Source organism: Mesoplodon mirus, assembly GCF_964341445.2.
Source record: "Mesoplodon mirus genome assembly, chromosome: 19".
Lineage (NCBI taxonomy): Eukaryota > Metazoa > Chordata > Mammalia > Artiodactyla > Ziphiidae > Mesoplodon > Mesoplodon mirus.
The window spans coordinates 59,399,494-59,537,275 of record NC_138995.1 but is presented as its reverse complement, the minus strand read 5'-3'; the positions used below and the strand labels follow the sequence as shown (position 1 = coordinate 59,537,275).

Sequence of the window (137,782 nt, the reverse complement as noted above, 5' to 3'; positions counted from 1 at the left end):
CCCCGATTTCGACCTGAGCCTCCTGAAGAACGACACCCTCTCCCCAGGGGAGGACTACAGCCATGACCTCATGCTGCTCCGCCTGGAGAGGCCCGTCCAGATCACAGAGGATGTGCAGGTCCTGGAGCTGCCCACCGAGGAACCCCGACTGGGGAGCACCTGCTATGCCTCTGGCTGGGGCAGCATCGAACCAGATAAGTGTATGCCAGGGCCACACCGTGCAGCCTGGAGCCCAGGCACCTGGGTGTAAGGGAGGAGGGGGCTGGGGACCTGGACTCCGGAGTCTGGGGGAGGAGGGCGGAGGGGCTGGGGTCTGGCCACAGCCGTGTTTCTCCCTGGCCTGTAGTCATTTACCCAGATGATCTCCAGTGTGTGAACCTTACTGTCCTGTCCAATGAGGTGTGTGCCAATGCCCACCCCGAGAAGGTGACAGAGTTCATGCTGTGTGCTGGACACCTGGAGGGCGGCAAGGACACCTGCGTGGTGAGCCAGCCTGTCCCCCGGAGCCTTGAAGTGCTGGGGGAGGGCACTCAGATTCTGGACTGGGGTTCAGAGCTAGGCAGGCATCTGTCTCCATAGCTTCCCAGCTGTAGCTCTCTGCCCCCTTTCCTTCCTGTATCCCCCTCCCGGTATCCTGCACATAATAGTTCACCTGTTCCTCTAACACATGCTTACTGTCCAGTCAGAGAAAGCTTCTCCGGAGAGGTGACATCTGACATGAGCCCTGAGGGTGGGAGTGTCCTATAGATGGGTCCTCCCCACTGATCTGTCTGCAGGGACCATCCTCCTCCTGGATCATCCCCCCCCAACCCAGGGAAGAAACTGGACCCTGAGGTCCCATCCCCATTGGCAGCCACTGTCCCCTCTGTTGGAATCCCCACTCATGTTCTTCTGGGAGTGGACTCTGGAGACAATTGTCTCTTTTCCCAGAGATGGGGAGTCGCTGTCTGGATCTGTGCACCCAGGTCCAAGTGCTGGAGACCCCCAGGCCCAGCTAACCTCTCCCACACTCTCCCCCTCCCCCTTGTGCTGTAGGGTGACTCAGGGGGCCCGCTGATCTGCGAGGGTATGTTTCAGGGAATCACGTCATGGGGCCACATCCCGTGTGGTGCCCCCAATAAGCCCTCCGTCTACACCAGAGTGATTTTGTATGTGGATTGGATCAAGAAGACCATGGCTGACAACCCCTGAATGCCCCCGCCCTGTCCCTTACCCCCAGTAAAGTCGAATATGCATCAATTCCTGGTGTCATTTGGCCTTCCAGACGCTAGACACCTGGGAACTTGGGACCCATCCGGCCCAGACTAGAGCCTCCCCAGCCCTCCCGGTCTCTCTCGGCGGGAGATGTGCAGTTATGATCAGGGGGGAAAGGAAGGATCAGAGGCAGGTGTGGACAAAGAGGCAGAGAAAGGCTCAGACCCCAAAGGACAAGGCAAGAACTCTGAGCCCCACTCTGCCCTGGGGGAGAGCACGAAACGGAGGCTCGGACTCTTGAGAGATAGGGCCCACGTTTTATTGTGGCAGGAAAGCCAGGAAGGGGCGGGGGGTATAATTGCAAACCACGCCTCCCTGGGGAGGGGTGTGTTCCGCCGAGGAGAGGGGCTACATCAAATGCTGGGCAGTGTCGTGTCGGCCCGGGGCAAGACTGGACATCCTGGGGCGGTGCTGGCCCTCGGAGGGGTAGGAATTCCTATGACGAAGTGCGGCTTCGGGCCACGGCCAGCGAGGGCTGGACACCTGGGGGCGGGGCCTAGCTAGGCTCGGGGGCGGGGCCACACAGCACAGGCGGAGTGCAGAACTGGAGGGGGCGGTGTTGGACTTCCGGGGTGGGGGCAGGGTGAGGACTCGGGGCGGGGACAGAGCCGCAAAGGGAGGGCCCTGGCTCGAGGGGTGGGGCTTTGTCACCTGTTCTTGGAGGGTGCTTAGGGAGTGGGACCTCCAGGGAAGTCTAATCTCGGGCGCGTGGCCAAGATGAGATGGGTGGGCCCGGCACCTGGCGGCGGTTAGGCGTCAGTGTCCTGAGAAGCTGGGGTGCAATTGCTTAGAGAGGCTTAGACGGGCGTTCTTGGGGGAGGAAGTGAACTGGGCTCTTCCTCGGTGCTCCTGGAGTCTGGGTGTGACTGCTGCTGTTTTGACATGGACTTCAGGGTGTTCTGGTGCGAGACGCACCGGCGGTGGCTCACCCGCAGCTCCTTGGAGGGCCCGCTTTTGCCCCACATGCCCACGTAGTTTAAGTAGCTCAGGGTTCCTGGGGGTGGGGGCCAGATGGGCTGGTGGACTCCGAACCCCGCCCTAGGCCCCGCCCTAGGCCCCGCCCTGTCCCTCGAGGCTGACCTCCCCGGGGGTCCGCCCCAATCTGGCCAGAAGCCCTGCCTGGTATTCTCCCCGGGTTCCGCCCCCTGCCCTGCCGAGACCCCGCCCCTTCCTCACCGGCCCACAGCGTCAAGGCGCCGGCGCCCCAGCACAGGTAGGTGGTCGCCAGGTAGGACACCTGTGGCCTCGGTTGGAGCGTCTCGCAGTTGGCTACAAAGAGCGTCAGGCTGAGGACAACCAGGAGCCCTGCACTGGGGTGGGGCCAGAGATGGACACGAGGCTGGACAGGGACCCCGAGGCCCCCAGAAAGAGAAAAGAGAGACATCCTCTCCCACCCTCCCTGACAAGGGCGCGCGCAAACACACACACAAGACAGACAGAAAGATACCAGGAGGGGTCGGAAAGAAAGAGTGGGAACGAGGAAGAGAGTGAGAGGCCCAGCACACTCACCCCGACTGAGAAGGTTATAGAACTGAGGAACACACAGGGAGGGTGGGACAGAGAGCCCAAGAGGCATTCAAAGACAGAGACCCAGCAGGACAGAAACTCTGAGACACACCTCCCCAAAGCCAGAAAGAGAGCCCCGGGGAGAGATGCTGAGGTAGGGAGGGCACCCCTTCCCCCAGGGAAGCACTCACCGATGCAAAAGCTGAGGGAACTGAAGATGAGGTCAGCCTTGTTAAGGCGGCGGAACACTGGTCGGAAGGAGAAGCCCATGGCCACGAGGAGAACTAGACACAGGATCAGGGCCAGGATCATGAAGCCCATGCTCATGTGGATGAGAACTGGAAGGAAAGGGGGGAATGCCCCAGAGTCACCCCCAGATACTCTCCAAGGTCACCCTCCCAACTCATCCCCACTGACAGCCCTGAGCAACATCCCCAACACACACCCCCAAATTTTAGCTACAGACATCCTCAAAATCACCCCCACTGCCCTCGCCAGTCACCTCCTTGAAACCCCAAAATGACTCCCACTCTCACAAAGTCAACCCCATGTACCCATAAAGTTAACCCAAAGTCTTTCAAAACCCACTTTCTTTAAAAATTGTGAATCACTATGTTGTACACCTGAAATTATATAATACTATAAGTCAACTATATCTCAATTTTTTAAAAAGTCATCCCCACTTGCACCCTCCAAGTTGTCCCAAATCACCCTCTCTTACCCCAAAGTCAATCCTAGACACTCTCATGATCAACTCCACAGATACCTCCAAGGTAACCCCACAGATGACCCTTGAGTCACCCCCACTCACATCCTCAAGTTCACCCCACAGAATCATCTCTATTATTTCTAGAGTCATCCCCACGGTCACCCCTAAGGTTATTCATACTCCCAAAAGATGCCCCTCAGCAAATCACATTAATACCTTCCATACCAATCCCAGGCACTCCCAGTAGCACCCTTAGTTACTTTAATCACCTCTAAAGTCACGCTACTTCTCTCCCACTCTTACCCCAAGTTTCCCTAATGACCCCACTCACACCCCCAGACCTCCCCAGGTATCCCAATGTCACCCCCATTCACACCCTAGAGCCCCTCCCAGACATTCTCCAAATCACCCTCCTGACATCCCTCAGAGCACACACACAGATGTACACACAAGAAAATTTCCAAATACTCTAAAACCAAAGTACCTAAAAGACGTAATCACACTCGGTTTAAAATTGATATTTATCCAATTTGCATTTCAGTATGACAGGAGTTTCAGCTCCTTCTGAGAATTACACTTCTCCCTTTTAGCCCTTTCCTACTTTGCCTACTTTTGAGCAGTGCAAGACTATTTCAGCCAAATGAGCTAAGACTCCATTTGCTTTGTTTCTGGCAAACTGCACATATTACAAAATAGCAGTAGCGCTCTCAGGATCAATCACATAATCCTGGTTGAGAGTTTTTCATGACATACCCTGCCCTCTGGGGCCACAGAGGTAGTCATGTGACTCTGGCTGAGCCAATCACAGTGCCTCATGACCCAGACAGTGGTGATTGGCTCAAACATGGGCACATGACCAAAGCCAAACCAATCAAGCTCTTTCCAGGGACTTTTTCTAACTGAAGCTGTCAGGGGCCAGCTCTTTCTTCTCTAATCAAGAGGATTATGAGCTTGTAGCTGCCTGAGCCTTGGACCCAGCCTCCTAGGTGACAGGAGAACTGAGAGAGTAAAACTACGAAGAAAAAGCAGACAAGAGGAGGAGAGAAAGAGAGTTGAGATGACACTCAAGTCCCTGGCTCTTGTCATCCCAGAGACAAGCCCACTCTGTAGTTTGGTCAGAAGGGAGGGCCATTTGCAGCTTACCTCCGCACCATGCATTTCGCCTTCCTGCCGTTCCTCACTTGGAGTCCCAGTTATAAGCCAGTCAGCACGTTGCATTGCTCTAGCCACCATGCTTGGTTTGGGGGCACCTTGTGACCCAGTCACACAGGACTTTTGCAGGAAATTTCTGCACTCTTTTTTCCTGCCGGACCTGAGGTCTGAGTTGTTAGCAGTTATGCCGGTCATTCTTCTGTCTGCTTTCAGGTTCATTCCCCACCCTTCTCTGTTCTGCATTACAAGGACTACATTTCCCAGCCTCCTTTGCTCACTGGCTTATCTCTGTTTGGCTCATGGGAGGCACTGGCAAAAGACTGGCTCTAGGGGGAGAGGACAAGCCGGGGTATTTATCCTCTTCTCTCTCTGCCTCGGTGTCTTCAGCCATCGATGCATTTCTTCTGTGATTGTAGCCACCTCTAAGCAAATCCCAGCGTGAGTCTATGCCTTCCAGATGGCTCCAACTTCCAGGCTCCAGTAATACTACTTCCTCCCTTTGTCTTTCTGGCATAGGGGCCTAGCACCTTCCTGAGTTGCTAATCCCTGATTTGCCTCACCATTCCTACTCGGCTTCTCAGCTCTTCTATTACCCATGAAACCAATTCCCTATATTTACTTCCCTCTGAAGCACTTAGAATGATTTTTTTTTTTCCTAACTGGATCCTGCCTTGCCACTACATGGAGCCTTGAGAATGAAGCCCACTCAAGTAAGTAACCAAGAAACAGACAGACAGTAATGGCTGATGCAGTCACTTGGACCGCTGAATGCAGCCATATCTGAAAGCATTTCTACCCCCATACTTTTTCACTTAGGTGAGTCTGTAAATTCCTTCACTCAAGCTAGTTCAAGTTAGAGTTTCTACCACCTGTGATCCAAAGACTTACTAATTCAGGTCCCTTCTGTAGGCTCCTGGCAGGAGCACAGGATTCAGTACTGCCTGGATACCACCCACCAAAATCACAGTCAAACCCAAACACACACACACACACACACACACATAAAACCATAATTGAATGTTCACCAAAAATCTAGAAGGAGAAGAACTCCCCAAAGCTGAGGAGCAGTTGGTAAAGTCACAGAGGCAAAGGTGGAGAATTTAGACTACATAAAAATCCTAAATTTCTGCACCTAAAAAATAATTAAAACCTTCACAACCTATTTGTTATTTCTTTATGCCAACCACAAAGCTTTGTATATTCTTAGCATTCAATAAATGGTGATTTACCTTTAAAAGAGAACAGTAATACTGCCATGTGTGTTTTTAAATGATATATAAATAAATACATACCTACATATGTGTGTATGTATATACATTCTTATGTGTATATAACCATAGCCATTTTCTCATATATGCAGAGAATATGACTAGCAGAACACAAGAGCTTAAAAATGGCTCAGTGACATCGGTCACCCCCAGGAAGGGGGACTGGGAGGGATGGGGGACAAAAATGAGAGGGAGACGTTTGCATTTTTAAAAATGTTGAACCACGTAAATATATTACCTGTTCAAATAAAATAAAAGTCATTTAAATTTTAAAATAAGGAAAAAATTTTAAACCACACAGAGGGATTCCCTGGCGGTCCAGTGCTTAGGACTCTGCGCTTTCACTGCCAAGGGCCCAGGGTTCAATCCCTGGTGGGGGAACTAAGATCCCAAAAGCTGCATGGGGGAGCCAAAAAGTAAAATAAAATAAAGTAAAATCAAATAAAACCACACAGAGTTAACATTTTAGACCAAATGAGGAATGTAATGAATATTCACCATTCTTTTTTGTCTTCCCAGCACCTTTGAACACCAGTCCTATGTTTGGGTAATTTCCCAATGTTTGTATCCACACTTCCCAGCAAGGAAACCAGCCTCTCACTGCTAGGACCTCAGCATGTGACCAGGTTCCACCAATAAAATAGAGCCACGCTAAACTTGGAATCAGCAGCCAGGAGAAATGGCCGTGAACTCTATTCTAGTCGGGGTGGCTGCAACTACCTCCGGGGTCCTGGGGCAGCAAAGAGGTTCCCCAGTGGAGTCCAGGCCTGGAGAGACTGGGCTCCACATGTCAAGCTCCAGTGTGTGTGACCAGTCAGCCAGTCCTCAGGCCTCTTTCGGCACAATCTTGATCACTCAGTCCCTGGAGCCCAGTTCCCTGGCCTCACAGACAGTCTATAAGCTCCACGATATCCTGTGTAAATCTATTATCTGTTTAAACCAGCTTGAATTGGCTTCTGCTGCTTGTCATGAGAATCCTGACTTCCATATGGGGAGTGTATATCAAAGCCTTACAAAATTTCATCAGCCCTTTTGTGGTACGCAGACCTCTCACTGTCGTGGCCTCTCCCGTTGCGGAGCACAGGCTCCGGACGTGCAGGCTCAGCAGCCATAGCTCATGGGCCCAGCCGCTCCACGGCATGTGGGATCTTCCCGGACCGGGGCACGAACCCGTGTCCCCTGCATTGGCAGGCAGACTCTCAAGCACTGCGCCACCAGGGAAGCCCTCATCAGCCCTTTTGAAGCACTGCTATTCTGCTCTTGGGAATATATCCCCCAAGAGGAATCATGCTCAAAGAAAGTACTGTAAATAGAGGGGGAAGTTGTGCACAGTTGCTTCTGCCCACCCAGCATCCATTCCCATTCTTCTGGCAAAAGCACCTTGATACTGTTCAGAGAAACTCTCTGCCCACCCTCTGTCCTTGTGATTCTGACAGAAATGACTCCCTCCATTGACTCTTAAGAAAAGCATGTGATTCAGACACAGCCAAACACAGCATGACGTCCTCCTGACCACAGCAAATGATTCAGTGAGGAGTGAGAATTCCCAGGGTAGTTAATCTGATCCCATCGGAGCTAATTCTGAGACCTTTGTGTGAGGGCCACAGAAGAAAACTTATTCTCTTGTCTTCATCATTGCTTACAGGAAAAAAGTGGTACCCGGGAGCTGCTGAGAGCCCTATCGCCACTGTGCTCCGCAACGGGAGAGGCCACAATATTTTCAAAAGAGTGAGAGAGAGAATGATGGTGTCTAGCCATCTAGTCATGAGGCAGGTTGGGTTTCGGCCAAGTGTAACGCTCTTCTTCCCATGAGCAATGACCGTCCTGTATCCTCATAAGCCCACATATAACTCCAGGAAGCTCCCTCATAAGGCCTTCAGAGAATCTCCAGAGACCCTCTCAAGAATTCTAAAGATTACACCCCCCAACCAAGAACACCCAAAGAGATTCCCCCAGAGATTCTCTCTCCTGATCATCTCCAGAGACCACTCCGCCCCCAGAGCATCCCAAAGCCTGCCCAGGCTCCTACTGACCGGTGACTTGGCCCAGGCTGGCGCACTTGTGCTTCCCGCAGTTGGTCCAGAAGCCCAGGCAGCCAGTGTAGGAGCCCTGCAGGTAGGCCATGCGCCCATCCAACATGCTGAGCAGCAACAGGGTCGCCAGGATGTTGAAGACAAGACACCAGCCCCGCAGGACAAACTTGCGGTCTTCCTCCCAGGAAGAGGCTTGTCCCGCTGGGAAAGAATAGAGTTCTGGAGGCCTGGCTCTGCCTGCATCACTCTGTTGCATCCTAGTCTCCATCTTCAAACACAGCCACGTCTCCACCCCCACCCTAACCTTGCCTTTTACCCCATTCTCAATCCCCTTCCACCCACAGCCATCTTCCCATCCCCACCCAAACCGCAATCCCAATTTCATCCCCATCTCTGTTTCCTGTCCCATCCCAGCACCATCCACAGCCCCATGCCATCCCCAATATTCTCCCTGTCCTAAACCCTGAGCACAACTCCATTCCCATCTCTAACCCTAATGCACATCTCCTCTCCCACCCTCTACCCATCCTAAACCCAAACACTTGTTTTGTCTCCAACCTCATCCTCTGCTTCCTATTCCGCAAAGCCCAGCTCCATCTCCACTCTCAACATCATCCCCTTATCTCCATCCCTGTCACATATCCCAACCCAGGACACAGACAACTATGACACAGGTTCCAAAGTGTGTTCACAAGGCCAAGACCCATGGTGTCGAAAGGGTGAACACGGGTGGTGCACCCGACATTCACCAAGGGCTGTGATCTGCCAACCTTCCAGCTGGCAGGGACCCTGACCCCGCACTGCTCACTTACCTCCAGCTACTCTGGACTTCACAGGGTCCCTCCCACACACCAGGAGGCTACCCTGGGGCCTCTACACCCTGAGTCCATGCTCTGATGCATGCTTCTCCCTCCACCTGGGGCACTAGTCTTCCAACTTGGCCCTGACTGCCCCAACCGCTCTCACCTCCAGTGTCACTTCCTCCACATCTCCCTTCCTGAGCCCTACCCCACCCCCAGCCTCAATTCTTAGCCAGGTTGCCCATTAAACACTCTCACAGTACAATGTGCAATTCTCTCGTATGTGCACACATTAGACTTGGGATTTATTATTTCACTATTTATTTCCCTGCCAGTCTTCCATGAGGGTAGGAAACCCATCTCTTCTATTTCCTGCTGCATCCCTATTACCTGGTACAGAGCCGTTGCTCCTTGTTAACTAAAAAGAATAATGAATGAATGCATGAATTAATGAATGAAGGGATGGATGCATTAGTGGTACCCAGTAATAGTAATTCCCTTCTCTTCTTCTACGGTACATCTCAACGTGGATTTCGGAGGAAGTTGGGTCTCTGAGTCTGGAACTCAGGAAGGAGCTTGGGAGATGGAGAAAGAAACTTTTAGGACTGAATCAATATCCATGAAATGTAAAAACTCGACAGGTTTTTCTTACAATGGGTTCTGAGCCCTTTTGCATGTGATCAACCCATCTCATCCTTATAACAACCCTCTGAAGTATCATTGTCTCCTCTCACAGATGAGGAAACAGAGGTACAGAGCAGTTAAGTGGATATTCATGTAATTAAAGATATAAAAGTTTACGGGGTTTTATTTTTTCCAAAAGATCATCTCTAAAGCCAAAGGAGAAGATGAAGGAACAGTTCGGAAAATCCCCACTTCTGACTGGAAAGGCAGCACACACTCTTTGGGATGCTTGCACCCCTGCTGACCTCTCCTGAGCCCTTCTTGAGCTGTAGGTGGGTCTGCCTCCTCTCCCCAATCCCAGATTTTATAATTTTTAAAATTTATTTATTTTTTGGCCACATCACGTGGCTTGTGGTATCTTAGTTCCCCAACCAGGGATGGAACCCATGCCCCCTGCAGTGGAAGTGCAGAGTCCTAACACTGGACTGCCAGGGAATTCCCAATCCCCAAACCCAGATTGGAGGTCTTTGAGGGCAGGGAACAGGCCCAATCTTCTCAGGGTCCCTGAGACTCAGGGAAAGGTGAGGAGAGACAGAGGAGAAGGAAAGGGAGCAAGAAGACACAAAGAACTTCAGATGGAAATAAAGGGATGAAATTGATTCAGAGAAGGCCCTGGGACGGCGGAAGGGTGGGAACAGGTAGGAGGAAGGAATCAGAAATTCAGATCTCAGGCCCTCCAGAAACTGCAAGAATTGATCTCAGACAAAGCCCATGATCCAGCCCTGACACAGCCCTGTGTAGCCCTGACCCTCCTCTGGCCCCTGTTGTCTCCACTCTGACCCTTCCCTTTACTGCCTTACCCCACTCAGACCCCACTTTGATCCCACCCTGGCCCCTCTCTGATCCTACTCTGTCTCTACCCTGATTGATCCCTGCCCTCCACCTTGACCCCTGCCCTGTCCTGACACCTCTCTGACCCAGCCATGACCCCTTCTTGACCCAGTCCTGACCCCACCAAGACCCTACACTGAGCCCACCCTGACCCAGCCCAAGCCCCCATATCTCTCACACGGGGCTAGGGTGGAAGATGAGTCCATGGCCAACGTCCCAACCTCCTGGAACCCCTCCAACTGTCATGGAACCTGGCCCCCTGCCCCCAGGTCAGGCCAGACTGAAGCCCTGAGGCCTGCCTTTGGACAGCAGGAGAGACCAAGAAACACAGAAGAGGGGACAGAGAGATTCAAACCCCAAGGGACAGAGCCTGAGTCCCGGAGAGACCAATGGACTTCCGGGTGGCCATGGAAATGCCTGGAAAGAGGGGATGAGGCAGTTGGCAGGTTGTTGAGTGCTTCTGGGGACTGGCCTTGTCCCGCATCTCTACATGGCCCAGAGGTCCCAATCTGGCCAGCAGAGCTCTCAGCCAGAGCCCCTTCCAGTAGCTCCCAGCAACACCCAGGGCGAGACCCAAGACCCTTCGTCAACTACCCTCAGGCCCCAGATCAGTCCACAAGACTCACAGCCCATTGTTCAGGGTCGCCGGGTCAGTATCCAAGAGCCCCTGCCCATTGTCCACAGCCGTCGAGTCAGTATCCAAGGACCCCTGCCCAATGTTCAGGGTCGCCGGGTCACTATCCAAGGCCCTCTAGCAATCAACAGTCACCGACTCAGTGCTGAGGACACAACACCCATCATCAGCAGTCACCGGGCCAGTGTCCAAGACACACCATCCATTACCTACAGTCGCTGTTTCCATCCCGAGGTGTCCCACCAGTTTTCCAAACTCGCCACTTCAGTAACCAAAACCCTTCATTAACTGCTCGCACGCCCCTGACCAAAATAAAATCAGTTACCTTCAATAGTCAAATTAGTATCCAGTCAATGACCCAGAGTTTCCACTCAAGTCTTCCAAGCTCCAAGTCACCAATCCGGGCCCGAGTCGATGTCCCCCCATCAATTACTCTCAGCCCCGAGGCTAGTGTCAAAAGCTTCGAATCAATTATCTGGACCTCCCAGGAGCGTATCAAAGACACTTTGGAAGGCTCCCAAATCAACCAACATCCTCTAGAAAGCAACATTCACAGCTTACCATCAGGCAGCTCCATTGAGAGCAGTCCTGGCAGGTAAGAGGCAGGAGTCCACGGAGTAGGCCAGATTTGGGGCCAGAATTCTGGGGGAGGGGTATCAGGCAAAAGTCAGGGACCAGAAGCACGATCAGTATATGAGACTAGAGGTTGGACTTAGGTGTGGCAGGGCTTGAAAGCTGGACCTGAAGGCTGGCCCTGGGTGGGGCTTGGCATAGAGGCTGGACCTATGATTCAACCTAGAGACTGCATTTGGAGGTGGCAGGGCCTGGAAGCTAGATCCGGAGGCCAGGGAGCCTAGAGGCTGTATCTGGGTGAGCATGTCCTAGAGGTAGGACCTGGCGGATACAGGGAATGGAGAATGGACATAGGGAAGGTAGAGTCTGAAAGTTAGACTGGGTGGGACTCTGACAGTTGGACCTGGGCTGGCTGGCTGGACTTGCTGCTGACACTGGTGGTGGGCAATCTGCTGCAGGTTTCTGGAGAGGTGTAGACTCAGCCATTCCCAGCTGCCCATGGGCTGGCGGCTGCTGCGTGAGGCCAAGAAGATCAGTTGCCAGCTGAGCCTGGTGCTGAGCCTGGCCGGCTTGGTAATCATCGGCCTCATCTGTCTGGGCCAGCCCTGGATCCACTTCCAGGTGCCACTGGCGCCCCCTGGGGCCCCTGATGGCTCCCAGACCATCCCCATCAATACCATCTTCTTTGAGCGGTGCTCTGACATCTCCTGCCTGGATGAGTACGACCAGAATGTTTGTAAGGCCTGCCTTATACTCACCATTCCTGGGACCCCTCTTTCCTCTTTGTTCCAGAGACCCCTTTCTGCCTCCCCTGGGTGGGTCCTCACTGCCCCGGGTTAGCCCTCCCCTCTTCATGATGGTCCTCCCTTCCCCCTGGAAGGGTCCTCACTGCCTCAGAACCATCCTCACTGCCCTATGCTCCTTCTCACCTGCATGCTACCCATCCTCACAGTTCTCACAACCTTAGCATCTTATTCACTATCCTGAGGCTTTTTCACCCCAAGGAATCTGTCCTCATCGCATCAAGTTGGTTTCTCAATGCCCACCCCACTTGTCACTGCCCAAGAACCTGTCCTTACTGACCTGGGGGGTGTACCCTCAATGCCAAAGGCATCTGCCTCAATATCCTTTCTCTAGAGCCCAGTTTCAATTTTCTTAAAAGAGGGATGAAGAATGTTCAAGGGAGAGGGCTTAAGAATACTCCCAGACTCCCTGGAGACCCTCTCCCCCGTGCTCGGGGCCTGAGGGCCCATCTTGGTGTTCCTGATTCTCTTCCTTCCCCAGACTTGTTGGACTTTGCCCAGGCCTTCCTCCTCATCGCCAGCATTGCCGGCTTCATCCTCTGCATCATTCTCATAAACATCATCTTCTTCACCAGTTCCAACATGCCCATGCTGGACTTCTCCAATGTCATCCTCAGCCTCCTCACAGGCACGGCACTGAGATCCTTCCCTGAGGAACCAAGTCAAGGAGTACCTCGATCCCATCCCCATCCTCACCTTCATCCCCAACCCCAAGCCTATCTCCCTCCAAACCTCTAACCCATCCCAATAACAAAGATCAACTTCCAATCCAGCCCCATCTCCAGCCCCAATACCAGCCTCCACTTCACCTCCCATCTCCATCATCAACAAATCTCAAACTCATTCACATTCCCTTCTGTAATGTCCATCTCCATCCCCACCCCCATTCCAATTTTGTCTTCTTTCCAATCTCCAAACCATCCCCATTACCATCTCCAACCCCTTTGCAAACCTCAACACCCAACTCCATGCCTAACCCTCCTCAAGACTCATTCCAAATGCAACCCACCCCATCGCCTATGAATCTCAATCTCAAACTCAACCCCAATTTATCTCTGATCCCATCTTCTTCTTAATCCCCAACCTCAACTGCAACCACATCCTTATCCCCTGTGGATCTCACTCTCAAACTCAACCCAGCGCATTCCCAGCCGCATCTTCTTACCCATCTTCAATCCATCCTCATCCCCAACCACAACTCATGCCCATCCCCAAAACTCAGGCCTCAACCTTAATGTCCATCACTCAGACTCCAACTACCCAAGACTCAACCCCATGTTCAGTTCTAACCCCATCCCACATCCTATCTCACCACCACCACCAGCTCTGTGACTTTGTTCAAGCTACTTAATGTTTCTGAGCCACAGTTTTCTCATCTGTAGGATGGGGATAATAAAATTTCCTACCACGTGAGAGGTAGTGAGGATTGAATTAGAAAATGTCAGTACGTGACTGTAGCTATTTAACTTTGCACACATCCTTACCATGATAGTCCTCCCACTCCCTTCCAAATAACTCAGAAACGATAGTCTGATTAGAATAGTTTAGTTTTTCATTTGCATGCCAAATTACACTTTTTGGAAAAAGGGGGGCAATTTAATTTGGAAATGCAGGATATTGTGTTCCTGTCTTTTGTAATAATTGTTCACAACTTTCAGTTGCATCAAAAGAACATTCTTGGAGAGTGATAGTAAGGCCAAGAAGAGAGAACACTCAACTTCCTGTTTTCTTGTTAGTAAATGGTATTTATCCAGTTTGTCTAGTAAATCTTCCCAACTGTTTAAACATAAGGTACAAAGTGTAGAAAACACCCCTGTTATATGTCATCTAAAATAGGACATTTTTTTCTATAAGAAAATCATTTCTGGGACTTCCCCGGCAGTCCAGTGGTTAAGACTCCATGCTTCCAGGGCAGGGGGCACGGGTTCGATCCCTGGTCGAGGAACTAAGATCCCGCATGCTGCGTGGCATGGCCAAAAAAAGAGAAACATTTCTGCCCATTCCCCCTTTTAATGAAATGGAAAACACCTCCTATATTATTTTTCAATAACAAAGAAAAAATTACCCAGTTCTCCATTACCTGAGAGGGGAAAAAATGAGTCTTATCCTTTTCACAAATTATCTTTAATTCATGTCATTTCAAAATAAAATTAAAATATCCAGAATGACTAAGTTTCTTGTCACTGCTTCAGAAGCCCAAAATTAAAGACCCAATATAGTGATAATAATCTCAATTCTTTTTTTTTTTTTTTGGCTGCACTGCGCGGCATGCACGATCTTATTTCCCCGGCCAGGGATTGAACCTGTGACCCCTGCAGTGGAAGCACGGAGCCCTAACCACTGGACAACCAGGGAATTCTTAATAATCTCAATTCTTGAGGACACACTGTGTGCCAGGGAATGTGCCAATCTCAATAACTCTTCAAGACAGCCCAAGGAGATGGGTCCTACGATTATGCCCACTTTACAGATGAGGGAAATGAGGCTCAGAGAGACGGAGTGGCTGCCCTAAGGTGGGATACAGAGGCTGCCCTAAGGTGGGATACAGAAACGGGACAAGAGTTCCAGTCTGTTAGCTCCAAAGCCTGTGGTTTTAGACATCACCATTGCCTGGTTAAACACCAAGTCTTGCCCTCCCAGTGTCCTCCACCAAGACATTGTCAGGAGCCTGTTTTCCTGCCTGTGAGCAGAGGTTCATGGAGGTAAAAGCAAGTGGGAAAATAAGGAACAAGACCCTGGCAGCCACACAACTATGGGCAGGGGTCCTCACACACCTGATGCCTGGCCTCCTAACACCTGTACTCATACAGGAACCAGCATGATATTGGATATCCTCTTCTACCTGATGCAGGCCCATGAGTACCTGCAAGAAGGCATGACCTACAAGCTGGGGTGCAGCTTCTACCTGGCATGGATTGGCGTCTTCCTCTTCCTGATGACTGGTCTGGGCTGGGGTGGGGTTGGGTTTGGGGTTTGGGCATGTGTTCAAGGATGCAGATGGGGACAGGGTGGGTTAGGGTGTGGGATGGGAAGGGGATTGTGGACTGGGAGGACTGGATTGAGTAGGGAGGTGGGATTGGGGATAGGCCTAGGGCTGGATGTAGGGGTGGGGTCGGGTTTGAATTTGGGAATGGGTTGGGGACAGTGTAGAGAGTGGTGTTGAGTTTGGGGACAGTTTAGGGGCTGGGGCTGAGTTTGGGTTTAGACATGCATTTGGGGACATGATAGGAGATATAGCTGGGCTTGGAGAAAGGACTGGGGTCAGGCTGGGGCTGGTGAACTCTGCGCCTCACCCCCTTTGCTCTCTTCCTTCCCCCAGGTTTCTTTTCCTATCTGAACTACATGAATTTCTGGTCCCTCCTGGCAATCCAGGCCATCTGGACTTAAGAAATGAGGATGTCCCCACCTCGGGCCTGCTCCCACGGCTCCCTGCCAAGCTCCTGCCAACCCTGCTCTCCAGCCCGCTCAGTCCCCTCTGAAACATCCCCCCAACTCAGATTAATGATCTGTATTTTCAAATAATCTGCGTTTTTCACCCAGAACATTCTTTTAAGTTCAGTACCTTGTAAGTGTTCCCTGGAAATGCCACGCCTCTCTGGGGCCATCCCTTGAGCCCTGTGGGGTACAGGGATAGGTGAGGGAGAGACTCGGGAGGGAAAGAGACAGGAGGTGTCAGCAAACAGGCTGGTTCCTGGTTCCTGGCATACAGATGGTGCTCAGTCAATGTGTGTTGAATAGCTGATTCTCTCCAAGCTCTTTGGGCTCATCCTTCACTTTTGTGACCCCTGATAATTTGCCCCTCCTGAGGTTAATTCTCCTTGCACCGACACTTCACCTCGTGCCTTTGCCAGCACCTCCTGCCACCACTCCCTTTCTCCTCCCCTAGCCCAATTCAGGTCTATTCCTTTTTTAAACTTAAGGTTTTTTTGCTATAGCATCCCATTCCTTCTCTATTTATTTATTTTAAAGGCTGTTATATGTAGCCAATTTTTGCATATGGTTTGGAGGACAATGACAGTACAGTTGTTCCTCGGTATCCGGAGGGAATTGGTTCCAGGATCCCCCCCCCCACCCTTGGATAACACAATCCAGGGATGCTCAAGTCCCCTATATAAAATTGCAGGGTATTTTCATGTAACCTATGCACATCCTCCTGTACATTTTAAATCATCTCTAGATTACTTATAATATGTAATACAATGTAATTGCTATGTAAATAGTTATAAATATAATGTAAATGTTATGCAAATAGTTGCTGGGACACACAGCAAATTCAAGTTTCAGTTTGGGGAACTTTCCGGAGCTCTTTTTTCCCCCAATTTTTTCGATCCGTGGTTGGTTGAAATTGTGTATGTGGAAACTGTGGATACAGAAAGCCAATTGTACCTTAATCTAGTTAGAGTTTAGTCCATAGTATGTGCTCATTAAGTGTTGTTACAATAACTCTTTCTCTTGTCTCCCACAAAAGGCTCTCCAATGTGTTCATTTTTAACAAAAAGTGAGCTGCAACTATGTGCCAGACACGGGGTCTACAGGAGTGACCCAACTGGACACAAATCCTAGTCTTTAAGGAATTGATAATTCAGCAGGGAGCCAAAAAGAAGAAAAACGTGCCCACAAATAGATATGTTAGGAGATAAGAGCTATGAAGAAAAATAACAGAGGGTAAGGGAGAACAGTCTGGAAAGGAGAGGTCTGTTGTATGGAGCAGATGGGTGAGGGCTCTATGCTAAGGTGACATCTGAGCAGAAACAGGACTGAAGAGAGGAAGAGAGTTATGGGGATTGATTGGGGGAAAGAGTTCCAGGCAGAGGAATCAGCAGATGCAAAGGTCCTGGGGTTGACATGTCCTTGGCAGGTTCCAGGAAGACCAGGGAGGCCAATGTACTAGTGTAGCCCTGAGCAAGGGAGAGAGAGGAAGGAAATGAGGGCAGAAAGGGAACAGGGAACAGGTCACTCTGGGCCTTGTGGGCCACAGTGAGGACTTTACATGCCTCTGAGGGAAGCAGGAACCAGTGAACGAAATGTGTTACTTAAGTGCAGAGTTTAAGTCTCTTCCTTTTACTTCAGACCACAGGCTTCATGGAGGAGTCTCCTCACTAGAAGGAAGAAAACAATCCCAATTGTTGACCAGGGGAACCAGCTAAACAAAGCGTGTTCTAGTCACACAAGGGAATACTTTGCCACTGCTTAAGGAATGAGGTCACTCTGTGTACGATGGGGAGAGACTACTTATGAGACTACTGGAGTTAAAAAAAAAAAAAAAAGCATCTTTACCCATAACGTGTGTGTGTATATCATAAAGCAAAAAGCCCACAATGGCGACTCTGGACAGTGGGTCTGAAGTAGAGAAGTTTCATTTAATATCTTTGAAAAAAACTTTTACAATCATGTCAGTTGAAAGACACTCCTCAGATCTCCAGTTTTGAAAGATCAGATCTCAGATCTCCAGACCCTCCAGGAGGGTCTCCCAAGACCCTCCTCCCTCGACCCAGGAGTCTGGCCTTCCAGCCCCCGAGTCCAGCCTCTGGCCCCGCCTCTCACTGCGCAGGCTCGGCCTCTAACTCTGCGCCACGCAGACCCTTTCCCGGAACTCCCCCTTGTCCATCTCCGCACTGGCCCCGCCTCCCACCCTGCGCCTGGGACTGCGTCTGAGTCGGCCCCGCCCCTGCAGCCATAGCTCGCGCCACTGCCGCGCTGGCAATTCCTTCTGGCCCCTCCCACACTTGGGGGTCCTTCCCCTTCACCGCCCGCCTCTTGTGCTGTTCACAGAGTTGCCTGACTCTCATGATAGGAAAAAGGGCCTCAATATTTCCTTGCTCTCTTTTCCTCCGCCTCCCGGGACAATGTCTCATCCGCTGTTCGGGAAGATTCTAGAGGAAACCGGCAGTATTTCCTTCCTCAAGCACCAAAGTGAGGTTTCCGACACCGGTGAATATGCCGGATGCCTCGGGGAGGAGCCCGACCTGGGGCCGGGGGGCGGGCCGTGCGAGCGGCGCGCGTAATAAAGCGGAAGGTGCAGAAACCCGCACACGCGGTGAAGAAAGTGAGGGTTGGGTGAGAGATCTTTGCATTTTGGCTCTTTTTTTTTTCGCGGGAGGGCGTGCGTTGGGACCTGCGTCGCGCGTGTCGTGTGTGCCCGGGGCTGCTGCGGGGACGGCCACGCTGTGGCGTGGACGGGGTCAGGGCCTTTGTAAGGGCCCGGCACCCGCGCTCCCAGGCGAGCCTGAGTGCTCTCTGCGGGGCGGGCAGTGGCGACCGGAGAGGGTGGTGGCTCTTTGGGGGTGCTCGGGGCGTGGGAGAAGAATACTCCCGCCGAAGCGAACTGGGGCCACTAGGACTAGTTCTCTTTTGTCTGCACCGCAGCCTGGCTGCGCCATTTCTGTTGCCCACGTTGCAGGGCTCCGCCATTTTGTCCATTTCGGGGCGGGGGTGGCTTGTGACATGGAGTTTTTCTTTCTGAGGTTTTCCACACCTGTGCTAGCTACACGTACTTTCCCTCGGAAATCGTTCTTGTGTATTCCCGTTTCATGTGGCTGGCGTTTTTGTGCACGTAGGACAGAGACTATGGGGCAGGTAGAGACAGAATCTCAAGGGTTCCTGAGGAAGAAGTGCGAGTGGGGTCTCTAGGTGAATTACTGGGTTGTGTCTGAGAACCAGATAGGAGTAGTTTTAGGAGAAAGCAAATGGGGCCTTTGTTCACTTTCAGGAATCATTCTGACACGGTCACTTAAATATCAGTTTCGTGATCACTCAGAACATCAGAGTTTTGTGTTAAACGTTAGTTCTGGGCTAACCGGACTTTTTTGGACATAGTTTCCCTGACTCCCGAGGAATACTACGCCCCTGCCAAGGAGATCCAGCCCAGGAGCAGCTAGCTGATTTTCTCTCCCCACCACAACCTAGCAAGAATCCTCTGTAGCTGAGTTTCTCCCTTCAGTCAACCATCTAGAAAACCGTTGACTTTATCCTAACTGTTGCCATGTCACAAGTGGAAGGATATTCAACCATTCATCATTGGAGCGCGCCCCCTTTTGCCATTGTCCCATGTATTCCTTTTTCGCGCCATTTTTTTTTTTTTTTTTTTACTTTTTATTGTTAAAATCCTCGAACATGCGGGGAAATAGACATGTTTGACAGAACATTTCCCCATGTTTACTTTTGTGTCCTTCACGTTTTGAAAGTAAATTTCTTGTTTCATCCAAAATAGTTAATACTGTGTCTCTAAAGTAACATTTTTCTCCTTAAAGACAAGGCTGTTGTCATCCTCAGTGAGATAATTCCTTAATGAGGCCATCTCCTATCTGCTCTGTGTCCATAGTTCCCAAGTCATCTCCAAAATGTCTTCCACGGTTGATTTGTTCAAAAATGGTTGCGTTTAAGGGTCTCTGGGCATTGCTTACGCTGCTTGTATTTTAGGTTTCTCTTTTCCTCCTCATTTACCCCAACAGTTTCTTCCAAGGGATTTGCATCTTAGCTTTCATTGTTTAGGGTCAGTAGCAGGCGTAGCGAATGCTGGAAATCTGCAAAACTAGGCAAGGGGGTTAGTCAGAAGGTTCTTTCCATGTAATGGGTTTGAGGACAGTCCCTTGTGGACCCGTGACACTGGGGAGGTGAGGGCATTTTGGTGTCACCACAGGGAAGGCTGTGGGCATTTGTACGTCCGACGGATTTTGTGTTTTCCAGTCTCTAAGCACTGTTAGCTTGCTTGGTCTCTGTCCCTGAAGGTGAGTGGCCTTGGGACCTGGTTGCAGAGGGACTGGAGCTCCCATGATGTCTAGCACTGGGCTCCGATCACCCCTGAGGACACAGTGCCCCCCAGGACCTTTGACACCTGGGGGTCTGAGGGGCCCTGGTTTTGATGTTCCTTGGACCCCCAGACTGTTTCTTCCCCCACCCTCACCAAATCCTTCCTGTGTTACAGGTTTGTCTTCAAGCTGAGGGCCCACCCACCTTGGTAAGAACCCTTGCTCCCAGTCCCTGACCCACCCAGGTCTAAAATATCTCACCCTCACTTGGGGTGACTTCACATCAGATATCTCTGGGACCTAATTTTATATGCCAGCAATCATGCAAATCCCAGCTCTGCTGTTCTTGGGCTTAGGGATGTTAGTCAAGTGATTGGTCTCCTGAGCCTCAGTTTCTGTGTCTGTAGAGTGGACACAACACATCAAAGGTAAGGGTTGAATATGACAGGGAATATATGGGCTGTAGAAGAGGAAAATATTTAGTCACTTTTTGGTGTCCATGGGGGATTGGTTGCAGGGCCCCGCGGATATGGAGAGCCCAATATATGTTTTTGGGTTTCAGGGAAAAGGAGTAATCAAAAATCTAATTTTCAAACTCAGCAGAAGAAAAGAAACAGAAGGGCTCAGAGCATTATCACTCACACTGCAGGGCGGTGGGGGTGGTTTGTAGACTAAATACACTGTACCTTTCAGCAAAGATTAGGCAGCTTCCCATGCATCATGTATATGTAAACTGATACAATTGTTAAGGTTACCCTCAATTTATATAATACTTGTTGTCAGAGAACATAGTTTATCTGGAGAATGTTTCATAAATGTTTCACATTGGAGAATGTTTCACAGATGTTTCAAAGAGCTAAATAAATCATCAAATGGGCATGGGTATGTGTGTTACCCAAAAAGAAACAAGTGTTCCCAGCTCTAGGAGGGTTTTTTCTCTGTGCAATGAGATCTGGGCCTAAATCTATATTCCCATTAATAAGGATGACTTTTGATACTGATACAGGTATGTCTTCACCTGTATTTAGATTACTTTCTAAATACATAATATGGAGAACTGGAAGTGTAGCCTGTGGGGTTCTCAGAGGTTTAGATTCTCGCTGACAGGTGCCTTAGGGGGTGAGAAGCTGCGTCCTGTGAAGGGTTAGCTCAGAATGCGGATCATCTGAGCATCTTTCTGGGGGGCTGTTCTCTTCATCCGAGGTGTCCTCTGCAGAGCTCTGAAGTTTCGTTGCGGGCTGAGAGGGAATTTCTGGGATAATGTGAAGTAGGGAGAGTGTCACTTGGGCAGGGATATGTGAGAGGGGTGAGAAGAAGCGCTGAGAGCAGGACAGGGAAGCCCTAAGGGATGTGTAACATCTGTCGATGTCTGAGGCAGTGCTGGCCAGCAGAACTGGCAAGGTGGAAATGTTCTATTCTACGTTGTCCAGTCCGGGGGCAGCGGAGTTGGGGTGTGGGGTTTGAGGACACTGGGACCCCCATGATGTCCAGCACTGGGCTCTGATCTCTGTTGAGGACACAGTGCCCCCCGGGACCTTTGACACCCGGGGGTCTGAGTGGAGGGGTCCCGTCTCTGGGGAGGGACGGATGGGGGCCATGGTTGCCCTGCACCCTATAACCTCTCCATTCCCCCATCCCTTCCTGTCTGCAGGTGGTTCCCCCAGGAGTTCAGCAGCCCTCGGTAAGAACAGAAGAGACTCCCCTTACTATTAATGCCGTAATAATCATATTAAACTTATATTATAAATTTATTGTTAATACAATTTATAGAGTATGGTAACATTAATACAATAAGGACAGGAGCTGAGTACTTAGTCTGAGCCAGGCCGCATTCCTAAGCACTAGATTCAGTTGATCGTCACAATAACCCCATGATTTGAAATAGGTGCAGTTTTGTCCGTATTTCACAGGTGAGATGGAGGCACGTAGAGGCGGTGGTTTGCCCACACTCGTCTCCTTGTGGCGGGGAGGGGGCTTATTTCTGCAGCCTCCATCCATGTTCAGGTGCAACAGGGTGATGGGGGCTTTCTCTGCCCCCCGCTTCTTCCCTACGGTTGATACAGGATCAGCGAGGTTGGTTTTGATCCCCGGTTCTGCCACTTTTGACCTTAGGGCACCTCCGTGATCGGGCCGAGGGGTAGGCTCCCTGGTGTGTGTGCTGTGGGCCTCCCCTCCCCAGCAAGGTCCTGGGCCCAGCCCCTCCTGGGCTTGTAGAGATGCCTCATCTGGTACTGCTGGGGATCACCGGGATCGTTGAGCGCCAGCCTTTCCCCCCCCCCGCCCCCGCCCCCGCCCCCTGAGTGCTGCGTCTGGGCCCTGAGTTCTGTGGCATCCACTGCAGAGATGGAGGTGGGGCGTGTTAGAGGAGGTGGATGTGGGAGGGGTGGGGATGAGAAACAGGCCAACCCGCGGTGGGCGGGGCATGGTTTGCAGTGAGATGTGCTCAGTTGGTGCCTGAAGGGGCCGTGCCTGGGGACCCCTGTGATGTCCAGCACTGGGCTCTGCTCTGTGACGACACGGTGCTCCCCTGGGACCTTTGACCTCTGGGGGTCTGAAGGGTCCCTGGCTGTGGGGCAGATGGATGGGGATCATGGTTGCCCTGCACCCCACCAGCCTGTTCTTCCCCCCTCCCTGTCTGCAGGCAGTTCCTCCAGGAGGCCAGCAGCTCCACCAGGCCTCTTGGTGAGAACAAGTTCTTATTAATACCATAATTATATTAAATTTATAGTTATAAAGTGGAGAGATTATGGTAACGGTATATGTACAGGCAAATGCTGAGCACTTTACTTTCAACCAGGCACAGTCCTAAGCACTAAATTCATTTAATCTTCACAGTAATCCCGTGATGGGGGCGCAGTGGGTGGCGTAAGGGGAAGTTGGTACACGAACGGCTTGGGGTGGGGTTTGCGGGGAGACATCCAGTATGAGGGCTCCTGAAGGGGCCACGCTTGGGGCCCCCATGATGTCCAGCACTGGGCTCTGATCTCCCGTGAGGACACAGTGCCCCCCAGGACCTTTGACACCTGGGGGTCTGAGGGGCTCCCGCCTCGGGAGAGGCTGGGGGGCTGTGACTGTTTCCCCGCCCAATGCCCCTCTCTGTTCCCTTCCCGCAGCTCCCGGGGCCGCGCCCCTCCAGCCTTCCCGTGGCCATGGCGGGGCAGGGCGACCGCTACTACACGTACACCGAGCTCCTGGCCATCGCCCGGCGCTTCCGGCAGAACCCCAACGAGCTCATGATCACCTGGATCCTGCGGGTGTATGACCAGGGGGGCCTGGCCCTGGCCCTGAACTCCAGGGAGTTGGTGATGCTGGGCGACCTGACCGGCGATGCCGTCTTCAACTACCGCTGCAAGGCCCTGCGGGGCGACGGCAAGACGCTGCTGGCCTGGCTGCTGCTGGCCTGGCGCCAGCGCTGGGAGTCCTTCCTGCACTTCGAGGGCACCGAGCTGCCTTTCCGACCCTGGACCACCATGGAGGAGGGCATCCAGCTGGTGCGGGAGCTGGGCATGCTCGACTGGATCTACCGCGAGCCACCGCCGCTCCCCGAGCCCGAGTGGCTGGTGCCCGAGGACGTGCCCTTCACGCAGGGCCTGCAGCGGCGCCTGCTGACGGCCGCGCCCTCCGAGCTGCGGCTCTCGCTGGTCGGCCTGCTGGTCAAGGGCGTGACGGTGCTGGAGGCGGTGATGGTGATCCAGACCGTCGCCGACGTGGGCCTGCTCTGGCGCCAGAACCAGCCGGGCCGCGCCAGGCTCATGCTGGGGCCCAACCCGACGCGCAAGGACCTCATGGGCTGGCTGCTGAGCCACGGCATGCCCAAGGAGCGGGTGGACAAGCAGCCCACCAAGGTCCTCCTGGAGCTGTACATCCAAGAGGCCAGGCGCAGCCACACCCGCGACGCGTACGGGCCGGGAGAGGAGCAGCCCCCGTGTCCACCGTACTCTGACCAAGCCTGTGGGGCGGAGCCACCCGTGCGCCATGACTAGGCCTCCCGGGCCTTCTGGGCAAGGAGCAGGACCTCGTAGGGGAGACGCAAAGCCTTGGTCGGCTCCAGCCGGTGTTCAAGGAGCCCAAGAGAGGGGTGTCCTTGCCCCCAGCCCACCCCGTGGGCGTCACCAGCCAGAGCTGGCGGAGAACAGGCAGCTGGCTGATAGCTGCTGTTGCCGGATGCCAGACAGAGTGTGTTACGTTCCAGTCTGTTACACTTTGGCCCGATGGGCATGGTGGGTGGGCCCCTGCTGCTGTGTCACACGGGCCTCTAAAGCACTACAGGCCAAGCGGGAGACCCCGCAGCCCACGCCATGAAAGCACCTTGAAGCTTGTACCCTTTCTCTTAAGGCTTTTTTTAATGCAATATTTTTACCTGTTAACTTCATACAGCCCTTGGGTTTTATGGGTGCTCATTTCCCCTTTTGCAAAAGTTTTTCTATTAAGTTTTTTTTGCAATGCCTTTCTCTTTTAAAATTGAATTTTGCGCTTTGCTCGCCTGCGAAGGGGGCGGCCAGTCCCTTCCAGTTTCTGTAGCTGCGTGTGTGGCTGGTACCTGTGGGCGAGGGGTGCTGGGGCCAAGAATCCCAGCTGTGAGGATGGACAGCCCTGGCAGGCGGTACCAGGCACCCATTAAGTAGCCTGCACGTCACTGCGTGTGAGCTGCGGCATCTGACTGGGTCCAGGTGTGGAGCTGGAGTCAGAACCCTCCCCGGGTGGGGATGGAGAGATGCATGGCAGCCCCAGCGAGGTCCCCCACCTGCATGGCCCTCCCTGCAGTCTGCTGAGGCGGGGGCTGGGCTCACAGTCGCGGGGTCAGGTAAATTGGGTCTAACATGCATCTGGAAGCAAGAGGCTGCACCACTGCAATTCCAGCCCCGCCCTCCAAGCAGGACCAAGAAGTGAAGTGCAGAGAGCATTCCTAGGCCTTCCCTGAGGCCCTGTGACTGTCCAGAACCAGCAGGGGCAGTGGTAGGCCGCGTGCTCATGACAAGAGGCTCCCTCGGGCCCAGGGCAGGTGGTGCTGGGAGGTGGCTGGAGCCGGGCTTGTCCACACGTGTGAGGACGGGGCTGCTGACCCCTGCCCTTTCCCTCCCATGCCCAAGGTGTTCTGACAGTTGGTGGTTCTCACGTCTGGCCGCCCAGCCCCACCTCTGATCCTCCAAGCCTCCCCCATCTACCAGGCACCCACTGCACGCCCGGCTGCCCACCAACAGCCTAATGGGGTGTTGACGCGTTTGCCTGATTACGCAGACAGGATCATCGGTGCCCCAGACTGCTGCCTGGTTTGGCGTGTGGAGAGGGCAGAGCCGCCTCCTGGGTTGCAGGGCTAAATGCAGCGGCGCGAGTACAGGCCTGGGACGGCGTGGTCTGTGACGAGCACCGCGTGAACCTGCTGTGCGGTAGCGCTACCTTTCCTTACGTTCAGTGCTCTCCCAGGGAGGCTCCCTGTCTGCGCTGCCCCAGCCACCTGCCATGTGTGGCTAATGAGTGCTTGAACTGGCTAGTATGGCTGGGACCTGAATTTCACATTTTACTTATTTACACAATGTGAATTCAGACAGCCACGTGGCAGCCGGTGGCTACCATACTGGACAGTACTTGGGTGGGATCCCGGGGTCCTGCCCCCTCCAAATCGTAATTATAGTAAATGCTAGGCTAGGTAGCCCAGAGAGGATGCTACTGCGCCCCACCCCCCACACTACTGGCTCTGCGGAGGCTAGTTAACCTGACGGAGAAGTCGCGTGTGCCACAGGAGATGGCGGTGCAGAGACGAATGCGTAGCCCAGAGTCACGGCCTCCAGGTTGGTCCCAGGAGGCTGGCTGTGCGGCCAGGCTCTGAACCCTGACCTCAGCTCTCCCACTACCAGGCGGGCCCCAAAGCCAGGCTGAGCGAGCTGGACCCCGACGGTGCATGACCCGCGGTGGGGAGGGGGTCACCCCGCAGCCTTACACATCACATGTGCTGCACCTACAAAATAGAGGTTCCCGCACGTACGCCACGCGTCCCCAGGCGTGTATAGAAACCTGCACATAAACACTGGTGCACGTGTCACCCACACATGCAAAGGACCACGTAAGCATGTGCGTGTACGTCGAATACACGTATACACAGATCCATGCAGGAGCATATGCATGAATAGACATCCACACGTACGTGCATGTGCGTTAACACGTATATGCACGCTTAAGCCCACACATACATAGGACAGCTTGTGACTTGGCCTGGGAGCCCTCCCCCTGTTCCCCCCAACGCGCACAGTAAGTCACAGAAGCCAGAGCAGCGGGTGAGCAAGTGTGTTGAGATCCAGTGTCAGCTGCGAGGGAAAGGGTGCCGGTTCCGTGGCTCACACGGGGTCCCCCCAGGCCCGCAGGCAGCCGGCTCTGCAGGCCAGCAGGCCCAGCCCCATGCTGAGGGCTGCCAGCACGGCCACAGCCCCAGCCAGCAGGGGCACCACGGTGGCTGCGGGGAGAACGGGGCGGGGGGTGTGTGAGTCTCCAGACCTGAGCCCCACCCTCTCACCCCCGCCCCGAGGGCCATCACCTGCGGGGGTGGCGGGCTCGTAGAAGCCATGGCAGGGGATCCCGTGAGCCGGAGGCCGGGCGGGGGCAGTCAGCTGGCGGAAGCGGCCTAAGGGGCAGGCCGCCGGGCACCCGGGGAGGCTGAGGGTCAAGGGTAAGGCAGCAGAGTCGTTGCGGTAGAAGAGGGAGATGGTGACATTCCTGGAGGGAGAGAGGAGGTGGTGGTACCCAGGCCCCTCCTCGCCTTCCCTACTGCTGACCTGAGATCTAGAGAAGAGCAGCTGGATGGAGAGCTGGGCTCCTGACACTGTCCCCAGTAAATTCCCCCTCGAAGCCTGTGCCTGGGCCATGCCCTCTACCTGGCACCACATCACTCCTCTTGAGAGTTCTGGTCCTGCCCATTCCCGGGTACCACCCCCTCCTCACCCTGCGTCGTCATCTGGGTCCCCAAGGCGCCTCCGGAACTCAAAGCCGAGGCAGGCTGCGTAAGGCGGTGTGTGCCCGTCATAGAGACCCAGGGCCCCCTGGAGGGCCAGGAGAGTGCCGTCGTGCTGCAGGCGGATCCAGGGCTGACTCGGGGCTCCTCCAGATGTCTCCTCTCTCCTGAGCTTGTGCATCCAGCTGCCTCCCAGGTGTCCCTCAGACCCCTTAGAGCCAGTCCCCCCAAACCTGCTCACCCTGGAGGCAGCCCCACCAGTTCCAGGTAGTCACTTAATAAACATTGGTTAAATAGACACGAAGTATGATGACGGCTCAGTTAAAAAGCCAGTCCTTCCAGAAAAACTGAGTTCTTTCCCATAACACCATCACCTCCCTCCTTCCCGATTCCATGCCTCTAGTGATATGGTCCAAGAGTATGGTTTGGAGATATGAGCTGCTCAAGGCATTAGGCTGAGGTTCCACTGGGACCACCAGTCCTTCCACTGCCCCCCCATCCCTGTGCCCACGGGGCACTGCCTCCCTTCCCAAAGACTCACAGCCGAATACATAACCATCTTGAGGGGCAGCCCCAAGTGCTGCGCCCGAGAGAAGTTGGCAAGGATGGCATCCAACAGGATTCCTGACAGGGCGAGACAGAGTGCTAAGAACCCCCCAGAGGAAGGCGCTTCAGCCTCCCAGTCCCCCAGCTCCACACCTCACCCCCAGACAGCTGGGCCTTCTCTGCTGCCCCGGGTGGGCCCACATGTGCCCGAACATCCAAAGCCGAGATCTGAACTAGTGTCTGCAGGACATCCGGGGAGGCCCAGGATGGGAGGGGGAGACCGTGGGCTTGCTGGGGAGAGAGGGAGGGGACAAAGTGACCGCAGCGTCCTGAGGTCTTCATGCCCCCCTTAGGCCCTCCTGTGTTGCCCCCATCAGCTGCAATCCTCTCTCCCGACCCTCATCTGAACCCCTCATGGGCTAGGTCTGGTCAGGAAGTTAAGGGGTGGGCGATAGCGATTATTAATTAAACATAGGAATGACCATCATTCCAGAAGGTCTTATGCAAAATCCTTGGGTCCAGAGCTGTTCTAGAATTCAGACGTTTGGAATTTTAGAAAGGTACGGTGGTGAGGATACCTTATACCTCATAACACATCCAGTGGGGTCTGGGGCAGCCCCCTTAGACATACATTCCCATAAAGTGGGGTAAGAAAGGACTACCAGCATCGTGCAGCTTCAGGTCAGCTGTTGCCGCCGAAGCCTTAGTTACCGGCGCTTTTCCGATTATGGAGCTGGGGGATCGGAGTTGCAAGCACGCAGATTGAAAGGCCTCACTGTGTGCCACGCGCTGTTCTAAGGCATCACGTGAATTAACCCGTTTTGATCTAAACAGCAACCCAGGGCGTGTTGATACGTGTGTCGCCATCCCCATTGTGTAGATGGGGAAACTGAGGCACTAAAGGTTAAGTGACTTGCCTGAGGGAAACGCAGGTAGTGAGCGGCAAAGCTGGGATTTGAACCCAGGTGCCATAAACGACTTGGCTGGGTGGGTGAGGCAGGGGCCCACCTGGCAAGTAAGAGTGTCCAGAACTTTCCACGCCCTGCGGAGCGGCTCCCCGACCAGCGACAGCCCCGTGAAGTTCTCCAGGTGAGTCAAGAAGTCCTGGATGCACCGGACTGGGCTGGGTGAGCCTGACAGACCCCCGGGCCCGGCGGGTCCCACGAGGTCCTGCCGGCCCCGCCCCGCTCCACGGGCCCCGCCCTGCACCGCAGGTCCCGCCCTATCCCGCCAGCCCCGCCCCGTCCCGCCCCACCACACAGGCCCTGCTCACCGTCCAACCCTCTAGGGCCGTCTGGTACTCGGCGGCCTCCGTGGCCTCCCTCAGCAGCTCCTGGTATCGGGGACAGCTGCGTGTAGGGAACCTCAGCAGCTGGAGGAAACGGAGGCTCAGCGGGAACAGCAGAGTGACTGGCCCGACTGCAGGCGGGGGGAGTCGGGCTGCGGGGCCCTGTCTCCGGTCCAGCGTCTCTCCCAGATCCGGCTGCACAGTGTCGGGTAGGCGGCTCACCCCATCAGGACAGCTCAGCCCCAGGGAAGGTGTGGGTGCTCTGGCTCCCGGGAGCCACCCATCCAGGCCCCGAGCCTCCTCTCTCAGCCGCTGGCCCTCTCCATCTCTGGGGTCCCTGTCTCCCTCCATCCCTCCCGCCTCCAGGCCCTGTCCAGCCCCCTGACCTTGTCCTCACTGACGGGCACCGTGTGCACAGGGATCGGCCTCCAGGTGGCCTCGGAGCGCCCTGGGGCGGCCTCAGGGAACAGCCCCGCTAGGTTGGCCTGAGCGCTCTCCAGGGTCCGGTCAAAGTCTGTGCTGCGAATGTATACCTGGGTGCGGTGGGGAGAGGCCAGGCCAGGGTACCACGGTCAGGGTCAGAGGTCAGCTATAGCAGCAAACCAAAAGCTTCAGATTAAGTTCAGGGTCGGGTCGAAGTTCAGGTGTTGGGGGTCAAAACTCAGGGCGGGTTCAGGGGCTGGCCTTCAATTTTGGAAGCTGAGATCAAGGGTCAGAGATCAATGTCAGGAGCAGTTGGGTTGGGGGTCAGAAGTTGGGTGGACATTGAGGATTAAGGGGGTCAGTTGAGTCAAAGTCAGAAAGGAATATCAGAGGCTTCCCCGGTGACACAGTGGTTAAGAATCCGCCTGCCAATGCAGGGAACATGGGTTCGAGCCCTGGTCCAGGAAGATTCCACATGCAGCAGAGAAACTAGGCCCGTGCGCCACAACTACTGAGACTGCGCTCTAGAGCCCGAGTGCCACAACTACTGAGCCTGCGAGGCACAACTACTAAAGTCCGCGCCTAGAGCCCGTGCTCCGCAACAAGAGAAGCCACCGCAGTGAGAAGCCCACGCCCGCCGCAGCTAGAGAAAGCCCGCGTGCAGCAACAAAGACCCAACATAGCCAAAAGTAAATAAATTTAATAAATAAATTTTAAAAAAGAAAAGGAATATAAGAATCGCTGGAGGCTGGAAGTTAGAAGTCAAGATGAGGAGGGCAGATTGGAGGTCATGGGATCAGAGTTCAGTACATGTGTATCAGGGATCAGAGGTCAGGGGTCAGGAGGAATGATCCTAATTGGGGATCTGTCAGGAGACAGAGGAAGGTATAGGAAAGTCAGATTTGAGGAAGGGTAGAGGTCAAAGATTGGAGTCAGAAGGGCAAGTAGAATCAATGAGGGTCAAAGACAGAATCAATCAAGTTTCAGAGTCAGAAGTCAGAGAGTCTGGTTGGAGTCAGGGGGAGTCAGAACACAGAGGTGGAGAACAGAAAATAAAGTCAGAGATGATGGAGGTCAGAGGTCAAGATGTGACTCAGGATGAGATAGAGTCAGAGGTCAACGTGGTTTAGTCGATGGTTCAGGGGTCAGAGATCAGACATAAGGTGCAGGTTAGGTTGATGGGGGTCAAAGGCCAGAGGTGGAGGCCAAGGGAAACACTAGAGTCAGTGGAAGTCAGAGGTGGAAGGTCAGGAGGTGAGATGGAGGTCAGCAAGGCAGTACCTCCTCCCGCCGGTACTCGGGGCTCAGAAAATCCTCGTAGCGACTCCTCAAGAAGCGGCCCAGCTCCAGCTGCTGGCGGACCCCTTCCTGGGGACAGAGCAGGCTCAGCGGACCCCTCTCCACACTGCCCCACCCCTTGCTCCCATCCCCAGCTTCTCACCGAGGTCAGCTGGCCCAGGCCACGTGGCCACAGGGTAGATACAGCCTCCTTGTGCGGGTCAGTGGGATAGGAGGCCAGCGGGGCCCGGTCACCATGGCGGAACACCTGGGAAGGGGACCAGGTCAGGGCTGGCCTGGGGGACATGAGGGCCCAGGCAGCGGGGGTGGGGCACCTCACCACAGCCACAAAGACCAGGGGTCCCTCTGTCAGGGCCTGGGGTAGCAGCAGCAGGAGAAGTCCAGCTGTGTGGCCCCGAAACCCTGGCCCGGCCATTTCCACACAGCCAGACGCTGAGCTCAGCCCACTGTCTGTGCCGCAGCCCCACCTGCTCATTACCCCCGCCTCAGCAACCGCCCCCAGAAGAGCAGGTCCCAGCACGCCTCCCCGCAGAGCCCGATCCCCCAGGGCCTTTGTCAGCCTTGGATTCACCATGGATTGACCCATTTAATCTTCACCACAACCCCAGGAAGTGTTGATCTGATTATCACCATCTCCATGGTGCAGACGGGGAAACCGAGGCACAGCAAGGGTAAGTAATCTGCCTGAGGGAACACAGCTAGTGAGTGGCAAAGTTGGGATCTGAACCTAGGAGCCCTTAAAGTGGGCACAGAGGGAGGGAGAACCCCGCCCCACCCCACATTCTAGACTCTGCCTTCCCCTCCTTCCCCACTCCACCAGCCACGTCTGTTCTTTTTCTCACCCCTTAAATGTTGGGGCTCTTTGAGGCTCTCTTGGACTTCTTGGTGACTTCTTCCAGTGCCACCCACAGCTGGCCAAAGCCAGCCTGGCCCAGAGGTTGAACACCCACACCCTGGAGTTTGGACAGGCTGGGTTCAAACCCCAGCTTTGCCATATGTAAGCTGTGTGACTTTGGGCAAGTTACTGCATCTCTCTGTGCCTTAGTTTCCTCATTCATACAATGGGGACAAGCACAGTCTGTTCCTTGGAGAGTTGCTTTCAGGATTAATGAGTTCAAATATATTCAGCACTTAGAACAGCGTTTCTCAGGGTAAGTACTAAATAGTGTTGGTTATGTACTGCTGTGTAACAAATCACTCTAAAACTTAATGGGGGGCTTCCCTGGTGACGCAGTGGTTGAGGGTCCACCTGCTGATGCAGGGGACGCGGGTTTGTGCCCCGGTCTGGGAGGATCCCACATGCCGCGGAGCGGCTGGGCCCGTGAGCCATGGCCGCTGGGCCTGCGCGTCCAGAACCTGTGCTCCGCAACGGGAGAGGCCACAACAGTGAGAGGCCTGTGTACCAAAAAAACCAAAAAACCAAAAAAACCCAAAAACTTAATGGGTTAAGACAGTAGCCATTCATTATCTCACAGTTTTTGTGGGCCAGGAATTTGGGAGTGGCTTAGCTGGGTGATTCTGGCTCAGGGTCTCTCATGAGATTGTAGTCAAATATCCACCAGGGCTGCGGTCACGTGAAAACTCGACTGGCACTGGAAGAGCCACTTCCAAGCTTACTGATGTGGCTGTTGGCAGGAGGCCTCAGCCCCCTCACCACACAGGCCTCCCATGGGGCTGCTTGAGCATCTTCACAGCATGGCCACCAGCTTACCCCAGAGTGACTAACCCAAGGCATAGCAATGTTTTTACAGCCCAGCCTCAGAAGTCACCCTCTGCCATTTCCACCATATTCCACTATTTACACAGGTTGACCCTATTCCATGAGGGAGGAGACTACACGGGATATGAACTCCAGGAGGTGAGACTCACTGGGGGCTATGTTGGAGGCTGGCGCCATGGCAATGTTCTTTATTTTATTTTATTTTTGGCTGCGTGGCATGTGGGATCTTAGTTCCCTGACCAGGGATCAAACCCACACCCCCTGCGTTGGAAGCATAGAGTCTTAACCACTGGACCACCAAGGAAGTCCCCATGGTAATGTACTTTAAATAAAGATGTCTTGTCAGCCCACTTCCTGAGTCCCCCCCCCCCGAAATTCATATGTTTTAACCTGAACCTCCAAGGTGATGGTATGAGGAGGTGGGGCCTTTGGGGTGATTAGGTCATGAGGGTGGAGGCCTCATGAATGGGATTAGTGCCCTTTTAAAAGAGACCCCAGAGAGCACCCTGTTCTCTTCCACCACATGAGGACACATCAAGTAATTGGCCTCCATGAACAAGAAAGCAGGCTCTTACCAGACGCCAAATCTGCCAACACCTTGATCTTGGACTTCCAGCCTCCAGAACTGTGAGAAATATAGTTGTGTTATTTATAAGCCACCCCGTCTATGGTATTCTATTATAGTAGCTCAAATAGACTAAGACAAGTCCCGTCTCAAGATCCTTAACGTAATCGCCTCTGCAAAGTCCCTTAAGCCACGTGAGGGAAATACTCACCGGTTTGGGGGGTTGGGGTGTGACCAGTTTGGGTCTATTACTCAGCCCCCGACACACGTAAATACAGGGGTGGCCCACCCCACCCCTCTGATCCACTTTCCACCCTTCTCTGTCCAGCTCTGTGCCCTTGAGGAAGCCTCTGTCTTCATCTGCATCCTGGCCCCCCTCCCCTCTGGATCCCCGTTGGGGTCAGCCAGGGACGGGAGCAGGAACTCCTAGGATGAGAGGTACTGGCTGCAGTATAGCTTCCTTCGGGGAACCCCCGTCCCTTGAGGTTCTGATGACATGGATCTCAGCCCTTGACGCCTAGAGGTGTGTATTGGTTTTCTAGAGCTGCTGTAATAAACAACCACAAACTGGCTGGTTTAGACATCAGAAATGGATTGTCTCCCAGTTCTGGAGGCCAGAAGTCTGAAATCAAGGTTTCGGCAGGGTTGGTCCCTACTGAGAGCTGTGAAGAAGGATCTGCTCCCTGCCTCTCCCCAGCTTCCGGCGTTGCTGACAATCCCTGGCCTATAGAAGCATCACTCCAGACTCTGTCATCACGTGGCCTTTGTGTGTGTCTGTCTCTGGGTCTCTCCTCTTCTTATAAGGACACCAGTTATGACCTGATCTTAACTTGATTTACGTCTGCAAAGACCCCACTTCCAAATGAAGTCACGTTCACAGGCACCAGGGGTGAGGACTTGACCTTTGATGGGACTCAATTCAGACCCAACTGGGCGGCAGCGGCTCCCCAGGTTCCCTAAGCCCAGGGCTGCGCTGTCCTGCCAACTCTGAACACGGGCCCTGCATTAAACTCCCTCCAATTAAACCTTTTGGAGCTGCGCCTGCCGCTTTCTGCTGCAACACTGATTCAGCACATCCTTCCAGATTTTTCAGCACACACGTTCTTTTTTTTTTCCTGCCGCACCACGCGGCACATGGGATCTTAGTTCCTCAACGAGGGATCGAACCCGTGCACCCTGCAGTGGAAGCGCAGAGTCTTAACCACTGGACCGCCAGGGAAATCCCCACTTTTTTTTTTTTGGGGGGGGGTGTACGCGGGCCTCTCACTGTTGTGGCCTCTCCCGTTGCGGAGCACAGGCTCCGGACACGCAGGCTCAGCAGCCATGGCTCATGGGCCCAGCCGCTCTACGGCATGTGGGATCTTCCCGGACCGGGGCACGAGCCCGTGTCCCCTGCATCAGCAGGCGGACTCTCAACCACTGCGCCACCAGGGAAGCCCGAAATCCCCACATTTTAAAAATATATGTACTTTTTACCAAAATGAGATCATATCGCACATGCAATTTTGGAACAATCTCCTCCTTTCCATGTCAATAACACTTTCATCTCCTCTAATACCCACTCTCCTTTCAGAGGTCCCCAGTATCTCCCCAAATATCCTTTACAGCTGATTATCTAAACCAGAATCCAGTTCAGAATCACCCATCGAATCTGGTCTTATGTCTCTTATGGATTTGTTGAAATAGAACAAGTCCATTTGCCTTGGTTTTTTGGGGGACACGGACTTGTTGGAGAGACCATGCCAGTTGCCCTGTTCAATGTCTTGCCTTCTGGAATTTTCTGGTTGGTGCACTCAGGTATCATTTCACAGCTGATTCTTGTCATTTCCAGCATTTATGTTGCATAAAGTCACTGGGAACGCGGGATTAGCAAATACTGAATCATTGCTTCTAGGGAAAATGTGTGTGTGTGTCACGTAGATTATAATCTTAAATCCAAAAAACTACTCATCCTGGTAGATCCTTTTTTTTTTTTCTTTTTCTTTTTTACAAACTAGAAAATTTGCCTCAGGCCACCCCACTCACAGGTGCCAGAGCTGGGATCCAAACCCATCCCTCTGGCCCCAGAGCAGGAGCTCCTCCCCAGCACTGCCCCGTCCTGTCTCCAGCCTCTGCTTGAGCTGAAACAAGAGAGCAGAGAATTGTCACCTTGATCAACCACAGCTGGGAATGTGCATGTCCTCAGACTCAAACTTGTAGCCACTCTGGGCAGAGATGGAATCGCGGATAATGAGGGCTGACTGCACTGGTTTCCTCTGTCCTCTGGTTTTCTGGTAACCCCAAAGTTAGTTCTAAAGGCGTGATGGACCCAAAGAGATTTACGTCTACAAACTCTCGGAGGCGGTGGGAGGGGGCTGGCGGAGTAAAAGCCAGGGACCGCCAGAGGGTCACGGGAGTCCCGGGCACACCACTGTCCCCGTGGCCCAGAGATGGGAAAGCTGCGGCCTCTGTCACGATTTCTACCATTATAACTGCTGCTCCCGCCCCCAGACTGGTGACCAGGCTCTGGAAGACTCAGTCCTCCCCCTGCTGTGTCTCTAAATCTTGCAACTGGCAGATACCATTGGAGGAAATTTTGCCTGGGCCACCTCATCTGCTCTCTGGCTTCCAGTCTCTTTCTGTTCCAAGATACTTCTTTTTTTTCTTCATTTTTTTTTTTCTCCAAGATATTTCTGGCACCCAGAGCTCACCCAGTCCCTCCCCTGCTCGCAGCCCTCTCACGGCTCCCCAGCACCCTCCAGGGTTGCAGGTCTGGACTCTCCCATCTCAAATGTCCCCATTCCAAGTTCACATACTCCATGTGACATTCTGTACCCAAATGCCCCTCTTCCCCAAGCCTCTGCCACAAGGTCCCCTTACCCAGAATGCCCTTCTCTTGTCACAGTGGCCACCATTCTGGTCTCCCAGACCACCCTCTCTCAGGTTCTGCTGGCTGATCTTCCCTCTCGGGCTCACAGGCCCAGGAAAGGGAGAGGGAGGCCAAGCAACCCTGCGGCTGAGACCTCTGGCCATGAATTTTCAGGAAGTGAGGAGGGGTCCGGCAGGGGGAGGGAGGCCCGGGGTAGGGGTGGGGAGAGGGAAGGGAAGGGATGGGCCCTGACCTCTGACCCCTCCACCCAGAATGTGACCCTGGCCATAGCCGTATTCACCATCCTCACCTCCACCTACTTCTTCAACAAGGTGAGCAGGAAGAGGGCAGGGGTAGCGGGCTAGATCTCGGTCCTTCTGCCTTCACGTTATCATCTTGGCCTCTCTGTCTGTCCCACGTTTCCGTGTGTCTCTCTGTCTCTTTTCCTCTCTTAGGCTGAGCAATGAGAAGACACAGGACCCCTAATCCAAGAGCCCTGCCTGTGCCCTGACCGTGACTCTGGCCTCTGAGACCAAATAAATGTGACTAAATCAGCACACCCTGCTCTATCCCACCACCCTGGCAGGCACACAGCCTTGGGCCAACTCTGTCTGAGGGCCAGGCTTCTGGGTCAGAGAGAGGAGGCCTGGACTCCTGGGTCTGGGGAAGGTGGGGACTAGGGGGATAGACTATCAGGTTTGAGGCTAGGTGCCCAGACACTGAGCTGTGCTTTGAGGGGTGAGTAGTCTGTCAGGAGCGTTTAGAGAGGGGGAAGGACATTCCAACTTTGAGTGCAAAAACACAGATAGGAGAAGGAGCAGGGATGACTCACCACCTGGTACCAACACAGGCTGCTGTGTGCTTCAGATTTATTCCTTCTCTCTGAGTCTTGGTTTTCTTCTCAGTCAGACAAAGGTGAAAATCTTGGACCCGTGGGCCCCAGAAGGCCATGGCAAGGACAGCCTGAGATCAAAGATGTGAATGGAATTCGCAAGTTGCAAAGGGTCTCTAGTGATCGTCTTCATTGCTATATTGTATCAACACATCTTTCTCTTTTCTTAGCAAACTCCTGTTCAGCCTTCAATACCTACTGTAAATGCCCCTTACTTATAAAAGTGTCCAGACCTCCAGATATACAGTCAGTTACCAGCTCCCTCACTAGCCGCCTCCTTCCCACTCCCTGTCTCCATCCCCAGTAGGTGGCATGCCATGGGTGACACCCCAGCCTTTGGTCAAGTTTCATCCATTTTTCTCATCAGACAAACAATTTTATTTCACCTCAGGATCTGAAAAGGCAGCTTCTGAGTAGGGTTACTGAACAGCCTGGGTTTCCTAGGAAAGGCCTAGGAAGTTCCAATTAGAAACGAATTTATAGTTTCACCATAATTTTAATTTGTAATAGTGTCCTCCTTAACTCTTCTAAGCGTCCTGATTTAGAAGACAGTCTTACTTATAGGAGACCTTGGTTGCAAAGCTAAGAATAACCACACAGAGGCGGTGTTGTACTATGTTCCCAGCCAGAAGTTGGTCGGCCCAACTCTAGCAGGGAAGTCGACTTGCGCAAAACAAGAATTCTGAGACCTGAGTCGAGTAAGCGGTCCTTGAGGCTTTGTCCCCTCTCCCAGGGGCCTTCCTCTCTCCCTGGACCATAGCTGCGCCCCCTATCTCTCTCCTTCAGTCTTCACAGGGGTCATTCTACAAGCAGAGGTGACCTATCCTTCCCATGGCTCCCCAGCACCCCTGGGACAAGAGTCCCAGCCCCTCAGCCTGGCACAGGAAGCTGTGTTTTGGGGTTTGTTTGTTTGTTTGTTTTTGGCTGCGATGTGTCTTCTTTGCTGCGCGTGGGCTGTGGGCTTTCTCTAGTTACGGCGAGCGGGGGCTCCTCTTCACTGCGGTGCACGGGCTTCTCACTGTGGTGGCTTCTCTTGTTGTGGAGCACCGGCTCTAGGAGTGTGGGCTTCAGTTGTTGTGGCACGTGGCTCAGTAGTTGTGGATCCCGGGCTCTAGAGCACAGGATCAGTAGTTGTGGCGCACAGGCTTAGTTGCTCCACAGCATGTGGGATCTACCCGGACCAGGGATCGAACCGGTGTGCCCTGCATTGGCAGGCAGATTCTTAACAACTGCACCACCAGAGAAGTCCCGGAAGCTGTGTTTGACCTGATGCCCTCTCATCTTTTTCTTTTTTTAATCGCACCCACCTCTTACGCCCCCTCTGTAGTATATCTTAACGTATATAACTCACAGATGGTTTAAAGGAAAAAAAGCCGCACCCCAGGGTCTTTGCACATGCTGTACTCCCTGCCCAGAGTGCCCTTTCCCTCCTCTATTGTGTGTCAGCTCCACCTGGAAGGCTTCCTAAAAACCTCTCCCAATCAGAGTCAGCCTCCCTGCCTCTCTTCCCCTCCCCACCACTTCCTCCCCACCCTTCTTGGCTGTGACTGGAAGCCTGAGGCTGGGGGTGCACAGAATAAATCTGACGTCTGCTGGACGCCCAGCTTGGGTCTTGGCTATCAACGTTTGGAAAACAAATATTGACAAAGAAATCGATCTTTGCGTCCCTCCTCCCCATTCCCACCTCCAGGGTTTTCAGCCATTGAGTGCTGGGTTTCTCAATCCCCTGGGAGCTACCAAGGTTGCATTTGCACAGCCACAGGCACTTGGAGATGGATGGGGCTCAGCCCACTGCCCATGGGACTTCCTGGCAAGCTTTTGAAACTCCCAGAGCCCAGCTCTACCCTAGACCACTTAAACCACAACACCTGGGGTTGAGGCCTGGGCATTGATTTGGATTTTAAAAGCTCCTCCGGAGATTCTGATGTGCAGACAGGGTCAAGAGGCATCTACTATAATGCATTTTCCAAAGACAGAAGAGATAGATTTTCCCCCTTGGAGCTTAGTGCATTTCTGAGGTAGTACCACAGATACATCAAACGACTCAGAACGTGGAGCAAAACTTAACCTTTAGTTTGGAAACATTTGGGAGTTTGAAAACCAAAGATGACCAACAACATCCTTTTCCAGGGGCGGGGCATGGTTAGGAGGCGCGTGCATATTTCAAAAGGCAGCAGGAGAAGACGAATGATAGCTAGTGTCCTGGAGACCCAGAAAATCCGGTGGCCAAGTACTGTCCTGTGTTACTCGGTTCCACCTGCAGGGACCACGGCATCCCAGCGTGCATGAGACTTTCCGGTTTTAGCTCCGAAAGCCCCATAGCCCAGATACTGTATTGCTAAGCCCTGGCATAACCAGGATGGTTGGCTGCAATTTCCTAGCCCATGTCTATAATCTTGTCTTTAGATCCAGGCCTATGTCTGTCTGTCTCTCCCTGTCCATCTGTCTCTCTCCCCACTCATTCTCCTCTCCTTCAGTCAGAGTCTAGTTCTTTTCCATCTCCTCCTGGGTCTTTGTCTCCGTATCTTTTTCTGTCTCGTCTCCCACTTGGTCCCTCCCGGCAGCCTGACCTGTCTCTCGCGTCCTTTCTCTGCCTTGGCCTCCACGTCTTTGCACTTTCCCCAGTCTTTGCACTTTCCCCAGTCTTTGCACTTTCCCCAGTCGTCTGCCACCACGTCTATGTAATGCTGTCATGTCTGCGTCGGTGCCCATTTCTCCCTCTCTGCATCTCTTCCTCCACTTGGCCTGCTTTCTCTTTGCATCCTTGTCCCCCTCTCTCTGGGCCCCTGCCCCCCACCCCGGGTCCCTGTCCCCCTCTCTAAATTTCAGTCTCTCTCAGCATCTCACATTCTCTGCAGTTTGATAAGATGGGAAACCCCCCTCAACACTCCCCCTAAATGTCCCCGTCCCCAGCCCCACCCAGGAATTTCCCTCCCGTCCCCGCAGGACACCTGGGCCTCCCTCCCCAGTGCTAGACCCCACCCGTCTCCTCCTCAGACTACCCCACTTGGCAGGACCAGAGGGCCCACCCGGCACAGGTGCTGCCTGAAGGCCTGGTCCTCTCACACATAGAGCAGTGGGTTGAGGCAGCCACAGGCCCCGAGCAGGGTGAGCCCCAGGGGCCTAAGCAGCACACGCACCTCCTCCGCGTCCGGCCCAGCCTCTCACATCCCGACCAGCATCAACAGAAGCAGCAGGTGGAAGGGAAACCAGCAGAGAAACAGCATGGCTCCCGTGGCCTGTGGCACCCTTAGCAGCCGGGGCGTCCCTGTGAGCCTTGCCCGCTGCAGCCTGGCCTTCAGGAGGCGGTGAAAGGCACTCAGCATCACCAGTGGCACCCCAAAGCTGAACACCAGCTGACTCGGTGCGGGTCTGGTGGTTGAAGATGGCTGGGCAGGCTCCCCGGCAGGCGTCTTGTTAAAAGGGTCGGCCCGCTTCACCTGGCCCCTCAGGGTTCACAGGGCTGATGTGCCCAGGACCAGAAGAAGAAGCCCAAAACCCCCGGCCCAGAAAACTGCCCTCCAGGCTGTGCGACGGTTCTGTGCCCAGGTGGGCTAGAGCGCAGAGGCGTAGCGGTCGGCGGCCGCACGGGTCAGCAGGCCGCCACTGGCATAGAATGTCAGGAAGACGAGGCCAGGGTCCAGGTGGCAGAAGATGCCACCCAGGGGCCAGCCGGAGAGCGTCCAGGTGAGGGGCAGGGGCAGGAGAACAGTGAAGGCAGCATCGACCACGGCCTGGTGGCCAAACCAGTCTGCGGACAAAGGGGGAGGCAGGAGGGGCCCTGCCCCTTGGATCACCAGGAGGTAGGAGATGAGGGCGGCCAGAGGGTAGAGGAGGAAGAGGGCTGTCCCCGGCGGACACAGGGCTCCCGCGGGTGACGGCTGCCAAGTCTCCAGAGGGTCCTCCACGGGTTGGATGATGCCGTTGGGACCCACAGGCCTCCACGTTAGCAAGTCCCACCCCCCGCCCCCACCAACTTCCCCGTGTCCTCCATCTCAGGGACGGCCCCCCGTCTACCCAGACCTGGGGCGCTGCCCTCTCTCCCTTGCTTCCCCGCACCTCTCACCGTCTCACTCTGATTCTCTCTGCCCCATCCCCTCCACTCTGTCCCCGTCGCCCTGGCCCCGTGCAGGCCTCCACCTCACCTGGCTGGCCTCTCAGCCCAGCCTCCTCCCAGACCTCCCTGCCTCCAGTTGTCCCATCCAGTGCAGAGCAGACCTACCCCTCCCCTGCTCACAGGCCTCCCATGGCTCCCCAGTACCCCTGGCCAAAGTCCCAGCCCCTCAGCCTAGGGTGGAGACCCTGGGGGGTCTGACCCACCCTCCTCTGCACCCCTTTTCCTGTCCTTAATGCATCATCACATCAAACCACTCCCAGAACTAGAGGCTTGCTCCAGTCCTGTGCACTTCACCCTGGTATTCTCCTCCATCCTCTCAGGAAGCCTGTATCTTTCAAGGACTGCAGGATCCTGGCTGTGCCAAGCCCCATTAAGTGACTACTCATTCTTTTTTAATTTTTATTATTTTTTATAAAGATTGTTTTTTGGCCGTGCTTTGCGGCATGCAGGATCTTAGTTCCCCAACCAGGGATCAAACTCACGCCCCCTGCATTGGGAGCATAGAGTCTTAACCACTGGACCGCCAGAGAAGTCCCGAGGTGGCTACTCTTAACAGCTACACTTTTCAGATGGGGAAACTGAGGCTCAGAGGAGGAGATTCACTTGCTCAAAATCAAAGCAGACAAAACAGAGACCAAGCCTGGATTTGCACCCATATCTGTGTGACCTCAGAGGCCAGGTTGTTAACTTGGAGATCCTGATCTGTTTGCGGGCCTCAGTTTCCCCACTCTGTTTCCTCGTTGTCCTGAGCCCACCAGCAGGTGGGAGGCAGGCGTCTTCCAGGGTGTCTGAGCAGGAGCTGGAGGCCTGGTCTCCCCTGGAGGACCCAGGATGGGGAGGCTCACAAGTGGATAGAAATCAGAGAGCTGGAAATCGGAGCGGCCACCACACAGGGTCTGAGCATGGGCCTCAGTTTCCCCATCTGTGAACTGAAAGATCAGCTTGTTTGCTTGGGCGCTGTCTTCCCATTGCCCCCAGGATGAGGTCCCAGCTCAGGCCTCCTCCTCTTTCCCTGGACCCCTCCCCCCTCCCAGCCTTCTTCTGGTCTCTGTCCACCCGCACGGGGGCCCCAGAAGATTCTTTCTACACCCAGGGTTAACCCTACCCCTCCCCTGCTCACACACCTCCCATGGCTCCCCAGTGCCCTTGCACAAAGACCCAGCCCCTCAGCCTGGCGTTCCACTGTCACCCATCAGAGCCCTCTATTTCGCCTCCCACGGCTTCACCCTAAAGCTCTGGGTGCCACACACCTGGTACCTGCTCTGTCACGGCCATGACCACCTTGGTTCTCACTGTCTGTGTCCATCTCTGCCACCAGTCTGCAGCGTCTTTGAGATCAGGATTCTGGTCTTACTCCTCCGGGGTCCCCAGCATCACCCACCACAGGGGAGGCACGTGGTGGGGGGGTCCCCACTTTCGAGTGAATCATTTAACACTCTAGAAACCCAGGTCTTGGTCAGCGTGAGTCTGAGGGGTGTAGGGCCGCCCATCATTCATTACCTCCATGTCCCAGGCAAGGACACAGTGACACAGAAACAATGACATAGACAAGGGCGCAAGGCTGTCACGTTGCCTTCCCTTCATTTTATTCCACACAACCAAGAATGGGCACCGGGAGATCCAAGCACAGCTCACTGTGACATCCAAGGTGCTGAGTTTGAATCCCGATCCTGACATCTTCACCCCGCTGGGACTTCGGGTAAGTCTCTACCCCAGTAAGGCTGCGTGAGAATTTGAAAGCGTGCGGTGCTCAGTCAACAGGAGTAGAACCTATGACTTTGCAGTCGCAGGGGGAGGGTTTCAGGTGTCGGGGGTGACGCGTCTCATGACAGCTATTTTCCGACATTTGATGACAGTCTGTCTGTCTCCCGCGGCTGGGAACATCTCAAACCAGGCCAGGTTCGGGGCGCCGCCTTTCCTCTCTCCTTGCTGAGAGAAACAGAGGTAGTGATTAAGAGCGCGTAATTGCCTCCCTCCTGCCTGGGAGGTAAATACCTTTCTGTAGGGTCCTAGGGTTCAGGACTGTCTTTCCTAGGCTGTGAGCTGCGTGAGGGCAGAGGCTGTGTTCTTGTCAGGAACGCTTGAATCCCAGGGGATGGCAGAGATTTGTACCTACTATGTGCTCGGTCAGTACTATGTAGGGACAGGGTACAACGTGGAGGTGGAGGCTGTGGACCCTGAAGGCTAGAGAACGTCAGCCCCTCCCCCCGTAATGTTGGCCCCATCTTCTCGAATGGCGGCCCCGCCCAAGGAATATCTGTGCCTCCAAGGTGGGGGTCTTTGTCTCCTTCACCTTTTATCTTTAGTGACTAGAACCACGCCCTTCACCTGACAGGCACTCAATAAACATAATTGGATGGATTCGTGCAGTCAGACCGCTCAAGTCTTGACTACCACTCACTCGCTGTGTGACCTTTGGTAAGTGACTTTACCTCTCTGAGCTTCAAGTTTCCTCATCAGTGGGCATAATCGTACTACCGCCCTCATAGGGTCGCGATGTGGAGTTCACACGTTTATAAAGCTCTGGACAGGACCTGGTGCCCAGGACACGATCAATACTTGTGAGCTGTCCTTATGGGATGAATGAAGGGGTGAATCGCCTTCTTAGATTCTCATAGAAATCTTATTAGAGAAGGATTTCCAGTCCCTAGATGGTAGAGTAAGAATCCGAGGTTTAGGGCATCGTCCACCTCCCCCTCCCCACCCACTTCACAGAGGCTGATCAGGGAAATGCTGATTCCCGCGCTGGGCCACGCGGAGAGGCTGCTGTCCCTCTGGGTCTCAAAACCCACCTCACCAACCATGCGAGGCTCTCCCCAGTCAAAGACCACGATCTCCCCAGGAGAATCCTGAAGCGGCTGTGAAAACCACAGCGTCTCCCTGAAAGACTGCTTAACCAAATTCATTAGAAAATCAATGCAAATTAAAAACCTCACCGGGATCCCACTATTCACCTCTGAGAAGGCGGAGATCAAAGAGTCTGACATCGCGGTTGTGTTGGCGAAGCTCTGGGAAACCGCCTTTCGGAGCTCCCTGTGCAGGAGTCTAGCAACATCTAACACGCCCTCTGACCCTGCCAGTCCCCGAGGAAAGATCTGTTCTAACAGATGACAAGATTGGTAATAGCAAATACGTCACACCTCCGAGGTGCCAGGTACGAACTAAACGCTTTACCCACATCAATACACATGATCATCCCAGTGGCTCTTTGAGGGAGGTGCTGTTATATCTCATTTCACTTAGGTGGAAACTGAGGCATAGAGAGTGAAAGCAACTTGACAGGTGTCACCCGGCTATAAGCAGCTGTCACGCCATTCTGCCTTCCTGGAGTGTTCACCAAAGTACACAGGTACAAATGTAAAAGGATACTACTATTGGAGAGACAGAGAGAACAGCTTCTTTATACTATCCACTTTTTTCTTTTTTGTTAACTTCCTCATTAAAATCTATCCATGAGGACTTCCCTGGTGGTGCAGTGGTTTAGAATCTGCCTGCCAATGCAGGGGACGGGGGTTCGATCCCTGGTCTGGGAAGATCCCACATGCCATGGAGTAACTAAGTCTGTGCACCACAACTACTGAGCCTGCATGCCACAACTACGGAAGCCCACGTGCCTAGAGCCTGTGCTCCAGGATATTTATTATGTTGCTCACACAAGTTCCGGAGGTTGGCAGCATAATAGTTAAGGTATTAATTCAGCTGCTATAACAGAGACACAAAAAAACAACAGTTGCTTCAATGAGATAGAAATTGAAATCTCTCTCTTCACAGCGTGGATGTAAGTATTCCAGCCCTAGTATGGGGACACAGTCACTTTCCACATAGTTCACCACCACAAATGCTGTGGCAGGTTGCAAAAATGGCCCCAGTTCTGCACACTTTCCTGTATCTATGCTCCTTTGCAATGTCACTTTGCAGATTTTCCCTTTGAGAGGTGGACTCTATTTCCCCACCCCTTGAAAATAGTCACGTTGTGCAAAGTATCAAGTGTAGGTCTTATGCTTCCCCTCTTGCTCTTGGAACCCTCCCCAGCCACCATGTGAAAAAGCCCCAGTCAGCCTGCAGGACGATGAGAACTACATGGCTTGATCAATCCCATCATCCTAGCTGAAAGTCAACAACCCCTCCCAGAAACAGAGTCACTTAGCTGACCCATAACTGACCACAAATTCCTGAGGAAACCCAGCCAAAACAGAAAACTGCTCAGCTGAGCCCAGGCCAAGTTGATGACCCAAAGAAATCATAAAAGGTTATTATTTTAAGCCTCTAAGTTTGGAGACGTTTGTTACACTGCAAAGCTAACTGATACATCTGCATTCTAGACAATGGAAAGGGAGAAATGGAGGAATGGAGAGCATCTTCCATTAAGGGCACTTCAAGGAAATTACACTGATTACTTTCACTCACATACTATTGGCCAGAAAGTAGTCACATGGCCATATCTAGTTGCAAGGGACACTGGGAAATGTAGTCTTTTTTTCCTTGGCTAACCACGTGAATAGTTTAAAACAAGTAGGAGTCTTACTATAAAGGAAGGATAGGATGGATACTGGGGGAAAAGTAGATGCTTATAATGGAAAGATTTAGATAAGAGATTGCCGGGAAGACTTCTTGAAAGAAGAGGCAGGATTTGGCAGAGTCTTGGAAGTCAGCCTAGGGAAGGGGTTGCAACCTAAGCAGGAGGATTTCCAGCTTGTACACGAAGGTTTCCATCATACCCTGGGGGCTTCACCTTGGGGACAGGCTGACTAAAAAACCCCTCCTCACCGAATGCTCTGGCCAAGGCAAAAGGCAAAGACGGGAAAAACTTTTCTCGGCAATCTCTGCCAATGACGACAGAGAGGAAAGGGTTGAGGCACTTGTTGAAACAGCCCAGGGAAAAGGTAGCCCAGAGGAGGAGCAGCATCTTAGGGTCAGGTCCGTCTTGCGGTTGCTACAATTGGACCAAGAGCGCCATGTTAAACAGGAACCAGGACATGAAAAAGGCTCTCACCAACACCAACACCAGCCTCTTTGGCTGGCTGGCATGGACCCAGCCCTCCTGCTGGAGCTTGGTGCAGATGAGGTGGGCACAGGTACTGATGATCACCAAGGGCACCAAGAGACCCAGCAGGAAGTGAATGATGGTCACAGTCATTTTCCTCTTCAAAACCACTCACGTCCTCTCCTGGGAGCTGGATTCTCCTTCCCCTTATTCTCTATGTCTGTATTGAAGCAGCAGGAGACACATCCTTTCTGTTCTTCAGTGGTCTGGAACATCAAGTATGGAGAGCAAGTGATAGCAGCCAGCCAGCCAGCTTGCTGACTGCGCAGTGCACTGGTTTCAGGACCAGACCGGGTAGAGGAAAGAGATGCAACGGTCCAGAGAGATGAGGGCCAAGAGGCAGATGCTGGTAAAGAAGCTGAGGGCCAAGAAGGCCATGTAAAGCTTGCAGGCCACATCGTTGAGGAGCCACTGGCCAATTGCTACACTCTGTACGGTGATAAGCAGGGACAGTAAGACAGTGAAGTCGGCAAGGGCCAGGTTGAAGACCCAGATGGTAGTAAAAGTTTGCGGCATTCGAAGAACAGTCATCCAGAGCACCACCCATTCGCCACTACACCAACCACAAAGGACACAGACACGATAACTGTGGTCAGCTGGTGGAGGCACTCCATCCCCCGAGGATGGCATTTGGGAGCAGAGGTAGAATTCATCTTTCTAGAAGAGGAAGGACCACATATCAGAGCTACAAGTTACCTTTCACTGCTATTCAGAGCCCATGGCCCCCTCTGAGACCCCTTCATTCATTTTTCCATTCAATATATTTTTATTGAGTGCTTATTATGTCACTCTGATACTGCTCTAGGTACTGGAAGTGAGTCATGTAACTTAAACTTGACCTTAGACTCCCCAGACTCCGGAATTGTGAAAAATAAATTTCTATTGTTTATAAGCCCCCAGTCCATGGTATTGTGTCATAGCAAACCAAACAGACTAAGCTCTGAATTCAGCTCTGAATATCCAAGCTCGATATTTAACATCTTGCTTGCCCCAAAGACGATGCTGGTGCCCTTGAACTTGTGGTCACCACAGACACATGCCATGGAGGACCCGAGGAATTGCAAAGACAGTTTGTGGGAGGTGCACATATGACTGTGCTCCTAATCAGCCTGTCTGTCATTCACTTCTGGCAGGCAGAGCCCTCAGTCCTGTCTCCCCTCTCCCCTCTCTCTGTGCTTCCCAGGGCTGTCATGACAATGAAATTAATTAATACATGCAAAGTGCTAGAACAGTGTCTGGCACACAGTAGGTGCTCAAAACTTGTCAGCTGTCATGATTAACATGAGTATTTCTTCTGCAGAATGTTTCACCTGCTGCATTTCACAGACTCTAAGACATACCATTTTTATAGGCGCCCCAAAGAAAGAAAAGATGCAGCCTACAAAATACAAACACAATGCTTCTTACCATTCAGAATATTACTTTATTTTATTTTATTTTTATTCTATTTATTTATTTATTTTGGCTGCATTGGGTCTTTGTTGCTGCACGCAAGTGGGGGCTACTCTTCATTGCGGTGCACAGGTTTCTCACTGGGGTGGCTTCTTTTTGTTGTGGAGCATGGGCTCTAGGCGCCCGAGCTTCAGTAGCTGTGGTGCACAGGCTCAGTAGTTGTGGCACATGGGCTCTAGAGCACAGACTCAGTAGCTGTGGTGCACGGGCTTAGTTACACTGCAGCTTGTGGGATCTTCCCAGACCAGGGATCCACCCTGTGTTCCCTGAGTTGGCAGGCGGATTCTTAACCACTGTGCCATCAGGGAAGTCCTGGAATGTTACTTTATATTTGTTGAAAGATCTCTTCTAGATGAATTTTGTTCGTGCGTGTAAAGGAAAATGTAAGAGAAATGAAGTGTTTGTAAAATTTCTTCCTGATTGACTGCTTTTTTTGTTGTTTAAAAAGTTTCAGACACATATAAAAGTAGTCAAAATAGTGTAATGACCCTCGCATGTACGCATCACTCAACCTCAGCGATCTTGTTCCATCTGTATTCCTGTCCATTCTCCTTAAACCAGATTATTTGGAAGCAAATTCCAGATACATCATTTTATTGTAAAAATTTCAACTTATGTCTCTCAAAGAAAGAGCTCCTTTAAAAATGTGTAATAACATTATCACACCTAAAAAATAACTCCTTAACACATACAAAATAAGTTCTGTCAGTGTTCACATTTCCAATTGTCTCCTAAATATTATGACAGTTTTTGAGAGGACTCAACTCTTCTGGATCACTCAGAATCATTAATGTCCATATATTATGTAAAACACCATCCAGGCTTGCCTGGTGGCGCAGTGGTTGAGAGTCCGCCTGCCGATGCAGGGGACACGGGTTCATACCCCAGTCCGGGAAGATCCGACACGCCGCGGAGCGGCTGGGCCCGTGAGCCATGGCCGCTGAGCCTGCGCGTCCGGAGCCTGTGCTCCGCAACGGGAGAGGCCGCAACAGTGAGAGGCCCGCGTACCGCAAAAAAAACAACAAAAAAATACCATCCTCTGTACCACCTAGATCAGTGGTGGGCAAACTTTTTCCTGTAAAGTGCCAGAGAGTAAATATTTTTAGCTTTGTGGGCCACCTGAATTTTGTCAAAAGTACTCAACCCTGCATTGTGGGAAGCATTTCCACAGATAACAGGTGAATGGCTGGGCGTGGCTGTGTGCCAGTAAAACTTTATTAGTGGACACCGAATTTTCAGTTTCATATGATTTTCATGTGTCATGAACATTATTCCTTTGGTTTTGTGCGATCATATGAAAATGTAAAAGCCATGCTTAGCACATGGGCTGTACAAACAGAGGCAGTGGGCCGTGGTTTGCCAACCTCAACCCTGGTCTAGATGTGGTGAGGCGGTGTTTCTTTAAAGATGACAGGCGAAAACTGAAAACCGTTGCTACTGGGCTCTGGAGGCAGCTTTGCAATTACATACAGTGACCTGCTACTGATTTCTATTTCCAGGGCATTTCCAAGCACGACTTATTCACCACTGATCCCCCCACCCCATGCACACCCAGTTGGTTCCCAGGGGCTCAGAGTGCCCTGCAGTGATCTGCAGGATTTTCTTCTAGGCTTCAGACACCCCTTCTGCAGGAGTCCGTGCCTTGCCAGGAGCAATCAAGCAGTGCCAGTCATTGGAAGATGCCTCCCCGTTTCAGACAGATCAAGATGTGAGACAGTGTGATTCTTAGAATAGATCAAATGCGATATACCTTTTTGATGTTCTCCTTTATCAAAGCCAGTTCCTTTTTCCAAAGAGAACACCAGCACCGCCGGAAGCTGGTAAAATGATCATTGTTCTCACCCGGCTACTCGCTGCCTGAATTTGGGGATTGCTTCTTGTAATGGTGAAATCCTAAATAATATATTCAAGTGGGTGGCTTTGTTTTGCATAACTGATTTCTAGAAGCAAGTATTTCTCCCGCTGCTGTAGATTCTTCAACCTTTTAAAAATCGTAGTATCCCATGCAGTGATTGTGACATTCTCACCCAATTCCAACTCAGCACAAGTTTAAGTTATTCTCCCCGTCCCCACCCCGACACCACGACCACCACCGTGTGTTCTTTGTTTTTGTTTTTCTTTTTCTTGGCCGTGCTGCAGGGCTTATAGGATCTTAGTTCCCCGACCAGGCGTCGAACCCAGGCCCTCAGCAGTGAAAGCACGGAGTCCTAACCACTGGACCGCCAGGGAATTCCTGAACAAACATTTTTTTCCCACCACGTGTTTTGCTGTTATACATAGTGCTGCAAATAACATCTTTGGGGGTAAATCTTTTTTCCATGTTTAGGATTATTTCTTTGGATTCCCAGAAGTGGCCCGCAAAGAAGAAAAGATCTTGGCTTTTTTTCCCAGAAGGATATGAGGATGTACAACAGGGCAGGCCTCACCCACCACCTCTGGGTCTTCTAGTTTAAAAATTTCTCCTGGTTATTGACTTACTGGAGTTTTTTGATTTCTTGTGTGATGCACTACCTTCTTGAAATGGTTGGTTACTCACTATATTCCTTGTTTTGGGAACTGTCTTTTCATGTGTTTTGCCCACTTGCCTCCTGGAATCCAACTGTTGTGTTCCCTCTTCTGTCACTTTATATGATAAGATTATTAACATTATTTCTGTCACATAAGGTACAATTTTTTCAAGTCTATTTCTTCTCTTTTAATTTTAGTGTGAGTTGTTTTTTATACACAGAGGTTTTAAATTTAAGGTTGTCAAATCTGTATCTTTCATACGAGACAAAAAGGAAAAAAAAATCTACTTTAAGTATTTTTAAAATGAAGGCATTGTTTGCATACAGTACAATCCACACTTTTAGATGCAATTCTAGGGTTTTCACAAATGCATACACTGTGTAACCGCCACCCCAACCAAGACACAGAATGGTTCCATCGCCCCCAAAATCCCTTGCACCCTTTTTATACTTTAACTATTTTAAAGTCCAAGAAAGCTAAAAGGATTGACATGATGAATAGGCAATTCTTTTCTCCTAACCATTCTATGTTTTTAAATATTGGACCCAAATATAGAAGGTCTCTAGCAGATGGTGTAACAACTATTGCTTTTATTGACACCATTACACAGGCCAACATAAGCATAATGGGAATACCAGAGGAGAAGAGAGAGAAAGGAATAGAAAAATGTTTTTTGAGTAAATAATGGCTGAAAACCTCCCAAATGTACTACACCAACCTACACATCTAGGAGACTCAATGAACTCAAATAGGATCAACGTAAAGAGACTCACAATCAGATACATACTAGTAAAAATGCTGAAACTCTAGTGGGAAGCAGCCGCATAGCACAGGGAGATCAGCTCGGTGCTTTGTGACCACCTAGAGGGGTGGGATAGGGAGGGTGGGAGGGAGACGCAAAAGGGAGGGGATATGGAAACATATGTATATGTATAACTGATTAAATTTGTTATAAAGCAAAAAAATAAAATTAAAAAAAAGAGAAATAAAAAGCAAAAAAAAAATGCTGAAACTCAAAGAAAAAGAGAAAATCTTAAAAGCAGAAAGAGAAAAATGACTTTACACATACAAAGAAACCCAATAAAATTAATAGCTGATTTTTCATCAGAAATGTTAGAGGCCAGAGGCAGTGGTGTAACATATTCAAAGCGCTCAAAGAATAAAACTATCAACCAGGAATCCTATACCCAGCAAAGCTATATTTCAAAAGTGAAGGCAAAATAAAGACATTCCCAGATAAAACAGAGAATTTCTTGCTAGTAGACCAGCCTTATAAGAAATACTAAAGGAAGTTCTTCAGGCTGAAAGCAAAGTGATTCCAGGTGGTAATGTGAATCCAAAGGAAAAAACTAGTAAAGGTAATTATGTAATTATAAAGATAGTATAAATGCATAGTTTTTCTGCTGTATTCTCTCAACTAACTTAAAAACAATTGTATAAAATAATATGCATGTAATGTATTGTTGGGCCTATAACATATAGAAATGTAATATATTTGCCTATAACAACCAAAGGAGGTAAGTGCGAGGAAAGCTATACTGGGCTAAGGAAATGACTACAGATGGTAGAATATTAATGATAACAATGTATAGTTGGGTTTGTAACATTAATATGTATAAAAATAATTCCACAGAGAGAGAAAAAAAGGGAATAGAGCTATATAGGAGTAACAATTCTATGTCTCACTGAAATTAACCTAGTATAAATCTGACCCTGATTCTGATCAATTAAAGTGTCTATGGTAAACCCCAAAGCAAGAACTAAAAAAAAAAAAAAAAAAAAAAGAATACATAAAGAATTCTTACAACTCAATAACAAATAGAGGAAGGAAACGCAAGAGGGAGGAGATATGGGGATATATGTGTATGTATAGCTGATTCACTTTGTTATAAAGCAGAAATTAATATACCATTGTAAAGCAATTATACTCCAATAAAGATGTTAAAAAACTAACAAATAGACAAATAGTCCAATTTTTGAAAAAGATTGATTTATTTATTTATTTTTGGCTGCACCGTGTCTTAGTTGCAGCACGTGGACTCTTAGTTGCGGTAGCTGCAGCATGCATGTGGGATCTAGTTCCCCGACCAGGGATCAAAGCTGCACCCTCTGCACTGGGAGTGCAAAGTCCTACCTACTGGACCGCCAGGGAAGTCCCTAGCCCAATTTTTTAAAAAAAATTTTATTGAAGTATAGTTGATTTATAATGTTGTGCTAATTTCTGCTGTACAGCAAAGTGACTCCATTATACACATATATACATTCTTTTATTTTAAACATCTTTATTGGAGTATAATTGCTTTACAATGGTATATTAATTTCTGCTTTATAACAAAGTGAATCAGCTATACATATACATATATCCCCATATCTCCTCCCTCTTGCTTCTCCCTCCCACCCTCCCTATCCTACCCCTCTAGGTGGTCACAAAGCACCGAGCTGATCTCCCTGTACTATGCGGCTGCTTCCCACTAGCTATCTATTTTTACATTTGGTAGTATATATAAGTCCAAGCTTTATTTTCCATTATGGTTTATCCCAGGAGATTGGATATAGTTCCTTGTGCTATACAGTAGGACCTTGTTGTTTATCCATAATAGCACAATTTTTTTAATATGGCAAATGATCTGAATGGACATTTCCCAAAAGTACAAAAAATGGCCAAAAGTACATGAAAATATTAACATCATTAGTCATCAGACAAATACAAATCAAAACTGCAATGGGGGGGCTTCCCTGGTGGCACAGTGGTTAAGAATCCGCCTGCCAATGCAGGGGACACGGGTTCAAGCCCTGGTCCGGGAAGATCCCACATGCCACGAGCAACTAATCCTGTGTGCCACAACTACTGAGCCTGTGCTCTAGAGCCCGCGAGCCACAACTACTGAGCCCACGCGCCACATCTACTGAAGCCTGCGCACTCTAGAGCCTGTGCTCTGCAACAAGAGAAGCCACCGTAGTGAGAAGCCCGCACACCACAACAAAGAGTAGCCCCTGCTCGTGGCAGCTAGAGAAAGCCCGTGCACAGCAACTAAGACCCACCAACACAGCCAAAACTAATAAATAAATAAACAAAAATAATAAAATAAATAAATTTTTTAAAAAAACTGCAATGGGGAAACCATACCATTAGGACGGCTAGAAGTAAAGGTCAAATAGTAACAAGTGCTGACAAGGTTATGGAGAAACTGAAACACTCATACACTGCTGATGGGAATGTAAACTGGTGCAACCGCTTTGGAAAACAGTTTGGCAGTTCCTCAGACAGTTAAACATAGAGGGGCCATGTGATTCAGCAATTCCCCTGCTAGGTATAGATCCAAGAGACATGAATACAAATGGTCACAGAGAAACTTGTAGACTTGTTCATAGCAGTATTATTCATAATAGCCAAAAGTGGAAAGCAACCCAAATGTCCATCAAATGATGAATGGATAAACAAAATGTGCTATGTCCATACAATCAAGTGTTATTCATCATTAAAAGGAATGAGGTACCTTACATACCACAACCTGGGTAAATCTTGAAAACATGCTAAGTGAAAGAAGCCAGTCACAAAAGACCACATATTTATATGATTCCTTTCATATAAATGGAAATGTCCATAATAGGCAAATCTATAGAGGTAGGAAATAGATTAGTGGTTTCTTAGGTCTGGGAGTGGATGGGGAGATAGGGAGGTGATTGCTGAATGGTATAGGGACTGAGATAGTGAAAATCCAATTCACTGTGGTGATGGTTGTACAGATCTCAATATACTAAGAACCATTGAATTGTACACTTTAATTGTGTGAATTGTATGGTATGTGAATCTCAATAAAGCTGTTTAAATAATCCAAGTAGAAATTTATTTGCAATTGTATTAAATCTATAAATTATTTGTGAGGTATTGACATTAGAATAATATATACTCACCCCAACCAAGAGTGTAGTATGTCTTTGCTTTCATTCAATTCATTCTGGGGTCCTTTATTAGATTTTAAGTTTTTTCCACAGAATCTTATGTTTTCTTATTTGCCAGTTCCTAGATGGTTTCTAGATTTTGTTGGGATGGTGAATAGTATCTTTAATTACATTGTATGTTTGTTTATTGTTGGTGAAAATCAAAGGAATTGATTTTTGTAGATTAATCTTGTAACTGGGGACCTTGTGATATTTCCTATTATTTGTTCTCATAGTTTGTTCATTCCACTGGTTTTACTGGGTATGTAATTATATCATGTTCAAATAATGACAGCTTTCTCTATTCCCTTTTAGTCTTTACGCCTTTCTTTTTCTATTTGACTATAACTTTATATATTTCAGTAATTATTGGTTTACTCAAGTTCTCTATTTCTGTGTAATTTTTAGCATTTTATATTTTTCTAGTAATTTAACTGTTTCATCTAGATTTTAAATGTTAGCCCATTGTTAATCATAATCACTATTTTGTTCTTTTTTATATCTCTGCCTTGGTCAATATTATTTACTCTTTTACAGTTTGTATTTTATCTGCAGCCAATCTCTTCTTTTCCTATTTGATTTTGCTAAAAGTCAGTTTATCTTAGTAACTTTTTCAAAAATTAAACTAGTTTTTGGTTTTGTTAATCTTCTTTTCTTCCCCCATTCATGTCATTGATTTCTGCCCATATCTTTAAAATCATTTCTTTTGCATTTGTTTCTGTGGTTTTGCTTTATTGCTTATTTTCCCACTGTTTGAGTTAGATGCTTAACACATTGCAGAAAAATATATCTGTTGAATAAAGTTTTTATCAAATGCTTTTTCTCCATCTATGAAGACTGTCATCTGTCCATTAATCTGTCAAAGTGGTGAATTAATTAATTAATAGATTTTTCTAACACTAAACAACCTTGCACATCTGGTATAACCTCATCAAATATCATACTTTTAATGTATTGATGAAATCAAATGGTAATATTTTTATTTGGGATTTTTTTGATTCATGTGAGAAATAGAAATAGCTTTTCCTTATTCATGCTGTTCTTGACTTTTTGTATTAACACTGTATCACCTTGGGGCAGGGAAGGATTTTTTAAATGATCCCCCAAAAGTACCAAGTGAAAACACTTGGAAATTTGACTACATTAAATCTAAGAACTTCTAATCAATAGACGACACTATCAAGAAAGTAAAAGAACAAGTCACAGATTTGCAATGCGTAACTGACAAAGCATTAGTATGCAGAATACATAAAGACTACCAAATAGTAAGAAGGAGACACCCGAATAAAAATGTTTCCAAATGTATTTAAATTTTTTCTTCCAGTTTTATTGAGATATAATTGACATACAGCACTGCATAAGTTTAAGGTGTACAGCATAATGACTTGGCTTATATTATGAAATGACTACCACAATAAGCGTAGTGAACATTCATAATCTCATATAGATACAAAATTAAAGAAATAGAAAAAAATTCCCCTGTGATAACTCTTAGGATTTACTCTTTTAACAGCTTTCATATGTAACATATAGCAATGTTAATTATATTTATCATGTGTACTTTTAAATAGAGTGGTGGGTTAGTGGGTGGTCTTTTTAATGCCTCAATATTTACAGATATGTTATTTTACACGTATCAGATATTACAAAATTGCCAAAGAGATTGTTTTTAGGGCAGAGCTGGTGTTCCTCTTCCTGTCATCTTTGTCCCCCGACTCCACCCCAGCTGTGGCTTCCTGCCCACAAGGCTGCCAGGAGCTGTCACTGCTCGGGATCAGAAACCAAAGTCCAGTTGTGTTTGGATCGGTGGAGAGATTCAGAGGGGAAGTTTACTTGCCTCCCCAAAGGAATTTCCAAAGCCCAAGCTCACGCCCGCTATCTGGCCTGGCTCACACAAACCACCTGTACTTTGAAAAGAAGCACTTTGCTCCTGGAAATGATGAGGCTGGCATTCTAGGAGGAGGTGGTGGCTTGGGGCTGGAGGAGAGGAGAGGTTGTTCAAATGAATGAATGAAGAACAGGGGGCTAGCACAGGAAAGACCTGAGGAAGCCAGGAAGGAGTCATGTCCATGGAGAACCACTGACAACAGAAAAATAACTTAAAACAAAATAAGCCATCCCGTGCTTTGCACACTTCTCTCAACTGACCCTAAAATGGAAGGATACACTGACCTCATATATTCTGGTAGAGAACGAGTAACCTGAATCTAATCCTCATAAGGAAACATCAGGCAAACTCAAGTGAAGAACTTCTATTTTTTTTAAAAGGGAGAGAGTTGTTCTTCCAAATTGTCAATCTCATAAATACAGAAATGTTCCAGATTCAAGGAGACACGACAACTAAAGGCTTGATCCTGAACTGGATGGGGAAAGTGCTAGGAAGGACAGCATTTGGGTCAAGGGACAAAATTGGCAAATCACCCATAGATTAGACAAGTATTATGTAAATGGTGTATTTACTGAGGTTGATTACAGGTGATTAGGTAAGAGAATATCTCTGTTCTTAAGAAATACACACTGAAGTATTTAAAGGTAAAGGGCCATGATGTGTGTAACTAATCCTTACATGCTTTAGAAAATATATGTATATTGAGAAATGAAAACCAGCTGGGATTAAAACTCTGCCCCACCATCCATCTATGGACACAGATAAAGCCAGCTGTAGAGTTAAGAGGAAACATCTCTCCCGGGGCTATGCTGCAGCTGTAGTGTTCCAATAACTCCCTTTATGGGTGACTAGGGCTATTTTACTCACTGAGAAGCTTAGTTCTCAAAAATCATAGGCTTTTGGAAACTTTGTTATTTGAAATTATATCCATAAGAATTCAACAGGGAATTCCCTGGCGGTCCAGTGGTTAGGACTTGGTGCTTTCATTGCCATGGCCTGGGTTCAATCCCTGGTTGGGGAACTAAGATCCTGCAAGCCAGTGCCACGCGGCCACACACACACACAAAAATTAAATATCCTACTCTTGCCTGTAAGATGTAAGTCACTTTGACACAGACAAGAAGCCTCCATTTCCAGCCCTGATACAGAGCTTTAGATAGAGTTTCTAGACACAACGTGCCACATTTGTCTTAACTTTGTAGTTTCCAAGGAAACAGGACCCTAAGTCCACTTTGCAGTCCAGACCTGATGTTGACTCATTTATACAAATCCCTGCTTTGCTCCCAAGCTATTAAAACACAGCTTCACTTAAATTTCATTCAAATTCCTCTCCTCCTCCAAATTCTATAGCTCGATCCAGCTCCTTTTTGGGGACGTGGTCTCTTTCATTGCAGTGAGTCAATAAACCTGACTTTGGTTTGTCCCTGGTGACTGGGTTAGGATGGAGTGGTGGGTGATGAGTGGATGGATGGATGGTTGAATGGATAGACAGATAGAGTGAAAATAGAGGAAAACTTTATTTAAAATGAATTCAGAAAGCCCAGAAGAGAGAGCTCTCATGCATATAACCACACATTGCAGCCTGCATAAGCAGAAGGAAGAAAGAAGATAAAAATTATTTTAACAAGGTCTGCTCATATAGAATTCTTTGTACAAAGTTCTCTTGGTCTCAACGTCTTATGCATGATGATAAGAAAGTTACTTTTTTCCTTCTGGGACAGGAGAGTACATTTTTTCACATGGGAATTTCACCTCCTGGTTTTAAGAAAAGGGAGGAGGATTCCTCCTTGCCTCAGCAAGAACCACTAACCACTGCTTGCAGTCAACAAGCAACCACCACAGGGACTTCCCTGGCAGTCCAGTGGTTAAGGCTCTGTGCTTTCAATGCAGGGGGCGTGGGTTTGATCCTGGCTGGGGGACTAAGATCCCACATGCCCTGTGGCAGAGCCAAAAAAAGAAAAGAAAGAAACCACCACAACCTCAAAGTCTTGTTCTTCTCCAATAAACTTTTATTCAAAACAACCCTCCCCAATTTCCTCCTGAAACTTAATAAAAGCTGACCTGCTGTCCACCCCTTCGGACTTGCCTGTGGTTCACCACAGCTTTCTCTGCTCGAACTGTAATTCTTCTGCTATTCCTGAATAAACTCATTTTGCTGGTAAAATAACTTGCTACTTTATTTTTTTCAGGTTGACAATAGATTGAGGATGATAAAGCTAAAGCAATGGGGTGAACTGTTAACAATAAATAAATCTGGGTAAAGGGCATATACAAAACATTATTTTTATTTGTGCAAGTTATTTGTAAGTTTGAAATTATTTCCAAATAAAAAGTTTTGGTTCTTTTAAAAGGGGCTAAATTGGTTTGGACTAGTTTTTAGCAAATCTTTTGCAGGCCAAGGAAGAACTTTTTTTAAAGTAATTTATTTATTTTATTTTTGGCTGCGTTGGGTCTTCGTTGCTGCACGCGGGCTTTCTCTAGTTGCGGCGAGCGGGGTCTGCTCTTCGTTGCGGTGCATGGGCTTCTCATTGCAATGGCTTCTCCTGTTGCAGAGCACGGGCTCCAGGCGCACAGGCGTCCTGGCGTGCGGGCGTGCGGGCTTCAGTAGTTGCGGGTCGCGGGTTGCGGGCTCTAGAGCGCAGGCTCAGTAGTTGTGGCGCACGGGCTTAGTTGTCTGCGGCATGTGGGATCTTCCTGGACCAGGGCTCAAACCTGTGTCCCCTGGTTGGCAGGCGGATTCTTAACCACTGCGCCACCAGGGAATCCCCCAAAGGGAGAATTTTCATGTTGTGTTTTATATTGTAATTCAGTACATACTCAAGAACTCAAGTTATGAGAACTCTTTCCACTTTCTCTTCATTCTGATATTTTCTATGATTTCACTCTTTAAAAAATGGTTATGATACACCCATGGAAATTCACTCATATTTTGAAACACTCTCGTAGTAAAGATCTGAGCACCCATTACACTCTAAGCCTAATGGAATGTTAGACTCCGCCGATTCATGTTTTCTCTCCGTTGACTCGGGACCGGACTACATTTCCCAAAGTACCTCGGGGTGAGACCTGGTGGGTGGGGAGCCAGGGTCTGAGCTCTGATTGGAGACTGGGTGTGATCCTCCAACTTGCAGGGAAATGTAGGCGATCCCCACGTGGAGGAGGGGGCGGGGCTTGAGAGAAGATCTGCATGAAGCCCCCGATGGCTGCTGGGAAATGTTGTTCTGGGCAGGAGGTGGAGGGCCTGCCGCTCAGCCTCCTGGGATTCATAGTCCTGGCAGGCCGGTGGAGCCCTGGTTCTTTATCTTCCCGCTGGGTCATTTCAGGCTTTGCGCCCTTCCTCCATCACTTCCCTGGGATCCCCTAACTCGCCTATCCCGACCAACTGCCGAGGCCTTCTCCGGTCCGCGGCTCAGAGCTCTCAAACGGCAGGGGCTCCACAGAGAGCCAAAAGAGGTGGCATTGGCAAACGCTGGCCCTTGAGAGGCCTGGGAGGGCTTCTTGGAGAAGGCAGCAGGGTTCCCATATGCAGACCGGAATCAGCCCAGAAAGCAGCGTACAGGCGAGCTGATCTGATGCGTTAACAGTCCTTGCAAATGCCCTCCACTCCCCACCCCGAACGTCTCTGTGTCCACAACTCTTTGTCCCTGGGCTAGTATGACAGATACTGACCAAACAGTGGCACCTAGAGTGACGGAAGGCTTGATGAGGAAAGCCCCCGACCCAGTGGGAGCCCAGGTGAGTCGCCCGACTGAGGCCTGGAGGACGCCAGGGAGGAAGAGAAGCAGGTAGAAATCCAGTTCATCTCAGGGTTCCCAACATGGCCCCACACAGGCATCTTCCTTCATTCAAAGAACTCCCACGTGCCAGGGATGCTGGGGACGCGGAGCTGGTCATACCCAGCCCTGCCCCACAAGGGTCCCCAGTCTGGCTGATCAGGGTTAGCTAGGTCATGAGAGGAGTCAGGGGTTCTGGAGCACCAAAGGCAGCACCTAACCCTGCCGTGAGAGCTAGGGGGTAGACAGGTTGTTCAGGGTGACACATTAGCCAATTCTTGGAGGGACTTTTGCATATGCAAAGACAGTGACTGGAGAGAGCAAACAGAGGTGAAGGTGAGGTTCAAATAGCCGAGTAAGGATCAGAGCCGATGTTACAAAGGCCCCTCTGTGTCTGGCAGTACTCTAGGAGGCAGATGTTATCACCCCCATTATACAGATGGGGACACTGAGGAACAGCAAAGTTATGTCTCCCTCAAGTTGCACAGTAGGTTAAGTGGCTGAGGTAGGATTAGAACCTGGGCCATCTGGCTCCAGAATCTAGGCAGGAAACCATTGAACTGCCCCCATCCACTGACTTCCCAGAATGTCAGGTCTGTGAGGGTGGACCTCTCCCGAGCAATAGCAGACATTCATCAATGTCTGCCTAATCTGCCCTTTGATTTTCTGTAAGACATCCTGCTGCCCCACTGCAACCCCGGGAAACAAGCTTAGAGGGGGGTTGAATTTTGAGCAAAGTCTTCAGTCCCCTGATTGAAGCCTTCCTGACCAGAGGCCACCCCCCTTCCTCTGTACCTCCTATGGGGCCTGTGGGGCTGAGAAATGACTTCTAAAGGGAGTGGGTGGCTTGTGCTCCCCCCTTCTGGAGATGACGGAGTGGTTCATTCCTCCCACTGGAAGATCCAATGGTGAGACTTTAGGTGGGTGGTGCCATGGCTGATGAAGGCGAAGGGACAGAGATGTAAGGACAGACAGGGTCCCACTCCGATTCCTGGGCTCTCTGAGGGTATCAGGGTCCCGTCCCTGATGCCAGTATGTGGGGAGACACTGGGTGTTTCCAAAAGAGCTCTTCCCCCAGAGCGCTGTCCACAGTGCTGAGCCCAAGATGGGTCTGGGTGTCCTCACTGCCCCAGGGGATTAAGGTATGAAGAATGGTGAGGAAGAAAATGTAGTGTGTGGCTTATGCTCCACCATTTCCCAAATGCTCACTTTCCTGGAATCATGGGAACATCCCAAGAGCCATACAAGGTAGGGGTAATGTACCCATGTTCAGATGAGGAAACTGAGCCTCAGAGGGAGGGAGGGACTGGCTCATGCCCTCACAGGCAGGGAGTGGAGGACGAATCAATTGGGAGGGAGCCTAAGCTTCCAGGCTAGGTAGGTCCTCATGTTTGTGTCTAAACACATGCTCTGGAGTTGGGGGAAGGGGAAGGGGAAGGGAGTAGTCGTGACCATAATGTCATGACTTTACATGACATTATGGTACCATCTGATGAAACAAGTTTGAGACACGCTAAAAAAAAATTAAATGAGGGTCTTTCCTGCAGGACTTGTCAGAGCCTTTAGCTCCTTTGTGCCTCCCAGATCTCTTTGATCAGGACCAAGGCCAAGCAAGGCCTGGGACAATGACTGACAGGCCCTGGGTCCCAAAGGCCTTGAGTGGGGCACGATGGGGGTGGAGGCGTCAGCAGCGTGTGCACTCGTGCAGTCCAAACATGTGTGTGCAGTAGCGGATGACCGTGTGTACATATGCACGTGTTGTCCATCACTCTGATATGGGGCTCAAACAATACCTGTAAAAGGGGGACGGGACCTTGCCCGTGCTGCCTTGCCCCGCAGAGAGATAAAGGCCAAAAGTGCCTCCACTGCCTGCTCAAGTCAGATCCACAAGGCTTTATTGGCGCCGGACCTAGCCTGGTGCCCACCGCTTCCAGGAAAGACAGGCAAGGAAGGGGTCCCGCCCCGCAGGAGCCCCCCAGGGATCGGCCAGCCAGGGAGAACACACTTTCATCCGCGGGCAAGGAGGGAAGGACGTCTTTGCGGGGTGCACAGCCCAGGCAAAGGGCGGATGGTGGGATGGAGCGGAGAGGCGGGGGACCGGGCCCGCTTAAAAGGGGAACTCGCAGACATAGTAGAGGCGCCGCTCGCAGTCGTGGTCCCACCAGGAGCCGTCGTCCGAGGCCTGCGCCACGCAGTTCTCGAGCGCGCCGCCGTTAGGCTGGTTGGGGCTGAGCGGGTGCGGCGCGGCGCTGGGCCGGGCGCCGGGCTCGGGGCTAGGGGCGCGGTGCCATGCGAAGAAGGACACGCGCTGGCCGTTCTCGAAGAGGTAGAGGCCCTCGGCGCGCCGGTCGTGCACACCCAGCCACACGGGCCAGTTGTAGGGGGCAAGCGCCGCGCGGAGATAGCGAGTAAGCACTTCCATCTGCGAACGATCCGCCGGCTGCGCCAGGCTTCCGCCCCGCGCCACGCACCGCGCCTGCGCCGCTGCCTGAGCCTCGAAGTCGCGCGAGAGCAGGAAGCACTTGTGGCCAAGGCGCACCCCCTTCAGGCAGCCTGAGGGCGGGGCGGAGAGGAGGTGGGATTAGTGTCTCAGGGGCGGAGCGGAGGCGGGCTCAGAACCGCCAGTGGCTGGGAGATGGCGTCAGGGCCGCCAGGGGCGGAGCCAGACTGTTGGGGCGGGACTGTAGGGGGCGTGGTGCGGCCAGAGTAGTTTCGGCTCAACAGCACTGTGGGGGGCGTTCCTCCTCACAGCCCGTCTGCTCCCCGCATTCACCCTCCCCATCAGCCAACACACCCCCAATCTGCAAGAACACCCTGAAAGGACACCCAGTGTCCTCACGTCTCCTCAGACTTTTCCGGACCCCTTTTGCCACCAGTCCCCCACCTGACCCAGATCGTCCCTCTTTCCCCGCCCCGCACGGTGCGACTCACCCTCTAAGCGGCCAAGCTCGCGTTCGGAGCGGCTCTGCGCCTCCTTCAGGGCTTGCAAGGCGTCGCGGGTGTCACCCGCCACCTCCCGCAGCTGCCGCATACCCCGGCTCAGCTCGGCCACGCGGGTGTCCAACGCGTGCAGACGGACGTGCACCTGGTGCAGGCCTGCGTCCAGGCCGGCCAGGCGACCCACTGCGTAGGGACAGGGCGCACGCTGGACCGTGACCCTGGAGGCGGAGCCAGGGGACCAGAGGACCTGGGGGGACCGGGACCTAGGGCTTCTGGCGCGGAGTTGGGGTGGGGGTGGGGTACTCAGGACTCCTGGAAGGTAGGGGCCGGTGGCTTCGGGCTCTTGGGAGGCAAGGCCGGGGACCCGGAGCTCCTGGGGATATAGGGGCTCCGAGCTGGGCAGTGAGCAACTGAAAGACCCCGGGGTAGTGATAGGACGGTTCGTTTTTGAGAAAATGACCACGGAGGCAGGGCGGAGCTAATGATTACTCACGGATATAAGTGAAGGTGTCTTCAGCGGTGGGAGAGGGGCTGGGGCTGAAGTAGGGAGTTGTGGTTGGTTCCTTCTCGCCTTCCTCCCCCAGACCGTCGTTGTCAGTCGCCCAGGCCCCTTTGCCTTCAGGGTTTCCCTCAGGATTTTCGTCCCCCCTCCTAGCAGGCAGTCCCAGGGCTTCCTGTAAATGCTGAGGCAGGGGAGGGATGGTCAGGGCCAGCCTGGCAGCTGCATTCTGATCCCCCAGACACTCCAGCCACCCCTTTCCAGCTGTAAGCTGGCTCTCTGCCCCGAGCCCCTACTCTGAACCCGTCACCCTCATCCTCCGAGCCCAGCCCATCCCTTCCGTTGCCCATTTCCCTGACCCTCAAATACGCCCCTCCCAAGCCCACAGTCACCCAGCCGGGTCCCCCCACTAGAGTCCCAGCACTCCCCTAACTTACCTTCAGCATCAGGGCCTCTCTCTCCTGCTCCTCATCCTGGGGGACACCGCATCCCCCCTCCCGCTCCCTCTGAGCTCCCCAAGCTCCATGACTGAAGCCCAGGAGCTGGGGTACCACCAGAGCCCCGAGGAGCCAGGCTGCCTGCATCAGGCTGGGCTCGGAGCACCAAAGGCTGCAGAAGGATGTCTCTGAGGAGAGGGATGTTTCTGGGGAGGAGTGTGTGCAGGTCACCAGCCCCCTGGTCCGTGCCTCCCAGCTTCTCTCTGGTCCCTCTCCTCCCAACTCCCAATTCCTGTCTCGTCCGTGGTCTGTTGGTCTCCGCTCCTCTGTGTGTGTCTCTCCCCGCCTCTCCTGGCTCCCCCAAGGCCCTGCCTCTGTGGCCGGAAACCTCCAACGTTCCAAAGCTTGGATTCCGCCTGCCTTGGGTCTCCACACACACCCTGCTCTTCCCACTTTCCAGAGCTTGCTTCCGTCCTGTCCTGCTCTTTCCTTCTGCCACAGCCAAAGCTCTGGAAGGCCAGGAAGAGGATGGAGCCGGCTCCCCAAGGGATCCTGGGGCAGAGCCTCTGCCCAGGAACCTCCTCAGGGAGTTGTTGGGGCTGGGCCCTGCTCCCCTCTCTTCCCCTGGCCAGCGCTCAGGACAGGGGAGACCTCAAGGTCTTGCTAAGGTTGTTATTTTCCTGTGGCCACCGTGGCCCACACACCCTGCGGGAGGAGGCTTTCCCACCATTCGCAAGCTCTAGACCGCCTCCTGTCCCCAGATCTCCCATCCTGCCCTCCAAGCCCTTGCCCCAGATGCAAATGAGTGTCTGTGCCTGTCTGCAGGGACACATGCGAAGAGCACGCATGTGGCTGTGTGTGCAGCCCTAGAAGGTGGGGCTTTTGGATCCATCTGCCTTGCTTTCCTGGAAACCTCCTGCAGGCCGGGTCCTGGGTGGGGCGACGCTGGGGATTCCAGCTGTTTACAGACCAGCAGACAGACCCACAGGGTGAAGGGCTGGGGCAGAGGGGAGGGGAGAGGCTGGGTGGGTGGGGTCAGGAAAGCTTCTTCCGGGAGGTGGAGTAGACAGATGCCAGGCTGGGTGCACAGAGAGTTCTGAGCATTCAGCAAGGTACCTCATCTCCTGCCTGGACCACTGCAGTCGCCTCTTCCTGCCTCTCCCGCTCCTTCCTCCCAAGCCCCTCCAATCCACACAGCTTGCCGCAGCCAAAGCAATGCTTCCAAACCACCATAAATCAGATCACATCACTCCCCACTCCCCTGCTCCCCCCAGCTTCCCATCATATGTGGGAGGGAAGCCAAGCCCTGTCCTCTGCACAGGGCTGGCCTGCCCAGCAGTGGGGGCTGGGAAGGATGGGTCATTTGCACCTCTGCAAGCTCATCACCCCCATTCCCCTCACGCTCTAACTCCTCCCATCCCGCCCCCACCCTCCACAAGCTCCAGCCACACTGGCCTCTTCGCTGCTTCCTGAACATTAAGCTCCTTCCCACTTCACAGCTTTTGCGCTAGCCTTTTCCTCCTTCTAGAAGCCTCTTCCCCCAGCTCCTTCTCATCATTGAGGTCTCAGCTCAGAGAGGCCTTCCCCAAGTTAGTTTATTCAAACACCTCATTTTATCTTTTTGGTTGAATCAAGACTGACATTGCCTTGTTTGTTTGTTTACTTGTTCAGTGTCTGTCTCCCGCCAATGAAGGCAGGTATCTGTGTTCATTGCTGTATCCCCAGAGGTAGAACAGGGCCAACTCCGCACGTAGTAGGTACTCAATCATTTGAGAGAGGAAGGAAGTAGTCTTTCCTGTGGGGTAACAGCTCAGCCAAAAGACTGAACACTGGATGGTTGTGTTTAGGTGGCAACTCGAGTTCCCCGTGGCACTGGGGGTAGGGGTGGCAGCCAGGGTAGAGGTGGTGAAGGCACTGGAAGAGAGGCTGCAGAGGCAAAGGAAGCAGGAGGGCAGGCCATGCACACTCTATGCCAGACCCGTGAGTCATGTAGGGCTTTCCCAGCCTCAGCTCGGCTGGTTGTGCAAGAAAACATGGAGCTCACGGGCCAGGATCGCAGGGCCCACTCTTCAAGGGAGAAAACCGAGGCTCGGAGAGGGGCCGGCTCAGCCTGCTGGAGGTGACCAGCGTGGCGGCAGCTAGCCAAAGCTTCTGGCTCTAAGCAAAAGCAGGGCATCTGCCCTCAGCTGCCGGGAGCCCTAGGAGGGGCCTTGGAAATCAATGCATCCAGCCTTCCATTTTCCAAGAAAGCAGAGGGCAGTGTGACCTTGGGCAGGCTGCCCACCACCTCAGAGCTTGAGCCTGTCTCAGGCGCCCATGAAGGGCCTGGGGACCCCTCACTGAGAGAGAATACACAGGCCGGAAAGGCCTTGTAGGCCGTGGAAGGGTACACAGCCCCTCTCACAGGTGGTGACAACACGGGCAGCTGTTCTCTCCCCAGGCCCAGCTGCTCACCACCTGGGCCGGTGGATGTGCATCCGGAACTGGGCCTCCTGGGGCTGGGCCAGCACCTGCTCCAGCGCATACCATGGTACCCGCGAGCCTGCAGCTGGAGGTGCACCCACAGGCTGCTTAGAACTGCCCTCTGCAGGTGCCTGTGCTCTGGCTGGTGGCCCTGTTGGAGCTGGGAGAAGGGTAGGAGCCCGGGCTGCTGCGATGCTCTCACCGCTGCCCTAAGGGATCTGCCCCGTCTCTGTGGGTGTGTCCCATGCACCAAGGAGCTGAGCTGCTGAGCTGGTTGGGGGTATCCGTGTGAGGAAGGACAGGCAGCTATGGAGTGCCCAGTACTGGACCACAGCAGTCTGAAGGCTCTGAGTCAGGCTACCTGTCTCTGATCCACCACCTCTTTCTGACTGGGTGACCTTGGGCAAATTACTTAACTTCTCTGGGCCTCGGTTTCCCCCTCTGGTAAATGGGGATGGCGCAAGTCCGCAGCCCAGAGGACTGGTGTGAGAAGCTGAAGAGTAAATCCAGAACAGAGCCTGGCCCACAGGGAGTGCTCAGGAAATGTCAGCAATAATCCTCACGAAGGGGAGCGAAGGCACAGGGTCGTGCCTCTACATGGGCGTGTGCACACCTGTGTGACGGAGGGCCAGGTGGGTGAGTATGATGGAGATGCAAGCACACATCTCCCTCCGGTTCTGTGTCTCTGTTTCAGGGTTCCGTGTGAGCTGGAGCTCTGAGCAAGCACAGCCGGCTGCGTGCCCGTGTGTGGGGGGTGGGTAGATGCGTGTGCTCTGCCGTGTGCATGCTCCGGCACGCGGGTGTGATATGTACATGATGTAGCTGGGTGTGTTCATGGTAATGTACACTCAGCCCTGCATGCCCTGGAGAGAATGTACATGTTGAGATGTCTGCAGGGGCAGGGCCAGCTAGTGACTCTCTGCACCTGTGCCTCGGAGGAAGGTGTGTGTGTGTGTGTGTGTGTGTGTGTGTGTGTGTGTGTGTGTGTGTGTGTGTGTTTGGGGGGATAGGACAGGAATCTGTAGCTCTCACCATCCAATTTGGGCGGGGTAGAGTCTAGCAACAAATATTTAACTGCGCCCTACTGTGTGTAGAGGTGGTGGGGCGATCTGGGAAGGGGCGGTCCTGGGGGCGCGAGGAGAGGTACCCTGGGGGGCGGGTCCCCATCGTCAGGGTACAGGGGCAAGCAGGGGTGGAGTCAGGGTTCGGGGATCCAGGCGGCTGAGAGGAGCGGTGGGGGAGGGGGCGGAGCCGGTGGGGGAGGGGGGAGGGGCGAGGTTTGGGGGCGCGGGGAGGGGCGATGTCTCCTCCGCCGGCTCCCGGAGGGAGGGGAGAGGGCGGAGGGAGGGGAAGGAGGGAGAGAGGGAGGGAGAGAGAGAGAGACAGGGTGAGGGAGAGACAGCGAGAGCGAGAGAGCGAGAAGGGAGGCAGAGGAGGCGCGGAGCTGGCGGCGGCGGCGGCGGCGGCGGCGGCGGCGGCCGGAGGAAGAGGAAGAGGAAGAGCAGGCGGAGACGCGGCGCCCGGAGCCGGCCGGACCGAGCCGGGGGCGGGCTAGCTAAGAGGGGCGCGGCGGCCGCGGCGGAAGGGGGGGGCGCTCTGCGGATGGCCAGGTCCGGCCCGCGGGGGGGGTGAGGTCCTCGGACCCCCGCCCGCCCCCCCGGCCCCCGCCCGCCGCCTCCCCGGGCCCGCTCGCCCTCCGGGGCGGTGGGGCATGGCCTGAGGGTCCCCCGTCTCCGGGGGGGTGGGGGGTGGGGGGAGGGGGGAGGGGCCGCGGGCGCCGCCGACCGGGACTCAGCAGCCCCGCCAGGCAGGTAAGGGGGCCGAAAACCGGGGGTCTGGGGCAACGGCGGGCCCGGGGCCGCGGGAGGGGGCGGGGGCGCCCCGGACGTCCTTGGCTGAGCGCCGGGCTCCCGGCCCGGGTGTGCGGTGGGGGGGGCGGGGGTGTGAGGAGGGGAGCGTGGCCCCGGGCGACGTCAAATTAGGTTACGCCCCGGTCCCCCGTGCCCCGTCCCAGATCGCAGACTTGGTGGGAGGATGCAGCCCCATCCGCCGCCGGCAGAGCCCCCTGCCCGAACCCACCTCCCCGCGCTCCTGGGCCAAGGGCTCGGTCGCTGTACCCGCCTCTTGGCCCTGCCCGGCCACTCCCCCGGCTCGCCCATCCCGGCCCATCTCGGCCCCTCGACCCCTCCTGCGGCCCCACCCCTCGAGGCCCCTTCCCCGGGTCATCCCGGTGCCCATCTCCGCCGGCGGGGCTCTGGGCCTTGGCCTCCTCCGCCCCCTTCGACCCCCTGTAGCTCTTGCTTCGCCTTCCAGGCTCCTCCAGTCCCCTCCCACCCCTTCACAAGCTCCCCCCGATCCCACCCTATCCCCACTTCCTTCTCCACCGGCCGGCGCGCCCCCTCGGCTCCTGCCCCCGAGTCCCGCTCCCGGGTGCCCCCGCCCCCTCGCCCCGGACCGGGGCTCCCCCCCACCAGCTTCTCGGCCCGCCCCAGCCCCGGCTCCCTCTCCCCGCCTCTCCCCGCCTCTCTCCGCCTCCATTCATTCTCCCGGGCCGGCTCTCGGCCAAGCCAGCCGCCCCCCGTCCCCCCGCAGCCTCCCAGGGCACCCCCCTCCCCTTCTCCCCCCCCCACCCCGCCGATTCCTCAGCCCCGTCTCAGTACCAGCTGCGTGCCAGCTATTCTTAGCCGCGGAGCGTTTGATTCATGCCGCCCCGGCGGAGTGTGCCCGCTCCCTCCCTCTGGGCCTGAGGGGGAGGGGCCGGGGAGTCGGGGGCAGCCGCACGCGCGGGGGGACCCGGCTAGCTTTGCTTTCAGGCCACTGGCCACCCCATTAGTGCCCGGTTGAGGCTGAGGGCCAGCCAGGGTCAGCGGAGGGGGAGTGGCTGCCAGCCCCAGGTCCGGAGGTGGGATGTGGAGTCGAAGGGTAGGGTAGGAGGAGGCCGGGGTTTCCGCAAGGGTAAAGCAGGGGCAGCTCTGCGGGGTACCTAGAGGGGGAGGGGGCTTCGAAGCCGTGGCCACGCTTGGGGGAGGGGTTGGCCTGCCCACGGTTAGATGCTGGCTCGCCCACAGCTCTTGGAACTCTCCTCCCCGCCACACATTTTGTCTTCCCTCCCCCAACCCCCCAGCCCATCCCCACTCCCCCAAAGTCAGCAGTACCCTCCACTGCTTCCCATCTCCATGGCAACGTGCAGGAGCCGGGCCTGGTGTGGGGGGGAGGGACAAGACCAGACATTCTGGTTTCCGGTGCTAGGGTGGGAGGGGGGGTAGAAAATGAGAGAAAAGGACCCCATCTGGGACTCACCCTTATAAGACTCCCTCAGGGGCAAAGAATAGTGGGGATCTGGAGAGGATCTCTCACCCCAGTCCCCTGGAGTCTCACCCCCCTTCTTAGCCTCCCTCCCAGCCCCCCAGTCTCCCTCAGAGTGGGGCCACCAGTAGTACCAGGCAATGCCAATCCACCCACCCAGCAGCGCCAGGCCTCAAACACACAGGTCATCTGCAGCCACCGTGCACTGACAGGGTGGCTATCACCTGGACAGCCCTCCCAGGGCCAGCCTCCCCACCCCCACACACACCCTCTCAAGATGCCCCCAGAAACTTGCATAGGCAACCTCTTGTGGTTCCCCTGGCACACCCCTTGCATGGTACTCTGCCCCGTGACACCCCGATCCCAGTGCCCCTGCCCCCTGGGACACCGGTTCCCCAGCAGCCCTCTGTACAGATTGTCAGCCACACTTCAGCGAAGTCACCAGCTCCACCCTAGGCTTAAAGCACCTCCCTCTCCCCCTTACTACATCTCAGCCTCACCCCAGTTATCCAGGAGGAAGATGGGAGTATCTCAGGTGAGGGCCCTGGCTGGGGCCAGGAGGGCAGGATGCCGGTGGGTCGCCCACCTGTCTGTCCTCAGCTAATTTTAGCTGCCTTATCCGTGGCCTGGCAAAGTGGGCCAGTAGCTCCCGCGGTGATTCTGCGGTTTCTGGGACACCACCACGCTGGGTCAGCGGCAAAGTGGGGCGCAGGAGGGGTGGGGGGCTGCGAGCAAGGCCAAGGGCAGGGAAGGAGATGTGCAGGCAGCATGGCAGGGTTGGGTGTGTGTGTGCGTGTGCGTGTGCACGAGAGAGAGAGAGAGAGAGAGAGAGAGAGAGAGAGAGAGAGAGAGAGCGCGCGCACGAGCTTGGAGGCCGTAGGAGTGTGGAGTGTCTGGGGGGTGTGTCCAGCCTCCTTCCGGCCTGCCTCGGGCAGGGTGGGGCGGCTGCCCTTGGCCATTTGTCCACCGAGTGCGCCTGTGGCCTCCAGGGCTCTGGGTCCCTGGTCTGACAGCCGCCTTTGCCCCCCGCAGCCGCCTGTGATGCTGCTGTCCCCCGTCGCCCCGTGGCCCCATGATGACCCACAGCCCCGCGTCAAGCGAGGACGAGGAGCGCCACAGTGCCAGCGAGTGTCCCGAGGGGGGCTCGGAGTCCGACAGCTCCCCAGACGGGCCCGGGAGAGGCCCCCGGGGGACCCGGGGCCGGGGCAGCGGGGGACCTGGTAGCCTGGCCTCGGTTCGAGGCCTCCAGGGCCGCTCCATGTCTGTCCCAGACGACGCCCACTTCAGCATGATGGTCTTTAGGATTGGCATCCCTGACCTGCACCAGACAGTGAGCCCGCTGGCCGGAGGAGGGGCGGGGCGGGAGAGGGACCCGAGCCTGCACGGGGAGGCCTCTGGTGCTGGGTGTCCTCACACGTGGCCCCCAATTTCCAGACCCCCACGTATTGCCCCCAACACCCACTCTGTCCCTGGAATCACCCACAGCCCCTTCCCACACCACCTCAGGCCCCTTCCTGTTGCCTCCCCCACCAGAAATGCCTGCGCTTCAACCCAGATGCCACCATCTGGACAGCCAAGCAGCAGGTGCTCTGTGCCCTGAGCGAAAGCCTGCAGGATGTCCTCAACTATGGCCTGTTCCAGCCGGCCACCTCGGGCCGCGACGCCAACTTCCTGGAGGAGGAGCGGCTGCTGCGGGAGTACCCCCAGTCCTTCGAGAAGGGGGTGCCCTACCTGGAGGTGAGGCCCACCGCCTTCCTGGCCCCTTCACAGATAACAGAAGACGTGTCCTGAGACACATCTGCCCCCTCCCCGTTTATGCTCCCAGCCAAGACCTTGGCAAGGGAAAACCCAGTGGGCTCTTCTGGATTCGGGGGACACCTAAGAATCAGAGTCAGAGAGGCCTGAGTTCAAATTACCGTGCGTTCTGCCTCTGACCAGTGGGGTGACCTTGCGCAAGTCATTTTCCAGCCCCAAGCTTCCCGTTTTCTATCAAAGTGGGAAAGGATGCCCAATTACAGTAGGTCTTCTAGAACATTCCCCATGGGATCCAGACTCCCTAGGGGTTGCAGTCCACATGCCCCTAGTGGCCCAGCACCACTCTGCCCACCCAGCCAAGGCTCTGGGGCTGTTTCCACCCTGACCCAGAGTTGACTCCTGGCTCAGAAGGGGGTCCAGACCCCTGATTTTGAGTCTCTGTCTCTCCCTTTACCCCACCCCTGACCTCAGTTCCGATACAAGACCCGAGTTTACAAACAGACCAACCTGGATGAGAAGCAGCTGGCCAAGTTGCACACGAAGGTGAGAGAACCCTGCTGACACTTGCCCTCCCACCTGGAGCTCCTGGCCCAACCATTTTCTCTCCTGTCTCTTCCCAACAGCCCTCTAAGACTTCTCTGCCTCTGCCAGGGTCCCCCACTTAACTTGGGATGCTGTGTCACGTTTGGGACAACCCCAAATGCCCCTGCTAACCCTATCATAGCCTTTTTTTTTCTTTTTTTTTTTTGCGATACGCGGGCCTCTCACTGTTGTGGCCTCTCCCGTTGTGGAGCACAGGCTCCGGACGCGCAGGCTTCAGCAGCCATGGCTCATGGGCCCAGCTGCTCCGCGGCATGTGGGATCTGGGGGCACGAACCCGCGTCCCCTTCATCAGCAGGCGGACTCTCAACCACTGCGTCACCAGGGAAGCCCCTATCATAGCCTTTTTTATCTCCTCTCTTTCCCCCTTGTGCCTCTGCTCAGGCTCACACCATTTCCACCTGGGTCCCACTTTCTTCATCTTTGGATTCTCCCCTCTCATCTCCTAGGTCCCCTATATCCACTCAGGGTCCCCCTTCCTTGGCCTGTGACTCTGACATCTAGCATCCCTCTGCCTAGGGGCTGTTTCATAGACACCCTGCAGTTCCCACAGTGCCAGAACCTAAATCTCTACCAGATCCAAGGATGCTCTCCTCCCCAGCCACGTTTATCCTCCTGCTTCCTTGCCCTCCAGTCCTCAGGCTATATGTCCCCTGCGTCTCCTCTGGTCCCCTAAAAGCTGGGAAGAAGCCAGGGGGCTGCTTTGGTCAGAAGTGAAGTGAAGGATCCTTGACACTTGGGAAGAAAGCACCCAGGCATCTTCTCATCCCCATCCCCACCCCACCATGCATTTGTCTCTGTCCTCCCCCAAATATTCCATCTGTCCAGACCTCTACCATCCACTGCAGGTGCTTCCAGACACATACGGCCCCCCCGGGTACCTGTGGAGTGGCAGGTCCGAACTGAGCCTCGCTGTGAGTGTGAAATACACACTGGATTTAAAGACTCAGTACCCCCCAAAGTAAAATATCTCATTAATAAATTTCATGTGGATTACCTGTTGAACCGGTAACATTGTAGATGTAGTAGATTAAAAAGAGGTCATTAAAGTGAATTTCAATGTAGTTGAAAGTTCCCCTTCCTTTTTAAAAAAAACAAAAATGGCGGCTACTAGGGACTTTTCAATGATCTGTGTGGCATCCTGTGTATTTCCACTGGACAGCCCTGCTCCAGAACCCAGCTTTGCTCCCTTCCTCCCTGACCGGCCTGTCTTCTCTCTCTTGTCTATGCCTCAGACGGGGTTGAAGAAGTTCCTGGAGTACGTGCAGCTTGGGACATCCGATAAGGTGGCACGGCTGCTGGACAAGGGGCTGGACCCCAATTATCATGACTCGGATTCAGGAGGTAGGGTGGGGGCCGGGCGCTTTGGGAGGGCTGAAGAGTCAAGAACAAGGCCTAGGGGCTGCATGTGACTGGCCTTTCCCGTGCCCCCACCACCACCAGAGACCCCCCTGACGCTGGCTGCCCAGACAGAAGGCTCTGTAGAGGTGATTCGAACCCTGTGCCTGGGCGGGGCCCACATCGACTTCCGGGCCCGGGATGGCATGACAGCGCTACACAAGGCCGCGTGTGCCCGTCACTGCCTCGCTCTCACGGTGAGGTGCCAGATCCTCCCGGGACCCTCCCCAGAGCTCAGAGGCACCCCCAAATTACCACGTTTCTCGCCCAGACTGCATTGGGCCAACTGACCCAGACCCTTCCTCCACCTCTCCTCCATTGCTACTCCTCTGACTGAATCTGATACCCTCCTGGGACCTCCAGGAGCGCCCACCCACCCCAGCTCAGGGCTCATGATCAGCTGTAGTTGATGGTCACGTGGACCCTTGCCCTACACGCAGGTCGGTCATGTTAATTTCCTGACACCCAGAACTTCTCCATTCCCTCTGACCCAGCTCTACACCAACACCTACCTCTGTCTCCCTGAGTGTAGACTCTCCTGGTGACCTTTAAAATGCAGAGTGAGCTCCCTGCTGTGCCCCCAGATATAGACCCTCCTCCATACACACCCTGCAGACACAGCTCCTTCATCTGCCTCCTCCAGACACTGGCCCTCAGCCCCTCCATCTACCCTTTCCAACCTAGCAGCTCATCCCCCAAACACACCCCCTTCTCTCACGACCCCCTCCTCCAGTGAAGCGTCTAGAATGTGCCTTCCCAAATTGACGAACCTCGTAGACCCTCAAAATACATACACGGAGTCAGCTCGCCCGGTCTAATTTTAAAACGGTCTTCTTTTCCCCCCACCCAAGGGCACTTGATCCATCTTCATACACAGGTCAGGCTAGACCGCCCCCAAAGCTCTTGATAACCACCAGGATTCATAGATTCTCCAGCTTAACGGAGCCTCTTTTGCTTTCTCCAACCCTTTCTTGAAGATCCCTAAACACCGGCCACAAAGGTCTGCCTTACAGCCCTGGAATCGACAGACCCTCTTTATGTACACCCCTCCCCCAGACCCCGCACCTGCTCGCACCCCACCCCTACCCCCCAGGCCTGCGCTGTCCAATCCAGCAGCCACCAACCACATGGGGCTGTGTAGATGTCAATGGATTCAAATGCTGTAAAATGAAAACTTCCGTTTCTCAGGCTTACTAGCCACATTCAAGCACTCAGTAGCCCACACGTGGCTGCCATACTGGATCGTGCGGTTGTAGACTATTTCCATCACCACAAATGTTGCGGATGTTCTGTTGGACAGTGCCACTGCAGACTTTCCTCACGCAGGGCTGCCGCCAGCAAACACGCCTTCCAGGCCCAGAGCTGTTACTTGAGTGGGACCACTCCCTGCCCCCGAGCCCCCAGCCCCTGTGAGGCTGGCCCAAGTGGCTTTAACCCAAGCTTGCCCCCTCCCAGACTTCCTTCTGTGCCTCATCCTCGGGATCCTGGTCCTAATAACACCTCCCACCCAGCCAGGGACCATCCTGCATCCAGACTCCGTTCTCTCATTTGCCCCCAAACCAGCCTGCTGGTTTGAGAGTAGGTGGGCACTGAGGCATTAGGCTCCTTCAATGGCTTACGGAACGTCGTCACCCATGTGGGAAGGTTGGGCAGGATTTCAGAGTGGGAGGGTTCTCTGGAGGCATCTTCCCCATCCCTTCATGGTTCACAGGGATGAGAGGCTCTGAGGGGAAGGACCAGTATCAAGGTCGCTCAAGGGCATCATGGCAGAACCAGCTCTGGCATTGGCCAGTGTGGGTTACCCAGGACTCCCCTCCCCACTGGCCCTTCAGCATGAGCCAGTACTTGTCTGACTGTCTTCTTTTTTCCCTTCCTAGGCGCTCCTGGATCTTGGGGGTTCCCCCAACTACAAGGACCGCCGGGGGCTGACGCCTCTGTTCCATACGGCTATGGTGGGGGGCGACCCCCGCTGCTGTGAGCTACTCCTGTACAACAGGGCCCAGCTGGGCATAGCTGATGAGAACGGCTGGCAGGAGATCCACCAGGTGCTCCTGACTTGGCCAGGAGGGGCTGGGGGCTGCATGGGTGGTTGCTGGACCCTGAGGGCGCCAGGGATCAGGGACCCCAGTCCAAGCAGCTAGAGGGCTCCAGATGCTGGGGTCCTCACAGAGGGGAGGGGTGGGAGTAGCATGGTCCCCAAAGAGGAAAAGATGAGGGTGTCAACACCGGGACCCTAAAGGGGATGGCTTGAGACCTGGAAACCTCGATCCCTGAGATGAGTGGGGATGGCCTCTCGACCCTCCCGAGGAGCCAGCCCAGAGCCCTGGGCCTTGGAATGACTTGTGAAGCTGGCAGCACGAGTTCCTAAGCAGGAATGGGGGTTGAAAGGAGAGGGGGAGGTGGATGCACAGCTTCCTGACCTCGAGGTGAAGGAGACAGACAGATGCCATGGCCAGGTGGGTCTGTTCCAGCCTCCTCCGCTCCCAATCCTCTCCAGGCCTGCCAGAGGGGCCATTCTCAGCACCTGGAACACCTGCTCTTCTATGGGGCTGAGCCTGGAGCCCAGAACGCCTCGGGGAACACGGCCCTGCACATCTGCGCCCTCTACAATAAGGTCTGCCCTGCAGCACCCGCCCCCGGCCCTCCTCCTGACTTCAGCCTCCCAGCCTCCCTGTGCCCTCTGTTCTTTCACTATTTCATTCATTCATTCAGCAGATATTTCCTGAACACCTTCCCTGTGTCAGGCTCAGACCTGGGTGCTGAGGACACAGTAGTGATTAAGACAGGCAGCCCCTCCATCAAGGGACACACCCTGCCGTTATGATCCCGAGTGTTCAGAGGGCGGTCACCGGGGATCCAGGTCCCTGTGGGAGCCCACATCTGGGCTTGGCCTTGGGGCTGGGGTGAGGGTGGGTCACTGGAAGATGTGCCGTCGGTGCGAAGATGAGGAGTTGGCCAAGTAGAAGAGGGCAGGAAGGGTGTCCAGGCAGAGGGCATAGCCTGTGCCAGAAAACCAGAGGGGAGAGAGTCGGGATTGCTCCTGGAAATGCAAGAAACTCCAAGGGTCCTATTTCTTTTATTTTTAATTTCTATTTTATATCTGAGTAGAGCAGACGTTCAATGTTGTGTTCGTTTCAGGTGTACAGCAAAGCGAGTCAGTTATCCGTAGACATGCATCCCTTCTTTTTCAAATTCTTCTCCCATATAGGTTATTACAGAATACTGAGTAGAGTTCCTGTGCTATACAGTAGGTCCTTGTTGATGACCTATTTTACATATAGTAGCGTGTATGTGTTATTCCCTGAGGGTCCTATTTCTAATGGGTCTCCATTCAGCTGCCAGTGGAGCACCACCCACTGCAGGGGACAGGGGAGAGGCCGAACCACAACCCCTGAAGGGGACAAGAGTGTGTCGCAAGTTGTAGCAATTCAGGGCTGGGTGGACAGTCCGCAGTTCAGGAGTTGTGAGTGGAGGTGAGCAGTAAAGAACTGGCTGGGGGGGCGGGTCTCACGTACCCACTCCAGCTGTGATGTAATGGCCAGTTGGGTTGGCAAGAGCCGAGGCTCTTAGCCTGCTGACCCCGGCCACTTTGCCACCTGTGCACCAGGCGATCCTGGGCAGGTCAGCCCCTGCCTCCGGTGCCTCAGTCTCCCCACCTGCTTCCCAAGGCTCCCTGCCCTTAGACGGTTGCTGCAAGGACTTCGGAGGCCAGGGCCTGGCATGCTGTGGCTGATCCATCAGCCTCTTCCCCCTCCTCCAGGAAGTCTTCCAGAACAGCCCCAGTCCCTTCTGCTTCATCAGAACTTGCAGTGCCAGGATGTGGCAGGTAGCCACGTGCTGCCTTGTGGCAGCAAGCAGTCTGCTCTGCGCCCGCAGAGGGAGAACTCAGAGTTTGTCAGATTGCCGTCACTTCCCCGCCCCCACCCACCGCCAGTGCATCTGTCTTTCCTACTCCCTGACACGGGCCTCGTGTCTGGATTTTCTGACTCAGTAGCCTGTGCACAGGCCAGGATGCCCCAAACAAGTCCCGTCCCCTCTCTGAGGTTCCATCCTGCTCTCCGAAATGGGAATAATGTCAGCTGATTGAAGGGGATGAAAGATCCTGTGTATTAAGTGCTCATCCCCAGAAGGCAGCTATAAAAATAAGTATTATTATTATCATTATCATTTCCATTATCAATCAGGATGAGGTCAGGAGACAGAAACCATTACCTCTGAATAGGGAATCAGTAATTCAGTAATCTGAATAGGGAAAATGTAGCATGTATATAGTTATACAGAGGGAACAATTACTCTAAGCGGGTCAGATGAGCCAGCCATTTCCCCACCTTGTGCTTCTCCTTTCTCATCTGTGAAATGGGTCAGTAACACCTACGTTGCAAAGGATCAAGGGTGTGAATGTTTTGCTTGCTCTCGGCATGGTGCTTAGCAAATAGATGCTTGACAAATGCAAGTTCTTTTCCGACTTTCTCTCCCCTTGTCTTCCCTCCCAGACTTTAAGCTTCCCAAGGCCCAGAGCTGGGTCTGAAAGATTTCCTCCCTCTCTGCCCCTCTGGCCTCCTGGTTTGCCCATCTAGCCTCTGGTGGTGAAGATCAGGCCCCTGTCCGGGCTGTGAGCTCCTCAGGGGTAGGGCCTAAGTCTGATCAATCGCTCTGTCCCAAGGCCCCAGAATATAGTAGGCTTAGATGTATCTTTGTTGAATGAATGATTGAATGAATGATGGATCAGATGCCTTGAATTTCCCCCAAGACCACGCACAGCACCCAACTCAGAACATTCAACAGGTATTTGCTTCGAGATAGATTGAATGACTCCATGAATGAATGAATGACGAACGAATTGAATTTTGAATGACTCAGCGCCACATCCCCCATCCTCATCCTTTCCGTGCACATTTCTTGAGCACCTACTGTGTGCCCGATTGTGAGATGAATCAGACACCGCACGGCGCCTGTCCTCGGGAGGGTGGGGGGAGTTCACAGTCTGGTGAAGAGGCAGATGTGTAAACAAATAATTGCAATACAGTGAGATAAGTGCTAGTACACCAGTAAATATGAGGTTCTCTAGGAGAGTAGTGAATTGCTGGTTAAGCTGAAAGATGCTCTGGGCCTGTGCTAGGCAAGGCGGCAGTGGGGGCTGGCAGATATGCAAAAACACACACGGCACTAATTTACAGTCTAGCTGGGGAGACAGCACGTGCACACATGGACACACACACTCGCACTCACAAACACATCCAGAAAACGAACCAGGCTAACTTTGCTGTCCAGTCGGAGGACCACTGGACTTGGGCAATCGGAGTTGTGCTTTCACAGGAGATAGATGAGCACTAAGATTAGAAGGCTTGGTTTGAGTCCTAGCTGCCCCACTGACTGGCTGTGTGACCTTGGCCATGGATTTGCCCTCTCTGAGCCTGTCCTGTAGGATGGACCCGTACAAGCATCCTTGATGGGTTTGTCACGTGAAGAGGGTGAGACCAAGCAGGTGTTTTGTGAATTCTGGTTAAATTCGCATCTTGGGGATCTGGAGTGGAGCTGAGCTGGGGGCCAGGTTGCGTTTGGCCAGGCCAAGATGAAGGGAGAGGACGTTCCCTCATCCAGCAAGTGTTTATCGAACAGCTCTTACGGGCCAAGCACTATGCCAGGTGGTGGGTGCCACAGACAAAACCATGCCTCTCTGAAACGGACAATGTAGTGGGGGAGAGATGCTAGAGACGAATAAAATAGAAATATAATTTCAGGGAGGCAGTGTTATGAGGAAAATGAGTTAATTCTGGCTTAGAAGAATGCCCGGCACATAGCAGGTATCATGTAAATTAAAATAAAGCAGGGAACAGGGCAAGGGGTTATTTTCCACAGGATAGTCAGAGGGACCTTTTCTGAAGAAGTGGCATCTGAGCAAAAACATGAATCAAGTGGGAAAGTGAGAAAGTGAGCTGTACAGAGATCTAGGGGCAGAGAATTCCAAGCAGAGGAAGCAGCAGGTGCAAAGGCCCTGGGGCAGGAGTGTGCTTGTCAGAGTAAGGAGGCCAGTGTGGCTGGAGCATGGGGAGCAAGGAAAAGTGGTAGAAGATGAAGTTGGTGAGGCTGGGGGGTGGGGGGGCAGGGCAGGCAGATCAGCAGGGACCTCCTAGGCCAGGGCAAAGACATTGGGTCTGACCCAAAGCGTGAGAGAGAGTGACATGTTGTGATTGACATTGGTAAGGAATTGATCTGGATGTGGATGACATCCCTTCCCCCACTGCCCGACCCTGGCCACACTGCCCCCTTCCTTCTGGGTCTAGCAGAGTGTGTGATTAGAGCAAAGGCTTGGGAGTCAGAAAAAGCTGGGTTCAAATCCGAGTGCTGATCATCACCAGCCACACGACCTTGAGCTACTTTTGAAGCCTTAGTTTCCTCATCTGTAAAATGGGGACAATAATTTCCATCTCTTGGAATTGTTGGGCCCTTCGGTGGCTACCTCCTCAAAAGTGCTGAGCACCAGACATGCAACATAGTAAGCCCTCCAAGAGGTTTGAATTAGTGGCTCTCAAACTGGGCTTCTGCCTCCGAGGGGACATTTGGCAATGTCTGCAGACATTCTTGGTTGTCATGACTGGGGAGGGGAGTGCTACTGGCATCTAGTGGTAGAGCCCAGGGATGCTGCTCAAAGCCCTACAATGCGCAGGATGACACACACCACCACCTCCACCCCCGCTACAAAAACTTGTCTGGGCCCTAAATGCCAGTAGTGCTGAAGATGAAAACCCCTGATTGGGAGGTTGGGGTTAGCAGATGCAAACTGCTATATATAAAATGGATAAACAACAAGGTCTTACTGTATAGCACGAGAACTATAGTCAGTCTCCTATGATAAACTATAATGGAAAAGAATATAATTTTACAAAAGGATATGTGTGTGTGTGTAACTGAACTGAATCACTTTGCTGTACAGCAGTAATTAACACAACGTAGTAAATCAACTATACTTCAATAAAATAATAATAATAATAAAGAAAACCCCTGGTTTAGGTTAGTGCTGTCCGATAGGCTAAAATCTAAGTCACGTGTAATTTTAAATGTCTCAGGAGCCACTTTTAAAAAAAGGAAAAAACAAACAGGTGACATTAATTTTAGTAGCATATTTTACTTAACCCAGTGTATCCAAAATATCCTTTCAATGTGTAATCAGTATAAAAATTATTAGAGGGACTTCCCTGGTGATCCAGTGGTTGAGACTTCTCCTTCCAATGCAGGGGGTGTGGGTTCGATCCCTGGTCTGGGAGCTAAGATCCCACATGCCTTGTGGCCGAGGAACCAAAACATAAATCAGAAGCAATATTTTAACAAATTCAATAAGGACTTTTTAAAAAATGAAAAAAAAATATTAGAGATGTTTAAATTACCTTTTTCATGCCAAGTCCTTGAAATCCGGTGTGTATTTTGTAAGCACAGCACCTCTCAGTTTGGACCGGCCACATTTAAAGGGCAAGTGGCTGCTGTCCGGGGCAGGACGGGTTTCCATCAGATGGTTCTGGAAGTTCTTAGCACAGTGTCTGTGTCCACTCATGGTGACCTTAACTGTTTTTTTTTTTTTTTTTTCCTTTCACCCTGTGCCACTGACCATCAGGAGACCTGTGCTAGGATCCTCCTCTATCGAGGAGCTGACAAGGATGTGAAGAATAACAGCGGCCAGACCCCCTTCCAGGTCTGGGGCTGTCGGGGCTGGTTGGGAGGGGGCACGAAGAACACAGAGGGGGTAAGGGAGGTGGGAGACTTGGTCTGGGAGAGGAGGAAGGACGAAGTTACAGGGTGAAGGTGTGGGGGGACAGCTGGCCAGAGACCTCACAGTGTTTCCTGCTTCTTCCCTCTCTCTCTGTCTCGTTCTCTCTCCTCCTTGGGCTCCCTGTACCCACCCACCCCCGCCAGGTGGCAGTGATTGCTGGGAATTTTGAACTTGGGGAGCTGATCCGAAACCATCGAGAACAGGACGTGGGTGAGTGAGCTAAGGGGAGAAGCTGGGGGCCTGGGGGGTGCGTGGTGGGATTGGGGAGTCAGCGAACCTGATTTGCGGGCCAGGATGGGATCCAATACACCTGAGCGGCGGCAGGGGTGGGGTTCCAGGCACCCCACTCTTTCTTATCTCTGTCTTTCTCCCCTCACGCTCCCTCCCACCATCTCTCGCCCATATGCCCTCCCCACCTGCCTCTGCCTCCCTCTGCCCTCCTGCCACCATGCCCCCTCAGTGCCCTTCCAGGAGTCCCCCAAGTACGCAGCCCGGCGACGGGGACCCCCCGGCGTGGGGCTGACGGTGCCCCCCGCGCTGCTGCGGGCCAACAGTGATACCAGCATGGCCCTGCCTGACTGGATGGTGTTCGCCGCCCCGGGGACCTCGTCTGCCGGGGCCCCCGGCCCTACCTCAGGGCCCCAGGGCCAGTCGCAGCCCTCGGCCCCCAGCACCAAGCTCAGCAGTGGGACCCTCCGAAGTGCCAGCAGCCCCCGGGGCGCCCGGGCCCGCTCCCCATCCCGAGGGAGGCACCCCGAGGAGGCCAAGAGGCAGCCCCGTGGACGGCCCAGGTAGGGGAGGGCTCAGCCCTGATGCCACAGACCCCACCCCAGCCAGATCCCTTCCCCAGAGCCACAGCTCCGTGCCCCACCCCGGGCCAGCCCAGCTGCCTTCCTCCTGTCCCACATATGGCTGGTCCCCCATCCATCCACCTCACTGGTCCCAACCTTAGACTACCAGATCCCTCTCCTCACCCTTGAGGAGGTGAGGGCATCGTGAGCCACAGTCTTGCACCCATGTCCAAGTGCACCAACGTTTAGCTGAGCACCTGCTCCATGGGCCTGGGCGGGAGGTGCCCCAAAGAAATGTTGGACAGACAGAAAGACTGGGCAAGGTGAGGGGAAGCCAAACAGAGAGGGGGTGGGCGAGGGAGTCGGGGAGGAGTTTCCAAGCTTGGAGATGAGACCAGAGGTGGGGAGGATGGGCAGGGGGCATGCTGGGGTAAAGAGGCCAGGCTGGCTAGAGGAGGACGGGAAGGGGGTGCTGAGGCTGGCCAGCCTGTCCTGAGGACGTGGGCGGGAGGAAGATCATGGCGGGTTGGGGATGGCAGGCAGAGGAGTTGGACTCAACCCAGGAGGAAGCTGGGAGTCGCTGAAGGCTCGTGAGCCAGGGATGACACAGTCAGAGCTCAGCTTCAGGAAGCTGCATCAGGCAGGGCATGCAGGACCGTGGGAGGGGACAGAGCTGGAAGCCAGGAGGCAGGAAAGAGGGCTGGAGCCAGGGGCAACGGCAGCCCGACAGGGGGACCCCCCAGGTGCCCTCTTTCCCTGAGGACGCCAGGGCCGGAAAAGGCACTCAGAGCCCCTCCCACTCGGATGCTCCATCTCCCCCCCACCCAAGGACCCCTGTTCTCCCAGAGGTGCCCCCTCCCTCCACTCTCCCCTGCCTCTCACACCCTCTGTGTATGCAGCTCCAGCGGGACACCCCGGGAAGGGCCAGCTGGGGGCACAGGGGGCTCCGGGGGCCCCGGGGGCTCCCTGGGCAGCCGCGGGAGACGCCGGAAGCTCTACTCAGCGGTCCCCGGACGTTCCTTCATGGCTGTGAAGTCCTACCAGGCCCAAGCCGAGGGGGAGATCTCCCTGAGCAAGGGCGAGAAGATCAAAGGTAAAGGGGCAGGGCCCGGCTGGGCTGTGGACAAGGGTCAGGCAGGTGAACTAACCCTTCAGGAAGGGTCAGTGACAAACAGTTCTCCAGCACCTAGAATGTCCAGTGAACGCCGGCGACCTCAGAGAGACCTAGATGCCCCTTCCGCCTCGGAGGAGCATAGAGCGTAGCTGGGATGAGGCCATCAGGCAGTGGTGTCCGGGCAAGAGAGGGGCGATGAGCATTTGTGGGAAGCTGACGCCAGCGGGCACGGCCGGAGCGCTTCCCCTGCGAGGTCCCGTCTCGCTCCCGACCGCCCTTCCAGGCAGCTGTCAGGAGCCCATCGTACAGCTGACGGAGCAGGGGCTCACATGGGTGAAATGACTTGCCTGAGGTCCCCAAGCTGAGCCCAGGGTCTTTCCCGCTACCGTGTTTGGAGAGTGAGGCCACGCCGCCTTGACTTTACCTCCTGCCTCTGCCAGGACTTCTCATCTGAGACACGGGGGGGTGCCTACTTCCCCGGGCTCTGATGAGACGGCCAGTGTGCGAAGCCCGGTCCGTGCTGAGGGCTCCCTAAATAGAGGCTGCTGTCATGGGGCTTTGCCTCTCTTCGGTTTTCCTGTCTTCATCTGTAAAACCATGCCAGTATCCCCCACGTGCAGACTTTGCCCCTCGCAGGGCCGTGGATGCGTGTTCTTGGACAGGATGGTGCTTTGGAGACAGGAAGTGCCCTGCAGTAGTTAATTCGAGATGGGGGAGCAATTCTTTGCCCGACTCTAGGCTTGCAGAGGAGCCAAGTAGCGTAGTGGTTGAGAGCCAGGCTGATCGGGTTCAAATCCCAGCTCCACCACTTCTTAGCGGGGTGACCTCAGGTGAGTGACTTCTCTGGGCCTCAGTTTCCTTGTCTGTACAATGGGACCCTTGCGAGGATTAGAGTCAGTTCTTGTAAAGCCCTTAGAACAGTGATTCTCACATAATAAGCGCAAGCTGTCACTACCATAAGCGACCCCCACTACGGGCACTTAGAAGAGAGAGACCCTGGGCACCGAGGAAGCTGGGGGAGGGGGGTGTCCTCCCAAAGGAGACAGAGTTTTAAGTGGGCCTCGAAGCATGTGCAGGGATCAGAGTATCAGGCAGGTTGTGTAATTGCATCTCTTTTGTAGTCTGTCTCCCTATCGCCTGAGTTCCTGAAGACAAGGTCACATGTCACCAGGGGCTGGGTCACCAGGGCCCAGTTTAGTGACCCAGCACACAGGAAGCCTCAGTGCACACCTGCTGAGTGAAGGGATGAATGGATGAATGACCAAATGCCCGAGTTAACTGTGGGAGGCAGGGGCAGTGCCTCTGGAGGCACCGTGCCTGGGGAGCAAGTGTATGGGTGTGTATGTTTGTGTGTGGCGGGGGTGTCTGGGGCGGGGGTCAGGTCTGTGCTTTGAAGGATGCAAAAGAAGAAAGGGAAGCTGAGGCCAAGTGTGAGGGACCTTCGCACAGGCAGAGGGCCATGGGCTGTATCTTCCATGTGTCTTTTTGAATGTCAAGCCCAGCAATTCTATGCATTGCCCTGTTTTCATATCCTTTCATTTCATTAAAAGATGCTTAATTGCCTCAAAGCACAGCCACATCCACAACGTCACTGACCTTTGCCACAGCAAAGGTAGCAGGTTCCCTCTGCTCTCAGAACCAAAGCCTAGCGCCTGAGCCTGGCCTGCGAGCCCCTCCTCTGCCCGCCCACCACCCTCACCTCTTGCTACCCTTTCTTTCACCCACAGGGTTCCAGGGACCTCATCCTCCTCTCCATTCCTCAGATGCCCCAAGTCTGTTTTTTCTTTTTTGTTTTAGTTTATTTATTATTTATTTTTGGCTGTGTTGGGTCTTTGTTGCTGCACACAGGCTTTCTCTAGTTGTGGCGAGCGGGGGACACTCTTCGCTGAGGTGCGCAGGCTTCTCACTGCGGTGGCCTCTCTTGTTGCGGAGCACGAGCTCTAGGTGCGCGGGCTTCAGTAGTTGTGGCATGCAGGCTCAATAGTTGTGGCTCGCGGGCTCTAGAGCGCAGGCTCGGCTGTTGTGGTGCACGGGCTTAGCTGCTCCGAGGCATGTGGGATCTTCCCAGACCAGGGCTCGAACCCGTGTCCCCTGCATTGGCAGGCGGATTCTTAACCACTGTGCCATCAGGGAAGCCCCCCAAGTCCTTTTCCACAACGAACCCTTTGCACATGCTGTTCTGCCTGCAGAACCTTTCCTTCCTCCCTTTGCCTCCTGTACTCCTAGCATCCTTCAGGTCTCAGCCTATATGTCACATCCTCTGAGACACCTTCGTGGTCCCCCTTTGCCAGAGGATTTATATACTCCCATCTGGCCTTCCTCCAAATACCCCTTCCTTTGTCCCTCAAGCGTTGACCTCAATTTCCAATCATGGGGTCACTTGGAGAGTTATACCTCTAATGGCTGCCAGTCTGGAAGCTCTGTGAGGGCAGGAACCACATTTAGTGTGTCCAACAGCTCTACCCAGTTCCTAGCCTGAGGTCTGACTCATGACTGGCACTAAATACATATTTGTTCAGTGAACAAATGATTGATTCCAAGACCACCCAGCCAGACATGGCAGAGCTAGCCAAGAACCCAGACGCCTTGACACACATCTCCTGGTCTCTTCCATGACTTTGAGCATCTCCTCCATTTGGTTTCCCCAGACCCTCTCAGAGGAGGTGTTTTGTGCAGGGAAAAGCGTCAGATGGCCCCAACCCCAATCCTAGCGTGGCTTGAGCCATCCCTGGGCAAGAGATTGTTCTGCTCTAGCTTCAACTTCATCTTTGAAATGGGAAATCAGTTGTTACCTACCAGGTAGGTGTAAGGATGAAGTGAGCAAAGGATGTGAAGGGCCGAGTGGGAACAGAGCTGTGAAAGATGCTGGAGAGATGCATGACTTTGGGCTTGTTACCACTGCCCTCATCATCATCAGAAACAGCAGCCGCAAAGTGCTGGAACAGAGAGGTAGCAAAACATGAATGACTAAAAATATCAGCTCTGGAAACAGCGCCGTGTTCAAATCCAGGCTCTGTCGACTGCAAGCTGCAAAACCTTGAGCAGTTGACCTCGGCTCTCTGAGCCTCAGTTTCTCCACCAGTAAGATGGGGTGAATGAAAGTGTCCCCTCCCCACTTAGGGTCCTGGCCCCGAGCGAGAGCTGGATAAACATTAGCTTCCCCTGCTGCCCCTCTTTGCTGTCGGTCAGTGTGTGCTTGATGGTTAGGGGGTGAGGGTGGCAGGAAGTGGCCTCCAGTAACGAGCGGTGGAGAGAAGGAAAGAGGTGGTTCTAGTGTCCCTTCTAGAGCCAGCGGAAGCAAAGGGAAATGTAAGGAGGGGTCTGGGAACATCTGACAAAAGATTAAGTGGCAAGGAGACTGCAGGAGGCGGCAGGGGCAGTGAAGGGGGTGTAGAACTTGACCTAGGAGCCTAGGAGGGTTTAGGGAAATTTGGGCATAACTGAGTTGTGCCTGGTTACCAGGGGAGATGAGAAGCAGTGGTGGACGCGTCCCTAACCTCCAAGGACCACGTCGTGGGACACAGCCCTTTGCCCCAGTGCCATTTTGATGTCCCCACTGGGTCCAGGAAGCTAGTCTGCAGAAGCGACATGATTTGTATCTCCCCCTTCCCCCTTGCCCCTTCCTTGGACATTTATTAAGGATGCCCTTGGGCCAGGTTCTGTGCTAGGTGCTGAGAATTCTGGAAAGCCTGTGCATCGAGTGTTGGGAGCGGGTGGGGGTGTGGGCAGCAGAAAAATGTAGAAATGTTTCTATGTCCCTGCTCCCCATCTAGTGCTTAGCATTGGGGAAGGAGGCTTCTGGGAAGGCCAGGTCAAAGGTCGCGTCGGCTGGTTCCCCTCTGACTGCCTGGAAGAGGTGGCCAACCGCTCCCAGGAGGCAAAGCAAGGTAACGAGGAACCCCCAATTGTCCCCGGTTTACTCTAGGTTCTCATGTCCCTTCCCTTCCCCCTCCTGATGGGGGTGGGGTGCTGGGAGGTAGATGGGAAGGCTTGGGTCAGGACCCCAGGAGGGGGGCCCATGGTTTCCAGAGTGAAGGTCCAAGGTCATCCTTTGTCCCCCTGCAGAAAGCCGAAGTGACAAGGCAAAGAGACTATTCCGGCATTATACCGTGGGCTCCTACGACAGCTTTGATGCCCCAAGGTAAATGTCCTTACACCCTCGGGCGCCCCCCCCACCCCAGCTCCCTTACACTCCGCCTTTTAAATACTTCCACCGCCTCTAAGCCCCCTTTCTAATCTGCTCCCTCTCAAGTTTGATCCAGGGGTGGGGGAAGGCAGAGTTAGCTTCAGACTACATAGCCCAATCCCAAAGCGTCCTTGGCAGCCACTGAGACTGCCCAGCTCTGGGGTAGCCAGAAACCAATGAAATGGATTGGGGCGAGGTGGGGATGCCTGGGGGGCTAGGGAGCTCATGTGTATGGCTGGCTGGAGGCTCCGGTCTCCTTTATGTGCCATATCTCTGTGCAGCAGAAGTGTATGCATCCTGTGCTGGCGTAGGGAGGGGGGCGGGCAGAGCTGGGCCAGGCGGGGTGGGGGCGGGGACGAGGCACACTGACACCTTTCCCCTCCCTGGCTGCTGGCTGACTTGCTTCTGAAGCTTGATGGATGGGATTGGCCCAGGGAGGTGAGAGGGGAGGGGAAGGGAGGGGATGGGGTTAGGAATGGGACGGAAGGGGTGCCTGGGGGTTGTATGGACGTGTGTGTGCATCACCAGAGCTGAAGTTTCCCTGTGCGTGAACGTCTTACACAGGCGAGCATCCTTGTACGGATTCCCCAAGTGTGTGCTTGCCCGTGTGTCTCTGGAGGTGTGCATGACACGTGTCTGTGTGCATGTGTGGCTGGAGGCCCCTAGATGTCTAGCCTTGCACATATGCCCGTGACAGCGAGAGGGTCTGTCCTGCTCTGTATAGATGGGTGCATTTGTGGCTGTCATTTATGGGGGCACGATTGTGGCTAATCGTGCAGCTGACTCTGCACATTTCCCTGAATCTGTGTGTCTGAGAATGAGGGCCAGTGTTTCCGGCGATGTCCTGCTTACCACATGTGGCAGGTGGCTCTCTGCACATGCCTGTCCCTCTTGATGCATGTCACTGTGTGTACGCGTTAACAGATAAAGTTGTGTGCATGCATTTGCACCTGTCTGATCTGGAATTCAGGACCTGGGGTGTTGGGGGAGGGGAGGGTAGAAGAGGGGAGGACTCCAGGGCTTGAGCTTCCAGAAGGGCAAGGCTGTGGGGGAGGGATGGTCGTAACTGGGCGTCTGAAAGGTGAAGCCTCCCCTCCCCCACCGCCCCCCCCCCAATCCAGGGAAGGGTCTCCTTGTTCATAGCACCCTTCCATTAAATGTGTCCAAATCTATGTGTCTGTGTTCTGGCCAGTGGGGATGGATGTGGTGGGGGGGGGAGAAATGACAATATGAGAAGAGAGGGCGGGACTGGGGTCCCACCCTGCGCCCCAAGTGTCCGAGGCGCTTGACCATTGTGCGTGTTCGCCTGGCACGTCTCCGGCTCTGGGCACTGGGTGAGTATCGAGGTCCCCACCCCACCCGGAGTCTCCCCATCAGCCTCTGCTTCTCGTCTCTGTCAGTGTCTCTCTGGGTCTCCTCTTGGCTTTGGGGGTCGCTTGCTCTACAGCTGGATGGGGTGGTCCCTCTTGGCCTCAGCTACTTCCTTCTCCTCTGTCTAGCTCTGTCTCATCCAGTGCATTTTCTTCCCTCTGCTCCATGCCTTGTGCCCGCTGGCATGTGCTGCTGGGTTTGCGGCGTGTCTGAGCTTCTCCTTCTCCTGCCTCCCGCCCTGCTCTCCGCCCCCCTGCCTGGGGTGCCCTGGCCTGTGTTGTGACCCCGCATCCCAGCTGGAGCTGTACAGTCCTCCTAGCCTGTGCTGCCCTCTCTCCTCTCCCTGGGGGTCTGCGGCTCTCGTGTGAGCCGTGGAGTGTGAATGTCCCTCCGCCTGGACTTCTTTGGGGGGAGGGGTGTCTCTCACTGCTCTGGCGCCCAGTCTGAACGTCCTGGCCTTCCCTTTCGGGCCCTTGCAGACTGTGTTGGGGTGCACTGTGTGTCTGTTTGCGGTGGGGGGGGCTGTGTGTCCCCTCCTGGTGTCTCTCACCGTGTTGTCCCTGCTTGGGAAGTGGGGCTTGGTCCGCGCGTCCCTGCACGCGGTTGCGAGGCATCTTGTGTGATGTTGTGCGTCCCTCTCCCCCCTCTCCCTCGCTCTGCACCTGCGCGGGAGGGCTCTGGAGGGGGGAGGGTTAAGGGGGAGGGCCAGACCGGAAGTGCCTCCCCTTCTCCTCCCCCCCGCGCCTCGCCCCTCCCCCTTCTCCCGCCAAGGGGGCCCCCACGTTCCCCTCCCCCCTGCCCGGCCCCCTCCACCGCCCGGCGCAGGACGGCAAGGGGTTAAGCCTCGCGCCCGCCGCCCGCCTCCGGAGCTGTCCGCGGTGCTGAAGCCGGCGCCGTCCGCGGTCCTCTCGCTCCCGCCGCGGCCCGACCCCGCGCCCCGCGCCCCCGCGCCCCCCGGCATGTGAGCCCCCGGCCCTGCCCTCCCTCCCGAGGGAGGGTGCGCGCCCCCTCCCCCTCCCCCCTCTCGGCGCGGGTCAGCATGAGGCGGGGCCTGGGGGCCCGGACACGGGGGTTCGGCCGAGCGGGGACCGGGACGCGGCGGCGGCGGCGGCGGCGGGGGCGGCCGGCACCGGGACCGGGGCCGGGGCCGGGGCCGCGGCGGCGATGGCTTTGTCTGCGGGCGGCGGCGCCGGGGGTCTCGGGGGCCGCCCCGGTGGGGGCTCCCTGCCGCAGCCGCCCCCCGCGCTCTCCTCCAGCTGGCCGGCCCTGGGGCCCCGGCGGCGCAGCGTCTGGTATATCTACAGGTAACGGAGCGCGCCGCCCCTTTTCTCCGCGGCCCGACCAGGAGGCCCCGGCCCGCTGTGACGACCCTCCCCCAGCTGCTAATCCCCCATCCCTGGGACTCCTCCCCCGCCCCCAAGCCGCCCCCTCCGCCCTTCTCCCCTAACCTCCTCTCAGCACTAAAGCCTTTCCGGACCCCTCGTCTCTACCCTTCTTTTTCTCATCCCCCTCCCTGGGCCTCTCTTCCCGAGCACCCCGCAACACAAACACACACACACGCACACACGCACACACACACACACTCTCCAGGCCCCTCGCAGGCCCTTCCAGGCCCCCTTCAGCTCTTCCTCCAAGACCTCCCTCCAAGGGAGGCCCTCCAAACGGACGCCACTCCGGGTTTCGGGCCCCACTTGTCCTTTCTGCCCCCTTAGCGCCCCCATTCTGGAGCCCTCCGCTCAGGCACCTACACCCCAGGCCCGCGTTTCTCTGATTCCTGTATCCCCACACCCCTTCAAGGAGTTGGCAAGTCCCCCCATTCATACCCCTCTCTCCCATTCACAGTCACTCCCCCCCCATCACACACGCATCCCGCCCCCGGCCTCCCCTCCCCTCCCCTCCTCTTTTTCCGCTGCGTGTCACTGTGAGACTGTGTGTGTCCCTGTGTTGGTGTGCGTGCGTGTGTGCCTGCCTGCAGCCCTGTGTGTGTGTGTGTGTGTGTGTGAGAGAGAGAGAGAGAGAGAGGGATGGAGAGATGGTGGGCTTCCAGCCCACCCCCCAACTGTGTCCATCTGGGTGTCCCTGTTTGACGGCGTCTGTCTCTGTGTGTGACTTGGAGCGACAGCAAGGCTGTCTAGGGACTCGTGTGCGTTTGTGTGTGTTTGGGGGGGGGTCTGTCCCAGGGACTGCGGCTACGTTTCCCAACACCCACCCTCCTTTGCCAGGGCTGTCCTCTCCCCGACAGCTCCCCCTTCACCAGTGACTCCGTGTGTCTCCATCCCCATGCGCCCCTCTCCCTGCCCCCTGGGGGTCTATGCCTGTGTGGGGCACGTGTGCTGAGACACGGCTGAGCTTCTGCCCCGGGAGCTGCATCTGCCTGTGTGTGCCGCTTCTCAGCATGGGAGGGGGCTGGCTTCCCCGCGTGGGGGCCTGTGTGCAGGCCCTGGAGAGGCCGGCGGAGATGGGTACGCGGGGAGGGGCTGAGTACCAGAGGGGGGCGCTATGTACAGCAGCAGGCTCTGGGCTGTGGGATGCTGGGTGTGTGAGAGGGACCTTCAGGGTGGGGGTGGAGGGAGTCGATGCTGCTGCAGTCTCTGTGTGTGGGATCTGGTGAACAAGAGCTGGCCGCTGAGCTCCGGAGGCCGCTCAGGGTCGCCGAGGGATGGCTTGGGGGAGAGCATTGTGCGCGCTCCTGCAGGGCAGGTAGTCGGCAGTACGGAGCATGAATGGGGTGCTGCGTGGGTGGCGAACACTAGGGCAGGGGTGGGGTTAGAGGGTCTGGGTAGGAGGGCGACAGGATGAGAATGGAACGGCGTGGGGGGGACACTGAAGTGGGGGGAAATGGGGAACACCAGAGCATAGAGCGGGTGTGGAGTGTGCGGAGAAATGGGGTAAGGAGGGAATGCAGGGAATGTGAAGAGAATTGGGGGGTGGGGATTTAGGAGTTTAAGGAGAGCACAGACAGAGGATGCAGGGAATGTAAATGAAATGCAGCTGCAAGTAAAAGGGGGCGGAAGGAAGGGTGTGTGATGAAGTGAATTGAGGCTGCAAAAGTAGGAGGAGGCTTCCACGGATGAGAATGGAAGGGGGGAGCTGGGGAGTATGAAGGAAACCTAGGATGCTGTAGGGGACACAGTGGAGGTTCTCTACAGAGGCTCGAGAGGATGTGGGAGGGAGGAGGGCAAAGGAGGGGGAGAGGTGGCCTGAGAGGGGTGAGGAGGTCACAGAAATCAATGGAAGACACTTTGGGAAAGAGGATGTGGGGTGTGTGAGGGCTTGCGGAAGTGAGGGCTGGTGGAGGGTGGGTTAGGGTCCTGCGGAGCTTTCAGATGATTTGGAGGAGGGGGGATCAGGGTGCAGAGCGAGGTGGGGGCATACACAGGAGTGGGGGAGGAGGAGTACAGAGTTGCAGGAAGCTGTGAGGACAAGAGGGCCACTAGGCAGCTCAAGAAGAATGTACTGGATGAGAGAGACACCACCCAGAGCTGGGATTTGTATGAGACATTCGTGGGAAGGAGAGAGGCATATGCCCAGGATGGGGAGACTTGAGAGGGAGGGACAGAGGGGGTGCTTCGATGGTCCGGGACTGTTTGGATATTATTGGGGTATATGGGTTGCCTGCGGGGAATTAAAATCTTGGCTTTGACATTTTTCTGGTGGTGTGAACTTGAGCAAGTTATTTCTCGGTGCCTCAGTTTCCTCATCTATAAAACGCGAGTGATAACAGTCAACCCCTCCCAGGGGTGTTGTAAGGACTGAGTGGATAAATAAATGTAAAGTGCTTGGAACACCATCTGGCATTCAGCAATGGTTCAATAGATGTTACTCCTTGTTGTGTTACTGGCATAGCCTGGGATAAATTTCAGGCACTGGAGGGGCACGTGCATGGTGAATTTGGGACAGATGTCTTTGTGCTGGGGTATTTGGGTGCAGTGGAGTGGAGGGTATTACTACTGAGTTACCCAGGTATTTTCTGGGGAATTGTTGAAGACTTTTGTTCGCTGTGTGAGCTCAGGCAAGTTGCTTAACCTTTCTGTGCTGCCGTTTCCTCACATGTAAAGCAGAAATGGTACTCACACCTACCTAGAGGCTGACTGTGAGAGACAATTAAGTCACTTACCCGTGAGGGGTTTCAAATACTGCCTCGCACATAGCAAGTGCTTCTTGGCATCTAAAGGATATGGGAGTTTTGTTGAATTGTATGGGGGATGGGATGTTTGGGGAAGGCTTATGTATGAAGAGAGAGGAGAATGTGTGGGTGAGAGATTCCAGGGGCAGGGGGAAATTGGGGGAAAAGTAGGGGTTTGTGGCATGCATGAAGGCAAGTGAAACTGCTGTAAATGAGGAATAAAGGGGATCTGAAGAGCATTACTGGCTGCTGGGGGGGCCCTGGAGATCTGGAAGGGCTATGGGGGTAGCAAGGATATGAGGGCTCAAAGGAGCATGTCCGGTTACGCCGTGGGCACAGAGGTGGGGACAAGGATGCCACAGAGCTCATGGTCAGGAGTAGGCAGCTCTGACTTCTCAACCAATTTCTGTCAGCCCTGTCCACTCGCTCTTGGAGCCTTCTTTGCCTCTTTCCTCCCCTCCTCTCCCCTCCCCCATCCCTTTCAACCCCTTCCCTCCGTCTCTTCCAACATCCCCTCTACCCAGTTACAAAGGTGGCCGGTGCCTGGGTTGAATATAAGGTCAGGAAGACATAGTGGGTATGGTGTAGACGTGTTTACTGGACCATCGTGAACTTTGAGCAAGGGCAGTTGTGGGCTATGTCTACACGTGCATGCCTGCTGTCGGACCCACCAGATTATAATAAGGAGGGTGGGAGCAGGGGTGTGCAGACCACTGTCCCTACGGTACCAGTGTATGGATTTGACAGTGGATGTCATGGGGGGTCGTGGGAGTATCCGGCGTGCTTGTGTGTGTGGAGGGAGGGCGGCACCGAAATACAGTAGGAGCACCTTAAGTTTTATTGGCGTGTGCTGGTTTGTGTTCAGGGGGCGTGTTATGGGAATAGACTGAGATCAGAGTGAAGGGGAGTTACTATTGGAGCATACTGGGATGTGCCGGGGTGTTACTGAAATATACTGGAGTATTCGTGGAGGGCTGTTTTGCCAGATCTCTGGGGGTAGGTAATGGGAGTGCGCAGGGAGCCTGCTTGGCTGTTATCGGAGTGTGTTAGGGCCCGTGGGTATTACTGGGGTATGATGAGGGGGTCTGTGTGTGTGCTGGGCCGGGTTTCTGACCTGACTGCAGGATGCTCTGGATGCAGCAAGGCACGTGTTCTGGTGGCTCTGGGGTGGGGGTGACTGTGGGTATTCTGACGCGCCTGGAACCATGGTGTCTGGGTATTCCTGCTGTATACTGGGGTGCCTGGAATGGAATGGATGTGTAATCCTGATGTACACAGTGGTGACGTCTAGGGTTTGGGGCTGTTATCTGGGTGAGCCCCGGGCAGCTGTTGAGATACACGGAATAGGTTTGAGTTTAACTGAACTTTGCTGGGTATGTGAGCCTTGCCTAAATGTGCTGGTGGGCTTTGGAGGCCTTACTGGGGACCATCCACATATTCACACGCAGTTTGCATTTTGCTAGAATCTACCGACTGCTTGAAGGAGGTACATTTGAGATATACTGGGAAATAGATGTCAGCGCTGTCCGCTAGAATTTTCTGCGGCGACGGAGATGTTCTGTATCTGTGCTGTCCAGCGTGGTAGCCACTAGCCGCATGTGGCTGCCAGGCACTTGGAAACGTGGCTAGTGAGACTGGGGAACTGAATTTTTCAATTTAATTTTTAATTAATTTGCATATAAATAGACACAGGCAGCTAGTGGCCACCATATTGGACAATGCTGAATAAGCAATGTTACAATATGTCTGGGGACCTGGGGAGTTGTTACTGTAGTATATATATAGTCAAGGAGTTGGGACAGGTATTATCCAAGTACATGTGTCCTCTAGACCAAAAGACTTGACCGAAGACAGCGAATGAATTCTATGGCGCATGTGCTACGGTACCCAGCACTGAGCCGAATACTATATATACTATATATAGGGAACTTCCACAGCGACCCCATCAGGTGGAGCCTGTTATTGTCCCGCCTTACAGATGAGGAAACTGAGGCCCCAAAGGTTTAAGTCGTGGGCCCAAGGTCACAGACAGAAAGTGGCTAGCAGGGACTCCAGCCAGGCTGTCTGGTGATCTGGCAGTTTAGCTCTCCGTTCCCCACACTGTGCTTTGCTGAATGGATGGGTGGATGGATGCACCAATGGATGAATGAGGAAAGACTGAGTGGGAGAGTGAGCGCTCTGGGCTCTGAGGGGGAGGCTTGTCAGGGCTGCTGCGAGCATACACACGTGGAGTGGGTGAGGAAGCTCCTCGGAGGGGGAGTGACTGGTTCTGGAGCTTGGGCTCAGGTCACCAGGTGGCTGGTGGGGCACGGGCTCTGGGTCTCATGATCCCTTCTCCACCCGCCCCACCCCGGCCCCTCCCCCACCCTCCCTGCCAGTGATTACGTCATCAAGGAGAAGACAGTTCTGCTGCAGAAGAAGGACAGTGAGGGGTTTGGGTTCGTGCTCCGCGGGGCCAAGGGTGAGTGGCGGCCGGGGAGGGGGCGGGAGAAGGGCTCTCTGACCCAGGGGGAAGGACAGGGAAAGGGACCCCAGCCTGCCCACCACCCCACCCCACCCCAGGGTGCTGGTCCCGCAGCTACGGTGAGGCCTCCGTGACTTGGGTCTGAGCCCCACCCCCTGCTCGGCCTCTCCACCCCCTCCCCTCCGACCCCGCCGGCTCCTCCCCATCTGCAGCGCAGACCCCCATCGAGGAGTTCACCCCCACCCCGGCCTTCCCGGCGCTGCAGTATCTGGAGTCGGTGGACGAGGGTGGCGTGGCATGGCGAGCTGGACTGCGAATGGGAGACTTCCTCATTGAGGTGAGTCCCGGCCCCCAGCCCCAAAGGCCTCTCCAAAGACCCTACCCCTGGCCCACCTTCCACAGACACCGCGCTCTCCTCTGGGCCCCTAGCCACAAATCCTCAGACCCCTCGTGATCTATGCCAGGACGCGGCTGACCAAATCCAGATTCTCCTTTGGCACCAAAGCTTCCCAACCCCGCCCCCCTCCCCCCCCAACCCCGCAGCCAGCCTCTGCTTCTTCAGTGACTCCATCTGAAAGCCTTTCTGAAGTATCTCAGATGACAGAGCTGTTCCCCGCCCCCCCCCCCGCCAGGGCACGCGCTTGAACACACACACACACACACACACACACACACACACGCACAATGCTGGAGGGCAAGGAGGGAGAGAGGCAAATAGGGTGGGCGCAGCCCCTTCCCCAACCCTGAGGCCAGGAGAGTTACAGGAACAGAGAGTTGGGGGCTTGCAAGGCAGAGGAGGGTCAAGGGGAGAGAAGGGTGACCGACAGTGCCACATACGGGACAAGGCAGGAGGAGGCCACTTCGACGGGGACCCTGAAGTGGAAAGCATCCCTCCCCTCACCTACTGGGTGTGCTCTGGGGGGTGTCTGTGCCACAGGTGAACGGGCAGAACGTGGTGAAGGTCGGCCACCGGCAGGTGGTGAACATGATACGCCAAGGGGGCAACACGCTGATGGTCAAGGTGGTGATGGTCACCAGGCACCCGGACATGGACGAGGCTGTTCATAAGAAAGGTGCTCCGCCCCCCACTTGTGTGGCCGGGCCCGGGTTCCCCGCTGCTACTAGACCACAATCCTCAGGGAGCCCTAATGGCCCAATGGTCCCCCCACCAGCAGCAGCAGCGTTCCCTCCGCCAGGGCTGCTGGTTCAGGACCCTCTGGAGAGGAACTGAGTGAGGGCTCAACATGCGGATGGCACCTCTTCTCCGAGCTCTGGGAGCGCCGCGGTGCTGAGCGGGGGGCAGGTCCTTCCAGGGTACTGACGCCTGACCCCGCTCGTTCTTCCAGCACCGCCGCAGGCTAAGCGGCTCCCGCCTCCAACCATCTCCCTGCGTTCCAAGTCCATGACCTCAGAGCTGGAGGAGATGGGTGAGCTTGGCGGGGCTGCTGGGGCCCAGGTGCTGCGGACAGAAAGGGGCAGCGGGAGGCTGGAGCATCCCTTGAGTTTGTTAGTGTTGTAGTGACCAGGGGTCCTCGTCCTGGTCCTGTCCCCCAGTCCATGGGTCAGACTCTCTCTGGCCTGCGTGTGTGTCGCTGGGAAAGGGCGTCTGAGAGCCGACTTTCCTTCGTCCTCTTACATCTGTTTCTGTGTCGGGGTCTCTGTCTGCGTCCGTACGTTCCTCTCTGCGGGTCCCTGTTTCCTTTCTAGCCCCTCCCCCTCTGTTCCACCTGAACCCCACCGCCATTCTCCATCTCTCCCTCCACCAGCTCCCCTCACTCCCACTAACAGAAAGGAAGGCGAGCCCCTCCCTCCAGACGGGGCAGTTTCCCCTGCCCGGGGCGGATCAGGCAGCTAGCTGACCGCCCTCACCCCAGGGCCCTGAGGGAGGCGGGCGTTCCAGAAAGGGGGCCCCTCGCCTCCCCCTGAAGTCCTAACTCTTCGCTCCTCTACTGCCTCTCCCCCGGGCTAGTCTCGCCCTGGAAGAAGAAGAGTGGTGAGTGGGCACAGGACTGGCGGGAGGGCCCCCGTCCCCATCCCGCCGGCGGACTCGCCCCTCCCCCATCCCGGCCCCTCACTGCCCACTCGCGCTTGCGCACGCCTGCTGGCCACGCCCGCTGGCCACGCCCGCTGGCCGAGCCCGCTCCGCCCCGCCCTCCGGGGGGCGCCCCTGGGCTTCATCCGCATCCTTTCTTTGCCCACAGAGTACGAGCAGCAACCTGCGCCGGTGCCCAGCATGGAGAAAAAGCGGACCGTGTATCAGATGGCTCTCAGTAAGATGGCCCAGCCCTGCTCCCTGGGCTGCCCAGGGCCCCGACCCCACACCCCCTGGGGTGCCGCATCCGCTCCATCCCTCTCCAGGCCTGCGCCCCCTTCAGCCACCCCCGCACTGATCACCTTCACGCCTCAACTTGGCCCCAGACATCGAGTCTGAGTTCCCAGCTCTGTTTTGAGCCTCTCCGCACTGCCTTCTGCCTCCCTTCCACCCTCCCTCACACGATGGCTGTCCTATTCACCGCCCTCACCCCTTCCCATCGCTGGGTCCTGCCTGCCGGGCTGGAGACTGTGTCTCCAAGCAGGGCCGTCGGGCCACCGGGAGGGAGACAAGGGTGCCCTTTTCTGGTTCACACAAGACCCTGAATGGGCTCCCGGCAGCTGTCTCTGCGCCAGGCCCAAGCAAACCTCATTTCTCTGGCTCTCCGTCCCTCTTCCGCCTCCCCTAGACAAACTGGATGAAATTTTGGCGGCAGCTCAGCAGACCATCAGTGCAAGTGAGAGTCCTGGGCCTGGTGGCCTCGCGTCCCTGGGCAAACACCGACCCAAAGGCTTCTTTGCCACTGAGGTAGGCAGCCTGGTCTGGGGAACTGGGCCCTTGGGGGGAAGGAAGCTTGAGGGCTGCACAGGGCAGCTTGGAGCCTTTACCTCTCTCCTTGCAAATCCTTCCTGACTCCCCCGTGTTTCATGCCCGCCCTACGGGTTCCCTCCTTTCTCCCCACTCTGGGCGTCCCCTTTCCTCCCAGCCCATCCTCTTCCTCCTTGTTGTCCCCCCAGATCCCATCTCTCTCATCTCCCTCCACTCTCCATCCTCTCTTGCCCAGCTCTTTCTGTTCATCTCCATCCCACCTCAGGGGTCTCAGGGAAGGTAAAACGATGTCATGGATGGCGCTCCCTGGCCCAGGCACAGTGCATAATAATAGGTGCTCAACAAGTGGTAGTTATTAAAATATTAATTATCATCTCTGTCTGCGCTCTGCCTGCTAACCTATAGTGGGTGTTGATCACATTTCTGACGCTACGTTTCTACGTGGCTTATCTCATTCATTCCTTGGAATCATCCTGGGAGGTACACTCGGTTGTGATACAGAAGGGAAACTGAGGCTCAGAGAGGGAGCCGGCATTTCAACCCCAGGAAGTCAGGCAACTGGATCCATGATCCAGCCACGGCCCTGGCCCTTCGGGTGGGGACCTGCTGGGCCCTTCCTGGCTGCCCTCCTCACTAGACTGTGCCCCTTCATGGGGACACATCCCCCACCAGCCCTGCCAGTGCTTTCCCCTCTCCACCCTCCAGAGGCCACACGGGGCCCTACCTCTGTCTCAGCACTTCCTTCTTCTCTGCCCAGGCCCTGCCCTCTGACCCCACCCTCTGACTCCCTCTTTTTACAGGCCACACCCACCACTGGTGACCAAGGGACCACTGACTCTAAAACTGGGTGCTTTGACTTTTGCGGGACCATGGACCCTTTTGGCAGGCTGGCATCGTCCTCATAATAATGCTTATAAATGCATAAAATAAAACATAATTCGTAAGGGTCAAGAACAGTACATAACCGTGGGGAGTGACAGTGGAAGGGTGTAGCCTCACGAGGGCAGTGCGAGCCTGAGCAAAGAGTTCAGCTCTTGTGAGTGGATGAAGTTAGGTTACAAGTCCCTTGAACCAAAAATAAAATTTAAAAAAATACATGAGATAACAAAAGAAGCCAGTTACACTGAAATACAGTTATCAGAATATTTTTTGAAAGCAAAATTTGCGATATAGTAATGTCGGTGCCTTTTCTTCACCGTGGTAGCCAGAAAGATCTGGTGGTGGGTCTTGACTACTCTAATTTCGAAGTCCTAAGAAGCATAAACACTATTTAGAGAAATCTGCAGCCTCTGCAGTGAAGGATACAGAAATACCTGTGATTTCTGTTGGGGATACAGTCACAGGTTTTGCTAAGACTGACGTGGGCTGTTACCTACATCCTTAATTGAGCAAATGTTTTGTTTTAGTTGGAGAATAATGAAAATAAAGATGTAGGGTTTTTCTCCCCATCCAAGTAAGCATGCGGGGCACCCCTGAAATCTATCCTTAGCCCTCTTAAGGGCTCAACCACCTATTCTAGAAGGCCTAGTACTTTTTAAATTATTTATTTACTTATTTATTGGCTTCGTTGGGTCTTTGTTGCTGCACACAGGCTTTCTTTGGTTCCGTCCGGGGGCTACTCTTCGTTGTGGTGCGCGGGCTTCTCGTTGCGGTGGTTTCTCTTGTTGCGGAGCACGGGCTCTAGGCTCGCAGGCTTCAGTAGTTGTGGCACGTGGGCTCAGTAGCTGTGGCTTGCGGGCTCTAGAGCGCAGGCTCAGTAGTTGTGGCGCACGGGCTTAGTTGCTCCGCGGCATGTGGGATCTTCCCGGGCCAGGGCTCAAACCCGCGTCCCCTGCATTGGCAGGCGGATTCTTAACCACTGCGCCACCAGGGAAGCCCCCTAGTACTTTTACAAGAGCCAAAAATGCAGGTGGCAAATTTTGTATCGATACTCCTAGAATTTCTCCCAGATTTAGAGGCAGAGGGTGCTTGGCCACTTCTCAGGGCTCGGCAGAGGGCCCTGCATGCAGGAGCCCTCACTTCACACCCGTCCTTGGCTTTGCGAGGAATTTGAAATCTCTGGGCCTATTAGGGTCATCTTCCACGCCCACCTCCCCCCAGGGTCAGTGTAAGGATTAAAAGTCCATAGGTAAGGGGGAGGGATAAATTCAGAGTTTGGGATTAACAGATACACACTACTGTATATAAAATAGATAAACAACAAGGACCTACTGTATAGCACAGGGAACTATATTCAATATCTTGTAATGACCTATGATATAAAAGAACCAGAAAAACTGAACAACTGAATCACTTTGCTGTACACCTTAAACTAACGCAACATTGTAAGTCATCTATACTCCGATATATATATAAAAAAAAGTACTGTCCAAAAAAAAAAGTACATGGGCAGTAGAGCTAGACAAACCTGCCTTCAAAGCCTGACCACCTCTAACTTACTATGTCGCTTGTCCCACGCTTTTTAATTTCTCTGTGCCTCAGTTTCCTGTTCTGTAACAGGGGTAAAGCCAATCTTGCTGGTTCTTAGGAGGACTGAATGAGATCAGCTTCTAGCACAGAGGCTCTCAAGGGATGGTGAGCCTCCCCGTGCCATAAAAGAACAAACTGGAGACCCTACGGTGACCCCCGCATGCGCCCCAGAGACCCCACAACAACATTCCAGGCTCGGTACGGAGTCTCTACTAACAGATGAGGGCCAGTCCTGTTTTCATTTATTCAACAAATGCATGGAGTACCCACCAAGTGCCAGGTTGCCAGGGTGCCAGCCCCTCCATGCATGAACCTTCATTACAGGACAGACAAGATCCTGGCTCCAAAGACACCCCCAGGTGGGCCCAGACACTGGCCAATAATATAACCAGCTGCCCGCGTGCCCCCCATCTCCTAGAAATGAAACACCTGAGGGCTTCATGGGGCCTCCCTTTCCTCTGGATCCTGGAGGCCAGTGGTCATTTCCCCTTTTCTTCTCCCTCCTGGGGTCTGTCCCTGGGCCTCCCCCAAGCCCTCCCTCTCATGTTGAGGGCTCTCTGTGCCCCCATCTCTGCCCCCCCTCCCACCAGTCACCCTGATCTTTCTCAACCTCTGAGTCAACACAGGGACCCCTCTGTGACCTTCCTGCATCTCCGTGCCTCTCTTAGTGGGTGGTCTTGTTCTCCTCTGGGTCTCCATCTCCCATCTGTTTCGGCTTCTCTCCCCTCTTCACTCTCCCTCTTGGACTCCGCTGCACCTAAACCAAGGGGGGGCAAGCGGGCAGTGTGGAAGCCCAGTGTGGCCCCCAGGCTCCTTTAACGGGCCTGCACCACCGTGGACAGAGCAAAAGATTGTGCAAGACGCCACTGTTTAAAAGCTTAAGGATGGAGAGATTTCAACCCTCCCTGAAAAACACGCCTCTGCGTAAAACCTAAGGGGGGCTGGGAGGACCCACTGCCCCAGCAGTGAGGGTGCGGACCCCAGGCAGGTCCGCTGTAGGTCGAGGCCCCTCTTGGGCTCTGTGTCCTCCTAGGGCTCTGCAGTTCATCTGTCTGTCCTCCCCTCTGCGTGGCTTTGGTTTTCTTGGCTACTGTCTGTTACCTGGTGACTGACCGCCCTTGCGGGGCAGGGGGAGTCCCCTGATCCCCACCTCCCACATCTTGGCCTGGGTGGTCTGGGTTCTGGTTTCAGCCATTCTCTGGACTCAGTTTCTCCCTCTGGTTATTTTTACCGTATCATCTGGGTTGCATCCTCGGCCTCTTCCCCTCCCGGGGCATGTCTGGACCTCCTGGCTGCATGTCTTTCCCTCCTAGGGTAGCTCTGGCCGTCTCCATGGCAGAATCTCTCAGGACTGCCTTTTTCTCCCTGCCTTGCTGGGTCCCACTTTCTTCCCATGGCTGTCTCACGTCCCCTCCTGTCTCTCCCCGACACCTCTGGAGCCCCACCTCTGCCTCTGTCTCCCCACCTCTGCCTCTGTCTCCCCACCTCTGCCTCTGTCTCCCCTCCTCTGCCTCTGTCTCCCCTCCTCTGCCTCTGTCTCCCCACCTCTGCCTCTGTCTCCCCACCTCTGTCTTTGTCTTGCTCTGTCTCTCCATCTGTCTCCCCCTCCGATCTCTTCCCCCTCACCCCTTTCAGGGGCTGGCTCCCTAACGCGAATTTCCCAGCCTCTAGCCTGTGCACAGCACCAGGGCACTCTGCCATGGAGGCACCAGACCCACAGCGACCCACGAGGTGGCACAGGAGTAGGGCGGGACCTCTGGTCAACTCGCTGGGGAGGAGTCTGCCCGGCAGTCGGTGACGTCACACTCACCTGGCAGACTCTGATTGGCTGCCCCCTCTGCGCGGGAGAGACGGCTCCCCGTTTGTTGAGGGAGGTCAGCCTGTCTCACATTGCGTCCGTCCACCCCTCAGGCAGTCACTCCTAGCCTCCTCAGATGCTATTATGGCTCCTCTGTCAGTCAGACATCTCCTCTGCCGCTATGACCCCTCTTGTGCCAAGCTAACCCATTATTTGATCCCTCTTTTTCCACTTGGAAGGTCTTCTGCCAGTGTGCCAATCGGACGCCTCTCCCTTGAGTCTGGACCCTCTTCAGCTGGGGGAACCCTTCCTCTATCACTCTATTCTGTCCCCTCCCCGTCACTCTGACCCCTCCCCTGTCACTGTGATCCTTCCCCATCGCGCTCTCAAAGGAACGGGACTAGGGTTACGTCATCGGGGTGCTCCCCCCATTTTGTCAAGGTGTCCTTCATTCTACAAATATTTATTGAGCAACTACTATGTACTGGACCTGCTGCTCGGCCCTGGGAGTATACGAGGGAACCAGCCAAACAAAGTTACCTCCTTTAGAGAATTGACACTGGCGGGGGAGTGGGGGTATTTTGCGGAATTGGGTTCTGCTGTATGTAAGAGAAACCCCCAGATAGCAGTGGCTTGAACAAACAAATGCTTATATCTCTGTCGTCTTGAACAAGTCTGGAGTAGGGAGTCTGAGGCAGGTGTGGTAGCCTCCATGGTCTTGAAGATCTAGAATTCTTCTCACCCTAGCCACAAAGTCACCTCATAGTCCAAGAGGCTGCTGGAGCTCCAGCTATTGCACCAGCATTCCAGGTAGCAGGAACAAGGAAGAGTGAAAAGGCAGAAGTGCAAAGGAGGGCACATTGTTGCTTCTTGGGTTACCTCTGATGAGACTTCCCAGAAGTAACACACAACACTTCCACTTATGCATCTGGGCCGGCCTTCGTCCCATGACCACACCTAGCCACGAGGGAGGCTGGGAAATGTAGTCTCTCAATAGGTGCCAAATAAGATTGGGGTTTTCTTATCAAAGAAGAAGAGTAGAATGGGTATTGGGTAGGCTACATGCCCAGGGAGACAGTCAATAAACAAGTAAGCAAATAATTATAATAACTCTAACCTAGGATAGGTGGAGGAAATTATGACGCAGAGTAATAGAAGGAAGGCTTTCCAGGGAGGAGACATCTGAAGCTACCAGCTCCCATCCAGTGTCACCCTGCTACCACCTGTCTGATGTCATCTCCCACCCCTCAGCCCTTGGCTCACCCACTCCAGACACACTGGCTTCCTAACTATTCCTTGAACACAGCAGGCTCACTCCCACCTCAGGACCTTTGCACTTGCTGCTCCTTCTGCCTGGAAAACTCTTCCCCTGGATACATCCCTGGCTCCTTCCTTCAGGAGTTTGCTCAGGTTGTACCCTCTCAGCGGGGTCTTCTTGACTGCCTTATTTTAAATTTTAGTCTCCCTCTCCTGTCGCTTACCTCTGTCTGACCCACGTCGTATTTTACTAATTTATTTTGTTTATAGTCTACCTGCCCTTCATGTGGGCAGGGACTTTTGTCTGTTTTGTTTACGGCTGCATCTGCAGCATCTAGAACAGTCCCTGGCATAAATCAAGTGCTCCACAAATATCTGTGGAATGAATGAATGAATGATGCAAACACAGAAGTAGTCCCAGTCCAAGGTGAGGGCAGTGAGAGGGGTAGCACAGGTGCGTTCTATGATGGGCTAGAGCATCACTGTCCGGTAGAGCTCTCTGTGATGATGGAGACGCTCTCCATCTGCACTGTCCAATATGGCAGCCACCAGCCATGAGTGACAATTGAACACTTGAAATGCGGCCAGTGTGATGGAGGAAGGGAATTTTCAAATTCAGCTTATTTAAATTTATTCAAATTAATTGAAATGTACATCTGAATGGCTAGTGGCCACTGGATTCGGAAGTGCAGGGCTAGAGGAAGGGGGTGGCCAGGCCAGGGTGGGGGCCAGGATGACAAGGAGTTTTCCCTTAGTAGAGAGTGGGGACGGGATTTTCCAGGCAGAGGGAACAGCGGATGCTGAGGCTCTGAGGTGAGAAACAGCACAGGGAATTCAGAGAACTGGGAGTGGTTACAGCAGGGGGACAGGAGGGGGCGTGGTGGGGAGGTGAGGGCAGTTAGGGTCACACCCCAAAAGTGGGGACCCCATCCAAAGAGGCCTTCCTTTCTATGAACTTCTGGTCTCAAAGACGGAGAAGGAAGACACATGGGGCCACCTGGCGGAAGCAGGGGAGTCGGGGCCCCGGAGTGCCTGACATTGGCTTGTTCATTTGACACAAGCTTATAGAACATCAGGCCTGTTTGGGGACTGGGGACCTAGCAGTGAACCAGACTGATAAAGTCACTACCCTCAGGAAGGTTGCATTATGAGTTCTGTGGGCCTTTGGCACTTTTGCCTTCATGAGCCCCTCCTAAAAAAAAAAAAGTTAAAAATCAATATTTTATGACTGTGTTGACACAAAGCTGAATATTATCCAGGCTGAATTATAATTATTTTTCCTTCCTATTTGAAAAGAAACTAAAACATTTCCCCTAAAAGTATCGTGGGCCCTTGACCCTGTACCCATGGTGCCTGGGATAATGTCTGGTGCCTTCAGGGAGCTGACATTCTCACCAGGAAGACAGACAGACAGTAAGCAAGAAGTGAGAGAAGTGTCATGAAGAAAACAGGAGAGGGAAATGCAGTAGGCAGTGACTGGGAGGGATATTTGAGCAGAGGACATGAAGATGGAAAGGAATCTGTGATGATTGGGAGGAAGCCATTGCAGAGAGAAGATCCAGGACTTGTAAGTGTCCTAAGTCAGGGATGAACCTTGCGGCACTGCAGGAGCGAGAAAAGGTGGGCCTGGTGGGACCAGGGTGGGAGATACAGGCAAGGGCTAGATCATACACGGTGTCTTAATCACCATGATTCTTAGTCTAAAATCAGAGCCTGAGATAAGGATGCTTGAGACAACCATTTCCTAAGGGGGAACCTGTAAGGGCATGGTTGAGACAGGATGGGCTACAGAGAAAGTCAGCAACCCTGGTCCCCACTGGAGTTTGCCTTCAGCCTGATCCCTTGGGGAGCTCGGGAGTGTGAATTGCAGGATGGAGAGAATCCCTCCTTAGACCTCCCTGTCAGTTGGCTGCAGGCTGCTCCCAGAAGTGGGGGCACGTTAACAGCTTGGGCACGTCAACTCCTTTGGAGGGGGAATGATTCTTCAGAGCAAGGGGCAGCCAAGTGTTGCAGGCAGGTGACACTCACAGTGGCTGGGGATGGGCACAGCATCCTGGCTGAGGAGATCTGCGTGGGCACAGGCAGTGTCTACCACAGGGGGCTTTGAAGACCAGACTTGGGAACTTGGATCCCTTCCCAACTGATGTGAGATGCTACTGTAGGATTTTAAGCAGGGCAATAGCATGACCAGAATTGCTTTTAGAAAGATCCCTCTGACTCTTGCGTGGAAAGCAGACCAGGAATGGGTGGCAGGACAGGGGTGGCAGCCAGGAGACAAGGAAAAGGCTCCTGCTGTCATCCAGGCAGGCAGTGGTGGTAACTTGGACCTGGGCAGTGACAGCAGGGGTGGAGGAAAGTGCCCAGGTTAGTGATGGGCTTGGGACGCAGAGCAGACAGGCTCCGGTGATAATCTGACTCTTCCTCCTCTCTCTCTCCCCGCTGCTGCTGTCAGGACTCAGAAACCTTTCCCTACCCCAGAATTCCCTTCCGTCTCCTTCACACACCTCTCCCTTCCTGCAGAGGCTGGGGAAGGAATGGATGGCTGTGTGGGGAATCCATGGATTTTCATGCCCTGAGACTGATTTTTCTCTGCTCTCTATTCTCTCTCCTCCTCTGCCACCCCAAAGTCGAGCTTTGATCCCCACCACCGCTCCCAGCCAAGTTATGAACGTCCTTCCTACCTGCCTCCAGGACCTGGACTCATGCTCCGGCAAAAGTCTATTGGTATGTCACCTGCAAGGGTGGGTGTAAGGGATGCCAGTGGGGAAAGGGGAGGCTGGGAGGGTGACAGTTTACGGGGAAAACAAGGGAGCCTGGGAATGTTCTTTTCTCCTTCCATATGTGACCATCAAGTTGGGCAAAGAGCTCAGGCTTTGTTGCTGGGCAAACCTGGGTTTGAATCCTGGCTCTTGTCCATCCTGGCTGTGTGACCCAGGGCAGGCAGCCTAGGGCTCTGCATCTAGAAAATGGGGACATCATTGCCCCTGCCTGGATGCAGTTAAGTCGAAACCACCACAGACCCTGGTTCATTCTCTCTTATACCAGACTCCATTCATTCATTCATTCATTCGTTCTACAAATGTTTATTGAGCACTACCATATGCCAGGCTAAACTGCTGGGGATTTGTCAGGGAACAAAACAGACTAAAGGGTCCTGCCCTCATGGAGCTTACCTTCTAGCTGGGGAAGACAGACAACAGATTATAAGGATAAGAAATAAGAAAATGATATAGTATGTTAGCTGTGTTAAGTGCTATGGAAAAAAATAGAAAAAGAGTAGAGTGAGAGATGTCAGGAGTGCTGGGGGGCAGGTTTGAGCTGAAACTTGGAGATGAAGTGGGGAGCCATGGGGCTATCTGGAAGTAAGGCATTCCACACAGCAGGAACAGCCAGTGCAAAGGTCCTGAGGTAGGTAGGACTGAGCTGCCATTTGCTAAGAGAGCAGCTTGGGAAGATCGTGGGGAGGAGATCAGGGGCTCAATTTGGGGCCTGCTTAGTTTGAGATGCCAGTGAGACATCCAAGTGGATGCAGCATTTGGATATAGAAGCCCGGAGCTCAGGGGTAAGCATTGGGTCCGAGACAAGCATGGGAGTCTTCAGCAGGGAAGCAGTGAACGAAGCCATGACACTGGTTGAGATAGTCAATGGAGAGCGAGTAGTCAGAGGGGAAAAGGGAATCAGGGACTGAGCCCTGGCAGTTGATAAGTAGGCAAAAGATTCCACTCCTCCAGTTCCCTCCAAGTTGTTTTGCTGTTTAGATCTAGCTTTTCCCCAGCTTCAGTGTCCACAGTCCACCAGTGTGTGTCATTTGCCTAATGTCAGTTACCTATACATCTACCTGACATTGCTTACCTATGAATTGGCTCCCTCTTTTAAATATTAGCCTCATCCTAAGCAGTGCTATCTGTGAAATCATAGATTTGATGTGCTAATTACATTTCTCTTCTGCATGTACATGAAAAGAAATCTGTAAGTATACCCAGAAACACCGTATCTCTTCCTGGCTCAAGCCATTTTTGCTCATCCCAAGCGACCGCCAGCATATACCGTGCCTTTGGGCGAATTAGAAAAGGCGCCCCCTCCTGGCCCGGGAAGGAAGTTCAGCTGAATTCCGCCCCCCCCAACACACACACACACACACACACACGCACACACCACACCTCTCTTGCTCCCTCTGCCGTTTGCTGTTGTGCAGTGCACAACGTGTATTACTGTATCAAGCGGATTTGGATTTATCACATCTGGGTAAGCTCTAGACTAACCCATGTTCTTCTTAACATCTACTGGGTGTCATTATTATTATCATTGTAATATTGAAGTTCTGTGGGACAGGGGAACAGAGAGGCCACCCCTTGCCATCCCAACCCTGCTTCTGGATCCTCTGTGTCTTCCCAGGGGCTACAGAAGATGAGAGACCCTACCTAGCACCCCCAGCCATGAAGTTCAGCCGCAGCCTGTCTGTGCCTGGTTCGGAGGACATCCCGCCGCCGCCCACCACGTCCCCACCAGAGCCCCCCTACAGCACACCTCCAGCCCCCTCTTCCTCCGGCCGCCTCACTCCCTCTCCCCGGGGAGCGCCCTTCAACCCCGGCTCAGGTGTCCCCCACCCCGCCTCGTCACCGTCGTCCTTCGATGGGCCCTGCCCTCCTGACAGCCGTGTAGGGAGCCGTGAGAAGAGCTTGTACCACGGCGGGGCCCTGCCGCCCGCGCACCACCCGCCGCCCCTCCACCAGCCGCACGCTCCGCTCCCCCAGCCACACCACCACCACGCCCACCCGCCGCATCCCCCGGAGATGGAGACAGGCGGCTCCCCCGATGACCCCCCACCGCGACTGGCTCTGGGGCCCCAGCCCAGCCTGCGAGGCTGGCGGGGCGGCGGGCCCAGCCCGACCCCGGGGGCCCTGTCCCCGTCGCACCACGGCAGCGGGGGCGGGGTTAGCGGCGCCTCCCAGGCCCCGGCCCTGCGCTACTTCCAGCTGCCTCCCCGGGCGGCCAGCGCGGCCATGTACGTGCCGGCCCGTTCGGGCCGCGGGCGCAAGGGCCCGCTCGTCAAGCAGACCAAAGTCGAAGGCGAGCCCCAGAAGGGCGGCGGCCTCCCGCCCACGCCCTCGCCCACGTCTCCGGCGTCCCCGCAGCCGCCGCCGGCCGCGGCCGCCCCGTCGGAAAAGAACTCCATCCCCATCCCCACCATCATCATCAAGGCTCCATCCACCAGTAGCAGCGGCCGCAGCAGCCAGGGCAGCAGCACCGAGGCGGAGCCCCCGACCCAGCCCGAGACCGCGGGCGGCGGCGGCGGCGGCGGAGGGGGCAGCGGCGGCGGCGGCTCCTCCGCGCCGAGCCCCGCCCCGGCCATGTCGCCAGTGCCACCGCCCCCCTCGCCCGTGCCCGCCCCCGCCTCTCCCAGCGGCCCGGCCACCCTCGATTTCACCAGCCAGTTCGGAGCGGCCCTGGTCGGGGCGGCTCGGAGAGAAGGCGGCTGGCAGAACGAAGCCCGCCGGCGGTCTACGCTCTTCCTCTCCACCGACACGGGGGACGAGGATGGCGGCGAGAGCTCGCTGGGCCCGGGCGCGCCCCCGGGCCCCCGGCTGCGCCACTCCAAATCCATCGATGAAGGCATGTTTTCGGCCGAGCCCTACCTCCGGCTGGAGTCCGCAGGCGCCGGGAGTGGCGGCGGCTACGGGGGCTACGGAGCCGGCAGCCGAGCCTACGGGAGCAGCGGAGGCAGCAGCGCCTTCACCAGCTTCCTACCGCCGCGGCCCCTGGTCCACCCGCTGACCGGCAAGGCCCTGGACCCAGCCTCCCCGCTCGGGCTGGCCCTGGCCGCCCGAGAGCGGGCGCTGAAGGAGTCCGCGGAGGGCGGTGGGGCCCCCCAGCCCCCTCCGAGGCCCCCGTCGCCCCGCTACGAGGCTCCGCCGCCCACGCCGCACCACCACTCGCCCCACGCCCATCACGAGCCCGTGTTGCGTCTCTGGGGAGCCCCCCCGCCGGACCCGGCCCGCCGGGAGCTGGGCTACCGGGCCGGGCTGGGCAGCCAGGAGAAGTCCCTTCCGGCCAGCCCGCCAGGTGCCCGACGCTCCCTGCTGCACCGCCTGCCCCCCACCGCTCCCGGGGTCGGGCCCCTCCTGCTGCAGCTGGGGCCCGAGCCCCCCGCCCCGCACCCCGGGGTGAGCAAGGCCTGGAGGTCCGCAGCCCCGGAGGAGCCCGAGCGGCTGCCCCTCCACGTGCGGTTCCTCGAGAACTGCCAGCCCCGGGCCAGTGGGGCGGGGGGAAGGGGGCCCCCCTCGGAGGACGGGCCGGGGATCCCGCCGCCCAGCCCACGCCGGTCCGTGCCCCCCTCGCCGACCTCCCCGCGGGGCAGTGACGAGAACGGGCTCCCCCTGCTGGTCCTCCCGCCCCCCGCCCCCTCGGTGGACGTGGAAGACGGCGAATTTCTCTTTGTGGAACCGCTGCCCCCGCCCCTGGAGTTCTCCAACAGCTTTGAGAAGCCCGAGTCGCCCCTCACGCCGGGGCCTCCCCACCCGCTGCCGGACCCACCCACCGCGGCCAGCCCAGCGCCCCCTGCGCCGCCCCCTGCCGTGGCCGCCGCCCCTCCCACGCTGGACTCCACCGCATCCAGCCTGACTTCCTATGACAGCGAGGTGGCCACGCTGACCCAGGCGGGCCCCGCAGCTGCTGGGGACGCGCCTCCGCCGGGCCCAGCAGCCCCAGCCGCCCCGCCTCCCCCTGCCCCACAGCCTGGCCCAGACCCTCCAGCTGGCACAGATTCTGGTATCGAGGAGGTGGACAGTCGGAGCAGCAGTGACCACCCGCTGGAGACCATCAGCAGCGCGTCCACGCTGAGCAGCCTGTCTGCCGAAGGCGGGGCTGGGGGCGGGGTGGCCAGTGTGGCCAGTGGGCCGGAGCTTCTGGACACGTATGTGGCCTACCTGGACGGCCAGGCCTTCGGGGGCAGCGGTCCTCCTGGCCCACCATACCCACCGCAGCTCATGACTCCCTCTAAGCTCCGGGGCCGGGCGCTTGGGGCCAGTGGAGGCCTGCGGCCTGGCCCCGGTGGGGGACTCCGAGACCCTGTCACTCCCACCAGCCCCACCGTCTCGGTGACGGGGGCTGGAACCGATGGGCTGCTGGCCCTGAGTGGTTGCTCAGGACCTTCGACAGCAGGTGTGGCCGGCGGTCCAGGGGCTGTAGAGCCAGAAGGCCCACCGGTGCCCTTGCCATCCGCCTCCTCCCTGCCTCGGAAGCTGCTGCCCTGGGAGGAGGGCCCGGGTCCACCGCCACCACCCCTGCCTGGGCCCTTAGCCCAGCCTCAGGCCTCAGCCTTGGCCACAGTAAAAGCCAGCATCATCAGTGAACTCAGCTCCAAGCTTCAGCAGTTTGGGGGCTCCTCGGCAGCTGGTGGCGCTCTGCCCTGGGCCCGGGGAGGCGGCGGGGGAAGCGGGGACGGCCACCACGGGGGAGCCAGCTACGTCCCAGAGAGGACTTCCTCCCTGCAGCGGCAGAGGTGAGCCGGGGGCTGGAGGTTGGCAGTGGAGGCCAGAGGGGCTGGCTGAGGGTAGCAGAGACCGTCTTCCACATAGCTGTGTCCCTTTAGGGTCCCAGGTGATAGGAAACAGAAGCTGGGCTGGCTTGGAGAAGTTTGCCCTCAAAGAAGCATGCTTTCCCAGCCACTTTAAATTTCCCTTTATCTCAGTAGCTTCTGTGGTCTCCTCCCGTCACCATGACAACCCACATTCCATGATGAACAAAAAGAGTGATCAACAAAGGAGATTGGAGCACAACTTGCCCGATGTCTGTTTCCTTGGTGGGTTGTCAGTTCTGACAATCCCTGGAATCTTCAAGTCGCTTGAGCCCCGTGTTGGTCAAGACAAGATGCTTTAGGGCACGGTCGGTGGTTACAAGTGTGCTTCTGGAGCCAGGGTTTTTTGGATCCTGGTTCCAGCCCCGCACTTTCTAACTGGGTGATCTTAGGCAAAGGGATCCACCTCTCTGTAGAAGAGGGACAGCATAGAACCCTTCTAAAAGGGTTTTGAGGCCATTGTTGTACCATGAGATGGGGGAGGGGAGGGGTCTCTTACAAAAGCCCAGCAAGTATAGATGGAGAAGTCCCGGAAGATGCAGAAGCTTTCTAAAGCAGCTAGCGAGTTGGAACTGCCACAGAGTTCAAGCTCATTCAAGACCTTCTAACCTTAGGGAAAGTATAGAGTCACATTCCTGATTCAGACACACAGAGCGAGTGGGGAGAGGTTTTTTTTTCAATCCTCTTGTTCTTCTTCAAAGCTCACTCTAATGTTCCTCGAGGGTTTGATATCCACACGGTGATATTCTGAGGTGGTTTTTGAGGTCTTTGAGATCTTAAGGCATCTCACTGATGATTCTTAAGTCTTCTGGGGAGAGGAAAGGACGCGTAATTTAGTTAGCAGATCCACCAATAATTGATTTGCCATCTGTTCTGTGCCGGGTGCCCTTCAGGGTGAGAGGGACCCCACAATGGACAAAACAAGCAAAGCATTTCCCTCATAGACCTCACAGCCTAATGAGGCAGAGGTGGGGGCCAGGCAATAAACAAAATCATTGTCATCATCCTAGGGGAAAAAAATGCAATAACGCGATGGTTAGAGAAAGTCTCTCAAATAACAGGCGAGCTGAGCAGAGACTGGAGGAGGGAAGGAAGCAAATCGTTTGGCTCCCTGGGGGAAGAGAGAGCTAGGTAGAGGGAACTGTTCAAAGGCCCTGAGGCAGGGACTGTTCTGGAGGGAGCTAAAGGGATGAGGGGAACCTTTTCCTCCCCTTGTTTCTTCTCTCTTTCATCTCCCTCTCCTCACCTCTCTCCCTCTCTCTCTCTCTCTCTCTCTCTGTCCCCTGTCCCCTTCCATCTCTCTCCCTTGAATGCTCATCCTTTTTGTTCCTCTCTCACTGTCTCCCTGTCTTCCACTCTGCTGTGACTGGCCATACCCGGAAAGGCAGTATAGGGTAGTGGTTAAGAGCTCAGACTTTGGTGCCATATAACCGGGCTCTGCCACTTCCTGGCTGTGTGTCCTTAGGCAAGTTACTTAACCTCTCTGTGCTGCTGATAATAATAGTAACCTGCATCAGGGCTGTCACGGGGTTTCCATCGAGATGGCGATATGTAAAAGCACTTAGAACAATGCCTGGCACACGTGAGCATCAGTAAGTGGTGGTGATTATTATTATTATCACTTAATGTCTCTTTTTCTTTCATCTCTCTTGACTGTCACCCTCTCCCTGTCCTCTCATTTTTCTCTCCCTTCATTTTCTGTCCTCACATCCATCTTACCCCTTGCTTGCTCCTTCAATCTCTCCCCATCTCTCTCCTCCGACTCTCTATCCCTGCCCCATGTCTCTTTTCCTCTCCCTGTATCTTGACCTCTGCCTCTTTCTCACCCGCTTTTGCCCCCCCGCCCCCCGCAACCCTTCTCCTCCACCCCTGCCCCGTTGTCACATTCCAGACTCTCTGAAGACTCCCAGCCCTCGCTTCTCTCCAAACCTGTCAGCAGCCTGTTTCAGAACTGGTCCAAAGCACCTCTGCCGCCACTCCCCACAGGAGGCGGGGGCTCCGCTTCGGCCGCTGCAGCCCCGGGGGCCACCTCGCCATCGGCCTCCTCCTCCTCCACGTCCGCCCGCCACCTCCAGGGCGTGGAGTTCGAGATGCGGCCACCTTTGCTCCGCCGGGCCCCTAGCCCGTCACTGCTGCCCGCCTCGGAGCACAAGGTCAGCCCTGCACCCCGGCCCTCCTCCCTACCCATTCTGCCTTCTGGACCCCTCTACCCGGGCCTCTTTGACATCCGCGGCTCCCCCACTGGAGGGGCAGGAGGCTCGGCTGACCCCTTCGCCCCTGTCTTTGTGCCACCGCACCCCGGGATGTCCGGGGGTCTCGGCGGGGCCTTGTCAGGGGCTTCCCGCTCCCTCTCACCGACCCGCCTGCTTTCCCTGCCCCCGGACAAGCCGTTCAGCGCTAAACCTCTGGGGTTCTGGACCAAGTTCGACGTGGCTGATTGGCTTGAGTGGCTGGGCTTGGCTGAGCACCGAGCCCGGTTCCTGGACCACGAGATCGATGGCTCCCACCTGCCCGCCTTGACCAAGGAGGACTACGTCGATCTGGGGGTGACCAGGGTGGGCCACCGCATGAACATCGACCGGGCTCTCAAATTTTTCCTGGAGAGGTGATGGCTGGCCCGGACGGACCAGCCCGTCCACGGAACCCTTGAGCCTGCTGGCCTCTTGACCTCTGAACCCTGACCTTCATTCTCTCCCCGGGCCAGGGACTCTGCTAAAACTGCACCCTGACTCTTGTCTCCCAAGGCCGGAGGTCACCAGGTGGCCTGATCTGGCCAGACATTGGCACCTCACAGGAGGGGGCAGCTGACACAAGACTGTGTGTGTGTGTGTGAAGCGGGGAGTGGAGTGGTGGGGGGGGAAGAAATCACAGAGGGGTATGAAGAAGGAGGGAAGGGTCGATTCTGGGGAGGAGGGGACCGACAGAGCCATAGAGGGTCAGCCCTGAGCCTCACCGGATGGGGGCCGTCCCCCAGGCCGCAGGGGAAGGCGATGCCCTCAGATTCCACCACCTGCCACCCTTTAACAACCCTCCCCCCCTCTCCAGGCCCCTCGGCTCTCCCCACCCTCCCCTCTCCCCAGTACACACAGCAGCCCCCCAGCCCTTTGCACGCTCCTTTGCACGCCTGCTCACCTCTCTCCCCTCCCTGGGCTACAATTTTGCACAAATTCGCCCTCTCACTGTCTTGCACACTGCGCCTTCACTTCCGGCTTGCGAGGCCCCCTCAGCTCTCCAGCTCACACTCAGTTTCCCTGGCACACCATGCGTCTCTTTCCCCCACGCTCCACACTCCGTGCTCTGTCAGACTCTTGCTTGCACACGCTTCCTCCGAGGCGCCCTCCCTTCCACCCCTCACTCCCGAAAAATCTCTGGGCCCTTGCTGCAGACACACTTGGGACACCCTTCCCCTCACCTTCTCACAGACTGTGCGCCTCTCCCGACACTCTCACCTCCATTCTCTTGAAGCACTTTCCCCTCTTATTCTTGCACCCTCGCATTCTCACTCTACTCACCCCTCCCTCCCAGGGACACTGACGCCCCTCCTTGCCCCTCCCCCTCCCCCACTGTTGCTTGCACCCGTGCCTCCCAGGAACCCCCAGGAACCGGATCTCTCGCAAGTGCTCATGCCTCTCCGCTTTGCCAGGCTCCCGCCTCCCCTGCACCTTTCTTTCCCAAATCCTTGTCCGTCTCCATTGCCAACTCTTGGGTGAACCTTCTCGCATGCTCGCTCCTGCGCATCACCTTCCCCAGTACTTCCGCTGCTCTCTTGAAGCCTTCTTCTTTTCCTTAAACAATGTTCTTGCCTTCCGTGGCCCTGCTTGCACACTCATTCTTGAATTTCTACTTGTTCTTGTCAGCTCCTGGGTGACTTTTTCCATCTCCCTGGGGGAACTCTACTACCTCTTTCTTTCTGCACACTCATCTCATTGCACACGCGCTCTTGGGCTGTATTGTTGTTTCTTTTCCTGGCACTTTTTTTTTTTTTTTTTTGGTCCCGAAAGACCAGCTCTTCCGGTCATTCACACTCTGCCTATTCTCTTAGCTCTTTCTGCTCTTTTTCTCCTTCTGCCAAGAGAAGACCCTACGCACACTCACTTCTTGCCCACTTTGCTTCCACACTTCCTCCTCTCCCTTCCCGGGGCTTGGCCCTCTCACCTCCCCTCCTCTCACTCTCCCCAGCCTTCCGGTCCATCCATTTTGCACGAAGACACCGCTCCCTCATCTAACCTTTCTGTCTCTTCAAGAAACTCCTCCCTCCAGCATGGCTGTTCCTTCCTGCACGCCTCCCCCTCCCTTTATTCCTGGGGCTTGGGAATTTTAAGCCACCCCTTCCCCTGGAAAACCCCCTCCCCTACTGTGGGCAAAGGGGGGAGGGCATCGCCCTCAGGTCCCCCCCGCCATGTTCAGCTGCCAAAGAAGAGAGCTCCCCCTCCTTCCCCCAATCCCATTCCCCCTCTGTCTGCTGCCCTCTACCCCCGAGGCGGGGGCGCTCCGTCCATGGGGGGAGGGTGCTTGCAGCCCTCTCCCCTCACCATGTCAGGGATCTGCGGGGAACCTTGTGGGAGGGTCGTGGGAGGGGGGAGGGGTGGCGAAGAAGGGGGCGGAGGTCGCGCTGGGCCCCTACCCGCCCCCTCCCCCTTGTCCGCAGGATGCCCCCCGTCCGCAGGGGGCCTGCGCGGCGCCCGTCTATCAAGGGCTTGTTCATTCTGGATGGGTGCCGCGGGGTTGGGGAGGGTACGGGGGGGGGAGGGGGGAGGGGAGGTTGGGGGGGGAGGGGGAAGGGACTGGATGGGGGCAGCGCGGGGCGAAGAGAAGAGACAAAGCAAAAAGAGGAACGATAACAAAGGAAAATACAAAAAAAAAAAAAAACTAGAACACACGAAAAAATCCAGAAAAAAACCTGAAATAAAAGCCCGAGAATTGTCTTCCAAGGGGGGTGGGAGGAGGAAGAGGAGGGGGGCGGATGAGGACGTCTGGTTCTCGCTGGGACAAGGATCGCACGCGTTCAAAGCCCCGGCGCCCGGGTCTTCCCTCTCTCGGGCCTCAGAGTTCATCCCTCAAGGGAGTGGGACCCAGGCGTCCATTTCCAGGGACTGGGGGAAGATTAGGGAGGCGGGATTATATCATGGGGGCTCGTCCCTACCCCCCATCACCTCCCACCCCCTGACTCCCCACCAAGATTTTGCAGAGAGAAATGGCTTTTGTACCAGGTCATTCTTTATAATTAAACTCACAGTATCCACCCCCTCGAGCCGACCCCGCCTCCTTCCTGGGAAGGCAACGCCCCTTTCCTTGGGGATTCCGGATGGGTCGCCCGAGCCCGCTGGGCGGTGCGCAGGCGCAGCCGGGGCCCGCCCCAAACGTCAGTCTTCGTCGGTCGGCTCCGCCCCCAGAGCCTCGAGCATGCGCCGTCGGACCAGCGAGCGGCGCAGGTGCAGGCGGTAATCGCCCAGCAGCAGTTCGTCGTGGCGCACGAGAGGGTGCTGGAGCCCGCGGAGGCGGAGCCCCGAGCGCAGTAGGCGCGAGCGAGTCTGGAAGTCCGTGACCGTGATAAGCCACCTGCAAGGGGGCAAGGCCAAGAGGAGAGGTGCGGGGCGGAGACGGAAGGGGAATCGCTGGCTTTGATTGTCCCAGAGTCCCTGCCTGGTCCCTGTTCGTTTACCAACTCCAGTCCCTCAACCCGTCACTACATCCCTAAACTCTCCAACCCTGCACTCTCGCCGAGCTCAATCTGTACTTCGACCCTCACCTGGGTCGGTCTAGGTCCCGTCTTCTCAGCCTGGCTCTGTCGAGGCTCCATCTTTTTTTTTTTTTTTTTTTTTCCCGTACGCGGGCCTCTCACTGCTGTGGCCTCTCCCGTTGCGGAGCACAGGCTCCGGACGCGCAGGCCCAGCGGTCATGGCCCACGGGCCCAGCCGCTCCGCGGCACATGGGATCCTCCCAGACCGGGGCACGAACCCGCATCCCCTGCATCGGCAGGCGGACTCCCAACCACTGCGCCACCAGGGAGGCCCGAGGCTCCATCTTTTTAAACCGCCGCTCCAGGGCCTTATCCTCATCCAGCAACTCCAGGTACCCCCACTTCAGTGTGGCCCAGCCCCGCCCCCAACTAGACACTCCAGGCCCACCCGATCACTCTGGCCCCGCCCCTGCAAAGTGCTCAGTCCCGGCTACGCTCCCGCTCACAGCTGATTCCCATGCTCCGACCACACACCTCGGTCTTGCGCATCCCCCTTCACCACCTGGGTCACTGAAACTCCGGTTCCTCACTCCAAACCCCACCTTCTTTTCCGATCTCACCTGACCCTGCCCCTTCACGGCGCCCATTCTCGCCTTAGCCCCTTCTCGGCTCTCACTCTCAGCGGGGTCTGGATCCTTATACCAACCACGCCATTCTCCGGGCGCTCCTGGCCCCGCCCCCTCACTGCCCTCACTTCTCCGCCCCGCCCCTCACGGAGCTTACTGTTGGCCCACATCCCCTATTAGCTCCCGGCCACGCCCACTCAGAGCCTCCGCCCCGCCCCACCTCTCGCAGCCTTCACTCCCCTCCCGGCTCCCCCATCGCGTTCACCGCGGTCCTGCCAGTTGCGGTCCTGCCCCTCCCGGCCGCTCCAGGCCCTGCCCCCGCCAAGGACTCACCGGTTCCGGCGCCCAGCAGTCCCACAGATGACGTTCATGTTCTCAAAGCGGATGCTGCTCACACGCCCGCTCTCTATGGCCCCGGGTAACTCGGCCTCCAGCGCCTCCAGCACCTCCAGGTGGGTAAGGTCCTCTTCGGGCTGGGGATGTCAGAGAGAGAACCTCAGTCAGTGACACCCGGAGTTCAGTCCGGGTGCAGAAGTCCCCACCCGAGACCCCACCTGCAGAACCTGCCACAGTGGGGAGGATAGGAATCGTTCAGGTAGAAAGGCATCTACTGCCATTCTAGGTCATTCTCCAAAAAAAAAAAACCAGTTCTCACCAAACCGATTTGCCAAAAGTCAATGAACAGCTGACGGAATGATTCACCAATTTGGCCAACTTTGCCAATCTACTGAAAACTTTTCCAGCAACCTGCGTCGGATGGCGAGATTTTGGCAGCCCTTGAAGATTTTCGCAAGGATTTAAGCCGTAATTTTTTCCTTTTTTAGTCATATTAGCATTTTAAGAACTATTCAGTTCTCAAAGAATAAGGATCGTAGGAGGATTTGACATCTTGTCAATCTATTTTACATTCAGAAACATATATTGATCATTAACCACGTCTTGAGTCTGAGATTACCATGTCGAAGGCGATACCATATGTCATGACATATAAAATTGCTGAGAAGCCACAGTGAAATCATGAAACTGGTCACCTCCAGGAAGGCAAGCCTTGGATGCATATGTTGGGTGTGTGTGTGTGTGTGTGTGTGTGTGTGTGTGTGTGTGTGTGTGTCTCATGTTCAAAAACACAAAGAGGAGGAGCAATAGGGTGGTTATTGGTCCCATAAACAAGAACAGCAATCCCTGTGTTGAGGTCAAGTCACACAGATGAGCTGAGGGAACACTTCCGAGGCTTGTGCCTGGCAAGCCTTGTTTAATTCTCAAATGGGTGAGACCTTAATAGATACCTCTTCTGAGGCAGGAATGCCCAAAGGATCCGTACACCGAATAACCATGTCACTGAATCTGTCCAAAAACGGGCTTTTTGAAATGAATTTTTGCGATATCTGTAAATTTTACAGAATTTCATAATAGGTGGATTAGCAGGGCTCCCTCTGTCCTCAGCGTCCCCTCTCTCTGCCTCTCGGTCTCCCCTCTGGGATCAGCAGTGATAAATTTGATGATGAACCCTTTGACAAATTCACAATCAATTTTCAGCCACTTATCCTGGTGCCAAGCCCACAGCTGATAAGCTGCAGAGCCTGGATTCAACCCCTGTCCACCTCACTTCTGAGCCTGTGTCCTTCCCACCATGCCACCAGGGACCTGGGATCACGGGGGTGGGGGGGACACTCACTGAGGTCTCCATGCACAGACAGAGGGGCTGGGCAGCAGGTGGCATGGGGAACTTGCGGATGCATGGGAGCTCTCGGTCCAGTGCCTCATATTCTGCAATGACCTGGCGCAGATACTGCTTCCTGGGAAGACAGCCAAAGGACAGGGACCTCCCAAAGTCAGGGGTCCACGCCATTGCACTCAGAGGAGCTGAGATCAGAAATCATGGGGCCAGGGACCACTCACGAGGATTTGACAGGTCTGCCTAGGCTCCGAGCCTGCGTCTCCTGCAGGGTCTCTAGGTCCACAAGAAGTGCTCCTGTGGATGGAAAACCCAGTATCAGCTGCCTTGAGCACTCCTCGCACATCATTCCACTTAAATAGCATCACCAAATGACTGTCCGTGCCACCACCAGGATAGCTCTTATGCCAGTTATTAAGCTGTTGTCTCTCAGCCCGAAACTCCAACTTACACCACCCAGCTGTCCGATACCCCAGGGCTGGGACTCTACCAACCCCATTTCCACTCGGACAGTTGGGGTCCTGCTAGACTCTGCCAAAAGGGGGTGCTAGCGGGAAACTGCAAGTCAGGAGGAAAAGGAAGGGACTTGCTCCTTTTTGCTTCCTATTCCAATCATCCCAGCCTAGCTTCTTCACTGCAGCAGCATTTGAATCTAGTTTATGATTTTTCCAACACTCTCAGAACTGGCCTCCTGATTGGAACTTGATTCATAACAGCTCTCAAATCTGGGCTCTTCTACACAACCCCTCCATCAACTAATTTGTCTCTTTTATGGCCAACTGCTAGTTGTCCCACATAATCCATTTCCCCTTCCTCTACAATCCTAGCTAGAGTTTTATCCAGCTGGAAACAACAGTTTCCAGCCTCCCTTGCAGCTAGGTGTGGCCATATGACCAAGTTCTCGCCAACATTGTTAGCAGAAGTGAGGGGTGCAACTTTGGAATCATTTGCTTAAGAAAAATTTTCTTGGCTTAGACTCAGTGCCCCTTCCCTTGGACTGGAATGTGGATGTAGCAATAAGCCAGCTTTATTCTTTCTAGAGATGATGGAGCACCATGGGTCCCTGTATTCTCGTGGGGCTGAGATATCCCACCCATCCAGACCACCCTCCTCCTCTTACACAAGAGAGAAACCAACTGTTTTCTTAACGCCATTGAATTTGAGGGTCTCTTTGTTACAGCAGCTGAAAAAAGCAGAAAGCAACCCCTGACAGCTGGCCTGGCACTCCCAGATAGACCCTGGTGACCTCCCTTTGGACACAAGGAATTTCACAGAATACCAACAGCAACCAAGGTCACTCTGTGACCATGATGGACCAAGATAAAAATAAGATCCCTCTCGAGTCATGTCTCAACACAACATCGACACTGCCCAAACCACAAAACTGACCAAATATCCCCCTCTTGGCTCAGAGCTGATGCTGCTTTTTTCCCAACCAGTGTTAGTGCCATTCTGATTGCTCTCATGTCATGGACTTGCCTCTGCTTCCTGCCAGCATCCGATTCAGAGCAAAGCCTGCTTTCCTGATTCCTCCCCAAGTCACCTAACTCAGCCCAGGTCTCTAAAAACCTCTTACTCAGACATTGATGTGTTACTATCTCCCTCATTCAGTAAACTCAGTGGTGTGCTGGTAAATGTCCTCTCCCTCTCTCTCTCTCTCTCCCCCCCCCCTCTCTCTCTCTCTCTCAGCATCTGCCAGTTTTCATGGTCTCAGTACTCTCACCCTGACCAATTTTATGCTACCCATGGTTTTCACAACCAGCTTGCAGAATTCACCACTCAGGTCTTGTAAGCTGGGACAGGCTGTCTCCAGCACAGGGCTATGTCCCATCTATGCTCCTAGAGGTCTTTGGCTTCAGCACATCAACACAGCTCAGCTTGTACCATAGTAAGCCTCCAACTCTGGTCCCTGTTCTTCCACCTCCCATCTGTTTTGGCAGGGCAGCTAGGGTGATCTTTTCCTCTCAGCACCACCAGAGGCTTACAAACCACCAGAGGCTTCCTCTTGCCTTCAGGATAAAGTTCTCCCTGTTATGGGGACTCATTCCTCAATGTGTGGTCTGGGGAGCATTTCAGGGTCCACCCCAGACCTATTGGGTGAGAGTCTGCGTTTCAGCAAGATCCCCTTTGAGAAGCACCTGCCCTGCGTGTGGTCACTCTGATGACCTCTCTGATCATTTTTCTCCAGCCATACTGGCCTCCCTTTCATCCTTCCAACATAGTAATCTCCTTCTCAAATCTGTCCACTTAAAAATAATAATAACTACGTGTTTACAGCCCCCTTTAAAAAGCCAAGCACCTTTTAAAGTTTTTTTCCACTGAATCTTCAAAACAGCGTTCTGAGATAGTGTAGTTTAACAAATGATGAAACAGAAGCACAGAGAACTTAAGTGACTTGCCCAAGGTCACACAGGCCAAGTGATAGAATCAGGATAAAAATCTAGGCACTGGATCCAGAATCTGTGCTCTCAATCCCCCAGTCTGCTGCTACTCACCCCACTATTGTCTAGACAACAGCTTCCTAACTTCTCATATATCTCATATATCTCTCTCTCCCTCTTCATTCACCCCATCAGAAGCATTTTGAAATGTAGATCTGACCACATAACCATCTCCATTTCCTCAAAACCCTCCAAGGACTTCTCATTATCATTTGGGATAAATTAAGACCAAGATGACACATGACCAGACCCTGCTGATGTCTTAAACCTGATCAGACACTGTCGTCCTCCTCACTTGCTGCATTCCAGAAACATTGCCCTTCTGTGACTTGAACTCTCCATGCTCCCTCCTGCCACAGGACCTTGGCACATGCTATGACTCCACGTGGAACTCTCTTCCCCCTCACTTAGCTCATCAAGTCTCCCTAAGTGTGTGAACAGTTCCTGTCATGAACTCATGACACCATGTATTTGCTCTCATCACGGTTGCAATTTTACATTTACTTCTATGAGTCTCTAATTAAAATGTGGGCAACATGAGGTCAGGGACTCGTCTTTCGCTCTTGGCATCTAGCAAAGCGCCAGGCACCTAGCTGTTAGTATTTATTGAATAAAGACTGAAGGAATATAACCATCAAATGCAATATGTCAACTCTGGGTCTTAATTAAAACAAACCAACTGTGAAAAATAAAATTTTTAAATAATTAGGGAAATTTAAATATATACTAGGTGTGAGATGATATTCAAGAAAAATTGTGAATTTGTTAGGTGGAATTAATGGCATGGTAGGTCTGCTTTCTAAAAATCCTTAGCAGTTAGAAACACATGCTTAAGTATTTATGGGTGAAAAGGAATTATGTCTGGGATTTTCTTTAAAACAAACTTGTCCTATAGAATGTCCCCCCAGAAAGTGTGTGTGTGTGGGTTGCTTAGATGAAACAAGATTAACAAAGTGTACATTGTCTCTATTTTTGTGTATGTTTGAAATTTTCTATAATAGAAAAAATCTTTTAAATGTCTATCACAAGTAACTTAGAAATAAAATTATATGCCCTGGAAATGTGTGTGAAATGACTAAAAAACTGACTCTAGCAGCATCAAAAGTGTATGTTTAAAATGTGAATAAAACTGTTTCTCGTGAAATGTGGCATTAGAAATAAAGATTTCTAAATTACAACCGTGATTTTAATATATTTGTTTCAATGTATATGTGTAACTTAGTAAAGGTATAACTTTAAAAACAAATACTTATTGAATAATTGAGGAAACACGACACTTTCAAACTTCAGCAGGCATCTCCAAGGCCTCCTGTGTGCCTTGGAGAATGCTGCAGACCAAGAGATTAATGAGACCCCAGCCTGCCCTCCAAGAGCTTCCAGTCTGGTGGGGGAAGTGTTCACTGTAAAGGTCAATACTTGCTACAATGGACGTGTCACGAGGTGGAGAGGAAGCCCAGTCTGGGGGCAATCAGGGAAGGCTCCTTAGAGGAGGTGATGTCTACAGCAAGACTTAAGGGATAGGAGTGGGATAGGGAGGATGGGAGGGAGGCTCAAGAGGGAGGGGATATGGGGACATATGTATGCATATGGCTGATTCACTTTGATGTACTAACACAGTATGTTGAAGCAATTATACTCCAATAAAGATCTATTTTTAAAAATAGTGAAAAAAAAAAGACTTAAGGGATAAAGGAGGAGTTTGCCAAATAAAGAAATGGCAGAGAAAGGGATGTTTTATGCAGAGGGACCACGGGGTGGGCGCGGGGGGTGGGTGCTAAGGTCTTTAAGCAAAAGAGAATATTCCCAGAATTCTCTTCAGGTCCAAGGCTAAGGAGTGCTTATTGCCATTGTAGATTATTAATTATTTGTTAGATGGTGTGTTTCATGTCTGTCTTCCTTGCATGAGAACCAGCTGGGTCGTTTCATTCATTACTATAGGCAAAATACGTGGGACCCATAGGCTTTCTAATGGCCTAAGCCAAAGTTTGCAACCTGACAAGCTACAAATGTTATTGGTTCCAAAACACCACAAAGAAAACAACAAAACTGAAATGAACAAATATCGATCTGCAAAACGAGCCAACTGGTCAACTCAATTTCACTCATCTTTTCTGGAGCTACACATAAAGTATACTTATCAGATGGGTGCCTCAGTCTAGGTTAGAGATGATGTGGGGTGGGGCGTCTCCAAATGAAAGAGATCTTCAAGGACACTAAAAGAGACTTGAGGACAGAGAAACTGTCTGTTTTTCCACTAGAGCATTTGCTATGCCTAGCCTAGCACCTGGCACAGAAGTGGTGCTTATAGCCGACACCTAGAAAGGAGACCCCCTCAGCCATTCCCATCCTTCTTCCTCCATTTGAGGAGTGTCCATTCCCCACCCATGCAACCAGGTGAGGCTCACCAAGCCCCAGTATCCTCAGGGATATCCCATCCAGTGTAAACCAATGCCTTCTGACCCTTACTGCTCATCATAATTACCTGGCAAGCATTCAAAAACTATAGTTGCTAGGTCCCCCAGCACTAGAGATTCTGGTTAATTGGGACCTGAAGTAGGATTAGGTATAGGTTTTTTTAAAAAGTTTCTCCCACCTGATGCATAGCCCCACTGAATAAAATAATCATGATAATCTCATTCCTTTTGCCAGGGATTGAGACAAGAGTGAGTGGATGACTTAGTGCTGGCCAATGAGATGTGAGGAGAGATTATTTGGGGTTCTTAAAGTGAGGACCTCTGGAAGTGATACCTGAAACTGTGGCAGCCATTTTGTAACCATGAGGTATGCAAGCTGGTGTACAAAGGGGATATATCCCAGACCAAAAAGCAGGGACATAGAAACTGGCTTCTCGGTGACATTCACTGAGCTGCTGACCCAACCAAACACAAACCCTGATCCACCTCTGGGCTTCTTTTTGAGTGAGACAATGACTTTCCTATTTTTATACTGCATTAAGTCCGATTTTCTATCACCTGCTAGCCAAATGAATCCTCACCAAGATATTACTTGAGAAATGTCGAATGAGTGAGTGAATGAATGAGCTGTGCTAAAGCAGAGTGGAAGTAGGGAACCCTGGAAGATGAGCCTGTCGGCTAGTGTCAGGCCACACGGGCCCTCAAACACCAGCTTGAGGGGCTAAGACTCTATCCTGGGAGTGATGGGCAACATCACTGTGGGCAAGGGAGAGACAGGGTTAGTGCTGGGTGTCAGGAAGGCTCCTCTGGAGCTATGTGGGGGATGGGCTGGAGGGGAGAAACTGGAGACCAGAGAGTTAGGTGGAGAAAGGGTCCAATGGAAGAGGACAAGACCTGAGCTGGGGCTGAGGGGAAAGAGAAGTAGGGACAGGGCAGAGAGAGGAGGCGGGAAGATGGGGCTGGGACGGATGGCTGTGGAGGTAATGGGAGTCGGGGAACAATGCCTGGCGTCTAGACTGGGCTGGCAGTAGCACCGTTCAAACATGGGAAGCAGGGAGGAGGAGTGGCTTTGGGAGAAGATGCTGAGGTCAGCGTGGGAGACAAGGAGAGTGCGAGGGACCAGGGCAGGGAGTCTATGGGGGATAATGGCCTCAGAAGAGTTGTTATGGCCCCAGAGGTTCATGGGAAGTGTAGTTCTGGGTCCAGAACATTGGTCAGGGAACTGAAAAGCCTCATGGGAAATGTAGTTTGAGGTCTAAAGGGTACTGCTCAGGAATCGGGTAGACATAAGAATTTGGGGTAGCTCTTTCTTTGGAAGGCCAGTGACTCACTTAAGGTCACACTAAAAGCCAGGGCTGTGACACAATGCTCATATGAAGGACCCCAAGGGGTTCCCTGGCGGCGCAGTGGTTGGGAGTCTGCCTGCTAATGCAGGGGACACGGGTTCAAGCCCTGGTCTGGGAAGATCCCACATGCCGCAGAGCGGCTAGGCCCATGAGCTACAACTACTGAGCCTGCGCGTCTGGAGCCTGTGCTCCGCAACGAGAGGCCACGACAGTGAGAGGCCCGCGCACCGCGATGAAGAGTGGCCCCCGCTTGCCACCACTAGAGAAAGCCCTCGCACAGAAACGAAGACCCAACACAGCCAAAAATAAAAATAAATAAATTAAAAGAAGGCTCAACATTAAAAAAAAAAAAAAAAGAATATGAAGGACCCCACCCGCCCAACCCCACACTTGGATACAAACACACAAGCAGACACGGCTCAGTACCTGCCTCCCTGTGCATACTGGGGTTGCCCATAGTGGAGGAACAGAGGGCCTCCACCTCGTGCTGCATCCTGAGAAGGTGGGTAGGGGTTGTCTCAGGAGGATGGGGAGAAGAGCTCTGACGGGGTCACCCACCCCAGCTCCTTCTCCCCGCTGCTGCTTCCTCCTTCTTGTCTTTGAAGCCCCGGGGAAAAAAAATATGGAAGGCTGAGACAAAAAAGAAAAAAAATATGGAAGGCTGAGACCACATGGAAATCCAGTTTCCCTTAGCTCTGGGGCTCCCTGTGTGCCCCAATTATTTCTTTCCCCCTTTCCTGCCTCCTCCTCCATGCCTCCCAGTCTCCTCGAGTTTCTCCCCCCGCCCCCTCGCACTCTCTTCCTCATCCACGCCCCATCTCTCTGCCCCGCTCCCTCCCTCCCTCTCTCCCCATCTCTTTATCCTGATTTCTCCTCCTCTCTCTCCCCATCTCTCCTCCACTCTTTCCTTTGATTTCTCTGCCCTCTTTCTCCCCACCTCTCCCCTCCCCTTGTTCCATCTCCCTAGTCTCCTCCATCAGTTTCCCCAACATCTCCCCAGCACCCGTCCCTCTCTCTCTTCATCGTTTTCTACCTCTCTCTAACCCTATCACCCCCTCTCTGTCTCCCTACCTCTCTTTAACCCTATCACCCCCTCTCTGTCTCCCTACCTCTCTCCCCATCTCTCCCATTCTCCTTTTGCCCTCTCTCCCCATCTCTCTTCTCTCATGGCTGCCTCTGCTGGGCTCCTTGGCTTCCCTCCCTCTGTCATCCCTTTCCTGTTCCCACTTGCCCTCCACTCATCCCAGTTTCACACAGGAACTGGTTAGGTACAGGTGAGATTCAAACGGAAACTGGGTTCTAAGTGGGGGAGGGAAAGGTGAACAGGGGGCCTGGTTGCCATGGTACCTCCAGTGGATGGGGGAGGGGCTGGGGGCTCCTGACCCCAAGGGCAGGAGTGAAGGAGTTTAGCCACAGAGGTGCCCACTGGGCATCCCTTCTTTGTGTCTGCAGAGCTCTCAGCAGGAACCATGGGAGAGGAGCACAGACTTCTTGTTATTTTATCTATCTTCCCAGTCTGTCTCTGTTACCTGTATCTCTAGTCTTCTCTCGAATTCCTCTGGTCTCTGCCTTAACTGTCAATTTTTCCTGCTTGATAAACATGGATTCTCTGCTTGCTAGGCAGTAGCACCTTGATTTTCTGAGTCATCTGTTCAGGAATGAGCTTAAAAATCAACGTAGGATACAGATTCAACCCTTGGACTTTTGCCGGACCTGTTACAAAAGAGGATCTTTCTATTCCCAATGAGGTTGCCAGGCTGGTCGGAGCCTAGGTTGGAGCTGCTGGGGGCCATCACATTGCCATATGTGGAGAGAGCCTGCCTGAAAGCAAAGACAACACGAGGAAAGCAGAAACCAAAGATGCAGATTCCTGAAGATGATTGAGGACACCTAGATCTAGCTGTCCCTCAAGCCCTCATCCACCCAATTAATTCCCTCTTATGCTCGGGTTATTTGCGTTTCTCTCATCGGCAATTACAACAGTCCAGACTTAAATGGACTAATTTCCAGACCCAGTTCCTCTGTGGCCCTGACTCCCTGTTGGCAACCTTATGTCTTTTTCTCTCCCATCAGGCTGTCCTTCACTTCCAGTTGCCAAGTCCATCCCCACAGGACAGGAGACATCTTTCATTCTCACGACCACAGGAGCACCTGGCCCCTAGAGCCCAGCAGTCTTCCAACTCTATCCCTTCTGCCTCCTGACTCTGCTCCTCTTGTCATTCCCACAGCCCGACGCCCACTCAGGTTTCAAGGTCGTCTCCTTCCTGGACCCTCGCCCCAGCCTCCTTCTTGCCCTCACATCCTCCAGTCTCTCCCGCCTCATTCCCCTCCCACAAGGTTTCCGAGGGGTCTTTCTGCACTTGGAGATGATCCTGCCCCTCCCCTGCTCTCAGCCCTCCCATGGCTCCGAGCTGCATGATCTGGTCCCAGCTTCCTCTCTCACCTCATACCTTCAAACATTCTTCAGTCACCTTTTATTAATTACTTTATTTAATTAATCCCTCCCACCCCTCGCTCCTGTCTCCACTCTCCACGTGCTGCCTTCTGCCCTTTTCCCGGCGCCCAAACGCCCTCATCCTTTCATAAGAAGCTCAAGTGCCCCCTCTTCCAGGAAGCCTTCTCTGACTCCTCCTCCTACCAGTTGTGTTTTCTGTCTCCATCCTCTGCACGTTCTTTATCTGCTCTTTTTTTTTTTTTCAGACCTGTGAACACTGTGCACTCTGTCTGTCTTGCTCAGGAATTTGGGTCTGTGTCTGCCTCCCCCTCCACACCAAGGGGCCCTGACTCATCTCCGGCTCTCCAGCATCAGGGAAGTGCGGAACATGTATGTTGAATGAATAAACAAGTGACGATTTTCCTCTATCGCTGTGACTCACACTCAGTACCCCCTAAGCCCACTGCCCTGTGTCTCTTGGTCTGCATGAGGTAACATAGGATGAAGAAGAGAATATGGACTCGGGAGTCAAACAGGCTAGCATCCAACGCCATGCCCAGGCTGTGCAAACTTGGGCAAATGTCTTTCCCTCTCTGAGCCTTGGTTTCCTCATCTCTTACCAATAATTCTGCCTTGAAGGGCTAATGGTGCTTAAATAAAGCAAGATACAGCAAAGCCCCCGCATGTGAGCCAGGCACACAGGAGGCACTCAGTTGAAGGTTGCTCCCTTTCCAGTGTTCTTTATCTCTGTGACCAGCTTTAGCTGCCTCTTCTGGACCTCTCTCTTCTTCCTTCTTTGGGTGTCTTTGTCTTTCTCTATCTCTCTCTGTCTCTGTCTCTGTCTCTCTCTCTCTGCAGCTGTGTGTGTGTGTGCGCGCGCACGCGCACGCGTCTGGCTCTCTCTCTCTCTGCATCTGTGTGTGTGTGTGTGTGCGCGCGCGCGCGCGCACGCGTCTGGCTCTCTCTCTCTTTTTCCCTCTGGTGTCTTGGTCCTTTAAGTTCCCATCTCTCTGTGTCTCCATTATTTTTCTCCCTCTCTCTACCTGTCTCTGGAACCCTTCCTCATCTCTCTGTGTGTCTGAATTTGAATTTCTATATCCCGTGCCTCTGACTTTCTTTGTCTCTCATTCTCTGTGTCTCTATACCTTTCTGCATGTCTCTATCTCTGTCTCTGTGTGTGTGTGTGCGTGTGTGTGTGTGTGTCTGTGCCCATCACTTTATTTTGCCATCTCTGTGTTTCTCTCTATCTCTCTACCTCCTTCCCGGTCTTTCTGCCTTAGCCCCACCTGCCTCCCTCTGTCACTCACCCCAACTCTCTTGGGTCATCCCTGGCCCACTCCCTGGCTTGGCATGCAGCCCGGGACACAAATCCCTGAATCAGCATTTTCCTTCTATTCCAGAAATTATGTCAGTGCTGCAGTGGGGGGCGGAGGGCGGGGCTGGTTGTAGCTCAGGTTAGAGGGTTTGCCTCCCTGCATCCTCAACCACACAGGCCATGGCCAGCTTGGTCCACCTTTGTTCTTGGTGTTTGTTCTCCCAGGGGAGCACCAGGAGAAGAGGCAAATCTGTGTTTACACACAATGTGCATGTGTCTGGGTGTGTGTCTGCGTTTGTTTGCAGGCACATTTGTGTGTGAATCTGTAGGTACTTTGCAAACTCATCCGTTCACTCCTGCACGGATGCATGCATGCATCCATCCAACGATCCACTCATCCACTCATTCAGCTATCCATCCGCTCATCCATCCATCCATCCATCCACCCATCCAACTCATACATACATACATACATACACTTCTCTATTTATCCATCCACTTGTTCATTCATTCAACCAACCAATACTTATTGAGTGCCTACTGTGTGCCAGGCACCAGGTCAGGCGGCGGGGACACAGCAGTAAACAAAAGTGCCGCCCCCATGGAGCTTATGTGCTCATCAGTCCTCCTCCATGTGCCAACTCGCTCCTACCCCAGGCTTTGCGTGGACTGTTCCCTCTCCCTGGAGCAGTCCTCTCCCCTCCCCCATCTTCACCTGGCTTATGCCAACTCAAATGTCACTTGCTCAGAGAAGCCTTCCACTGACCTCCTTCTCAGACACACAGCACCCTGGACTTTCCTTCCTAACATTGATACCCATATGGAGTTATTTAATGACCACCTGTCTCCACCACTAGACCGTGAGTCCTCCCAAGGCTGGGATTTTTGTCTGCTTTGTTCCCAGCCAAACCCTTGGTGCCTAGAACAGTGCCTGGCAGTCAGTAGATGCTCAGTAAGTATCTGTCCAATTGGGGGCATGGATTGCATTGAACGAATGTCTCTGCCTCCTGGTTCCCTGTCCAGTGCTCTGTGCTCTTCCACACCCCTGGTGGTGATGACAGGCAAGGTCCTCAAACTTCCTATACGCAAACAATGTAGTGTAGGCTGAACGCAAGAAGTCTAGAGTCGGACCACGTGGCTTTGAATCTCAACTCTGACACCTCCCTGCTGTGTGACCTTGGGCAGGGCACTTCCCCTCTCTGAGCCTCAATTTCCTCACTTGTAAAATGCAGTGAAGGAGTCCATGAGCAAATGCATGTAATTACTAATTATGACAACAGTAAACATTAACCACTTTCTCTAGGCATCTCTGGTGAATTTAATTCAATCCTCGAAATAATGAGGTGGGTTTAAAAAAAAAAGATTACCCTCCCAATAAAAAAAAATTAGGAAAAAAAAGATCACCCTCATTTACAGACGGGGAAACTGAGGCACCAAGAATGTAAGTTATTCACCCGAGGCCACAAATGATGAAAGAGCTGGGATTTGAACTCAGGCACCCCCCTTCCAAAGTCACACACACAACCAGTGCGCTGCAGCTATTCCTCGATACCCAAGTGCCTCTTCGGGAACATGTCATGGGAGTCTGGCAAGCCCATCTGTGTGCACATCTCTGAAAGTGTGCACATCTCTGAAAGTGTGCATTGCTGCATACTCCTTCTGTGTGTCTCTCCCTGTGGAACACAGCTGCCTGTGGACCCTGGGCGGAGGTCTGGCTGTGAAAGTGGTATTTGGGGTGCCTGCACTTGTGTGCACATATCTGTGGGTGCACCACCCTCCCATGCAAGCTTCCCTGGGTGCAAATGTGGGTCCATCCAGGAGAATACAAGAAGCACTGAAGATAGGATTCAGAGTGAACCCAGAAGGCATTTCTGGGGCATTCAAAAGTATGATGGTGACTGCAACGTGTATACATAGGCCGCAGTTGGACGGATTATCTAATTGAAGGGGGCGCCTAGGGGACTCGGCTTAAAGTGTTTGCAGAAGAAGCAGCAATTTTTTACTTAGAGATTATATTTATATGGGTGTCACTGGGAGGCAGGGGGCAGCACTGAGGAAGACTGGGGGTGGTGAGGGGGCTCCAAGTCACCCCTACGGGCTGCCACTGAGACCAGGTAGCTCTGGATCTTCTTCAAGGGATTTAACCTCTGTGGGCCTCAGTTGTCTCTTCTGTGAAATGGGAATAACATAACTGCCCCCATCTCAGAGGGCCAAAGTGAAGATTAACTCAGAGAATGCTTTCAAAGCACTTAGCCCAGTGCCCAGATCACAGTGGCAATTGTCATTCACTGCTATTACTATACCGGTAAAGGTATACTTGCTGTTTTTAAAAAGTATTCATAGGGCCTCCCTGGTGGCGCAGTGGTTGAGAGTCCGCCTGCCGATGCAGGGGACACGGGTTCGTGCCCCGGTCTGGGAGGATCCCATATGCCGCGGAGCGGCTGGGCCCGTGAGCCGTGGCCGCTGGGCCTGCGCATCCGGAGCCTGTGCTCCGCAACGGGAGAGGCCACAACAGTGAGAGGCCCGCATACCGCAAAAAGAAAAAAAAAAAAAAAAAAAAAAGTATTCATAAAGCATCTACTTGGTGTCAATGCTCTCCCTCTATACTGACTGGTTTTTCAAACCTCTGGGTCCCTTAGGAAACAGGTTTATTGTCTATATTTTGTTGATGAGGAAACGAACTCAGAGCAAAGAGTGCAAGGTCACAAAGGCAGTGCCTGGCGCTCAGTAGATGCTCAGCAAGTATCTGAGAATCTACTCAGGAGCCGGCCCAGGAAGGACTGAAATCCAGGTCCTTGCTTCTACCTCCACATCGGGCTGAGACTCAGGACCGCTGATTCTGAGGCTCTGCCTGCCCCCCGCCCACCACCATCCCTCAGAGTTCCTCGGCTGGGAGGACTGGAAGTCCTGGGTCCTGCGGAGAAGGGGGCTGGGGAGTCGGGACTCCTGGGTCCCCAAGGGAGGAGGGAGCAGAAGGGGTGGATTCCTGGATCTGAGAATGGAGGGAGTTGGAAGCTCAGTACCCTGGGTCCTGGGGGAAGAGATGACTGGGGTCCCGGACTTCTCTGAGAGAGGAGGGGGTGAGGTCCAGGACCCCTGGATCCTGGGGGAGCAGAGAGGGTCATGATCTCAGATCTCTGCATCCTCGTCTGTGGAAGTGCGCTGCGTCTCAGACGCCTCGGTCTCGGGAAATCTCCCTTCTTCCTCGCTGCGGCCGCGCTCTTTGGGCTTTGAAGCCGCAGGTTCCGAGGGGAAGGAGGGGGTGCAGGGGGAGGAGCCTCGGACCTGCGACAGGGGCGGGGGGAGGAGCCGAGCTGGCACCTCGGCCGGCGCGCGGGGCTGCGGCGGCGGCGGCGGCGGCGGCGGCGGCAGCTCCGGGTGAGTCTGCTCCTCCCCCTCCCCCTGCCACAGCCCCCGCCCCAGCCCCATGCCGGGGGGCGGCCACGGCGCGTGGGGGCGGGGGTAGGTGCAGAGATGCGCGGGTCTCCCGCTCGGGAGTGGGAGTGCTGCAGCGTTTGCTGGTCGCCCCGGGGGAGGGGCACGTGGCCCTGGAAGGGGGGGTCCCGAAACACCTGGGTGCACCCCAACCTCGCCCACCGATCCCCCGAGCGTGGGGATGGTTTACCCACTCCATGGCCCCTAAGGACTTAGGACTCCGCGGCTTCTCGAGGTCCCAGACATTATTCCTCTCCCCTGCAGCGCCTTGGGACCCCGGCATCTCTTAACCCCCCCACCTCCAAAAAAATTCCCATCTTCTCCGCAGCCGGGAGAGGTATTAAGGACTTCAATTCCCATCAGTCCCTGCAGAGCCTGGTCTATGAAGCTGCAGCAACACGAGCGCAAGGCCTGCCGGGAATTGTAGTCTTTAAGTCCCCCCACCCCCCCGGAGCTGGGGACCCGGAGCTGGGAAGGGGTGGCTGGACTTCTCGGGGGTCGCCTGGGGTCGAGCAGCTGGCCCGAGTAGGACAAGATGTGAGGCTCGGACTGAGCTTTTTCTCACGGCCACGACCCCCAGATCCAGCACCCCCTCCCACCACCTGGCTCGTAGGGACAGGCCCGCAGCCCCGTGTCCACCCTACAACCCCCATGGGCTACCGCCAGCCGCCGCCTCGGCTACCATCCAGGACACGGCAGGGATAAGCGCAGGTGAGTCTGATATGCCTGTCTCCGAGTCCTGGCCTTCTGCATTACCCCCACGACACCTGTCCATCTGTGAGCCCTGATCTGTCTGTCCCTAATTTCCCCAGCACCCTCCTTCCAGTCCATCTCTGATGTCTAGTTCCAAACCATGTGTCGCTAATTCCCCTTCTCCCCACAGCCACCTATTTCTCCTGGTCCCCTCTCTTTTATGCTCCCCCCTACCAATCCAACCTTCCTTCTGCACCCATGTCTGTCTGCCCAGTCCGTCTCTGTATCCTTTTGTCCATCTGTGATCTCTGGCCATTATTTTTCTGTCCTTTATTTCTGCACCCCATCCATCCTCTCTTGTCCACTGTTTGTCTCTCAAAGATATTTCTGTCCATGCTCTTTCCTGGCACTTATCACTGCCCCTATGTCCACCCATCTCTCACACTCCCATGAATTACACACCAGCTTATTCTTTATGGTTTGTCCATCCCACGTCCCAATCCTTAACTTTCCCTCTGTCTGTTCATCTGTCCCTCTCTTCTGGGCCCCAGTTTGCCCTTCCCGTTATCTCTGTCTCCCCTCCCCTTCTCTCTCCCTCTCTCAACTTGGTCCTTATCTCTGCATCTTTCACCTCCATCCCTCCCCAGCCAGCACCGCACATAATCACCTCTTATCTTTCTACCTCTATCCATCTCTCTCTCTCTCCCCCTCTCTCCCTGTCTACACCTTCCTGCTCCCTGGACCTACCAAGCCCTTTCCCACCCTGGGCCATTGCTCACGCTGTTCCTGCTGCTTTGAATGCTTTTCCTCACTCCAGCCCCACTGCCCACTGCCCATGGCTGGCTCCATCTCATCCTTCAGATTTCAGAGAGCTCCCCCAACTGCCCACCTCCAGGTCCCCTTGTGACACATCCTCCAACTATTTCTTTTAGAGCTCTTCTCACAGTCTGAGGGCTTTGTGTCTATGTGTGCGTGTTTGTTTATGTGTGTTTGTTGATTTGTTTACTCTTTGTCTCCTCTCATTGCATTGTGACACCAAGAAGCTGGAGACCGCGTGGCGTTTGCTCCCTGCTGGATCTGCAGCAGCTGGCACAGTGCCTCTCACGTAGTTGGTGCTCAGTGAATATTTGTTGAATGCACGAATGAGAAATGGTTGTTCCGTTGTCTCTCCCTCCCGAAATTCTGTCCCTGCATCTGTGCAGCCCTAATCTTTGTCTCCTTGTCTGTCCACCCCTTTATTTATGCACCCTTAATCTCTGCCCCTTGACTGGCCTTCCCAGTCCCTTCCTCCTTGTCCATTTGCCCCTAATTTCTTTTTCCTTGTCCAATCCTCCCCTAATCTCCATCCCTTGTCCATCCACCCCCAATTGCTGTCCCCTTGCCTATCCTTTTTCTGTCTCTTTCCGCCCTTTATCCACCCCTCTCCCCCATCCCATTCCCCATCTGCACCCTTGCCCGGCCCCTCCCAAGAACAGGACCCGCTGGCCACCATGTCAGGAGACTACGAGGATGACCTCTGCCGTCGGGCACTCATCCTGGTCTCGGACCTCTGTGCACGGGTCCGAGATGCCGACACCAGTGACAGGTGCCAAGAGTTCAACGACCTGCGAATCAGAGGCTATCCCCGGGGCCCCGATGCAGGTCAGCATCCCCAGCCGTCTTGGCCAGCCCCCTGCTTCCACTGTAGCCAGGAGTTTTAGAGATTCAGAACAGCCCTGCTCAGCTTCCTCTTCCTTATGGGGCCAGTCCCTCTTATAGTCTTGCCTCCATCCTGCCTGTTGCTGGTCCCCCAAGCCTCTGATCTAAGAAGAAGGAGCTCTGTGGTCCATGTGGCCTGTGACCTTCGGGATTTTGCCCTGTGGGCCTCCTGTCCACCCTCCCTCGCCACCACACCACTGCTACCACACACCCCCTTCAGGTATCTTTGTGCATTTCACATAGTGCTTAGAAGCTCAGGCTCTTAAGTCAGTCTGTCTGACCTGTCTGGGTTCAAATCCCACCTCCTCCACTTATGAAATGAATGGCTTCTTCTGTGCCTCGATTTCCTCATCTGGAAAATGGGATCATGAAAGTAACTACTTCATGGGGCATCTGAGAGACTCAAGTGATATGACACATGTGAAGTGCTAAGAACAAGCTGCATGCACACTGGTCATTCAATATATGTTGGAATATACTTACTGAGCACCAACTGTGTACCAGACAGTATACAAGATCCACTACCCTTTGTGGTACATATAATCCCTATTTTCTCTTTTTTTAATTTTATTTTTTAATTGGAGTATAGTTGGTTTACAGTGATTCAGCAAAGTGATTCATATCTATTCTTTTTCAGATTCTTTCCCATTATAGGTTATTACAGAATAGTAAATATAGTTATAATCCCTATTTTCAATGGGGGAAACTGAGGCCCAGAGGGTGGAGTGATTGGCTCCAGGTAACCCAGATAGGAATCCGCAGGGTTCTGAGAGCTAGGGAATATCATGAGTGCCCTCGTCCAGATGAAGAACCTTTAGGAAGCATGAGGTGGGAGGTTACAATGACAGTCACACGTGCTGAGTGCCAGGGCGGGGCTCAGCATCTCGAGTGCAGGATGTCCACGGGACAGTGACGAGGAATGAGGCCCAGAGACCTGAAGCAGCTCGCTCAGAATCTCATAGCCCGTATGCAGGAGAGCCAGATTTTTTTTTTTTTTTTTAAAGTTTGTTACTGTTTTTATTTTTTATTTATTTATTTATTTATTTTTTTGCGGTATGTGGGCCTCTCACTGTTGTGGCCTCTCCCGCTGCGGAGCACAGGCTCCGGACGCGCAGGCTCAACAGCCATGGCTCACGGGCCCAGCCGCTCCGCGGCATGTGGGATCCTCCCAGACCGGGGCACGAACCCATGTCCCCTGCATCGGCAGGCGGACTCTCAACCACTGCGCCACCAGGGAAGCCCAGGAGAGCCAGATTTTGACCCCAGGAAGTCTGGTACACTACTGCCATTGTGAGTGCTTGGGAATCCCAAGACCACCCTCAGGTTCAATGATTTCTAGGACTCAAAACTCAGAAAAGCTGTATATGCATGGCTACATTTCATGACAGCAAAAGGATGGAGATTAAAATCAGCAAAGGGAAAAGAGGCATAAGGTAAGGTGCAGGAGAGACCAGGCGTGAGCCTCCAGTTGTCCTGTCCCGATGGAGTCACGCAGACAGCCCTTAACTCTCCCAGCAACAACGTGTGACAACATGCACAGGGTAGGGCCCACTAGGGAAGCTCACCAGAGCCTCAGTGTCCAGGGTCTTTACTGGGGCTCTGTCATGTAGACACGGCTGACTGTCCACATGTCTGAACTTAGTCTTAGCCCCTCCAAAGGTCAAGCAGATAACATGTGGCCCAAAGACCCCAGAATCAATCACACTGTTACACAGACTATCTGATGTGGCCCAAGTTTCTCAGGTAAATAAAAACACTCAGGCAGGACATTCCAAGGGCTTAGAGGTTCACCCCTCATGAGCTGATCAAGGGCCAAATGTTTCTTTGGGCAAAAAGATTAATATTTTACTGCACAACTACACTGCCTTGCCCAACCCACATGGGTTGCCAACTGCACATGGCTCCCCAGTGCAGGCAGACAGGAATGAGAAATCTGCCAGAGTTGGGAGGATTGATGTTTTGACTTGGAGAGGGTCTGGGCCAGGCTGGCAGTGGGGGAAAGCATCTGTTCAATTCTTCTCCCCTTTCTCTTCCAAAATGGCCCCCTTTTCTCAATTCTTTCCATGCTCAGGAGGCCAGAAAGTCCTTGCTCCGGTTTCTAACAGGCCCCCAGAACTCTAAATAGATGTCGGTCACCTCGAAAGGAGCACCCTAAGGGGTTGGAGGTGGGGTGGGAAACTCAGGGTTCTGCTGCTGCCCGCCGTGTGGGCCTGCAGGGTCACGTCCTCTCTCTCAGACACTCAGTTTCCTTATTTGTAAAATAGGACCCATCATCCTTAGGTTACATAGTATCCTGAGGATTAACACCATGGGCCACTGACTTAGATTCACTGGGCAACTCAGGACCAGAGGGCATCCCCTTGCCACCAAGAGCTCCATGAAGTGACACAGCCCTTCCACCCAGCTGAGCTTGCTGCCAATGGTTTAGTTACCTGCTCCTTCCCCTGCCCCCCATAATCCATGGTCTGTACAGAGCAGGAATTTCCCCTGTGTTCCACCTCGCTGAGACCCGGAAGTCAACCCCAAATAAATTCACATTTCCTTGAAAAACCCCATTCTTGGTAACAATTACTGAACGAGCCAGAAACTTTCAGTTCAAGATCTGGGCTGTCCTTGGGTTTCTCTGAAAGGCATATCAGCACATAGTAGACATTCAGAGTTGTTAGCTGCGGTGGCGGTGACGTTGGATACACGTGGCAACAGCAATAAGATTTATTATTCTAACAAAAATTCATGTCTGAACTACCATTTATTGGGAAATATTGAGGTGTGGTAGCATAATGGTGAAGACGGTAAAGCCAGGCACCCAGACTCGAATCCTGACTCCCCCGCTCCAGCTCTAGGACTCTGTGTCTTTGGTAACTTCGTGTCTCTTGGCCTCAGTTTCCTTTTGTGGAAAATAACAATGGGCATAATAATGCTGCCAACCTCCTAGCATGCCTGTCAGGCATAAGGAAGCTAATGCCTATAAAGCACTTATGTGTCCAGAACATAGTAACCTCTCAAGAAATGTTTGCTATTATCTTCCCCAGCTTGCTCTGCACACCATTTACTCCCTGCATTCCTTAAAAGCACTATGAGAGGCGGAACTGATTTTTCCCATTTGTCAGATGGGGACTGTCAGGCTCAGAGAGGTTAAGATATGTTCCCAAAGCCACACAGCAAGCTGGGATTTGAACCCTGACCTGCCTAACTGTGCCATGCAGTCTCCTTTCTCCTTGATCAACTCTTAGCATTTTAGGGAACCTTCGTCCTACCTCGGATGCTGTATTCCCTTACAGAGAGTCACGGTGGGCTAGCAATCAAGAGAATAAAAAGACTAAAATCCGAAGACAGACTGCCGGTTCAGATCCCAGGTCTGTCACTGACTACCTGTGCAGCCTTACACAAGTCACTCAGCCTCTCAGGTTCCTCATCTTTAAAATGGGTAGATAGAAACACCGACCTTGAGTAGTCGTGGAGTTTATACTAAGTATTACATGTAGAGTGCTTAGGACGGTGAGTGGCAAATACTAAAGGTTAGCTCTTGGGGACAGCAATGGGAGGATAAACTCTGACCCCGCCCTGACCCCTGACCTTTGTCCTCACTCTCTCCAGACATCTCCGT

At 53.9% G+C, this 137,782-nt stretch overlaps 8 protein-coding genes and 1 long non-coding RNA gene across 21 annotated transcripts in view; 5 read left to right on the top strand and 4 right to left on the bottom strand.

The window, feature by feature from the left end:
* Window positions 1-1,209, top strand: part of KLK1 (kallikrein 1) — a gene marked incomplete at its 5' end in the record, with an annotated part of 4,528 nt that extends 3,319 nt beyond the window's left edge. The window contains 3 exons of the mRNA XM_082607831.1: window positions 1-200; window positions 347-483; window positions 1,036-1,209. The exon at window positions 1-200 is cut by the window's left edge and continues 87 nt beyond it. Coding sequence (XP_082463957.1) covers window positions 1-200; window positions 347-483; window positions 1,036-1,191 — 493 coding nt within the window. The 3' untranslated portion in view covers window positions 1,192-1,209. The remainder of the gene's footprint in view (window positions 201-346; window positions 484-1,035) is intronic.
* A 16,918-nt stretch (window positions 1,210-18,127) lies between these two features.
* Window positions 18,128-24,442, top strand: LOC309795351 (uncharacterized protein). Of its 6 annotated transcripts, none has more exons than XM_082607628.1 (5): window positions 18,238-18,304; window positions 20,172-20,204; window positions 21,647-21,676; window positions 22,637-22,677; window positions 23,109-24,442. In XM_082607628.1, exon 5 carries the CDS (start codon window positions 23,145-23,147, stop codon window positions 23,976-23,978), a length of 834 nt encoding a protein of 277 aa, XP_082463754.1. In that variant the 5' UTR covers window positions 18,238-18,304; window positions 20,172-20,204; window positions 21,647-21,676; window positions 22,637-22,677; window positions 23,109-23,144; the 3' UTR covers window positions 23,979-24,442. The 6 variants fall into 6 exon arrangements, with proteins under 6 accessions (XP_082463752.1, XP_082463753.1, XP_082463754.1 ...); XM_082607630.1 differs by having other exon boundaries at window positions 18,247-18,304; window positions 20,172-20,423; XM_082607626.1 differs by lacking the exon at window positions 22,637-22,677 and having other exon boundaries at window positions 18,128-18,304.
* A 1,790-nt stretch (window positions 24,443-26,232) lies between these two features.
* On the bottom strand, window positions 26,233-31,120 carry ACP4 (acid phosphatase 4). The gene is made up of 11 exons (XM_082606219.1): window positions 30,814-31,120; window positions 30,637-30,741; window positions 30,477-30,563; window positions 29,159-29,305; window positions 28,758-28,856; window positions 28,493-28,588; window positions 27,643-27,775; window positions 27,480-27,562; window positions 26,929-27,053; window positions 26,525-26,703; window positions 26,233-26,443 (listed from the first exon to the last, which is right to left on the bottom strand). The coding sequence occupies exons 1-11, from the start codon at window positions 31,078-31,080 to the stop codon at window positions 26,328-26,330; spliced, it is 1,437 nt and encodes a 478-aa protein (XP_082462345.1). The 5' UTR covers window positions 31,081-31,120; the 3' UTR covers window positions 26,233-26,327.
* Window positions 28,950-33,292, top strand: LOC309794575. Its single transcript, XR_014292147.1, has 5 exons — window positions 28,950-28,981; window positions 29,633-29,884; window positions 31,103-31,165; window positions 32,301-32,352; window positions 33,108-33,292. It is a non-coding gene; the product is annotated as an uncharacterized lncRNA (long non-coding RNA).
* A 12,016-nt stretch (window positions 33,293-45,308) lies between these two features.
* GPR32 (G protein-coupled receptor 32) lies at window positions 45,309-46,294 on the bottom strand (the record flags this gene model as incomplete). The annotated part of the gene is given in 6 exon segments (XM_082606697.1): window positions 45,309-45,569; window positions 45,573-45,787; window positions 45,790-45,926; window positions 45,928-45,959; window positions 45,963-46,222; window positions 46,225-46,294. Coding segments are annotated over 6 exon segments (975 nt in total).
* A 14,832-nt stretch (window positions 46,295-61,126) lies between these two features.
* On the bottom strand, window positions 61,127-63,876 carry CLEC11A (C-type lectin domain containing 11A). Of its 2 annotated transcripts, XM_082606936.1 has the most exons (4): window positions 63,120-63,874; window positions 62,677-62,866; window positions 62,175-62,366; window positions 61,127-61,796 (listed from the first exon to the last, which is right to left on the bottom strand). In XM_082606936.1, exons 1-4 carry the CDS (start codon window positions 63,264-63,266, stop codon window positions 61,351-61,353), a joined length of 975 nt encoding a protein of 324 aa, XP_082463062.1. In that variant the 5' UTR covers window positions 63,267-63,874; the 3' UTR covers window positions 61,127-61,350. The 2 variants fall into 2 exon arrangements, with proteins under 2 accessions (XP_082463062.1, XP_082463063.1); XM_082606937.1 differs by lacking the exon at window positions 62,175-62,366 and having other exon boundaries at window positions 63,120-63,876.
* A 3,103-nt stretch (window positions 63,877-66,979) lies between these two features.
* SHANK1 (SH3 and multiple ankyrin repeat domains 1) lies at window positions 66,980-114,162 on the top strand. 7 transcript variants are annotated; one of them, XR_014292143.1, is made up of 26 exons: window positions 66,980-67,393; window positions 69,921-70,218; window positions 70,422-70,625; window positions 71,115-71,186; window positions 72,092-72,157; window positions 72,479-72,587; window positions 72,687-72,838; window positions 74,519-74,686; window positions 75,139-75,255; window positions 80,251-80,328; window positions 80,550-80,616; window positions 80,867-81,197; window positions 82,097-82,290; window positions 86,085-86,198; window positions 86,377-86,452; window positions 94,373-94,455; window positions 94,671-94,795; window positions 95,396-95,531; window positions 95,805-95,885; window positions 96,428-96,451; window positions 96,660-96,728; window positions 97,179-97,297; window positions 105,470-105,566; window positions 107,238-110,343; window positions 111,807-112,010; window positions 112,310-112,390. XR_014292143.1 is itself a non-coding variant. In XM_082606205.1 (25 exons), exons 2-25 carry the CDS (start codon window positions 69,961-69,963, stop codon window positions 113,025-113,027), a joined length of 6,564 nt encoding a protein of 2,187 aa, XP_082462331.1. In that variant the 5' UTR covers window positions 66,980-67,393; window positions 69,921-69,960; the 3' UTR covers window positions 113,028-114,162. The 7 variants fall into 7 exon arrangements, 5 of the variants coding, with proteins under 5 accessions (XP_082462331.1, XP_082462334.1, XP_082462333.1 ...); XR_014292144.1 differs by having other exon boundaries at window positions 111,803-112,010; XM_082606205.1 differs by lacking the exon at window positions 111,807-112,010 and having other exon boundaries at window positions 112,310-114,162.
* A 1,052-nt stretch (window positions 114,163-115,214) lies between these two features.
* LOC309795090 (uncharacterized protein C19orf81) lies at window positions 115,215-125,768 on the bottom strand (the record flags this gene model as incomplete). The annotated part of the gene is given in 7 exon segments (XM_082607138.1): window positions 115,215-115,977; window positions 117,058-117,197; window positions 118,400-118,520; window positions 118,624-118,696; window positions 125,031-125,094; window positions 125,710-125,724; window positions 125,730-125,768. Coding segments are annotated over 7 exon segments (648 nt in total). The 3' UTR covers window positions 115,215-115,781.
* Window positions 125,769-132,399: 6,631 nt separating this feature from the next.
* Window positions 132,400-137,782, top strand: part of SYT3 (synaptotagmin 3) — a gene marked incomplete at its 3' end in the record, with an annotated part of 14,889 nt that continues 9,506 nt past the window's right edge. The window contains exons 1-3 of the mRNA XM_082606568.1: window positions 132,400-132,495; window positions 133,948-134,118; window positions 137,773-137,782. The exon at window positions 137,773-137,782 is cut by the window's right edge and continues 513 nt beyond it. Coding sequence (XP_082462694.1) covers window positions 133,968-134,118; window positions 137,773-137,782 — 161 coding nt within the window. The 5' untranslated portion in view covers window positions 132,400-132,495; window positions 133,948-133,967. The remainder of the gene's footprint in view (window positions 132,496-133,947; window positions 134,119-137,772) is intronic.

Bases quoted from the DNA above. Each gene is read 5' to 3' on its own strand.
- SHANK1 (XM_082606205.1), top strand. From the start codon at position 69,961: ATGATGACCCACAGCCCCGCGTCAAGCGAGGACGAGGAGCGCCACAGT. The intron at 75,256-80,250 runs GTCTGCCCTGCA...ACTGACCATCAG, and splicing joins TCTGCGCCCTCTACAATAAG to GAGACCTGTGCTAGGATCCT. The intron at 82,291-86,084 runs GTAAAGGGGCAG...CTCCCCATCTAG, and splicing joins CAAGGGCGAGAAGATCAAAG to TGCTTAGCATTGGGGAAGGA.
- CLEC11A (XM_082606936.1), bottom strand. From the start codon at position 63,266: ATGCAGGCAGCCTGGCTCCTCGGGGCTCTGGTGGTACCCCAGCTCCTG. The intron at 62,367-62,676 runs GTGAGTAATCAT...GTCCCTACGCAG, and splicing joins AGACACCTTCACTTATATCC to TGGGTCGCCTGGCCGGCCTG. The intron at 61,797-62,174 runs GTGAGTCGCACC...CCCCGCCCTCAG, and splicing joins CGAGCTTGGCCGCTTAGAGG to GCTGCCTGAAGGGGGTGCGC.
- LOC309795351 (XM_082607626.1), top strand. From the start codon at position 18,185: ATGCCGGATGCCTCGGGGAGGAGCCCGACCTGGGGCCGGGGGGCGGGC. The intron at 20,205-21,646 runs GTAAGAACCCTT...TCCTGTCTGCAG, and splicing joins CTGAGGGCCCACCCACCTTG to GTGGTTCCCCCAGGAGTTCA. The intron at 21,677-23,108 runs GTAAGAACAGAA...CCCTTCCCGCAG, and splicing joins CAGGAGTTCAGCAGCCCTCG to CTCCCGGGGCCGCGCCCCTC.
- ACP4 (XM_082606219.1), bottom strand. From the start codon at position 31,080: ATGGGTCAATCCATGGTGAATCCAAGGCTGACAAAGGCCCTGGGGGAT. The intron at 29,306-30,476 runs GTACTGCCTTGC...CACCGCACCCAG, and splicing joins CCGAGTACCGGCGGGAGGAG to GTATACATTCGCAGCACAGA. The intron at 26,704-26,928 runs GTGAGGAGGGGG...CTCTCCCTCCAG, and splicing joins GACCCAGATGACGACGCAGG to GAATGTCACCATCTCCCTCT.